Source organism: Myotis daubentonii, chromosome 1 (genome assembly GCF_963259705.1).
Source record: "Myotis daubentonii chromosome 1, mMyoDau2.1, whole genome shotgun sequence".
Classification (NCBI taxonomy): Eukaryota; Metazoa; Chordata; class Mammalia; order Chiroptera; family Vespertilionidae; genus Myotis; species Myotis daubentonii.
Window position 1 is genome coordinate 45,727,002 of NC_081840.1, and position 130,248 is coordinate 45,857,249.

The following is a 130,248-nucleotide window of genomic DNA, read 5'->3' on the forward strand; positions in this document are numbered from 1 at the left end:
AAACAAACAAAAACTTGCTCAGAAAAGATGCAAAGCCCTGCTCACCCAAGCCTGAACTCAAAGGGGTCCCTCAAAGCGCTACTCGAGGCAGGGGAAACTGCTTCCTCCAGGAGGACGCGAACTGGAGGCAGAAGCAGGTCCCAGGGGCTCGGCGACCCCTCCTTCCATTCCCATAACCTCTCCCACGTTACACGGGTGACCCAGAGCCGCCCCGAGGCAGCGGGGACCTCCTCCCCGCGCCGCCACCCGGGGAAGCAGCCTGAGCGCGGGGACGCTCTCCCTGGGCCCGTCGCCATGGTGACCACCGGAGCCCCGCCCCTTCCTCACTACGTGGCCCCACCCCCTCCAAACCCGGAAGCGGGAGAGAGGCTGCCGATGCGCGGACGTTTCGGGAGGAGGGAGCGGGGCGGCCCAGGTTCGCTCGGCCGCGCGCCCCGCCCCTCGGAGGCCGGCGGTCCTGTGCGTCCCCACTGCCTGCGGCGCCTGCGGGTCTGAGCGCTCCGGCCGCCGCCCCCTCGCGGGCCCAGCCACCTCCCGGCCCGCTCGGGTCCTGGAGGGAAGAGCCGCCTGGGGAGGAAGGGAGCGGACGTGGGGGCGGCCACGGCAGGTGAGGGATGAGCCAGGCCCTGGGAGCGGGGGTGTGGTGTGCGGTGTGTATGGGGTGGCAGGTGAGTGTGTGTGTAGTGTGAGCTGCTGTCCCAGTCGGTGTGACTTTGTGAGTGGGCCGATCCTTGTGACCATGCACGTGATCATATGTCCGTGTGTGTGTGTGTGTGTGTGTGTGTGTGTGTGTGTGTGAGAGAGAGAGAGAGAGAGAGAGAGAGAGAGAGAGAGAGAGAGAGAGAGAGAGAGGGAGAGAGAGAGAGGGAGAGACTGAGCTCAAGTCTGAGTTCGTGGGGGTGGTCGGCTTGCGATGGCCCTGCCTTTGTGTGGCTGTCACCGGTGGGCCTGGGGGAAGATGGGGGTCCGTGTGGAGGCTGTCTAGGGTGAGGGTGGGGCGCTTGACAGGCCACCCTCCTGTAATCCCCTCCTGGGCTCGCTGCTGCAGCCCGGGAACATACTTTCCTGTAAACTTTTAAGAACTCTGAGCAGAGAACAGTTCTTTGGGAGATCGGGCCTCAGCCTGAAAGTGACAGGTGACTTTGTCAGTGCTGAGTAGGGCCAGGTGTGAGACTGGTGACTGGGGGCTGAGAGAGTGTCTCTCTTTTCCTCTCATTTTCCTGGGGAGTGGTGAGTTCTTGCTTCTCCACCTACAATGTTGCAGCTCCTGTTAGCACAAAGGCGTAACTTAATAGCTGTGTGCGATTTTCCAGAAGCTTTTGTACGGAGACAGGACAAGATGAGGTGTCACAGAAGAAATGTCAAGTAGGCAACTTTTCCTCCCACGAGGGTTAGAAGATAATGAGAGAGAGAGATAAGCCTTCCCCTGTAGATATCTAAAAAAAGATAGCTATTTTCTGATGTGGTAAGGAACAGGAGACTTGCTTTAAAAGCCAATTGCATCTCCTGGAGACTCTCGGGTTCAGTATTTTGTTATTGTGGTGTCAATAACAATCCTAGGTTGTGCATATGTAGATCAACTACAGATTGAGATAAAGGTTCAGAAAACCTCTGAGTAGTTAAGCTAGTTATGTGACAGACATTGGTAAAGGTGATTTCGTTGGCTGTAAACTGGCAGGTTCTGCTGAAACTGAGCCATAAATGCTGGTGATTCTCGGTGCACACTCACCACTGGCAGTTTTGCTGACAAGCAGCACCAGGGAGGACCAGGTGGCCACAGCTCTCCCCGGGGAGGGGCTTCCTTGGGCAAGAAGAAGGCTGATCTCTGGGGCCCTTTCCCTCCCAGCATGAACAGGTGCTTTTGTTTCGGTGGAGAATTGACTTGTGAGAGATCAGATCAGTGTTGAGCTCGTGGTCCACATTCTTTCTTTTTTTAATACCGACCAGTTTGGTCACAATCTCAGTTAACCTTTTTTGCCATATACGGAATGTTCTTCTTGTGACTTGGAAACGTACACCCCTGTAGTGAATGAAAGAGAGTTGGGAGAACAAACTTCCTTTTCATGCTGCTCACAGCTGCTTTCCCTTTGCAGCATGAGCTTTTTTTCACTTAGATGTCAGTTGGTCATATGCAGCATTTGCTGTCTGTCTTACCTTTCATGTGCTGCCAGACTAGCACAAGTGTTAAAATCACTTGCCTCTACAAAAATGTAGTCACAGGACTCGCTCCAGCAAGATTAGTTATAAAATGTTAGGATGCTGGGGTGGTTGTGAATAAAACTGAGGACTGTGGTAAGGAATAGCTTTATATTTATTGCTATGGGAAGAAGTGGATGACAGTGAATGTATGTGCCTGTGTACAGTAGTTTGGTTAGTCCATTGCAGTTGATTGCAAACTGTGAATAATTTGTTTTATGCCAAGTTTGATAAATCTAGAAGGAAGCTTTCAGCTTTTAATTAGATAAGGTGTTTTATAAATCTATTGGGTAGATTTTTTTTTTTTTTTGCTAAACATGTTTTTGATGTTTTCTTCTTTAAAATGGTAATTGTTTATAGTAATGCAGTAATAAAAAATGTCTCTGTTAGGAGCTATTTATATGATATAGGAATATTTCAAGTCTGTACAGGTTGAAAATATTCCAGAATTAACTATATATGCTAGCTGCTTTCAATTAAAAGTGATAAGCAGCTCAGAGAAAGGCTATAGTTCAAATTAAGATTTTTAACATGTTAATCTTTAAGGGAAAATGGATATGCAAAGAATGATTTTCTTTATTTCAGTATGAATAAAAACTATATGTGTGCACAGTGATTTTCAGGATAAGACTGGCTAATGATTTTCTTGGTACTTTAGAGCAATTTATAATTTTAACAAATTTTTCTAAAAGTACCATCTTAGCATTGAGAGAAGAGACCATTATTATAATGTCAAGGTTGTAAATCAAGTTTAATATTGGATGTCTACATTTACCATTTCCTTGGGGTTCAATTTAGTAATCCCTCAAGGTTAGAGATAACAGTTGAGACTGCTGAGTGCCCTGTGTGACTGAGGGAAAATATGTGGAGATCCAAGGAGGAAGAGCTCCATTGGCTTTATTTATTTATTTTTAATATATTTTTTTATTGATTTCAGAGAGGAAGGGAGAGGGGGAGAGACATAAAAACGTCAACGATGAGAGAAAATCATTGATCAGCTGCCTCCTGCAAGCCCCACTCTGGGGATCGAGCCAGTGACCCAGACATGTGCCCTGACCAGGAATTGAACTGTGACCTCCTGGTTCATAGATCGAAGCTCAACCACTGAGTCATGCTCGCTGGGCGAGCTCCTTTGGTTTTAGAATCCCCTGCCTCTGGTCAGTCCAGAGAAGCCCCTCTAAAATGACAGCTCAGAGTCAGCCCAGAAATCAAACCCTAAGATCCCAAGCTCATCCTAGCCCTCCTAGGAAATCCAGGCCTGCCCTGGGGTAGAGAACAGGGTACATTGTAGGTGTTTGAATCCTTCGGAACCAATGGGTGGAAGTTCCCTGTTTGGCAGTAAGAATCTACAACAGGGAACTATAATTTCAGGTTCCTGTTATGACATAACACGCATGCCTGAGCAAAGAGACCAGCCTTTAAATGGAAGATGCTCAGCCAGTTCAGCACCCATAGTTGCCCAAGTTAGAAGGGACTGTAGGATTGCCTAGTTCAGTCTCCTTAGGACATAGTCATTCATCAACAGATGGTGCCTGCTGTGTGCCAAGCACTGTTCTAGGTGTTGGAGATACCAAGGTGAAACAGTCATAGATGAGGAAACTAGCCCAAAGAGGGTCAGTGACTGTTCTAAGGTGACAGAACTATAAAAGCTAGAGATCACTAATCCCACGACAAAAGACCACACATTTTTTTCGTAAAGGCACATGTTTTGTTTGGTTGCTAGTTCTAGTGCCTTCAAGCCTACCCTCATGTATTATCATAGATCTTTGGAGGATCTTAGATCATTTTCAATCACACTAATATAAACAGCAATTTTCCTGTATTTTGCATTAAGAGCTACATGTGAGGTTCTGAAGTTATGTTCCACTACAGTTAGATTTGTGGTATTTGGTGAATTGATCAGGAAGCAGGCTTATTAGTACATTAACTCCTTTCTTTAGTGTGGACTATTCCCTATAATTCTATCAGATAGAAACATCTTTACTAAGATGGATTTAATAAGATATTCTCAAAAGATAGGGGGTAGCACTGCACTTTGGAATCATTTAACTAGGACAGGCAGTCTGGTGTCAGAAAAGACTGTCCTGCATCTGGTCCTGGCTCTGAATTAGCCATGGCCTCTCCGGCAAGGCGTTTACATTTTCTAGACCAGATTTCTCTTTTGAAAGAACTAGAGGTGTGAATAATTATCTCTCAAGGCCCCTTCCTGCTCTATGATGCTATCATTTCACCAAATTGTTTTTTGTGCTTTAAGTATATGTCAGCTAGTTAAAAATAGCCCATTTCCTCAGTTTTACCTTTTAAAGTATGCATTGTTGGTATAGCTAGACCAAACTGTACATTTAGTTCTGATGTGAACATGAATTCTTGACATGAAACATCACATGCTTTTATTTCAGGGTTAACCTCCATTTCAGCTAATCATGGGAGAGATTAAAGTCTCTCCTGATTATAACTGGTTTAGAAGTACAGTTCCCCTTAAAAAGGTATGTATGGTTTTACTACACTTCTTATTTCCAAAATCTTATATTGTTTTTGTGTGTGATTTAGATGTTATGTCTTATAGTGTTTGAGAGTAAAGGTTATTGCCAAGTATCATGACTTTGGGTTTCAGAGCATAAAGTTTGCCCGTACTCTGTCAAGTACAGCCAACTTTTGAGGCTCATTCAAGAGTAAAAGTGCATATAAATTACTCATTATTTCACAATTACTTTTACATATTCAAGCAAGCAAGAATATGTGTACTCCTTAGTGTAGTTTAGTGGAAAACTTACAGCAATAGCAACTATACAGTAAGGGCAGTCAGATTCTATTATAAAGCGTTTTTCTGTTCCTCAGATTTAAGATTCACAGTGGGTTACATTAGAGATTCTCTGTTAGCAATGATTTACTCACTCTGCCTTGGTCATCTTCTGGAAACTTTATTTCCCTGGGATGTCCAAAAGCACCAAACGCTTATTTTGAAATTTCACTTTTGACTCTGAGTCCCAGATTAATCCTAAATATTTTAGGATCATACTAGACAAAGGCTGTTCATGTCACAGGATAAAATCTTTGCTTATCCCCTTGCAAAAGTATTAAGAGTACTATAAAAAAAAAAGAGTACTATGATCTGACGATCATCTATGTCTCTGTTATTTTGTCAAGGTAGACAGCTGTGCAAGTATCATGCAAATTTGAGTTAATAACAAAATTACTCTCCATATAAAAATTTGACACACCGTTTTCCAAGTATAGACAGAATACCTGCTATTTACCTGGCACTGTTGTAGGAAGTCCCCAGATATTGTGTTTAATTCTTTTCAATAGTTTAACAAAGTGGGTAGTGGTGTGCCCATTTTATAGATGAGAATACTGAGATTCACAGTGGTTAGCTTGTTCAAGGTTGCCCAAGTTCGAAGGGATTCTAGGATTGTCTAGTTCAGTCTCCTTAGGACATAGTCACTCATTTAGTCAACAGATCATGCCTGTTATGTGCCACGCACTATTCTATGCTAATAGGTTTGGGATTAAAATCAAATTAATCTGACTTCAAAGCTGGGAGTACTTGGCTGCTTACCAAAGGGAGCTCCCTTTCTTCTTGCTGCCGGGAAACCACTGCCCGTGCTGAAAGGAGAATTGGCCTCTGGAGTCCCTCTACTTCGTCCCATCCCTCAGCTTAACTCACGTGAGCTCCTCTTGATGGACTCACTTAACAAGCCGATCACCAGACCCAGAACAACCCACACCTATCTAAATAGTCTAAGAAGCAGTTATAGGGAATTGTTTTATTGATATGATTTTCTGCAGTTGTCAGGTCAACTTGGCCCACAAAAGTCATGATAAACTTGCTTGATACATTTTGTGGTGCTAGATTACAAATTATCAAGCAGACATTGTGACTTCTAAAGGAATTCTGACAAAATTGCCATTCAGAGAACTCTGAGGAAGTTGAAGGGATAAACAACCTTTGTATTTATGGCTTATATTTAGAACATACTATGTCAGTTATATCTCAATAAAACTGGGGATGGGGATGGGGGAGAGACATAAAAAAGAACATGCTGTTTTTTGTTATTTTTCTTCCAAATTGGATTATTGAAATAATTTTCTAGAAAACTTTAGAGATCTTTTCTCATGAATTTTATTACTACAAGATTGAGATTTACTGTGTGCACTGTCAAAGCCATTGATAGATTTTTACCACAATTTCAGCAAAAAGGCATGAAAAGCAAAAATGTGAGCAATAAAATACATAGGACACAAACATGAATGTGAGATACTGTTGTGACCACCTGTGGCCTGGGCAAGTCCAAAAGGGAGTTGTCAGGGCTCTCTGGACTTTGCCTCGCGCTGTTGTCTGCTCTTGGTAACATCAGTGACCATGGTCAGTGTGTTGCCACCCAGAGTGACACCATGGGGTTCACAGCACTGCCGGCTGGGAGAGCTCCGAAAATAGGACCTGGAGGCCTTGAACTTTTTAATGTGAAATTAGGAGGAATATTGATTTGCATGGGCAAACCATTAATGTACTTTTCCAAATACCACCAAAAGTCAAAGAAAACAAAAATTAAACTAACACGCAATGAATGATACTAATCGCTAACACTGATTGAACTCAGAGCATCTGCCAAACTCTGTGCTGAGCACTTGAATAATCTCAGCTCACTTAAAGCTCATCGTTTTCCCCTGTTGGGTCAAGAACCATTAAATCAGGAGGGTTTCTGAAGACCTTCCTCCTTCCCACCCACTCCCCCCACCCCTCCCCAACACCCCCCAAAAGCCAGTTTTTCCTGTACCCACTCCCCACACCCGACTGAATGATTTGAAACATTCTCCTGGGACAGTGACACCCACCCCTGCCTCATCCCTCCTCTCTAGCAGAAGGCTTGCCTCTGGAAGATTGTTCTAGATCAGGTTCCTGAAGCATCTCCTGAGTGGTACCATCTCTGTCCAGTTTCTCCCTAGAGCCTGAAGTCTTTCTCTCCCTTGCCTCCCCTGTTCACACTCTGATCCTGCTGATCCCAGTCAGTCCTCTGGGCCAGCACTGGAGAATGATTCTGCAAACTGCCCTTCTCCTACACACACGCACACGCACACGCACGCACACACGTATGGGGAGGAAGCAAGATGCCATGTACAGAGTTTACTGTTTAATGGTAAACAAAATAGACTTTCTATAATCATAGATGGAAAGGAAAATTAGGAACTGGTAGAAAAAGCAGCTCTTTGGAGGAGTATAAAGCAGTTCTATGGAATATTTCCTTAGCACCAAAGAAGGAAAAGGAGACCAAAGCAGTTTATTTTATGTACTAATCTGGCGTGACCCCTCCCCACAGGTTACCTTTTAACAAACAAGGCAATGGTATTAAAATTGTTAGCAAAATTATAGTGTGAAGTTAACAATACAAAAACCAAATCTGTAAGACTTTCCTATTTTTTTTTTAAATAACTTTCCCTCCAGATTATCGTGGATGATGATGACAGTAAGATATGGTCGCTCTATGATGCAGGTCCCAGAAATATTAGGTGTCCTCTCATATTTCTCCCCCCAGTCAGCGGAACTGCAGATGTATTTTTCCAGCAGATTTTGGCTCTGAGTGGATGGGGTTACCGGGTGATAGCTGTAAGTATTATTGATTCGGTATTCCAGTTCAGGTCCACATTTTGTGGGGGGTTTGTGCTTCTATTTCTGATCAACTGTAGTGAAGGGCACATTTTTTATTGAGGTAAGGTACTGTTTTCCTTTTTTAAAAGTGAGATGAAGCCTTGTGAAGGAAGGTGGTATGGTACACAGACATACAGAGATGCAAAGGGGCAGACCTCCGTCGGAAGCTTTCTGCACTCCCAGCTTTTCTGTGCGTTCTCTCCTGTCCCTCTTCTCACAAGTCTGATCAGTAGGAAGCATTGGCCTTGTTCGTAGATGAAGAAACGGAGGTCCCGGCCATTTTAGTGATTGCCTCGGGTCACACAGCCAATAGGTGGTGGAGGGAGAACCAAGCCCAGTCTTCTGACTCCATTTCCCCTCCTCGTTTCTTACACCACCTGCTTTCAGGGGAGGCGAGCATGGAATGTTCGACAGCAAAGAGATCTAACGCTGGGTGACTGGGAGCTTCCTGAGTCTTCTCTGTGAAAGGCTGGTGGGGAGGGCACTGTTGCTGTGACATTTCTTGGCATGCCTCAGCTGTAACGACAATAGAGGGTGGTCTCTAACTTCCAAGGAAGGGAGATACCTGGGATATTAACATGGAAATGGTACTCCCGGTGGGACTACTGCTGTTATTACACATTTTATTTACTGTCTTCACGGAAAGAAAACGTGGGCCAGACCTCTTCTCTGGGACGGTAACCAAAAATTCTACTGAGGGCACCACCAACTGGGGCCACACAAGACAAATGAACTCCCCTCCCTCCTGTAAGCCCTTTTCTTTCCCGAGAAAACTAGTTATTATCAGCAGGCACTGCCTGCTGCCTTCCTCCCAGGTCTTTTCTTCCCTGGTAAGTTCCTCCAGATTCTCGAACCATTCCTCATATGGCACGTTTGAGTCTGCAGCATAACCCCTCTTATTCTGGGAGTTCAGTAATCCCTCTTTGTGGACAGCCTTCCAGGAGAGCAGGTGGTAACCGCCCTTATCCCAGCCCTCTGCAGCTTCACACAGGACAGCCGACCTGTGGCCACGGTTGATCAGCCAGGGAGGAGACTGAGCAACCCCCAGGCTCTGTCCCACCAAAGAGCGCTGTCGAAAGTTGACTCTGTTAATCCCTCTAAACTGGCATTTTTGAGATTTTGCCTCCTGGGATTTCCCTATTTCATTAGCTAGGTAATCAATCAAGAAAAGGCCAACAGTGTTTCAAAATTACTTTGTTGTTTGAACAGAATGCCCAATCCATGAGGTTTTGAAACTTATTAGGTATTTGTTAGTATCTAACAGTTAAAATGCACAGATACCTTTTTCATTTACAGTTTAAATGAAATCTGCAACTCACATGCAGTTGTAAGAAATAATACACAAAGATATCCCTTTTACACTTTGCCCAGTTTCTTCCAATGGTCACATTTCCCAAAACATCGTACAATATCACAGCCAGGGTATTGATATTAATATAATCCATCCATCTTATTTAGATTTTTCCCGTCTTACTTGTACTCAGTTATGTTTGCAGTAAGTTGTATATAATTTTTTCATCTGTTTAGAGCACAGATCTTTTTAAATTAAAGGTTTTAGCCCTGGCCAGGTGGCTCAGTTGGTTGGAGTGTCGTTCCATAGGTTTCGAGTTCAATCCTGTATGGGAGGCAGCTAGCTGATCAATGTCTCTTTCTCTCCCTCCTGTCCTCCTCCCTCTACCCTAATGTTTCTCTCTCTCTCCTCCCCCCTCCCTCCCTCTCTCTCTCTCTCTCTCTCTCTCTCTCTCTCTCTCTCTATCATCTCTCTGTTAGGGTATCATCTTACTCAAATTTTCTGCTAGGAAGAGTCTGTTCTCCATGCTGTCTCAAAATAGCAGAATCTTATCCACAAATGGAATTTTAATAGTGAAAGTAACACAAATTTTAAAAGTACATCAAATCTGAAATGATCCCATAATTTACATGGCAGTATTTATTCTAATGATTTATTAATGACATAATGCATGTAAGTGCTTAAAACAACAAGCCTGTCAGATGGGTTTTACATATTATTAAAGAGAGGGAATTATTAGGTGACAAGCCTGAGTACCCTAGAAAAGAGTTAGTGACTTTATTTCTTTTTTCCCCCTCATCATCAGCATTAATAGATGGGTGACTTAGGGTCAAGCACCATACTTTCTTTGTCACAAAATAAAAAGTTCAGGAAACCATACAGACTAAGTCAATGGGAAAAAAGGGACAATTTTATTGAATGCTCCCTTAAAGCAATGCCACCCAAAAGAGAGGGAGCTCACTTAGAACAGGTTTTGTTCCCAGTTCTCCTGAGCCACAACTCAGAATGAATTTAGATCTAAGGAAAAGCAGTATTTCTTTACTTGGGTGGGCTCTGCTCTGTGTACCTTTAAACCTCAGAGTCTCTCACTATTTGTAAAGGAAGTTGATGTGAGTTGAAATTGTTATTCACATAATATCACTAGAATGTGCTTACTTTTTATTCTTAAAATTGGTCTGTTAGATAAAATGTGAATTTTGAAGTTTAGGAAAAGGTGAGAAACATATTTACATATTTTGAATAAGGAGCAAAGCTTGAGCAACTGAGAAATGCTATTATGAGAGTCCTAAATTTTTCAGATATATGAGTTTAAAAAATAAAAATAGATTAGTTCATTAAAAATAAATTAATTTTTTTATTATTTCAGTTGCAATATCCAGTTTATTGGGACCATCTTGAATTCTGTGATGGATTCAGAAAGCTTTTAGACCATTTACAATTGGATAAAGTGAGTACCATGAAACTAATTACTTGCGTGTGACTTTAATGCAACAGTTGCATTATAAAGCCTAGTGTTGTTTTTCTCTTATTTTTTAAATAAAATCTCTTTTGAGATAAAAGTCACGTACTATACAGTGTACCCCTTTTCAAGTCTATAATTCAAATATTTTTAGCATATTTACAGATATCTGCAGTCATCATCACAGTCAATTTTAGAACACCTTTTTCACTCCAACAAGAAACCCCATACTCAGCAGTCACTACTCACTCACCCTCCCCCTAACCCTGGCAAACTGCTCTACCTTCTGTCTCTGTGGAGTTGCTGTTCTGGATGTTTTGTATAAGTGAAATCATACTATATGTGGCCTTTTCTGACTGGCTTCTTTAGCTTAGCATAACGTGTTTGAAGTTCATCCATGTTGTAGATGTAGCAGTACTTCATTTCTTTTTATTGTCAAATAATATCCCATTTATGAATATAGCACATTTTGTTTATCCATTCGTTAGTTGGTGTACATTTGGACTGTTTCCAGAATATTTGGCTATTATAAATAATGCTGCTGTGAACATTCATGTACAATTTTGGTGTGGACAGGTTTTCAGAGTGGAATTACTGAATCATAGTGTTTGGGATTTTTTTTTTAAATATGTTTTTATTGATATTTAGAGAGAGGAAGAGAGAGGGATAGAAAGATAGAAACATTGATGAGAGAGAAACATCGATCAGCTGCCTCCTGCACACCCCCTACTGGGGATCGAGCCCGCAACCCTGGCATGTACTCTGACTAGAAATTGAACTGGTGAACTCTTGGTTCATGGGTCTATGCCAGTGATGGTGAACCTATGACACGCGAACTCGTTTTTTTGGTTGATTTTTCTTTGTTAAATGGCATTTAAATATATAAAATAAATATCAAAAATATAAGTCTTTGTTTTACTATGGTTGCAAATATCAAAAAATTTCTATATGTGACACGGCACCAGAGTTAAGTTAGGGTTTTTCAAAATGCTGACAGGCCGAGCTCAAAAGGTTCGCCATCACTAGTCTATGCTTAACCACTGAGCCACAACACTTCGGGCCTGAATCGTAGTTTTCTTAAACAGAAACTGCCAGTGGTTTCATTTTCTAATGTAATCTGTGAAGAGTATTTCTTTAAGTTGTATGATTTGTATGCACAGTTGTATTGTTTTTCAAGGGGTGCATACATTGCATTTAAATACAATATTTCCTAAAATTCTAACTGCAATAGATAGTTTAGTCTGTTGGCTAATAGTGACATTTTCTTCTGCGGTTGGTGACAGTTAAAAATGTGTTGTTTTTTATATTTATGTTCAGGATTAATCATTGTTGTAAGATCCTCCTTGTGCTTGTTTACAATTAGGTTCATCTTTTTGGGGCTTCCTTGGGAGGCTTTTTGGCCCAGAAATTTGCTGAATACACTCACAAATCTCCCAGAGTCCATTCCCTCATCCTCTGCAATTCCTTCAGTGACACCTCTATCTTTAATCAAACTTGGACTGCAAACAGGTAAGGACGTAAACATTTGGCCAAAATTGTTACTATTTTTGTTCAATGGAATTTTGGAAATGTTGGCTTTTGTGGGTGTTTTTGGTACACCAGAGAGGGAGGTTATTTCTACTTCTGTCTTCTGAAACCACCCTGGCTTTTAAAATTAGAAATAGTCATCTTTGCAAAAGAAAAGAATTGAATGAACTCTGAATTCACCTATTTCATTTACTTTAAACTATTGCGTAGCTTGGTTTAATATGCATTCATAAGCTCTTACAGTTTCTCTTCAGTGCACATGTAGCTATTCTTGTGTTCTACATGTTGCACTTGTTATTTTATGTAAACACTAGAGTCCTGGTGCACGAAATTTGTGCACTGGGGGGTGGGTATCCCCTCAGTCTGGACTGCAACCTCTCGCAGTCCAGGAGCCCTTGGGGGATGTTCAACTGACAGCTTAGGCCCGGCAAGGAGCCAGCCTAAGCTGCAGTTGGACATCCTTAGCACTACTGAGGAGGTGGGAGAGGCTTCAGCCACTGCCGCTGCACTCGCCAGCCATAATCCCAGCTCAGGGCTTGTGGCTGAGCAGCGCTCCCCCTGTGGGAGTGCACTGACCACCATGGGGGAAGCTCCTGTGTTGAGCATCTGCCCCCTGGTGGTCAGTATATGTCATAGTGACCAGTCGTTCCAACGTTCGGTCAGTTTGCATATTAGCCTTTTATTATATAGGATTCTGTGTATTGACTGAAATAGTTTCTTTAGGAATTTGGCTTCTCTCAGTTTTTCATCGTATTCTATTGTAAATCTTTGTACAAATTACTTTTTTCCTTCCCTTTCTGGGTTATTTCCTTTAGATATGTTCCCCAAAATGGATAGAGTAGAGCAGGGATGGGGAATGTCATTTGGCCTGGCCCTGCCACGGCAGTAGGGGTGAGTTAATTAAACATTTGACCAAACATAGCAGGCTAATTTTTAAGTTGATAATTTTGTATGGCCTGCAGGTGATGTTATAAATATACAAATCGCCCTCGGCAGAAAAAAGATTCCCATTCCTGGAGCAGAGCATTTAGTCTGTCACCAGATGGTCTGCAGGTCATGACACTTAACATGTTAAGCGGCCAGCCTGTTTTGTCTTCGGGACGGAAAGTATAGTGTCAGTCACCGGTGACAGACAGGGCGCTTAGCATGTTAATGTTTATTTGCTTTTCAGAAAGATGGGATGATGGACTGCTTTGTGGGGCAACCAAGGGCGTACCTGCTTCCTCTGAGCTATCCTGTCATTGATTTTGTCATTTTAAGTAGTTTGATAGGGATCTAATTGTACCTTAAAGCTAACTTAATATGCATTTTGTTTCATTGCTAACAAGGCTAAGCTCTACCCTAAAACATAGCCCAGTGACTGAACATGCCTGTCTGATCAGGTTGGTTTTCACATAATGTTATAGGTAAACGATGTTTTCATGGCTTTCACATCTACTTAAGATTGTACTCTGTTATTTTCCTGAAGTCATCTCAGTAGTTTACTCAGCCTTCATGCAACGATTTCTTGTATTCATTAGCTACAGGTATGTACTAAAAAGTTCATTGATTATTTTTGATGATTTTTTAAAATCTTCATCTGAGGACAGGTTTGGGGTTGTTGTTTTTTCTTTTTAAATTTTATTTATTGATTTTTTTTTTCAGAGAGGAAGAGAGAGAGAAATATCGATTTGTCGTTCCACTTATTATGCATTCATTGGTTGGTTCTTGCATGTGCCCTGAACAGGATCGAACCTGCAATCTTGGTGTACTGGGATGATGCTCTAACCAGCTAAGCTACCAAGCCAGGGTCTGAGGACATGCTTTTATTGACTTGAGAGAGAGAGGAAGGGGGGGGGAGAGAGAGAGAAAGAGAGAGAGAGAGAGAAAGAAACAGGAACATTTGTGAGAGAGTAAAACCAATCGGTTGCCTCCTGCACGTGCCTGCACCAGGGATCAAATCCGCAACCTGGGTATGTGCCCTGACTGGAATTTGAACCCAAGACCATTTCGTGCATAGGAGACACTCCAACCAACTGAGCCAACCGACCAGGGCTGGATGATTTATAATGTTTCAATTGTCAGAAGCCATTTTGTATTCTTTGCATATTAGCTACTTTAAAATATATATATATTTATATATGTTTTTGTTGATTTCAGAGCAAGGAAGAGAGAGAGAGATAGAAACATTAATAATGACAGAGAGCCTTAGCTGGCTTGGCTCAGTGGGTAGAGCATCGGCCTCCCGACTGAAGAGTGCTGGGTTTGATTCTGGGCAAGGGCACATGCCCGGGTAGTGGGATTGATCCCTGAATCAATGATTCTCTCTCATCATTTTTCTCTCTCTCTCTCTCCCTCCCCCTTCCTCTCTGAAGTCAATAAAAATATTTTTTAAAAAAATAATAATGACAGAGTATTATCAATCAGCTGCTTCCTTCACTCCCTCTACTGAGGATTGACCCTGTAACCCAGGCAATTGACCTGACTAGGAGTCGAACTATGACCTCCTGGTTCATGGCTCAACACTCAACCATTGAGCCACACTGGCTGGGCATATTAGCTACTTTTTAACAAATATCTGAGCGTTTACTATAGGCCATACACTGAGGTCAAAGAGGTGAGAATACACAACAGGATCCACTCCCCATAATGCACACCTAGGCATCAGGCCTTTTTAGAAGCTAAGAAAGCTTTGGGGGTGAGGTGGAGAGCGCAGATAAGTGAAAGAGAGCCGACTGTCCTTGTGAGGGAAGCTCAGCTTCCAAAAGGCCATTCTACTGAGACTATGCATCAGCAGGTGATCTGCACCTTTTGTAAGTCATTTTCAGTGCAGGCTTAGAGAAATCAGTGTTTTACCCTATATAGTGGCTCTCAGCATTTGTAATCAATAGAATATCATTAATATCATCAATATCAACCAATTATTATTAATATCAATCAAAAATCACATAGAAATCCATAAAGATGGAATTGCCTTGAATTAGACCAATGGAATCTAATAGTAGCAAACTTTGGGAGGTACACTAACTCTCATTGTGCTAATTTGAAATCTATTTTGAAATATCAGTCAATCCAAAGGTGATGTAAATGTGAAGGTTGGTATCTTAGGTTTTCAGTCTTCTATAAGAAATAGGTTAGCACTAGAAATACGGTTTAGCAATTAGGAAAAAAAAGTCTTGGAATCATCAGAATGTCTACCTTGGTACAGTTATTTTGAAATATATAAAAGGTTAATATGCTAAGTCCGACCAGTTGCAATGGTGCACACTGACCACCAGGGGGCAGACGTCAATGCAGGAGCTGCTGTGACGTGCAATGGCACCACGGACCTGGCACCTACAAAGCAACACTTGGCTTCCCCCAAGTGGGACACAGGTCCCACTACCCCAGTGCGATAGCCCACCAAATCACAGCTGACGCTGCTGAGACCCCATGGTGCAAAATGCGGCCCACAGCCCAGCCCAGCCCAGAAATGGGCGCTGTGGGCGCTGGGTAATGACATCACATATCAACGCGCAGCTTCTTCTCCCTAGTGACAACTAGCCTCCTTGCAGTTTCTTCAGCCCAGGAACACGACTTGCTTTATACCCAGGTGCAAACATTTCACACTTTAACCAAATGTCTGTGAAGCATTTTCCCATGCCTCATCTCATTTGATCCTCACAGAAGTCCTGGAGTAGGTAGATAGGAGACTCGATGGAATCCTATTTTCTTTTCATTAGCTGGAAAACAGAGATTTAGAAAGCTTAGAAACTTGACCCGACTGAAAAGAAGTAAGAAATGGTGGACCTTGAAAATGACTTCAGGTTTTCTCACTGAGCAGAATATAGTCAAACACTGCTGCAGTTAAATATTTTACCCTGTGTTCTCCCTGCATGATCTACAATAATCATCTTCTTCATGTTATATTTGTCAGCTGTGTTGCTGACAATTACCTGAAAGAGAAGTTGAGGTGCTTCACTGGGCTGGAAAAAGTTTAGCTACATCAGAAAGCAGGTCTAATTAAGCAAGTTTATATATATAAAAGGCTAAGTTGACTCGCGCGTGTGCGATACATACAAATCTCTCCCTGGCGCCAATTGCATGCATGTGTTTTGATCTGTCATTGTCAATTGTGAATTTGGTTGACACTTCTATTATAGAGAAAGGGCGAATAGTGTTTTAAAATAGTTCATATAATTAACTTCCTTTCAATGTGCACAAATCCATGCACTGGGCCACTGGTCACTTATAATTATTTAAATCCTCAAAAGTTTAGTCATATTAAACATAATTCTTTGGGAGCTTGGGAAAGTGTATATAAAAACAAGATGCTGAGCGCTTTGAAAGAAGGGACTAGGTCTTTTTATCTCTAGATCCTAAGTAGTTAATATAGCAACATTTCAGGATTGAATAAATATTTGCTATTTATGTGTAGTCTTGGAAGTTTAAATGATCAGGTCTTTATTTTACAGCTTTTGGCTGATGCCATCATTTATGCTCAAAAAAATAGTTCTTGGAAACTTTTCATCTGGCCCAGTGGACCCTGTGATGGCTGATGCCATTGATTTCATGGTGGACAGGGTAAGGATTGCAGCATTGGGGTGGGGACACCTTATACTGGGAGTTTTCATGTTTGCTTGGTTCCTGAAGAAACATCTGTCTCATTGAGGATGTATTAAAGGTGCTTGTTGAGTAGCCTTCTGTATTAACATTAATATATTACTGCTGGTAATTCCTTAGAATCATTGTGGGGAACTTTTCAAAATACAGATTCCAGACCATCAAACTGAAATTCCTGGGCATTGGATCTGGGATTCCTGTATATTTATTCCACTCCCCACTCCTACCTTCCCGAGATGAATCTGATGTAGCAGCTCTATAGGTTTGCATTTATTTATTTACTAGAGGCCCAATGCACAAAATTTGTGCAAGGGGCTTGGCCCTCACAGCCCTGGCTTCCTCCGGAAGGTTGTCCGGAAGGATGTCCGGCTATCTGGTCTAATTAGCATATTATGCTTTTATTATTATAGATTTTTAAAATTTTATTTATTGATAGTTTTAGAGAGAAGGGAGAGAAACATCAGTTTGTTCTACTTATTTATGCATTCGTTGGTTGATTCCCGTACGTGCCCTGACTGGGGAGCAAACCTGCAACCTTGGCATATCCGGACGGTACTCTAACCAATTGAGCTACCCAGCCAGCACTAGACTTGCATTTAGAAACTACTGGGCTAGTTAATATTTCTGAGGTCTTATCCAGCTCTAAGATCTCCTAAATGTTTATCTGTTGTCTTTTTTGTTGTTGTTGTTAATCCTCACCTGAGGATATTTTTCCATTGATTTTTTAAAAGAGTGGAAACGGGGGGGGGGGGCTTGGGGGGGGGAGGGAAACGTCGATGAGAGAGAGAAATGTCGATGTGAGAGAGACACATAGAGACGCGCACCAGGGCCAGGGATCAAACCCGCAACTGAGGTACGTGCCCTTGACTGGAATCGAACCTGGAGCCCTTCAATCTGTGGGCTGCCATCTATCCACTGAGCCCAACTGGCAAGGGCTCTTTGTCGTCTTGGAGCTGCGGGAGTTTGCTTGCTGCCCATGGCATGGAGTTGAAGAAGCAGTTCAGGTGGAAGACTATGAAAGGCCAGGTTCCCAGAACAGGAAAATGCCACCACCGGAGAGGCCTATTTGATGGCTCTCAGATACATGTGTTTCCTTGCCAGTGACCTTCCTGGCCCCTTGACACATGATCCCTCCTTTATAAGCACAAATACTATCTGTGGATTTAATGGAAATGTGAAAAACAAAATCAATTCAAAAACTTTACCTGTGTTTCTTTCTGTAGCTGGAAAGTTTGGGTCAGAGTGAACTGGCTTCGAGACTTACCCTGAATTGTCAAAATTCTTATGTGGAACCTCATAAGATTCGGGACATCCCTGTAACCATCATGGATGTAAGCTTCCTTTTAAGTAAAATAGATGCTTTATCTTTTTAAATGTGTATGTCAAGATCCTCCTCATAATTATTTTATAATGTTTCAATGTTTTTCAAAGGCAGCTTGGATTTTTTAAAATCTCTTCAGCTTCCTTAATTCCAAAGCAATCTGTTTATTGCTTATTCTATATTTTTCCTGGCAGGGATAACCCAATCAAAATCAGAATAAATTTAAACAAATGTGGTAATTCTTACAAATTTGGGTGTATTTATTTTTATTCTTATCAACAGATATTACACTTTAGCTATTACATATCTGGGCAGCTAAGAGAAGGTGTCTCAGGAGGGCAGCAAATCAAGAATTCCATAAAGTCTAATTAGTGCAAAAACTTCTTATGTTTTTGAGTTGTGGTAAATTATACATAATAAAATTGACCACTTCAACCATTTTTGAGTGTACAGTTCAGTGGCATTAAGTACATTTACAATGCTGTACAACCATCACCATTATCTAGTTCTAGAACTTTTCATCATCCCAAACTGAAACTCGGTACCCATTAAACAGTCACTCCCCATTGCTCCCTCCTCCTAGTCCCTGCAGCCAGGTTGTACCATGTATTGGCATGTCATTCCTTTTTAAGGCTGAATAGTATTCCATTGTATGTGTATACCACATTTTATTTATCCATTCACCTGTTGGTGAACATTTGGGTTGTTGCCACCTTTTGGTTATTGTGAATAATGCTGCTCTGAACATGGTTGTGCAAATGTCTGTTTGAGTCTGTACTTAAATTCTTTTGGGTCTATACCTGGAAGTGGAATTGCTGAGGTCATATGGTGACTCAGTGTTTAGCTTTTTGAGATACCACGAGATCGTTGTCTACCCTGACTGTGCCATTTTACATCTCCACCAGCAGTGCACCAGGGTTCCAGTTCCATATCCTCACCGACACTTGTTCTTTTCTGTTGTTTTGATAATGGCCATCCTAGTGGATATGAAGTGGCATTTTATTGTGGTTTTGGCTTATAGTTTTTTAAAAAATCATATAACTATCTTGCCTCAAAAATAGATTTATCCTTAAATTCAGGGTATTTTATTTTTTTTTTTTATTTTAAAATATATTTTATTGATTTTTTTACAGAGAAGAAGGGAGAGGGACAGAGAGTTAGAAAATCAATAAGAGAGATTGATCAGCTGCCTCCTGCACACCCCCCACTGGGGATGTGCCCGCAACCAAGGTACATGCCCTTGACCGGAATTGAACCTGGGACCCTTGAGCCCGCAGGCCGATGCTCTGTCCACTGAGCCAAACTGGTTCGGCAAAATCAGGATATTTTAAAAAGTTGATTTTGTCAGAAAATTATTCATTATAAGTATGATAACTTGTTATCATTTTCCACTGTAATCTCTACATTCTGACATTCACCATGACACTGAGGAACCTTTCAGTACTCTCGGTGGAATGTCTGCTCCTCACGGTGCATTTGACCTGCTTGCTCATCTTTTAAAACTGCCTACCACTTGGGTACATGGTCACGGAAAACTGTCTCTAAGCTTTAGCAAGATGAGATGCATTTTTTTGTTTCTTTTAAATTACTTTTTAAAAAACATTTTTGCATATGTGTATAAACATCAGTTTGTGTGGGCATTGAAAAATGTTTAGAATCATATGCCCCAAACTTCTAGCAATGGCCCCTCCAGGGAAGGATCTGGACTTTTTCTCATACTTGCAAATTTTTTTTGGATTTTTTTTGGATTTCTTTACTGAGCATATACTACTTATATAGCTGTTATTAACATAGTAAAATTTTAAAAATCTTTTGGGGTTTTATGATCTTTTTGAAATTAAACTGGCATTTTCCAATAATGATTGTTCACTATTAATATTCTGTTCATTTAGTTAGCTATGTTTGAGGAAAAAGGAAATCCATAGAACAATTTCCTCCTCTTCCCCCCACTCCCACCCCCCCAAAAAAGAATGCAGGAGACATTGGCAGCAAAATCTGTGGCTAATGTCTCATATTGGATTGGAGTCCCTGGCGATCAGCAAGCAGGAGGAGGTGGCCCCGACTGCACCGGGGTTCAGCAGTGTCTCTTCATGGGGAAAGAAATGCCTAGGGAGGCACTTTCCAGAATGTGAAAAGAACATATTAAATTACCAGTAGGTTACAGCCTTGTCTTTTTTTAAAGGTATTTGACCAGAGTGCACTTTCAACTGAAGCTAAAGAAGAAATGTACAAACTGTATCCTAATGCCCGGAGGGCTCACCTTAAAACGGGAGGCAACTTCCCGTACCTGTGCAGGAGCGCAGAGGTGAATCTCTATGTACAGGTGCGTCCCAGCTTGGTGCCCAGAGCACTTTGTTTTTGTGGGTTTTTTTGTTTTTGTTTTTGTTTCATTTTTATTTATTTATTTTTTATTTCTTAAAGTATTACAAAGAGTATTACACATGTCTCCTTTCCCCCCACCCCTTGACATTCCCCCAGCTCCCCCCCCCCCCCAACCCAGTGTCTTGTGTCCATTAGTTATTCTCATATGCATGCATATAAGTCCTTCGGTTGATCTCCTACCCCCCCTAACCCTCCCCAGGGTTCCCGCTGTAGTTTGACAGTCTGCTCAATGCTGCTCTGCCTCTGTATCCATTTTTGTTCATCAGTCTATAATGGTCCTTATTATCCATAAAAGAGTGAGTTCATGTGGTATTTTTCTCAGCTTCTCAGGGGCCATCTCAGCCTCACAGAGGCCACCCAGAGCACTTTGAACCCAACGTGTATGGTTTGAAATATAAAGCCTTTTTAAAAAAAAAATGTGGAGTAAGAGAACTATAGAATTCTCTGTAGGACTGAGGCATTGATTCAATAAAGTCGGTTTACATGAATAATTTATAGGATAATTTGAGCAGATGTATTAGAGATCCCCAGGTGACTCTGCCCACCATCCCTTTTCTAAGAACAGCAGGCCCATCGCCTCCACACGCTGAAGCACCTTTTGGTAGGAAGTGACCTTGCCTCCTGGACACGGTGACTTCAGTCAGAGCACGACACCAGCCCTGAATGGGGTCCATCTGAGTTCCATGGAGTGACTTCTTGATCTATTTTTAATTCATGTTTTAAAAAATTAACAAATTTCATCTATAAATACAGCACCTCTTCATCCTCTACCTAAAGGGTATTAGAATATCGATGAGAAATGATTGTTTTTGACAATTTGGCAGAAAGTATTAAGAGTCTTAAATAAAAAACAACCAGTCACGTCCTTTGATCTTGCCACCCACTTGTGGAAATGGATCCGAAGGAGAGGATCCTAAATACAGAAAAGCTTGATGCCCAGAGACATTCAGCACGGTGCTAGGCAGCAAGCAGAGGCTGGGAGGACCCGCCTTGCAGCACTGGGGGGCGGGTAAACCCCTGCTCACGGAGCAGCGTGCACCCCTTCAGATGTTTATCAAGAGTTTGTAGGAACTTAGAGAGGCTGGCTACATACTAAATGAGGAACAAAGATCCCAAACTGTTTTTAAAAATACTTCTTTGACTTTTCCGTGTTGCCCAATTTTTCTCTAATTAGTAGCTATTACTCTAATTTTAGAGGGACAGAGCATTTATATACTATGGTGATGTTTAAAATAATGATTCTGCATTTCTACAGATACATTTGCTGCAATTCCATGGAACCAAATATGCGGCCATCGACCCATCGATGGTCAGTGCCGAGGAGCTCGAGGTGCAAAAAGGCAACCTCGGCCTCAGTCAGGAGGAGCAGTAGCTGGCGCTTTGGCTGGTGATGACGAGTGACCCAGCATGTTCCTGTACAATCAGTGACATCAGTGCCCGCCAGTCAGCCTCTCTGTTCAGTTCGTCAGGCTCGCCGGTTATCACTGTTCGGAAGTAGGACTGATGGTCCCCTTTGTGACAGGCGGCAGCTCTTCTGAGCCAGTGTAACTGTTCCCTCTTTGGTTTTTTTAGCTTTTGAATTTGAAGAAGTACTTTTGAAGACTCCATTTTAAGAATTGTGAAAATTTTGCTACCAAAAGTCTTCACCATCGTGTACTTATGTGAATGTTACTTTCTGAGGTTTGGGATTTTGTGGGGGTTTTCCTTGTCTTTTTTTCTTTCTTTCCTTTCTTCCTTTTTATATCATTTGCTATAAATACTGCACATCCAGATCGTGTATTAGAAGGACATTGGTTGTTTCTGTGCTTTCTTGTTATAACTGTTACCAAAGTGCCAAGGTTGTCACCACACCAGTTACTCTCCTGCAGATCAACTACTTCCAATTCCAGTTATGCAAGTTGTTTTGAGTTTTAGCTGTTGTCTTTCTAGCCATTACAGTCATTTGGAATAAAAATTCAATTTCAGTGACTGGCTTTTATGATTATTGTATCAGGCTACACAGACAGGACTTTCTGAGAAGCAGACCATGGTGTTTGCCAATTCAGTGTGACCTTAGGTAACTTACTTAATCTCTCTTAAGCACAGTTTGCTCATTGTAAAATAATAGTAGCTATCATTTATTGAGCAGCTACTCTGTACCAGGTACTTTTCAGACCTTCTTTTTCCTTCCTTAATGAAAAATTTTAAATGCACATAGAGAAAAGTAATATAATGAACCATGTCCCACTCACCTCGCTTCAAAAATTATCAAGTCATGGACAGTGCTATGTCATCCCTTATCCCACCATCCCTTCTTCCACACCTACTCCCATCACTGGATTACTTTAAAGCAGTTTCTGATACCATGATTTTATCTATAAGTATTTCTATATGTACCTTCAAGAGATAAAATAACCATAATGCCATTAACATACTTAACAGTTCACCAATAATCCCTTCATATCATTAGTCAATATTCCCATTCATGACTACCTCATAAACGTCCTTTTATGATTGACTTGTTCTAATCAGCTTCCATACAAAGTTCACACTTTGTATTTGAAATGTCTCTTAAATCTCTTTTAAACTATAATTCCCTCTGCCCTCTATTTTTTTCTTTCTATTTACTTGTTGAAAAAACAGGCTTGTTTGCCCTATAGAATTCACCACAGTCTGGATTTGGCTGATGGCAACTCACGGTGTCCTTTAACTTCTCTGTCCCTGGTATGTCCCATAAACTGATAATTGCATGTAGAGGCTTGAGCAAGTTTGAGCTCATTCTTTTTGGCAGGCATGCTTCACAGGTGGTGTATGCTTCCTGTTGGGAACTTTAGGAGGCACATAATGTCTCTCTGTGTCTAAGTTCTTAAGATCGCTCCTTGTCAGCCTGATCCAGTCATTGGAAAATCCCCCGATGGTTTAGCTGCCACTGCTGATCATCCCACACAAGCATCATTTCTTCAGGGGCTGCAGGACAGTGACAGTACTCGAATGCTTAGTATTCCTTCTGCATTTATTACCTGGAGTTCACGGATTGAACAAAAGACAACTATAATTTTGCCTCATTAACTATTTGGTTTCTCTGAGGTACAATTTAGACAAAAAGATCAGCATTCATGTTTCTTTAAGTTTTCAGAATACTGAGTTGGCCATACTTTTTCAGATTTTAGACTGATATTACAGGCGCAGAGACTTGGAGAGGTGGAGAGACTGCTGGGCGTCACGCAGTAAGGACGGGACTGGACTGCCACGTTGGGCCATGCCTAAAGCCAGGGGTCTGTCCTCAGAGGTGCTGTGTCTTCCCTGACTGCCTTGTGATTTGACAGCAGTCGAGAATTAGGGAAGCAGTTGGTAAGCCACAGAGGCAGGGCTTGCCATTTCTAACTGTTAGCATTGAGTCTTCCTTGAGGCTGCCATAGTTTCACCGAGTGTGTCTTGACTTCCCAACCAACAGGGAGGGCCTGTGGGCAGGGCCAGTCTACACGTGGTCAGCAGCAACCCCTCACCTGGTGCAGTAATGAACCAGGGCTGCCCTCCACTCTCTTTAATTCTCCCTTTGTAAGCCATGCCTCCCTGGCTCTCCCCCCTGACGTCTGCCATTTCCTGCCCTGACTGATTTTGAGTGCTGGCCTTGAATGCTTATCCAGGCCTGTCTATTAGGCCAGTCTTCTACAGGCACCCCCGACTCTCCTGGCAAAAGCTACACCCATGTCCCCACTGCCCAAACCTGCCCCTGCGCTCCCCAACCCCATCATCTCGGTTCCCAACACCACTGCTCCTCAGATTTCCCAGCTCAAAACTCAGCCATCTTGGACCCCATCACCACACCTCCATGCCTCAGGCTGAAGCAGATGCTGATGAAACATTGAGAGCAAGATGCTTATTAAAGATCAAAAGAAGGCCGGGACCGGTTTGGCTCAGTGGATAGAGCGTCGGCTTGCGGACTGAAGGGTCCTGGGTTCGATTCCGGACAGGGGCATGTACCTGGGTTGCGGGCACATCCCCAGTGGGAGATGTGCAGGAGGCAGCTGATCGATGTTTCTCTCTCATCGCTGTTTCTAGCTCTCTATCTCTCTCCCTTCCTCTCTGTAAAAAATCAATAAAATATATTTAAAAAAAAAAAAAGATCAAAAGAAGGAAGGTTGTGGAAGGAAGAGGGGTTGGGCATCGTGACGCAGGCTGACAGACGAGGGAGCTCCGGGGCTACCAGTGCCCCTGGAGTCGTCTCAACAAGGGCTGAAAAGTCCACCCGTCTGCCCCTCCAGCACCTCTCTCCTCCCTCCCATGCTTCCTGTGCTCCAGCCACACCATTCTCCAGACAGACACGCCTCCGTGCCATGGCATAGACTGCTCTTTGCTTGGAATGTGCTTTGCCCACTTCTATCTTCTCTGTGAGCCTCTCACCTTCCTCCCTTACCTTCTCTAAGGAGGAATAGATCCCGTAGTTCCCTGCATATACCCATTCAGGCACCAACCGCATTCTATTACATTACTGGTATCTGAGCCCTCCACCCGCCGCCCAGACCACAAGCTTCCAGAGGGCAAGAACTGGGGCTACTCTGTGCAGCTCCCCAGCTCCCAGCAGACTGCCCGGCTCGGAAGACACTCAGTCAATATTGACTGCTGGTGGTGAGCTGAACGGTTGTGGTTACACAGAACCGATCCACAACAGCTTGTCTCATCTGAAGTTTTGCCATAGGTCGCCCAAACAAAAGAAATGGGTATTGAATCTGAGAGATGTTTCAACATTTCAATTTTATTTTAAGAACTTGCTATTTTTGTCTCAAAAAAATACAAAATTCATTGTGCAAAATCCATTCAGATAAATGATCTACGTCTCATGTGGTACAAAGTACCTTTCCCAAGTGGGAGATGGAAGAGGAGGGTTTTCCATGCGGAGGACGGGGCCACGGCACGGAGGCTGCCTGCTATGCCGGGGTCTGACCCATGTGAGCTGTGTGGCCTCTACAAGACACACCTCTCATCCCAGGTTACTGCCTGTAACATGGGCTGGTTTCAAAGCCTCTTTCTTTTCAAAACTTAGTTTGTGGGATTTCTTTGTTTAATTAATAGACTTAATTTTTAAAACAGTACAAAAACAGCAGGTGGTACAGATTTCCCACACTCCCCTCCCCACGGCAGTGTCCCCTGTATTAGTTTGCACTAGTGTTAGCGTGAGTTTGCAGGTTTCTCTGTGGGGTGAATCCCGAGATGTGGGATTGCTGGGTGAGGGGAAATGTACCTGTAACTCTGGTAGCTAATGCCACAGTGCCTTTCAGAGGACAGTACCATTGTGAACCCCATCGCCGTGTGTGGTCACCGAAACCCCTTTCAGCTCCAACAGATTTTGTTCTAGCTCCTTCCCAGGACTTGGGCCCAATGGGTAACTTTGTGAGGAGTTTTTCTAAGATGTGGGCTTCCCACTGACCATCACCAACTGTGCCACATGCAAAAGAGCTGGAATTAGCAAGCGTGGCAGGCAGAACTTCAACTTCCAGGCTCCCCGCAGATCACTCCCCCTGCTGTGAGCCGTGACGCTTCCAGCCACGTTTCCCTGGAGCCACACGTGGGTTGGCGTGGCTGAGCTGCACAGTCACCTGCTTGCCTGTCACCTGAACGTGAGACTCCAGACCAGCGGTGCCGTCCAATGTGGTTGCCACTTACCACGGTGCCTATTTAAACTTCAAATAATTAAAATGAGATAAAATTTAAAACTCAGTTCCTCAGCCCACTGGCCACATCCCAAGCGCTCAATAGCCACAGGCAGCCAGTGGCAAATAAACCGTAGCGCACAGATGTCCATCATCGCAGAAAGCTGCGTTGAATAGAGCTGCTCCAGAGAGGTGAGTCTTCATACTGGGGCTATAAAAATGAGAATGACGACTGACCAGTGTGGCTCAGTGGTTGAGCGTCAACCTATGAGCCAGGAGGTCACAGTTAGATTCCGGTTGGGGCACATGCCCGGGTTGTGGGCTTGATCCCCAGTAGGGGGCGTGCAGGAGGCGGCTGATCAATCATACTCTCTCATTGTTGATGTTTCTGTCTCTTCTCCCTCTCCCTTCCTCTCTGAAATCAATAAAAAAAATATTTTTTTTAATGAAAATGACAACTAAATGCAAGGAGAGATCCTGGACTGGATCCTGGTGCAGAAAAATGGCTCAACCGACTAAATTCGAATAAGGTCTGAAGATAAGCTAACAGTATTGTATCAGTGTTCATTTCCTGGTTTGGGAAATTATGCTCTGGTTATGTAAGATGTTAATACTTGGGGAAGCTGTACTGTGAAGAGTATTTGGAAATTCTTTGTGTTGTTTCTGCAACATTTTTGTAAGCCTAAAATGATTTCAAAAATGTTTTAAACCCTTAAAAAATGTTACGAGAGGAAAAAAATGAGAGTGTGTGCCTCATGGAACTGTCCACACGTACAGATAAACCTGGGAACAGAAACAGCTGTGGAGCAAGCACAGCATTCCTAAAAGCCAGTGGATGAGTTAAGGGTGGTCCGTTTTGTAGGTGATGGATGGAGCCCTTCAGCAGTTGGAGAGACGGAATGCTGGGCTGGCACCTGACCTCACCACCTGATTAGCTGCTTAGCTAGCCTGAGCCCGTGTCCTCTCTGACAAGACGCCTCTTGCACCCTGTGAGGCTCTGAGCTGATGGGGATGAAAGTGAGCTGAGAGATGCGAAGGACCATACCTGTGGGAAGGAATTACCTGCAAAACCCAAGACAGCCCCTGGACCAATCACTGTGAAAGACATCGCAAACATTTGCCTGCTGGCCCTGCATGGCAATGTGTTTCAGTAAAAGCAGCTGGAGGTTTGTTAACGGTGATTCTTTTGTTAAGCCCTTAGGTGGTGGTCGTCTTCTGTTCCGTGGCCCCCACTCCAAGGTCCCAGGCTCCTGAAGGTCCAGCCCCTCTGGCTACATGGCTGTGCACCTCCTGGGGGCGCCCGGGCCGGCGTTTACTTTCCTCCTGATGCTTTCTGCAAAAGAGGAGACTCCTATCGCCTCCTGTTGCCTAAGGGCTCGTTTCAGGTTTTCACTGGCTGCCAGAATTTGTGTTAAAAGAAGAAGCAAAGTAAGATTTAACATTTTGGAAAAAGAAAAAAAGTTATACCCAATTCCTCCACTCTGAAATGACTCTTTTCCTACCCTGCCTGTGGCAGCGCTGCAATGGCCAGCATGCCCGGGGCTTTCCTTTCCCCTCAGTAACATGCTCTCCATGTTTCTCCTGTTGCCACATGACTAACGTAGCCTTCACTACTATTGGCGACTGCCTGATACCCCATCCTGTGCTTTCCCGTAAAGAGCCATCCAGTGCACATCGCAGTGTTTAAGGCTTTGTCATCGAGACCTGGCCTTGTTCCTAATGGGGGTTGTGCCAGAAGCTGTTATCCCTCTTGGCTGATGGTTCCATGGATGCCCTGAGTACCAAACCAGGATTTGGGGACTATTTTTTCTTTTCTTTTTTCATTACAAGCTCCATTTGTTTCATCCTTTTTGTTTAATAGCTGGAATTCAAAAGTTGGGATGGCATTGGAAATTTTGAGTTCTGGCCTGTACGTCTTAATGTTTGTAAAAGAAAAACAAAACAAAACAAAAACTCTGCAGGCTGTTCCAGCTTTATCCCACACTGGGGGGTCGGGGGGAGATCAAGTATAGAAGGCTGGAGAGGAAGAGACTATAGCATCCCTGGCTCCGGGGCTGTGAACCTCATAGGCAGCGGTTCTCAACCTGTGGGTCGCGACCCCTTTGGCAGTCAAACGACCCTTTCACAGGGGTCACCTAAGACCATCCTGCATATCAGATATTTACATGACGATTCATAACAGTAGCAACATTACAGTTATGAAGTAGCAACAAAAATAATTTTATGGTTGGGTCACAACATGAGGAACTGTATTTAAAGGGCCAGGAGGTTGAGAACCACTGCTCATAGGCCTCACCTGGGACAACACCCTCCTTGCACAGGTGGGGAACCCAGGGCCAGGAGGCACTGTGATTCGCCCACGGGCCACCTGAGTTCCAGAAAGAGGCAGAGCCGGGACCAGGAATCTGGAAGGTCCAGAGCCAGCGCCATGGCCCTGTGGTTTGAGCAGCCTGGGAAGGCTCTGCCGCATCCCAGCGGGGCCACGCTGCTCTGGCCCTGGGGCCGGGCGCTGCCCTGAGCAGGTGCGGGGCAGGGGACGCTCTTACCAGCCAGGTCCCTCCTGCCGATGGCCACGAGGCCCTCGAAGAGCACTTTGCTGGGGTTCTCACCCGCCGTGGTCACGCCGTGCAGCCAGATGAGCAGCAGCCGGTGGCCATGCTCCTGGTAGCTCTTGGTGCCTGAGGACCATGAAGGAGAAAGGGAAAAGGGAAAGGAGTCGCCTGGCCCACTTAGCATGAGCCAGATCTAAGCACGTGCCCATGCTGCCCTGTCCTGCCTCCGGACACCAGGCCCTCCTCTACTCTCGAGGGGTTCAGCCCAGAGATGGGGAGGGGAGGGCGGAGCAGCCGCAGATAGGGTGCGGCTGGAGGGTCTGTGTCGGGGACCCTGAACTCCCCGGCCCCAGGCTTTCCCCTGAGCATCTGCCACGCATGCCGCCGCTGTCACTCTTAAGAGAGAGTTGGCATCACTGGGGAACCCGATGCAGCAGGCGGTCGGCTTCACCTCTGGCTGCTCAGGACAACCTGTGCCTTGCATGCTCGCGGCCCTCCTCTGCAGGGAGAAGTCGGCTCAGTCAGAGGCCGAGCCAGCCACGTTCTTTCCCGGCATCAGTGGTGCTCGACTGAGTGCCCATCGGGAGCACCTGGGAGGCTTTAGGAACTATGCACACCCAGTCCCCCTCCCTCCCCCCGAGCTCCCGACAAGCGTGGGTCTGGGGCGGCCCAGGCACCGAGTGGCGTTAACGCTTCCCAGGCGACTCCAAGGTGCAACCAAATTCGGAAAATAAGTGTTCACACTCTTCGGTGCCGGTGGTGGGATTAACTGGTTTTAAACTCTGTGACGAGGTCTGCTCTCCCAGGCAGGGCGATGGCGGGCACAGCCGTGGGTCGTGGGTCGAGGTCAGTCCTTTGGCTGTGTCTGCCCTGCCCCCCTGTGGGCTCTCAGCAGGCACGTCCCGGTGCTGCCCTTGGCGCGGCAGTTTCATCCGACCCCTTTGTTCACTGGCCTTTGCCCCCCAGTGCCCCTCTATCGGCTATGAAAGCTCTTGTCCGTAATAAAGTTTACTTTTGGATACCCCGCTCTATTCCACTAATTGGTTTGCATATTTTTGTGTCAGGTGTCTATATTATTTATTTTAACTTTATAAATGATTGAGTCTGGTTGCATTAGATCATCTTCACTACCCAGCCCCCCCCAGAATATTCATTTACATGTTCCCTGTTTATTCTTTCAGTCACGCTTCAAAAACCTCCTATATTCATTTGATTAAAATTAGATCAAAGTTTTAATCTAATTTGGAAAAAAATCAATATCTATAAGATATTATTTCCAGCCAGGAATATAAAATGTCATTCCATTTACCCAAGTCTTCTTTTATGGCTAAACTAATTTGTATTGTTTTATTAATATGTCATTCATATTTCTTTTTATAAAAACACATTATTGTAAAAGTAATATCTTTTTTAAAATGCCTCTATGTATTTGGCCCACTTATTGATGGTACATAGGAATACTCTGGTGTTTGCATATTTTATCATATATTTAGCCATTTCATGGAATTAAATTTTGTTGTTGTTGTTGTTAATCCTCACCCGAAGATATTTTTTTTCATGGATTCTTAGAGAGAGTGAAAGGAAAGGAGGGAGAGGAGAGAGAAAGATTGATGTGAGAGAGACACATCAATCGGTTGCCTCCTGCACACATCCCAACCCGGGCTAGGATCGGGCTTGCAACCCAGGTACGTGCCCTTGACTGACTACCTTCCGTCTGTGGGCCGATGCTCTAACCACCAAGCCAAACTGTCCAGGGCTGAATTAATTTTTTAATGTTTTAATTGATTTTTTAGAGAGAGAAGAAAGGAAAGGGAGAGAGAGACAGAAACAGCGATCAGAGAGAAACATCACCATCAATTGGCTGCCTCCTGCTGGGGGGATCGAGCCTAAAATCTGGGCATGTGCCCTGACCAGGAATCGAACCGGCCACCTCTTGGTGCACAGGTCAATGCTCAACCACGGAGCCATGCTGGCCGGGCTCACTGAATCATTTTATTCTAAGAGTTTTCAGCTGATTCCTCTGGACTTCCTGTGCATATAATTACAGCATCTGAACTTAATAAATCTCTCTCTTCCTTTCCAGCATTTGCACTTATTTCTAATTCTGTTTCATGCCTTAGTACCAGGGCCAACATTTTCAAATATATGTTAAGTATCAGTGGTCACAGCAGCTCCTCTTCTTTTTCCTGGAACTGCCTTTCGTTTCCTGTATGAACGGTAAGTACCAGCTCTGGCTGATTCATGAAGAGTGTGCAGTTGACAGGACAATGGGGAGGGAGAAGCAGAGGGCAGGCCGGTGCAGAGGCCCGATGAGTGAAGAAAGCACGCGGTGTGCTGGGAATGGCACGCGGCTTCGTGTGGCTGGGCTGTGGGTTGCACAGGCTTTTCCCCCAGAAGCACAGAAAACAGAAGATACCTCCAGTGCCCCTACCCCTCCACCTGCTGGTTGCTCTGGGGTGCCGAGGCGAGGGGTACCTGTCCACTGCTGCTCGATGGCATGGACGTGGGCCTCAGTGAACTCCCAGCAATACGCGAGCTTCTTCCACTCGTGGGGCCGCAGGTGCCTGGAGGCCAGTCGCCACAGCACAGAGCGGAGCTGCTGCGTTTCCTGCCGATGGTCCTGCTTAAAGGTCAAACTCTTCCCAGAGAGGCCACTGGGGTCCCTGAGTGAGGGGTGGTCCTGTGGGGCAGATCCCAAAATGCAACAGGGGTTTCTGGGGGGAAATCCCTGCCAGGCTCTCCCTCGTGATCCTGGGCTGGGAACTGGGAGATGGTGTCATCACCAACCTGGGCCTTACTGCCTACGGCTCTGGTTTCTGCCTCTAGGCCTTGCTTTGCCTCTGGGACCCAAGCTGCTCACACTGTTCCTCCATCCAGAAGTCCTTTCCTCACCTCCCTGTCCCTCAAGCCTGTTGCCACAGTCGAAAGACCACCCAAATGCCACCTCTTTCAGGAAGGCTTCCCAATTCCTCTCTTTTCTCTGTTTTTATGCGGTATAGGTGACAGTAGAGTGACTCAGCAGTTGTGGCTAAAACTAAACAAGGCACTGGACTTGCCACATCCCAACAAGCAGTGAAGGGTAAGGTAACAGAAGTCTTTCTATGCACAGCAAGTGATAAAATGAGAGGTTACAAAAGAATTACGTAATAGCATAAACTAACCCACAAAGGCCGCTCTAAGCCCCTCTAAAGGAAGTGGATACCGAGTTCCGGTTGTTGAAAAGCTCAAGGTGAGAAAAGTCACCCTGGTGTCTGCATGTTACCTCCTGGTCAGCGGTGTCTGGCCAGTCACCCGTGAGGGGAGGACATGGGAGTTTGGCTCTCACCCTGGTAGTAAGACACCATTCCTTAGAGCAGAGAGCAGTGTTCTCCACTGCATCTCTGTGCACCGGGATCATCCCCAGGGGGAATTCGTGATTCTAACTGCACCTCTGCCCTAGTGTTGAGAGCTTTAAAGAGTGATGTGGCTGAGCATTAAGCACATAAACCATTTCGTCAAACCCTTCATATTAATATCCTGGGTTTACATTTAGGGGTCGTCTGTTGTAATGTTTATGAGACTCCTGCATGTCAGTGAAAAGGAATATCTCATGATTCCTATTAAAATTGGTTATCCACCAACTGATTTGGAATAGTGATTTTTTTTTATTTTATTTGAGAGGTGTAGAGAAGTTTGCTAAGTTTGTAAACAATATTGGAGTGATATTTGAATGAAATTCACTTTATTTATAGGTTTAATTTATTGGGTTTACTCGGATAATTTTTACATGGAGGAAGCATTTGAAGTACTTGAAAAGAAAATCTATTGTATTAAATGTATCCATTCACTTTAAAATTTTTACAATAATTAACTAAATTTATACATGGGACCAAACACTAATCAAAAGGCTTCTTTGAAAGTGACTGTCCAAATTTACTAGGATGCCTAAATAGAATAATAAGATTTATAAAATAAATTTGAAATTTACAGAAAATTAGTTTTTTAAAGTTATAATAAATTTAGTATTACTTTTTAAAACTAAAGTAAATGTAAGAAATCATTTCCTGTGTATATAAACCACCCTCAAAGACACCAGAAACCCCTGCCCACCCCCACTTGCTGACAACTAGAACAGCAAATGCCCGGCCTCACATCAGCCACCCTTCTTTCCCAGTTCCACAGCAGACATCACCAATCGCTCCCAGCACACCTTCCTCCTGGGCTGAGGAAGTTGCCTGCATACACCACCCCAAGCAGTAACTGCAATCACCCGGAGATGGCAGTGATCCAGGACCAACATGCACGCACGCATCTATTTGTCCACCCACCAGGAGCCATAGCAGCGGCCTGTAGTCTCTCCACACTGGTGTGGACGCTCCCCAACTCACACCCTCACAAACGGCCCTGCTGGCAGGTAAGGCAGCAATTATTGCCGCCTTGGAAACTGAGGGGCCCCTGAACTGGTCGAAGCCGACTCCACCTGGAGCCCAGGTGGCTCCCTTGGCGCAGGGCCCCAGTACCTTCTCCCGCTGGTAGAAGCGGTCAGCTTTTATGATCATGTCCACCAGGCTGATGTGGTTGCTGCGGGCGGCCACGGCCAGGGCGGTTTTCCCTTGCTGCAAGCAGAAGCGAGGAGGGAAGCGGGAGTGTCTACAGGAGGGGTGTAGGTGATCTCTAGCCGGGACTACAAACCTGGCCGCCCAAAGGAAGTGGTTTCCAGCCATCTACACTGGAGAGTAGGAAGGCTTTCTGGTTATGAAGAGGGAGGTGGAAAAGTCACAGGTAGAATAAGCAATAACGATAATTCCAACCATCGCCTCCTGTGTTCTTTAGGAAGCCTTAGTGCTTATGAAATGCAGCCTGCATAACACTCCTACATCACCTGGGAAATGGCTGGCCGTTTCTCAGATGAAACCAGAGCCCAGAGAAGGGGCTTGGGCTCCCTGAGTCAAGTTTGCCCACCTCCCCACATGCTCCCAGGCCTGTGATCCAGGCCTCCCAATCAGGGCTGGCCTCAACCACCCCCACGGATGGGAAGCTCCTCTCTGAGTTTGGGCAGCTGCCCGGAGGCCCAGCTCAAAGCAGGGAGCCCCTCCCAGGCCCAGCCTCAGAGCCTGGTCCTGCCCAACCCTCCCCACCCCATCCCAAAGGCCTTTTGCAAATAACCTTGCCCTCACAAGCCTCATCCTAGGTCTTCACTCTCTCAGACCTCCAGCCACTGAGGACGTAGTCACCCCACAGGCATGATGTGCTGAAAAGCTCCCCCCTCCCCACCAGTGACTCAAGGTGCTCAGAGTCTGATGAGGCTGAGACACGGAGGGCAACCACATCCTAGGCCTAGAGAACAGGAATGGGGAGGGCCGAGTGCTGAGGGCCCTCAGAGGAGGCGGGGAAAGGAAATGGAGCAGGAAGGCTTGCTGGAGGAAGCTGCATTCGAGGTGGTCTGTAAAGGAGGGGAGGCCCTGACACTCTGAAAGCAGGTGGCCATGAAAGCTTGAAAGGGAGGCTGGTTGTGAGCAGAGGCACCTTATCCCTCAGGTTTAAGTTAACCCCCGCAGCCAGGAGCATCTCCGCTATGTCCTGCCAGGCGTGCTCCGCGGCAAGGTGGAGGGGCGTCTGCTGCCTCTGGAAGAGAAACCAAGGGACAGGGAAATGGAAGAGCTTGTAGAGGTGGCCTGTGCTTAAAGCCAGGATAGGACCAAGGTGGGTGCACTCCCAACTGGGCCTTAACAAAGTTTCTCTACGAAGTTACGAGGAAGAGTAAGCTGGGTTTAATTGTAAGCATCCTACCAGAGAAAAGTTGGTAAAAACAAAAAAATACTACTCACTAGCCCACCTAAGTCAACCTCTGTAATGATATTTCTCTAGTCTTTTTTTAAAAATGCAGAATGTTCTTAGTTTGTTGGTTTTACATATTTGAGACCATCCTGAATATGCATACATTTTGCACCTATTTTTATACCTAACATAACACTTTACACATATTATCAACTCTAATAAACACCCATTTTTAAAATCTTCACCCAAGGATATGTTTGTTGATTTTAGAGGGAGGAAGAGAGAGAGAGAGAGACTGAGAGAGAGATGAGAGAGAAACATTCATCAGCTGCCTCTTATATATGCCCTGACCGGGAAATGAACCCACAACTTAGGTATGTGCCCTGACTGGGAATCGAACCCACAACCTTTCAGTGTATGGGGCAATGCTCCAAGCAACTGAGTCACACCAGCCATGGCACCCACCATTGTTGATAGCTCCACAATAGTCCATGTCAATACTGTAATTTAACCACTTCTCTATTATTAAGTATTTGGCCCATTTTCACACTGAAGATTGATAATGCTGCAATGAATATCTTTGTGCATGAGCTCTTAATATATTTCTTGAAGCTCAATTCTCAGATGTAAAAATAGTCACAATTTTAATGGTATACGCTATCTCTTGCCAAATTGCTTTCTTCCCCTAGTGGTGTGTGTGTGTGTGTGTGTGTGTGTGCTGGCACGGAGGAATACATGGTTAGGAGGTGGATTGAGGGAACAGGGGTTTAAAAGGGCTCCTAACGGATCACAACTTCAGGACATGGAGGCCTCTTGTAATTACACAAGACTGCCCCAGTCACCCCTGCCCTGGGATTCTCCCTGTGGGGGTGGGGAGGGAGTGGGGGGGAGTCAATGAAAGGAAAAGGTTGAATGTAGGAAAACTTGAAAACAACCAAAATATTCAAAATAATAGGGGAATGGTTAATAAAAATGATGCTACCACTACTGTCAACAAATCAAGCTATAAAACGATTAATAGCTTTGGGCCATCTGGTAGACTGCAGCTGAGCCCAGGCAGCCTGGGAGGGTGCCCAGAGGCTCTGTGGGAACCAAGTGGATCCTGTAGCTACTTACATTGTCAGTGGCGTCCAGATCACTGCCAGCATCAATGAGGAGCTGAACCAGGGAGGGGAAGTTGTGCCTCACAGCGAGATGCATTGGAGAGGCTCCCTGCTGGGGTGAGGGAGACACAAATCAATTGAAGGGTCCCTCCCAGGACTGCTGAGCAGGAGGTGGGTGCTGGGGGATGAGAGTAGGCAGGAGCATTGATAGTGCTTCTGGGTTTGATGGGTGGCCTGAGGCATTTACAGTCCCATAGCCTGAATCCCTGGGGTCCAAACACTGAACCTCAAGGTGGGTGGGGACCTGAAGACCCAAGCTGGAGACTTTGCTATGCCAGGACCTCACATGGTGGCTTTGGGCAAGTCATTTTCCTTCTCTGCTACTCTTCCTCTGGCAAGTGATGTTTGCCAAGGTCCCTCCTAGCAACAACACCTTAGTGTTCTCTCATATCCCATGTAACCCACACATGACCTAGAGCGGTGATGGCGAACCTATGACACGCGTGTCAGAGGTGACACGCGAACTCATTTTTTTGGTTGATTTTTCTTTGTTAAATGGCATTTAAATATATAAAATAAATATCAAAAATATAAGTCTTTGTTTTACTATGGTTGCAAATATCAAAAAATTTCTATATGTGACACGGCACCAGAGTTAAGTTAGGGTTTTTCAAAATGCTGACACGCCGAGCTCAAAAGGTTCGCCATCACTGACCTAGAGAGTATATAATGATGGTACTTTTATTGGTATTTTCATCTTACAAATGGAAACACTGAGGTTCAGAGAACGGATGCAACTTGCCAAAGGACACATAGCTAATAGATACCTTGTGTCATTGAACCTAGCACCTCAGTAGATGCCTGGTACCTATTTGTGTGTGATATCAATGGAAGAGAGAGCTGGATGTGACTGGAACAGAGATCTCACTCCAAGTCCAGCACTTATCCAAGGCCTTGCTCAAGGCTAGGAGACTCCCCTCCCTGTGGTCCCCTGTGACCCCTGACTGCATGACAAAGTGAAGATACTGCCACTGTATCCCCTTCTCTAGGTCACACACATATTGTGCAATAGTACAAAGCCAGTAAAATTTGTAGTATAGATCTATACTGATTGTGGAAATATACCCTCACACATTGAGTATAAAAAGATTATACGACAGAACCCACACACATGCAACAACAAGAATGCCCACTGTTGCCATCACTAGTTTAGGACAGGGGAAAAATGGTTTATAAATATTAGAACAGATTTTCCCAGCCAGTGTGGCTCAGTGGTTGAGCGTCAACCTATGAACCAGGAAGTCGTGGTTCAATTCCTGGTGAGGGCAATCAATGATTCTCATTGATGTTTCTATCTCTCTTTCCCTCTGCCTTCTTCTCTGAAATCAATAAAATATATTTTTAAAAAGATTAATGATATCATTATTTGTAGGCAATCTGGTTGTTTTAATCTAGACAGGTTAAAATCATTATTACCCTCCCTCCCCCACCCAAAACATTATTAAAATTAATTTTTAAAATCATATAGAAGACAAAAACACTCAAGTAATTGTAATAAATGTAGCTCTCTGGTGGGTGGTGTTGATAATAAGGAAGGCTATGAATGTGTAGGGGCAGGGAACATATGAGAAATCTCTACCGTCTGCTCAATTTTGCTGGAAACCTAAAACTGCTCTAAAAATAAAGTCTATTAAGAGAACCAAACACACGCAGAATGATGAGGCAATATCAAGGGACACAGGAGCCAACTGAAAGGGCTCCCCAATGGTCAAAGCTGAAACATTTGAGCAACAAAGTAACATTGGATTATAAAAGGATCTAAAGAAATAACTCACAACAAAAGAACTTATAAACTAGAAAAATGACTAATGGTTCAGAGTCAATAGTCATCTAAAACAATAACAAGGAATCACTTAACTATAAAATTAATAGAAGAATATCTAATATGGGTGAAAGGTCACTCATAAATGACTGGAAGCTATGTGGTATGACGTTTTGGGAAAGCAATTTAACAACTTGCACCAAATCATAAGATCTTGGTACAGAGCAGGAGTTGCCGCCGCCCCAGGCTGAGGCAGGGTGTGGAACAGAATCTGACAGTGATGGAATCAGGACCAGCACTCGAGGAACAAGATTCCACACAGGCAAACCACACAACAAGCCCGCCGGCAGCCGCTGAAATCGATGAAGAACCAGTCGGTAAAGCAAAACAGAACCGGAGTGAAAAGAAGGCGTGAAAGGCTGGGTCCAAACTGGGCCTTCAAGAGGTTACAGAGGTTATAAGGGTCATTATCCAGAAATCTAAGAATATCCTCTTTGTCATCACAAAACCAGAGGCCTACGGAGCCCAGCTTCAGATACCTCCGTAGTTTTGGGGGAAGCCAAGATTGAGGATTTATCTCAGCAAGTCCTGCTAGCAGCTGAGAAATTCAAAGTTCAAGGTGAAGCTGTCTCAGACATTCAAGAAAACACAGACTCCAACTGTCTAGAGGAGAGTGAAGAGGAAGAGGCTGATGAAACCGGGGTGGGAGTTAAGACATAGAATTGTTCATGTCACAAGCACATGTGTCGAGAGCAAAGTCAGTCCACGCCCTGAAGAACAACGGTAATAATATTGTAAATGCTGTTATGGAATCCACACTGTAGCCATCTGAAAATGAGGACTTTTTTTGTTTGTTTGTGTGTTTGTTTGTTTGTTTGTTTGTTTGAAGGAGTGATTGCTGCTTGGTTTGAAATTTGTTCTGTTGCTATCATTAATAAGCCTTTTTGTGGGATTTTAAAAAAGAATCATAAAAATGTTTTTACTACCTGACCTGGAATCCTGCTTGGAGAACTCATATATAATGCAAAAGCAATACAAAGTTATGCCATGAAGATGTTCATGAAATCATTCTTTATAGTTGCAAAATCAGCACTAACTTAAATGTCCAACGGTTGAGGCTCTGTTAAATGTGATGTGGATACTGGACCACACCTGTCATGGTCAACACCTAAAAAATGTCTACAGGAAAACTCTGCAGCAACACTGGGCACCTGGGCTCGGGAGACTCCACTGGACTGGAGTCGATTCTGGTGTCTCAATGGGGAAAACGAATAAGCACCCTCCTTGCAGAAGTCTGCCTTAGCCTGATTTATTCTGGAGGTGCTACTAATATGAGGAGAAACTGAAAGGGAATAGAGAAAAGTTATTGCTTTACTAGGGTGTCAGGATTCAGGATGCCCCTTTTCTCTCTAGTCTAATGAATTGTGTTATACTGTTTTTACAATAATTTTATATTTTTTAAACATATTTTTATGTACAGTGGGGCCTTGACTTACGAGTTTAATTCGTTCCGTGATGGACCTCGTAACTCAAATTACTCGTATGTCAAATCAAAAAGTGAAGGAGTGAGACACGTGATGCTGGGCTAATGTTGTGGTGTTCACTGTGACATTCGCTGTGCCATCTAGCGGTGGGGTATCTGAAGCTGGCTCGTAACCCGAATTTTAGCTCGCAACTCAAAGCAAAAAATCGGCCGAGAGGCGGCTCATATCTCGAAAAACTCGTTAGTCAGGACACTGGTAACTCAAGGCCCCACTGTATTTCAGAGAGGAAGGGAGAGGGAGAAAGAGATAGAAACATTGATGATGAGAGAGTTCATTGATTGGCTGCCTTCTGCACATCCCCAGGGAGGAGGAAGCCCGCAACCCAAGCCTGTGCCCTGACCAGAATTGAACCATGAACTCCTGGTTCATAGGTTGGTGCTCAACCTCTGAGCCACACCAGCCAGGCTACAATAATTTTAAATGGAGTACTGATTTCAGCTATATGAAATGACCTCTTTCTAATTTAAACAATAGATAGTTCCTCGTTTGTGTAATGGGAATAGTAACAGTACTTACCGATATGGAAACAGAGGCCCGGGGAGGTCAAAGCCACTTGCCCAAGGCCATTCAGTTTGAGTGGCAGAGCCAGGCCTCAAAGCCAGGTTGTCTGACACCAAAGTCCAAGCCTTAACCACAAGGTTATACTGTTGCCTATGGTACACTGCATGTGCCACACCATAACAGGCAACATGTGAACAACCGAGAGGTAAATCTGTAATAAGATCATTCCTAAGACTCAGTGGATAAACGCAAGGAGATACTGTGCTTGGAAGGAATGGGAGCTTGGTTTCTAGTCCTGTCCCACTGAGCCCTCTCTGACTCTCCTACACGCTGCCAGTTGGCCTCCATCCTAACCCTGATCAGTGGGTCAGGGAAGACTTCGGGGTCATGGGGCCCCCCTTCCGTCCAGGCCCCCACACTTACATGGTCAGCCATGTTGGTGCAGGCCCCTGAGTGGATGAGGGCCCGGGCCACGTCCTCAGAGCCACTGAGAGCTGTGTAATGGAGGCAGCTCTGCTCTTTCTAGAGGAAAACAGAAATCAATGCAATGCCCTACGGACCCTTCACAGCGGCTCACAAGCACTGAGGGATTCACTATTCGACGCTTTCTCATAACCCCTCCCCCCCACCCCTTCGGGATCATTCTCCCCTTTCAGCTCTGAGGCTGGAGAGGTCAATGACGCGCCCAGGCCTGGTGACAGTAAAAGGAGCTCGCTATGACCTCAGCCTTTCCTGGCCTCCTGTCACAACTCCGGAACAGACCGAAGGCTGCACCATCCCTTAGCCGGGAAAGACACGCAGCGTATAGACTCTGAGGAGGTGGTTTTCAAAGAAGGGGACGGATGAGATTTGCCAGTACAGGGCACACCCCACCCGGCACGCACTGCCCAGCGGGCTCTGGTCTCAGGGTGTCCCAGCAGGACCTGGCGGGGCCAGCGCGAGGACTTCATCCCGCATCAGCTTTCTAAGTGCGCGCCTTCATCAGAGCCCTCTCCCGGCCCAACAGGGCTCTCACACGGAGACCTCCAGGCAGGCCCAGTGGGTGGCCAAGCAAATGTCCCCGTTTGCCAATCTGGGGCCAAGCCAGGACGAGCTGGTCACCCTCTCAAAGTCCTGCCTGGGTGCACGGGGTGGGTGGGAAGTAGCCCACCTCCCAGGGGGAGATACAATCACGTGGGTTGTCCCCCCACCCCCCGGAGACCCTGCTGCAAAGCACTCAAGGGGTGAGAATTTCTAGATGGACTGTGGCCTCTGCCGGAAACCTCAAGCCAAGGCTGGAGCACAAGGCCCAGAGAAGTGGGCAGCGCCACCCTCACCATGACCATTATCAGCTCCCAGCCTCTAAATGCCTATGCTTTTCCTGCTACAGAGCCCTCCCAGCACTGAGCGCTGTGCTGGGCACAGGGGAAGGGCCTTGCTGACCAAAGAGCAGCACCGAGGACCAACTGGGAGCCCTGAGGCAGCCACTTTCCCTCTCTGGGCCTTGGTGTCCCCCCTCCCCCACCCCCTAGGCCAGTGGGTCCCTTCCAAGGGAGCTCCGTACATTAAGGGTTTCGTGGCTTATAAAACATTATTCATACTTAGAGTGGTTTAACATGGGTATTTTTACATTTGCCATTTTGCTGTTTATTTTCTTTTTTGTTACTAATCCTCACCCCGGGATATTTTTCCCATTGATTTTCAGAGAGAGTAGAAGGGAGGGGGAGGGACAGAAAGAGACACATCTATGTGAGAGAGACACATTGATCGGTTGCCTCCCCATTTCATAGTTGGGGAAAGAGGCTCAGAGAGGTTAAGTAACTTGCTCAGATCACAGCAGCTCAGCAGTGGAGAAGCCAAGACCAGCACCTGGGCCTGCTGCCTCATAGCCTCCGGGCACACAATGTTCTGGAATCATTGTGGCTCTTACTGCTGACTCGGTTACAGCTCAGCAGCCCAGGGCAGCCGTCCCAGAAACCTCAAGCCAAGGCAACCAATTGATGTGTCTCTCTCATATTGATGTTTTCTCCCCCTCTCTTCCACTCTCTCTAAACATCAGTGGGCCCAGCCGGCATGGTTCAGTGGTTGCGTGTTGACTTAGGAACCAGAGGTCACGGTTTGATTCCCAGTCAGGGCATATGCCCGAGGTGTGGGCTCGATTCCCAGTGTTGGGCATGCAGGAGGCAGCCGAACAATGATTCTCCCTCTTCATGGATGTTTCTATCTCTCTCTCCCTCTCCTTTCCTCTCTGAAATCAATAAAAATATTTTAAATAAATAAATAAAAATGGAAAAAATATCCTTGGGTGAGGATTAACAAAAACCTCAGACATGTAATCCAACAAAATAATTACTTGGTTATGTGTAAGATAAAGGAATAGAGCTATTTAAAAGTCCGCTGTCAGCCCTGACCGGTTTGGCTCAGTGGATAGAGCCTCGGCCTGAGGACTGAGGGGTCCCAGGTTCGATTCCGGTCAAGGGCATGTACCTGGAGTGTGCAGGAGGCAGCTGATCAATGTTTCTCTCTCATCGATGTTTCTAACTCTCTATTCCTCTCCCTTCCTCTCTGTAAAAAATCAATAAAATATATTTTTAAAATAATAAAATAAAAGTCCGCCGTCCGTTGTGGGGAGGCCTGGCTACCTGAGTGAGGGCATTCACGCTGCTCCCCGCCGCCAGGAGGAGCTGCACACAGTTGGGGTGGATCCCTTCAGCAGCGGCGTGCAGGGCGGTCAGACCTTCCTGAAACACACGGGAGAGGGGGAGAGGTTGGGGGGGGGCAGGAGGCTGAGGCCAGGACCTGAGACCAGAGGACACCCTCCTGCCAGGCTCCCGGGCTCAGAGCTCTCCACTGCCCTGCTCCTAGGACTATGGCCCCATTGCCTGCGGTTCCCTAATCCCCGCCCCTGATTGTCTCACCCCGCTCTCTGTCCATTCCCTCCTCTTCCAGGAAGCCGCCCCTGCCCATCCTGGTCACGAGACTCCTCCCTTCTGAGAGCACGCACCCTGTGCATGACTTCCTGGTAACCCCTCCTGCCTGGTGCCCCACTGAGCCTGGAGTTTTGTGCCCCGGCTTAGCTTTTCCTGGCCGGCTGCTGGGCCAAGAACAGATCCTCAGCTGCCAGCTGTAGGGTCTCTATCGGGGAAAACCACGGGCTGTGGGTTCCTTGAAGGCAGAGAGTGAGTGTCAGCCATTTCTGCTCATCCCGGCGGCAACTCACCGCATTCCTCTCCTCCAAGTCCAGCCCGATGTCCACGAGTTGCTGCAACACAGCCAGGTGGCCCCGGCGGGCGGCCAGGTGCAGAGCCGTGTTCCCCTCCTGCAAGAAGGGGCTGGTAGAATCACACACCTTCCAGGCTCTGAGGGCCTGCGAGAGCCACCCCTTGTTTTATAGACATGGAAACTGAGGTCCAGAGAGGGGAGGTGACATCTCCAGGGTCACAGAGCAAGTCCATGACACGCTGCGGCCCTGAATGCCGGGCCAAAGCCATCCTGCTCCTGAGAGCTGTGCCAAAGACTATAACCAGGGCACTTCCAAGGGCCGAGTCCTGGTCTCTCTTTTTTGGACAATTCAAGGCAGACACATACTTAAAAAAAAAAAACACACAAAAAAACCCTACTTTCCATGCTCCTGTCTAAAACGGGCCCCTCCCTGGGGACTGCAGACTACCCACCCTCCTTCTGCTCAAGGCCAGGACCCCAGCCACTGCGTCTTGCCCTTTCTCAAGACATGATTACCTTCTCATGGAATACTGTGGCCCACCCTGACCACACATTTAAAACTGGGACCCCACCCCTGTCCTCCCGATCCCCTCGTCCTGCTCCACGCTTCCTTCTTCTCCATAGCACCGCTGGCCTCCTCAGACCTGTTGGATTTCCTTGTCTCCCATGCTCGTGGCTTATTGTCTGACTCTATTGGCAGAACATCAGCACCACAGGGTGGGGAGTTCTGTCCATTTTGTTCTCTGCTTCCCCCGAGCGCCTAGCATAGGGCCCGGGCACACGGCAGAGTCTCAATAGACGTTTGTCCAATGAGTAAATAATGTGATGGAGCTTCCCATTGGCCTCCTGGCACTTGAGAGCCAGAGGCCTGGCCGTCGCCTCGCATGTGAGAAGTCCAGCGGTGACCGTGGCGGAACCAGAGGCCCCATGCGGGGGGCAGAAGGCACATGTTCTTTGTATTAGAAGTCCCTGCTTGGGGGACAGCTGGAAGCAGGGTGCAGGGCCCCAGCAAAGAGGAGGACAGCCGGAAGCGGCCAGAGATAAGTATGTCCCTAAAGAGGAACCACAGATGGAAGACCAGGGCAAGGTCCCCTGAGGGACCACAGAAGCGTCCAGAAGGGAAGATGCAGCCTTGGCCATTCCTCGAACCCCAAAGGCCCCTGGGACACCTCTCGCTGAACCAGTCATAGGGGCCTCCTCACTCAGGCTCCTTCCTCGCGCTGGCCTGTCTCACTGCCTTCATGAGGGGTGGACATTCCCCCTTAGCACAGATCTTTAAAGGGCCTGAGGAGGATGTGAACATATGCCAAAGCCAAAGCAGTACCTAAAAGAGTTAAAAACATGCCCTGCTCCCCCATCCACATGTACATAAAACAGCTATAACTATCTTCTGGGATCAAAGGTGAAACATTTACATTTCTTTTATGATGACAGTTATATCATATTAATAAACAAAAAAACAAGTTTTAAAAATCCCAACAGCTTTGTTCTGCTTCTCCCCCACCTCTCTGCAAATGTGCATTTAGCGGCCTAGTCAGCTCTCCGCAGCAACAAGGGTCAGGCTGGGAATGCGGCCATAGCGTGAAGTCTCCGTGATCAAAGAAATGCAAACGCACTGACATGTGCCCCCAGCTAGCAGGGCAGGGCTTTCTTCTTCCTTCTGGGCTATAAATATCCACATCCTGCCCTTTGAAGCCGCAGGTAGCAGGGACCCCTAAAAGGGCACTTGAATTCTGAAGGGCAGGAAGGGGGCTCAGAGGCAGGCAATAGAGGGCATGGCCTGGGGTCCAGTGACCTCTGCCCTCTGCAGTGGGGATGCCCAACCTCTCCACCTCTGTGAGGCCCTATCAGCATCTCCTCAATGTACCCAGTGGTATTCATCACTTCCTCTGGATGCTCAAAGCCTCTCTACCATCACAGCACCTGTGGCATAACGTGTGTTGTCACCGTTATGTCATTGCGTTGTCTGACAGGTGGGGTAGCAGGAGTCAGACCTTCAGTAGCCCAGAGCCTTGAAAAGCTCTCTCTGCTGCCCTCCCCAGATGAAATACAAAATGAAAATATTCCTCATCTGAGCATTCAGAACTTCACAGGGGTGTGCAATTTTAAATGCTTCTTTCTAGAATTTCTGATAGCAGGCTTCTGAGCAAGTTCATCAAAGCTGGGCTAGTCGGGCCGGCATAGCTCAGTGGTTGAGTATTGACCTATGAACCAGGAGGTCACGGTTCTATTTTTGGTCAGGGCATATGCCCTGGGTTGCGGGCTGATCCCTAGTAGGAGCGTGCAGGAGGCAGCCAATCAATGATTCTGTCTCATCATTGATGTTTCTATCTCTCTCTCCCTCTCCATTCCTCTCTGAAATCAACAAAAATATATATATTTTTTAAAAAAAGCTGGGCTTTTCTCGTCCTCTGGTTTTGGTGCTCTTGCTCTCCTGGGCCCTGAGTGCAATCTTCTTGCCTCCTGAGTAATGTGTCCTGGCAGGGGCTGTCCTTTAGCCCTCTCTGTAACCCTGCTCCCTGGCTCAGTGCCGGACACAGAACACAGCCATTTCCAGCCATGTTTCCAAAATGAAGGAAAGCACCCTAATCGGAGTCTCAGGACCCCACTCAGCCTTTTCATCCCAAAGGATGAATGCAGACAGATGAATGCAGTGCAGACCTGAGGGTTCAGTGCCCCAGGGCGCAGCCCAGGGAGAGGAGGAAGCACAGAGCTAGGCATCGGGAGCCGGCTCCAAACCCAGCTTGGCTGTGGCCTCGCTGTGTGAGCCAGGCCAAAGCAGTCCCCTCCCTGGCTCTCAGTTTCCACATCTGTGCAGTGAGAAGGTTGAACTGGCCCCGGATGAAGATGCCTTCCAGCTCTAACACCCTGCGATGTATTTGTCTGTGAGCTCTCTGTCCCCTAGCATAGGAACAGGACTCCTATCTGACCAAGCACGTTAATCAGAGGATTAAAAACGGAGTTCATCTCCTTGTTAGAAGCATTGTTTAGAATCTGCTGCAACATATTTGCCTAATGCAGCGGTTCTCAACCTGTGGGTCGCGACCCCTTTGGGGGTCGAATGACCCTTTCACAGGGGTCACCTAAGACCATCAGAAAACACATATATAATTACATATTGTTTTTGTGATTAATCACTATGCTTTAATTATGTTCAATTTGTAACAATGAAACTGGGGGTCACCACAACATGAGGAACTGATTTAAGGGTCGCGGCATTAGGAAGGTTGAGAGCCACTGGCCTAATGATTTGCAATGATCCATTGATACGAGTCATTTGCAGGGTGGTCCTTCCAGTCCCCATCCCTCACTCCTCAGATACGTGAAGTGCTCCCTCCTCAGTGCTCTCACCCTGCTTTTGCCATAATCACTGTAGCTGACTAAACCACAAAGAAAGCAAATGACCACAGGAGGGTGGCTACCATCCCCCTAACTCTTCCCACACCCCCAACAACAGATGTTCCCAATGGAATCACAGTCCGCTCATACCCACCAATCCGATTTGCCATCCTGACTCCCCATATTAGATCGTAGCTCTTTACTAGGACTGTGGCACTGAGTTCCTTGAGTAAGAAACTGTCTCGGGCATCTCTGTGCCCCTCACCTGTAGCACAGAGTTGGCCCAGAGAGTGTGCCCAAGAAATTCCGGCTGGATGGACATCGGACACACTCTGGTCTTTGGGCTCCTGCCCCTCCAGCAGGTTAGAGGCAGAAGCAGGCCCAGATGAGCTGCCAGCGCCCACCCCCCTGGAGCCCAGCACCTGGGACCTGCGGTCGCAGTACCTTGTCTTTGACACTGTGGTCACAGCCAGAGCCCACCAGGAAGTCCAGAGCCTCCAGCTGTCCATGTGCGGCCGCCAGGTGAAATGCTGTCCTTCCCAGCTGACGGGCGGAGAAGAGAGTGAACTTTTACGCTCTGTCCCCCGGCCTCTATTTCCCTAACCACGTCGGGCTTGCCGTGGCTTCTCCTGACCCAGACACGCTCCCCTCTCCTGGCCCCACACACCCAACTTCCCAACAAGACCCCACTAGGGGGTCCCTCCCCCACTGACACCCTCCTGTGGCTCCGGCTGCCTACTGAGTAAGGGACAGAGTCCTGAGGCTGGGGGTGGAGCTCTTCATGAGGGACCCCAGCCCTCTGGCCCTCAATCCCAATATTCTGACCCACCTGATCTCACACACAAAGGGCCCTTTTCCACCTCTAACTCTCTAGGGTGCTCTCTCCTCCGTTTGGAACAGCCCCCTGCTTTCCAATCTTATTGACAGAATTCAGTTCATCTACCAAATGCCACCTCCTCCAGGAAGCAGGAAGCAGTGGCTTCCCTCTCTAACACGTCTAGTCCTTAGCAGAGCCTCTCTGACGGAACTAACCACATTTCTGCTGTGTCTTGCTCATTTGTGCCCTAATGTCCCTTCTAGACCCGCAGCTCCCGGAGGCGGGGTCCAGTCTGCACCAGCCACAGCTCAAAGGACACACCTGAGGAACGGGCACGAGTGGCCCTAGGAGCCCCGGGCCCAATGGGAAGGACAGGCTGGATGCCACCCTCACCTTGTCAGCATGGTCCAGGGCCACGTCCTCCAGGTCTTCCATGATGAAGGCCAGCACCGGCACGTGGCCTTTCTGGGCTGCGCAGTGCAGTAAGGTTAGGCCGTCCTGAAACAAGCCCAGGGTGGTCCCTGCAGTCTGGAACGGAGACCCTCCTCACACACTGTGAGGAAGGAGGTCTCCTGGCCCCACAAGCAACATCAGTGAGGGAGGTTTGCAAATGCTGTGATGACAGCCCAGAGCCTCTACGCTGGCCTCCCATTGCAGCCAGAGTGTTTAAAGCACTGCTTTTCAAATAGATTGCAATCACCAACAGGTCATAAAAATCAATAGAACAATGCCTTACCTCTTGACAGTGGCTTGGGTTATACAGGAGTAGCATTTGTCAAATCTCAGGGAGTATACATTTAAGATTTGTGTATTTCCTTGTATGTAAGGAAATTGAACCCTAGTTAATGATACGTACGCTGAAGTATTTAAAGGAAGTACACTAATGTCTATAATTTATTTTTAAATGCATCCAAAATTTATAAAGAACTCTAAAAACTCATCAATGAGAAATTAAACAACACAATTATAAAATAATCTGGACATCAAAGTATAGGGAAGGCAAATACGCACATAAAAAGATATCTGGCATCATTGGTTGTTATTGAAATGCAAATTAAAACCACAAAGAGTTTCCAACACTAGACTACGGAAAGGGGAAAACGCTAACATTACAGTGGAGAAACCTGGCCGTCTCTACTTAACTAACTGATGAAGAGTGATATTGTGGTTTATAATTGGAAATATATATTTGGTCTTTATCCCTCTTCCTTGAACAGAGCTCCTAAAACCTTTGAAATTTCCTAAATGGTGAAAGCGTTAAAGGTGTCTTTTATTATGTTGATGACGTAACTGTAAAAAAAAACAAAAACCCTAGGTAACGTCAGGTTGGGTCCTGGTTGCCTGGGGAACCAACCTTGATTAGAAGGTTGAAACTTTGTCCCCGACATGCAGGGATGGAGAGGACCAAAGGTTGAGTCAAGCACCAATGGCCAAGGATTGCCTCACTCATGTCTACGTAATGAAGCTCCACGAAGACCCAAAAGGAGGGGGTTCGGAGAGCTCCCAGTTGGTGAACCACAGCGCATCCAGGTGCTGGGCCCCAAACTCCACGAGGACAAGACGCTCCTTTGTTCGGACCTGACCCTGTTATGGAGGAAAAGGGGGCACATGCACACCTGACAAGCTCAGGGAAGGCCTGCGTGGTGACTTTGCAAACTCAGAGACCTAAAGTAACCACAAAGGATGGTCTGAAATGAAAGCTTTTTAAAATAAAAAGTCGTTTATGATGGGTAGTCATGTCCTAGGCCTATATCTTCCCTGACAAAGATCAACTTTGACCTTCACTGAGCCTATTGTCTTTTTTGCATCTACGATAACATACATTTGGAATGTCAGGGTAACTTCCCTGTTTCCAGACCCCTTAGGGCACAGCCAATGCACCAGGAGGAGACCACAGAGTCCCTCACTGTTACTGTTCTCCTGCTAATTGTTGACTGCTAACTAGCCTGTGCCCACCTTGTAAAAGAAGCATGTGTCTATCATTTTACTTTTTATCCAATCCCAGAGGTTTCCCAGCTTTGCTTTCTCCCACCTCCCTAATCCATCACCAATGGATTTCATGTAACCCACTTACATCTCCTCTTTTTATTGTAATGCATAAAGCAAAATGCAAAACTACCATTCTCAGCAGCATTATCTCAATCCATTGAGATTCTGCTTCCTGGCAATTGTCACAGTTTGGCTCAAATAAACTCACAAAAATTCTTCACAGATTTGAATGTTTCTTAGGTTAACATTATGTATCTCTTCATCTGCCTTATGATTCATATCCTTTAATATCCCTTATAATAAACCAGTAATCTAGTAAGTAAATGGGTTTCCTGAGTTCTGAGAGCTGCTCTAGCAAATTATTCAAACCTGGGGAGGGGTTCGTGGGGAGCCCAAATAACAGGCTGGATTTGGGATTGGCCTCTGAAGTGAGGCAGTCTTGCAGGGCTCAGCCCTCAGCCTATGGCTATGATGCTGTCTCCTGGTAGAAAGTGTCAGAATTGAGTTAATTTGGTGGGACCCCTGCTCAGTGTCTGTGGAGAACTGAGTTAATTACTTGGTGGCAAGGAAGAACCACACACATAGGAACTGGTGGCAGAATTGGATCAATGTAACATTGCCAGTGACAAATCATGGTGGTGTCATATGCCCCCTGATAGCAGGAGGTGAGAAAGGAACTTGACCTCTGTGGTCTCCTTCCCAAAATTCTGTCACCCCAATCTAATCATCAGACAAGCCAAAATGAAGCACTTTCTACGAAATACTTGACCAGTGCTCTTCAAAAGTGTCAAAGTTGTGAAAAACAAGAAAAGATTGAGAAATTGTCACAAGATTAGAGGAGACTAGGGAGACAAGATGACTAAGTGCACTGTAGAATATTAAGTTTAAAAAAAAAACCTGATGAAATTTGAATGCAGTCTGTAGTTTAGTAAAACTTGAAATGTCACCAATGACTGGCAAGGTAAGCTTTGGGCTGAGCAGACGGGTAATGATGGCCTCTGACCCGGACCACGGCTCATCTAACAGTGAGATGAGTACCTTTGGGAAGGACCTTGAACAAGGGACTGAAAGTAAGACTGGTGGACTATTTGCAAAGATGGCTGCTACAACTCTTCCCCCCCCACACACCCTTGGCAACACCCTAAGTGGGGGGGCTGTACTACTCTTTTCAGGGGGAAGCCAGCTCTCTCCATCCCCCCAACCTAAGCTGGCCCTGTGACGGGCTTTGAGCAATAGAATGTGGTGGACACACTATCATGTGACTTTCCAGCCTTGGCCTCAAGAGACCATGCCACTTCCACCCCTGCATTCACCCATCACTGAAAGAAATGCTAAAATCTCAAGCAGAAGTTTGACAGAAGTGAAATAAAATGTTCTTTTTCCATCCAGATCCGTGGGCCCCTGAAGTTGAGAAGCCCTGGCTGACAGCATGTGGCCAAGATGTTTCCATTTTCTTTAGAACCACTGTGCAGGGGTTCCAGGCACTCCACCTGGCTGGGCCCTCCCCCTTCAAACCACAGCGCACACCAGTGACAGCGAGGGACTGCTGGGCTCCCCGACACTGCCCCAGATAATATATGCACAGCACTGCACGTGCTTCTCCCACAGCTTGGAGGTGGGTACCAGCATCCCCATTTCCAAAGGGGAAAACTGAGATTCAGGGGGTAGAGTAACTTCCCCAAAGATCCCAGAGTTTGGTAACCAGTGCTTTCTCCTACCCCGCCTCCCTGAGCACAAGGGAGGCAGCGTCCCCCCTCCCTCTCATTTAATCTTCCGACCACCTTCTGAGGGTGTTACTTGTATTCCTCTTCTGTGAATGAAGAGGCTGGTCAGACAACTGGGGACTGTCATAGCATCTAGAGCGGTCAAGGATGAGGGGATCAGAAGAAAGAGGGGTTCAATGTTGATGGAAGAGGCACCTCTGGCCCTTCTCCAAGTGCCAGTGGGAGCAGCGACGGTCCCAGTTTCACAGGGTTGAGCTCAGCTGGGTTTTTAGGAGGCAAACTGGGGCAGGCAGAGGCAGGTATGTGGGACCAAAGGGAGCAGCGCCAGGGCAGGTGTCAGAGGTGGGGCACACCTGTGCAGTTGGGTCAGGGGACAGAGGGGGCAGGGGCAGTGGGGTCCAGTGGGCTGCCAGTTGAGGCCTTACCTTGTTCTCACAGTGGATCTTGGCCCCCGAGTTGACCAGGATCTGAAGAATCTGTAAGTGGCCAAACCAGGCAGACAGGAGAAGTGCGTTCATCCCAAACTAGGGGAGAGGACACGGGAGGAGGGAAGGAGAATGTGAGGAGGTGTGGCTGCTTTGCAAAGTCACACAACCGCAAGAGACCGTAAGTGCCACCCAGGCCAAGGAGCGCCCAGCTTTAGGAATTTAAAGTCCAGGACATTTTTAAAAATAGAGGCTGATGTACTATTGCAAACTTTCAGGGTAGGGGAGGTTGCTGAATAAAACAGCTGCCATCTACTGTCACCATCATTTCATAAAGAGAGACCATTTTAACGCAAAAAATTTGGAGGGAGCCAATCTCAGAATATACTCCAAATACAGTTTTTTAAAAACATGTTTTTATTGATTTTTAGAGAGAGGAAGGGAGAGGGAGGGATAGAAACACCAATCAACTGCCTCTTGAACGCCCCCTACTGGGGATCGAGTCCAGAACCTGGGCATGAACCCGTGACCTCTGGTTACATGGGTCGAATGCTCAACCGAGCCACACCAGCCAGGGCAATATTAAAATTTAGACTCTTAAATGTATCCCTGTCAAATGCCATTGTCAGATGCAGCCCCTTCCACAAGCCTGTAGAGCTAGTTTTGTAGATCCTGCTACTTTTCAGTGCTTAGCAATGTGCTGCTTGCCAATTTGCTAGTCTTTGTGCAAATTGTTAAAGGATTAGACAGGACAGGGCCTTGTGTCACAGCAAGAGAGACCTGCCTTTTGGTGACTTTACTAATCCACTCAGTTCTCTGTTTTACAGCCCATATCTCTCCGTGCCCACATGGTATCAGGAGGAGCTGAAAAGGCTCTCTGAGCACTGAAAGGCCCTTGAAGATGGAGAGATCTCTATGACTGGACAAGGGGTAAAGGGAACCACTGCAGTGTCAAAGCCCCTAAAGACGTAGACTCCCTGCCCATCTGCACCTGCGCATCTGCATAGCAGCGGTAACCTTGGCAACGACAGTGTTCATAGATCCAGAGTGAGCTTCCCCACCCTGAGACAGACAGACAGACAGACAGACATGCACACACAGACACGCCTCCGTAGGGGTCCCGTACCGCATCCTCATCGTCCACAGCAGCCTCATGCTCCAGGAGCAGCCGCACAGCTTGCTCGTGCCCGGCACCTGCGGCCCAGTGCAGGGCCACCCTGTCCACCTGCCAGGAGTGAGAGGAATCCTGTGAGGCACTGGCTGGCTGCCTGGCCCACCTCCCCCACCTTCCCCACCACCAGGCCAGGAAGCTGGTCTACACCAGGCCTTTGCTGGCTCTGGTGACCAGTGACTGGGGCCCCAGCCGCATCCTGGTCCCTTCCGCCTCCAAAGGGCAGCAGCTGAAATGCACGTAGTAAAACACAACAACTAGATCCGTCTGTCCCCCACCTGCAGCTCTTCACAGCTCCCCACTGCTCCTGGGACAGACTGCATGGCCTGGCCCTGCCTACCACTGCTTCTCAGAAATGCCAGCTTCCCCACTGTCTGTTCCTGTGGCCTGTGGCTTTTCTCCACCTCCCTGAGGGTCCCTGAGGGCCTGGGTTCTCTCCCCTCTTTCCCTCAGAAAGGGTCTGAAGGCTCCTGACCCCCCACCTAGTTCTCACACCACCTTGGCAATTTATGATGGCATCTGGCCCTCGGCACATCCTATCAGGCCTGGTGGAAGCCAGTGTCCCTCCATAGTTTTCTGCTTGTGAGGTGACAATGAAAGAAACACTAATTTTCGGAGTGGTGTCTCCGCCTGGAACACTGTCCTTCTTTCCTACAAAAACGCCTCTTCCTCAAGAAGCCTGCCCGTCCCTCAGGTGGGACAGACCCCTCTGACCCCCATGGAGCTCAATTTCTCACCGTGGGAATGAATTGTTTGTGATACTCGGTTTAATGTCAGTCCTTCCCCACTAGACTATCAGCTCCAAGAGGACTGCATCGTGGGTTTTGCTCTATCCCTAGCACCTAGCACAGTGCTGGCACAGAGTAGTAAGCCCTTAATAAATACGTATTGATTGAATGAATCAATGAATGAGTGAGTGAATGAATGAATGAGTCTGGCATTAGCATCCTACCATCCAACAAATCCACGCTTCCTTGCTAGTGCTTGTCCAGGAGTTGAGACCAAGGCTCCAGTCATCAATAACTCGCCGTGTGACCTCAGCTTACTTGCTGCCCCATCTGTGCCTGCTCTAAAATATGAACAGGACTAACACTTCTGCCCCCTCCCCTCTCTAGGGGCGGGTGAGGATCACCAGGAAACAGGTGGGTGAGTGCTCTGAAAACCTCAGGAATCCTGTTACTATTACTGAGTCCCAGGAAGGCTCTGGAGACCCAGGTCATACCGTTGTCGTGTCACCCGGACAGAGCAGCCTCTGCTGGGGTCAGAAACCCTGCATCCAACCTTTTCAGCTCCACTGACCAGCACCCAAGCTGGCATCTCCTCTAAGGTGCTCCTGACAGCCAGAGCCCCGAGGCTGGAGATGCAACCCCGGTGGTACTCAGGCCTATCCTCAGTGTCCCCCACCAGAAGGAATGGCTTTGCCCTCTGTCCTCTTCCCCAGCTGGGCTGTGGACCACCTCACCTGCAGCCTTCCCAGAGGCCTGGTCAGCTGGGCTGATCTGCCTCCCAGCCTGGTCTTTGAGTCCCTGAGGGCAGGCGGGGGCCCTCAGAGAATTGAGCTGGATGGCTGCCTCATGCATGCTCAGCCTCTCTTGGTCTGGTCTCTCTTGGTCTCAAACCCCTGGACTTCTGACCTCAGGCATCACTCCACCTTTGTCCCTCCAGGTTCTGCTCCTATCTGCCTATCTGTCAGCCTCTGACTCCTGACCTTCCTTGGGTATGCCTTTCAGATGGGTCACAGTATCTATATTATAGAAGGTCTGTGGCCCTAACGACTGGTGCGGGTGGGCGGGGCCGCACTCTGGGCTTCTCATCTATAATAATAAAAGTGTCATATGCTAATTAGACCGGACAGCCCAACAATCTTCCGGACGTCCTTCTGAACAACCTTCCGGACGAAGCTGGGCCGCATCGGGACTCTAGTAACGTATAAGAGCATAAGTTCTGGAATTGCCCAAATCTGGCTCAGAATCCTGACCCGGACTTGGGGTGAGGCCTCAGAGACCTTGAGACAATGTGGACAACCTGCCGATGCAGATGCAGAAGCAGACACCATAAACGCTCCCTCCTGGGGGGAGGCGTCCCGGCCACACTGTGCCCATCCCCCTGGAGCTGGAGGAGCCTGGTTACGCACGTGGTTTCTGGCCCTAACGTTGACTCTGCTTCTGATCAGCTCCTTCATCCTCCCGACGTGGTTCCTGCGGGCAGCCTCGTGGAGCTGCCTCTCCAGAGGAAGCACTGTGGGAGAAAAAGGGGAGCGGCGTGAGAGTGAGGGCCCCACACTGCATACAAGGCGCAGTGAACAGCCCCCGCCTGGCCCCGAATGTTTCCTGGGCTGGGGTCTTCCAAAGGAATGGAGCATGAGGGGGATGCCATATGTCGGGACTTCCCCAGACAGCTTGCGTTTCCTTCTAACTCACCACAGGTCCACATGGCCAGGACTCGGCCAAACCCTGAACATGGGAGACCATGGGCAAGACCATCCGCAGAGCTGGGTGTGTGCCCCTCACCCGTTAGAGGCGCCCCATCACCCAGGCTTCATGTCTGCTCTCCAGAGCTGCTCTTTTTTTTTTTTTTTTTTTATAATATATTTTATTGATTTTTCACAGAGAGGAAGGGAGAGAGATAGAGAGCTAGAAACATCGATGAGAGAGAAACATCAACCAGCTGCCTCCTGCACACCCCCCACTGGGGATGTGCTCGCAACCCACGTACATGCCCTTGACTGGAATCGAACCTGGGACCCTTGAGTCCGCAGGCCAACGCTCTATCCACTGAGCCAAACCGGTTTTGGCCAGAGCTGCTCTTAAGAAGGGAATGGAATTCATCCCCCCTGGAGTCTACAGCTGCCTTTTTCACAGCCCTGAATAGGAAGCAGCCAGGAGCTACTGAGTTCTCTGCTGCGCCGGGCCCTGTGGAGGCCAGGGGCATGCTCACCTGGCTTCCGTCTTCATCCTTCCACCTCTTCTCTCCTCTCCCAGCTAGGGGGCCTTCCCTGCGGTCTCTCTGCACACCTCTTACCCTCATCATGCACCTTCACTTCAGTCTCAGACTAGAGAGAACCTCAGAGCTCCCCTGCCAGCCCCTACATGGGCAGTGGTGGGCTCGGAGGGTGAGTGGCCACGCCAGGAGGGATCAGGCCTGGTGACCCCCATGCTGCTGTCATCCTGACGGCTCTCGGCTTGTGAGGATGTCTGAGCTCCTTGGCTGGACCTCAAGGTCCTTGCGGGCCCTGGCCACACCAGACCCTTCCCAATCCACCTATAGCTCACAGCAGGGAGGGGTCCAGAAAACTCTGCTTCCATGAGTGACACCAATAATCCCCAGACTAAGAGATGCCCGTCCCTCCTCCAGAAAAGCTTGGACACACGGGCACAAATATTTCCTGGCCCTTTGCGCAGCCATTGCAGGAGGTGATCTTGTGGTTTTATTGCTGCCAGACCCACATCCTGCATGTATGGTCCAGTGTGAACGTCTAAACCCAGTCTCTGTCTAGGGACAGGTGGCCAGCGATGCATTGAGGTGACAGACAGGCCTACCATCAGTTTGGTTTGCCTGATAAATTCCACTTGGCTTCCCAGATGTGGGAGAGGGTCTTGGGCTTTCTGGTGCCTCACAAACACAACCTGTGGACCTCAGAGTAGCTGCCCCAGGGCAATCAGCTCCGGCTGAGTCATTGTCTGGCTGTATGACTTAGTTACTTAATTATCCCGTCCCTCAGTTTCCTCATATTCTGAACGGGGACATAGCTGCCTTCCAGGGTTACTGTAATGATTAGATAAGAGAAGCCTCTAGCATGGTGTCTGGTAAGTAGTGCCACCATTGTCATCACTATCATTCCTCCAAGACAAAAGATCAGAGATTAAATTCTGGTGGCAGTGACAGGAGATTTGTGGGTGGTGGACACATGGTGCAATAGACAGATCTTGTCATATAGAAATCCACACCTGAAACCTCTGTGTTCATGTTGACCAATGTCACCCCAATAAATTTAATAAAATAAATAAGTAAATTCTGGTGGCCAAAGACCTGGAAGTGAGCCAGTGAAGCCCTAACCAAGGAAAGCACCTCCCTGCCCACCTCCCTGCATTACTTTTCTCCATAACACCTCTCACCGTGGGCAAACGCTATATTCACATATTTAAGTTTACAGTCTCCTTCCCCCATTATAATATAAGCCCATGATGGGAGAGATTTTTGTCTGATTTGTTAATTACTATATCCCCAAATTCAGGCCCTGGCATGCATCTATATGTGTGTAATTTTTAATATATATATATAATTGATTTCAAAGAGGAAGGAGAGAGGAAGATAGAAACATCCGTGATGAGAGAGAATCATTGATTGGCTGCCTCCTGCATGCCCCCTACTGGGGATCAAGCCTGCAACCAGGACATGTGCCCTTGAGCAAAATCGAACCTGGGACCCTTCAGTCCGCAGGCCGACGCTCTATCCACTGAGCCAAACACGCTCTATCCACTGAGCCAAACCAGCCAGGGCAATGTAATTTTTAAAATTTGGGCCCTGGCATATATTTGTTAAATGAATGAGAAACACACAAATCATTAAATCTCATCGGGGCCTTGGAACTATAAAATACTGCCTTAGTTAAGACTCATTAGCCCCATGGAAAACCAAGCCATAAGCTCAGGGAAATGATAGGAAAAAATCCCAGAAGGCAGCTTCCTGTCAATACTTCAGGGCATGGAGAAAACACCACCTTCCAAGTGAGGTCCACCTTGATAGTGCCATCTCCCCATTCCGAAGGGCCTGCCTTTCCTGCAGTGAGGAGGCCCTTCTGGAAGAGCCCCTCTCAGACCTCAAACATCTCCAGGAAACACTGGCTCCCAGCTTTTCTTTCCTTAACCTCTTGGCTGTAAACCCCCAAGACCCAGGTTTGGGAAAGGAGCTGGCACTGCAGGTGTGAGCTTAGAGAAACTGGGGTTCTAGTACCCACTCTGCCACTTTCTAGCAGCAGGATCCTGGGCTAGTCCTGTCCCAGGGGGAGTCTCAATTTCTTCAGCTGTAACATTGCAGGAGGGTCAAGAGAAAGTGATCCGAAGCCATCCCTTCCAGCTCTGACTCCCTTTCTCTTAGCTGAGCCCAGGGGCTGTGGGCTGGTTTGTGTTGGCAAACAGCCAGGAGTCCAAATGGGAGCAAGCCGACTCTGCACAGCGCAGATACAACTGAGTCTCCTCTCTTCCATCCACCTCAGCCCATGCATCCTCTTTGTGGCCACATCAAATACACCCGGAACTCTAATCCCTGGGCCTCTGCCCAGAATTCCATCCCACACTCCCCCATGCATCTGGCTGCACATTGTAAAGGTCCCGATCATGTGACCCTCTGTCCCAGGCAGAACCCTGTACCCTCTGAATTAACACCTTGATAGAGCCCCTCCCCCGCCCCATCCCCTGGAGGCCGCTGGCACCATCCTTCTCTCCCCTCTCCCAGCTGATGCCCACCTGGCTGCTGCTCCCTGGCCTTGGGACCCTGGCACTGGGCACACCATAGCCCCTCTCCTCTGGGTTTCAGTTTCCCCATCTGATGTGGTCACGGCTCTTCACGCACCGGGGCATGCTGGGGGCGCTGGGGGCGCTTACTGACTGTGACCTTGGGCCCCTTATTTAACCTCCCTGTGCCACAGCGCTCTCTTCTGCAGAAATGGAGATGGCAGTAGGTCCCACCCCCTAGGGCCGCCATGGAGGTCAAGGAGCGTGCCTGCCTGCCGCTCGGCCTGGCACAGCAGTGAGCTCTCAGTAAAGGATCGCAGCGCCGGCTTATTGCGAGCTAAGGTCTCAGGCTCGTGGCAGTGTCCCCTTGGCCGATGCACGTTCCTCTCGGCGCCACAAAGGAGCCCAAGGCAGAGAAGGACACGTGGGCCGAGCCAATCCCAGCAGGGGTCGCCCCCGCGGGCGTATGGGGGGGTGCGGGGGGTGCGGGAGATGCTCTGGTCCCCTGCCCGCCCCCGCCCCGGCCTCGCAGCGCCGCGGACTCACGGCCGTCGGTCTCCCAGGGCAGGTGCTCCTCCATGCCGCCGCTCGCAGCCCCGCGCTCGGCCCCGCGCCAGCCCACCAGCCGCGCATCCCCGGAGCCGGGCGGGAGGGGAGGGGAGGGAGGGGGCGCGGAGCCGGGGCGGGGAGCATCCAGGTGCGGGCGGCAGCCGCTCCCCTTGACCCCCCTCCTCCCCCCGCCTGGGCCCTTGGGGATGATGTGAGCTCGGCTCTGCGGCCTCTCCCCGCCCCCGCTGCCCATCCCCCGCCCACCATCCCAGACCAGACTGCCGGTCCCTCCTGCGGCTCCCTGGACGTGGCCCATCACGCGTGTCGGGGAGGGAGGGACCACTCTGGCTCCCCAGGTCCCCCTCGGCGTGTCTCCCTCCTCCTCTCCTCTCCTCTCCCCCCGCCCCCCGGAGCTGTCCCAGCCTGCACGCCCCGAGGTGTGTGCAAGGCCTCCCGCAGGCCCCATCCTCGGGGACTGGGCAGGCTCTTAAGGCACAGAAGCCCGGGCAAGCGTATGAGAAGGTGGCCAGGTTCATTCATGATCCGAAACATACAAGTTCAAACGAGAATGAGGTTTCACTTGCGCCAGTTAGACCGGCAAACATGGGAAAGCTGGGTAGTGCCAAACGGTGGGGAGTGAGGAGCTGCCCCAGCCAGGTCACTGCTGCTGCGAGCAGCCTGGGGCCTCCGCTCTCAGAAAGTCTGGCAACAGTGAGGGGGATTATGCACAGCGGTCGGTGACTCTAAAATCCAGCTCCTTCTCCTCCTCTTCACCTGTGGGGCCCGCGGCTGGAGGGGGGTCTGCCAGTGGGTCCGCCTGGTGGGCCCTGGTGGCAGCAGGGACCTCTCTCCCAGGTCCCTGAAGAGGAGGTGAGGCCCCAGCAGGGCTGGCAGGTTTCTCCACAAGATGCCCCCCCCAGGCTTTTCACTGTTCTTACTTCATATCTTGAGAAATTAGAGGGTTGTTTTTTGTTTTTTCTTTTGTTGTTTAACAAACTAGAACCGACTTGTGTTCTGCCCTCTGCCTGGTTGATTTCATGCTCCTTTGCTACTTGAGTGGCATTCTCTTGGGAAGGCGGCATCCCAGGCCCAGCCCCGACCTGCTGAATCAGAACCTGCATTTATTTATTTTTTAAAATATTTTTATTAATCTCAGAGAGGAAGGGAGAGGGAGAGAGAGAGAGAGAATCGTTGATCAGCTGCCTCCTGCACGCCCCACACTGGGGATCGAGCCTGCAACCCAGGCATGTGCCCTGACCGGGAATTGAATTGTGATCTCCTGGTTTATAGGTCGACCCTCAACCACTGAGCCACACGGGTTTCAACAAGATCCCTGGTGATTCCTGCTTACATTAAAGTAGGAGAAGCACTGCTCTAGGCTGTCCATCCCAGTCCATTTTTTTACAGGCTTTTATTTCAATACCTTCCATAAGCATATCTAGCCTCTTGTACTGTCTTCATTTATTGCGCACCCGCTGTGAAGCAGCCACTGTGTCAGTCCCGTATCAGCATTATCTCATGCACGCTTCCCCCTTCCCCAACACCCACCCTGTGAGGTGAATGCTGTTACCAGCCTCTTTTCTGGGAAAACGGCTGCTCACAGTCACAAGACCTGAGGAACCTCCGGCCCAAAGTCCCACAGCCAATAAGTGGCCAATTCAAACACAGCACATAAGCTACACAACTGCTCTCACTGAGGGCCAGGCTGGGATGCCAGCTTCTGCGCACCCCCTGCAGGAAGATGGGCACATGCCAGTGTCAGGACACAGTCTGTGAAGATCCTGTCACCTTACAGTGGTGGGAACCTTCCCCTCAGAGCCCCAGGGCCACTCCCTGAGAGTCGGGGGTCTCTGCTCAGGGCTGCAGTGCATTCTGCCTGCTCTCCCTTCTAGATACCCTGGTTCTGGGCACCTCAAATCGGGGTGCCCATACCCTGGGGGTACACAGTCGTGGACAACGGGCACAGGAAACCACAGTTAAAACCTCAATTTTACATGATGCCCGAGGCAAAGTGGAAAAGTTGCATTTTTTTATATGTATTTTTCTTACTGATTTCAGAGAAGAAGGGAGAGGGAGAGATAGAAACATCAATGATGAGAGATAACTATCGATCAGCTGCCTCCTGCACACCCCTACTGGGGATCGAGCCCACAACCTGGGCATGTGCCCTGACCAGAATCGAGCCCGGTACTCTTCAGTCCGCAGACCGACACTCTATCCACTGCACCAAACAGGCTAGGGCAAAAAGTTGCATTTTTATTAGAACAACCATGTTGTTGTTGTTGTTACATACTGCATTCTTCCATTTACCACAAGAACAACTGATAATAAACACTATTTAAAAGAAATGCTGGACTCTGAAAAGGGTGGTGGCAGCAACACTTCTCACTGCAGAATCACCGCCCACTCTTTCCAGTTAACATTGCTATTCTTCCATGATACAGGTTCACGTGGAAAAACTTGTCAGCTTTTGGTCAGGGCCAGGAGATGAAATATAGAGCATGTCCTAATTAGCTAATGTAAGCTCTCAGGGTGGGCCCATAAAACATGGCCATTGTTTTGTTAAGCATCTGCAACCTGCAGAATTCCTTAGCCCTGAGCTATGGTTTCTGCTCAGTATCTTAAAGCTGAGCTCAGACCCATCTGACTGCTCCTCCGGGCTGAGGGAGGTGCTAGTCATCAAAGTCTGGAATGTCATCATAGGAGTAACCCCAGCAGCCTTTGGATGCACAGTAAGCAATGCGCAGGTGGTAAAACCCTGGCAGGAACACCGGGGTGCTAATGATCAGAACTGGAATGGCCTGGTCTTCTCCCCCTTTGCTGATATAGCAGGAGGGAGCCTACCAAAAACAGTACCATGGCAAGCGCAATGGCCTTACATGGAATCTTAGGAGGGCTTTTCTTAACCTGGAGGTCAATGTAGCCATCCTCTGTGCTAGAGTCTTGAGTATTTCACTTTCCTACTGGGGATCCCAGTAGCCAGGTTGGTACGAGATGGCATCATAACACACTGACACAGCCACAGTCCCTTACCGGAGCGCCATGCCAAATCATCCACACGCCGACAGCCCGCTCACCACTGGAAACAGAGATTCTCATGACTCGCCTCACCTAACTGCCACCTGCCCCGCCCCACCCAGACTGGATCAAAATCAACCATGGGTTTACGGGTAAGAGTATAGATACACTACCCCGTGGGTCACCTGGACAAGGCCACAGAGCTTTTGGTGTTCCCACTGCTCTATCCCTGGGAGTATTGGGAAGGAAATATTTGGCTCTGCCCTTTTCCTGTCCCTGCCAGGATGCAGAGCCCATTTCACCATGCATCTCCAGCCCTCACCTCGCGCGCGCGCGCGCGCGCGCGCGCGCGCGCACACACCCACACCCACACACACACACACATGCCATCTCCATGTCTTTCCAAAGCAAGTACTACCCAGCTTCACATATATGCTGCCTCCACCCTTTTGGCCTCAGGGACTGTGGGGCTGAGGGACAAGAAGAACATGTAATTCAGAGACCACCAGGTTTGACATGGATGGACAGAGGGCCTGAGAGCACAGTGCTGGGGCTTGGGGTAAGGGTGAGGGGGGGGCTCCAGGACCGGTGAGTCTGTGTTACAGAGGGAAGTGATTGACCTGAACACTGATTAGGAATAAGGAGGAATTATGAAGTTGAGGAAAACAGGTGAAAAACTTGCTTTGACTGTGGAAAAATAGGCCCATTACTGTCATGTTTGAGCTCTACATAGTAACTTTGTAGCTTAGTAATGCATATGATTTCAAACGTCTTTTATGTTAATCCTCAGGGAGGGGAAAAACAATAAAATTAAACTTGCCAAAGTCCTTCCAGCAGAACAGCATTTCCTCTGCCTGCCTCAGAGCCTGTGCACTTGCTGCTCTGTTTTGCTTGGAGCAGCTCTTTCCCACCCCTTTCCACGGCTGGTTCCTTGTCATTTTCCAGGACTTGCCTAAGTGTCACTCTCCCAGTGCGATGGTGCCACCCCTACCCTCACTGTCCCTCTCACAGCAGCCTTCTCCTCCCAAGCACAGTCACAATTTGTAATTCTGTGGCACTAACAACACTGGGTTCACCGGCTCCCACTCGGAACCCACTGCCCTGTCATTTCATACTCCAAAGAAGCCCTAATCTGGTGCCATTACGATAGATTTGCAGTGAGTAGCCTCGTCCATTTCCCATTTGGTATTTTTATTGATTTCACAGAGGAAAGGAGAGGGAGAGAGAGATAGAAACATCAATGATGAGAGAATCACTGATTGGCTACCTCCTGCACGCCCACTGCTGGGGATCGAGCCTGCAACCTGGGCCTGTGCCCTTGACTGGAATCAAACCCGGGACCCTTCAGTCCACAAGCTAACAATCTCTAGCCACTGAGCCATTGGGTATTTTTTACCAATGCAAAGTTCTGGGGTCTATTCTTACAGATGGATTTCTGGGTCAAAGGGTAAGTGCACAAATGATTTTACTAGCTGTTGCCAAATCCCCTCCACATGTTCTATACTATTTTCGATCCCCATCAGCAAGCAGTGTCTGAGAGAGCCTATTTCCCTCAGATTTTCCAACAGAATACACTCTCAAACTTGGAATTTTGCCAATCTGATAGGTAAGAAATGTTAAACTCAGTGTAATTTTAATTTGCATCCCTATCATTACAGGCAAAGTTGGTTATCTTTTTCTATGTTTATGAACCATTTTCATTTTTTTCTGAGAGCAATCTGTTCTTATCTCTAGCGCACTTTCCTTTATGACTGTTGACTTTTTTTTTTAAGAGAGTTTTTTTTTTAATTGATCTTAGAAAGGAAGGAAGGGAAAGAGAGAGAGAGAAATATCGATGTGAGAGAGCTACATCCAACGGCTGCTTCCTGTAGGCGCCCCTCTTGGGGATCAAACCTGGAAACTAGGTAAGTGCCCTGACCAGGACTGAACCCTCGACCTTCTGGTGCACAGGATGTCGCTCCAACCAGCTGAGCCACACAAGCCAGGGCTTAGGAGAATTTCTTATTTTATTAATAAAGTAATGTCTGTTGGTTATCAAAGAAAATTTAAAATACAGGCAAGGAAAAAAATAGCCATAATTCATCTACTCAAGAATGCCACTGGGAATCACTTGCTATACACTGTGCTAGCCCCTTCCTAACAAAAGGAAAAGGATACGCACAGTTGCATATAGGTTTAATATGAGTTCAAACCCACTTGTTTATGACTTAAGTGCAGTTGTTTTAATCCACTCGTTTATGACAAAGAGAAAAAATTGCTTTGATGTAAGTATGAAGTGATGTCAGGTGTCATCATTCTACATCTGTTGTCACTGATAAGCAGTCCGTAACCCAGCAGCTGAGGCATTCCCCCGAAGTCTTGTCGATAAGAAAGTGTGTAGAAGTAACTATGGCAATGGAACGTTCATGCTCTAAATACTGACAGTTTGTGAGGACTATTTGAGTTTTAACCTAAAAATTCCCGGAAGACCTTTGGGGCATTCGCTCCTGTCCTGGGCAGGCACCCTTACAGAGACAGTGGTGATAAGCCATAGGGCTGCCCAGCTTACCTACCACAACTGGCCTCTCACTCCCTGGCAATGTACTCTAGCAACAGAGAACTTTCGCTTTAGGCACTGGCAGCTGGAAATCAGCTGTGGTTGGTCTACCCAGTGCCTACTGGTATAAAAAGGTACACCTCATATTAAATTTGGGCTTTATTCCTTCATCTCCCCTTGCCTGGAACAAACAGTGTGATCAATTTGTCATTTGTTTGGAGTATGTTATTTTTGTATCTGGCTTATTAAGAGATATTATCCTGTGTGCTTTGGCTTATGAAATTATTATAATTCCTACAGCAAACTTGTGCTTAAATAAATTGCTGGCAAAGACAACTCAGTCTCTGAGCGTTGCTTTTGCTGCCTCCCAAACAGACACACACACACACACACACACACACACACACACACACACGCAAACAGTGGTAAATATTTGCTGGTCATGTGCCAGCGCTTGGGAGTCAGAGCCTGCACTTGTCTGTCTGCTTAGAGCAGTGGTTCTCAACCTTGGCTGCACATTAGAATCACCTGGGAATCTTTTTAGAATCCTGATTTCTGGGCCTCATCCTCCGGAAATTCTGTTTCTTTGTTATGGGGTGGGGCCGCAACATTGGTAACAAAGAAACAGAATTTCCGGAGGATGAGGCCCAGAAACCAGGATTTTAAGAAGATTCCCAGGGGATTCTAATGTGCAGCCCAGGCTGAGAACCACTGGCTTAGAGCATCAGCTCTGTGAGGGAGGAGGGCCTGGTGTGCCTAGAGGCGGGAACGGGGTGAGGGGGCAGAAGGTTCTGGCCAAGGGGGTCAGGAGTGGCCAGTGGACAGCCCCTGGAGAGGTGCCTGTACTGCGTGGGCAAGTTGATTGTTCGTGGGAAGGAGCATCACTCTGCAGAATTGTTCACCCAAAGGGGCGGGGAGGGAGATGGGGGGACAACAGGACAAGCTGTGTGGCCCTGGACAAGTATCTCTCTCTCTCTTTTTTTTTTTTCTTCTTAAATGTATTTTTACTGGTTTCAGAGAGGAAGGGGGAGGGAGAAAGAGAGGAAAACATAAATGATGGGAGAGAATCACTGATTGGCTGCCTTCTGCACGCCCCACACTGGGGATTGAGCCTGCAACCTGGGCATGTGCCATGACCAGGAATTGAACCGTGACCTCCTGGTCCATAGGTCCATGCTCAAACACTGAGCCACACTGGATGGGCTTTCCCTCTTTTCTTAAGGAAATAGGCCTGGATGGTCTTTTAGGCCCCTTCCTATGAAAGAATTATGCTAAGATGGGATGAATAATCTATTAGAAGAGGAAAGCATTGATTAATGACCCAAAAGGGCAGGGCTGGATTATTTTCAGGCCTCTGGACACCCCTTAAATTCACAAACCTTCCCAGCACTTGTGTGCACATGTCTTCCTGAGTCTAGTCCCAGCGCTGCCACCCTCTAGCTGTGTGACTCAGGGCAAATCACTAAATTTCAGTTTTTTCCCTCAGTTTTTTAACAAGGTCATTTCAAAATGTCTAGGGCAGTGGTCGGCAAACTCATTAGTCAACAGAGCCAAATATCAACAGTATAATGATTGAAATTTCTTTTGAGAACCAAATTTTTAAAACTTAAACTCTATAGGTAGGTACATTGTTATTAACTTAATTAGGGTACTCCTAAGCTGGCCTTTGCTAAAAACGTCCTCAATCTGATTGAGGTACCTTCGCTGAGGTCAACCCCTTCCAACTCTCCCATCCACACTCGTCTTGTATACTTGTTTCGTCTGTCTCCTTTCCAAAAACCGACTTCTGCGCATGGACCACGAAGTTTCAATCGCACTGTACGTGCACGCCCGCATGTGGTACTTTGTGGAAGAGCCACACTCAAGGGGCCAAAGAGCCGCATGTGGCTCGCGAGCCGCGATTTGCTGATCACTGGTCTAGGGCCTTCCCCAGCATGCAGTGAATGCCCCATTATGGTGGTGATCATTACCCTCTGCTCCACTGCCACCGGCACTACCCTGGGCCCAGTGCCAGGAAATCTAAGCTCCATTTTCAGAGGAGGCAGTGAAGCTGAGAGGTAAATGACTCGACCAGGGACACGCTGCAAACAGGTGAGAGTTGCAAGTGGAATCCAGGTGGGCCTCTCTCCAAAGTGAACCCAGTGGTCCCCAAGGTGCAACACCCGCTGCGTCCAGGTTGGGGCCGTGCCACCGGTGAGTTCCGAGGACATCTCTCAGACCAGCGTCTGCCGGGGCAACCCGACTCTAGGGGGCGACTCTCTCTCCGGGAAGGAAAGCGATTTGGCAGGAAGCCTCAAAAACAGCGCAAGCGGGTCCTCCGGTGTGGAGGAGCCAGCCGGGAGGGTGGGCGCCCAGCTTCTCCGAGCTGAGCCTGGTCCAGGAGCTCTGCCGGGCGGGGCGGGGCGGGCTTGGCCCGGCTGCAGTTCCCGTTATCGACACGCGGGGGAGCCAGCGCCGCGAAGAGCTGCCCTAAATACCGTGGTTTCCGCGGGCGTGCGCACACCAGTCTGTGCCCACCACCGTCATGACCGTGACGTAAGCCAGCGGGGCGCGGAGCCGGAGAGGCTGGGGGTCCGGGCTGTGGTCTGGCCTGAGGTTGGCTCGGCCCGCCGGTGAAGGAGCAGGCACAACGCGGGGCAGCGGGTGCTCGCCGCTCTCACTCTCCCGCAGTGGGCCCTCCATCGGGCTTCCTGCTGCTGTTGCCCCAAGTGCAGGTGGAGGTCCTAGGATGCCAGGCCAGGGGCTTGGTGCGCGAGGGCGGGCGGGGCGAGGGAGGAAGAGGTGCAGCGGGATGTGAGTAAATGTGGGGTTAACTGCCTCCGGCCTTTCTAAGCCGGAGGGAAAAGACAGAATATTCACACAGAAAGTTTGGGGATTGACTATGGGTTCCTGTTAGAGTAATGTACATTTTTAAAAACTGCACAACAGGGCAAATGCTTAACCCCTCAAAAAAATTTATAAAAGCCTAGCTTCTAAGAGAGGTGTTGCCCGGAGAAGAGATGGGATGACCTGACATTCCTGGCTTGGGAAGGGAAGCAGCTTTGTGTGGTCTGGGCCAGTCCACGCGGGCACATGGGGTCGGGGCCCCAAGCCTCTGTAAGAAGGTTGCCTAGCCTAGGCAGTGACCATAGGCAGTGCCCACAGGCAGTGCCCACCACTCAGAGTTCTGCCAACCCAGCCAGCATGGTTCAGGGCGGGAAGTGGAGGGGCGGGGGAAGGAGTGGACGGAGGAAGAAGTGATGGGGGAAGCGCGGGAGCTGGAAAAGATTTTCATTCTCCAGGCCTCAGTTTCTTCATCTATAAGGTGGAGATAATAATACCACCTAATAATAATAATAATAATACCTAATGCAAAGGCTGTTGTGAGAATTCAGTGAGCAGGTGTTCTAAAAAGTGCTCTGCGACCCCAGTGCAAAGGCCAGGCAGGAAGCTCCTCTGTGGACGCGGCCCTGATTGCCCGGATCCAAAATGCCGCTCTCCTGGGGCTCCCAGAGCTCATGGTCCAACCCTGGCCTCAGTGGGGATAACTGTTGTTTTGCATCTATCACCCCCGCTACACCGCTATCCCCACTCACATGCCTGCCAGACCGTGAACATTTCAGGACAGTGTGTGGCTGATTCATCCTTGTATTCATTCAAAACAAGGCCTGATAATACTTGGCAAAATGATACTAAGTTCATCTTGTTTTTTTAAAAACGTGCAGACTTTTTAAAAAAATGTACATATACTTTATGTTCAACAACTCCATTCCTAAGATTATACACCACAGAAATAATAGCAGTGATAAGGCAAAGATTAATATGCAAGGATGTTTGTTGCAGTATTGTTTGTAACTATAGCAAAGAACTGGAACCAACCCAAGAGTGCGTCAAGAGAGGATTGTGAAATAAATTGAGGTGCAGCCATACAATGCAATGCTGAGCCGTGGTTAAAAAGAACTAAAGAACTGAGTGGGTCTGTAAGTGCTGATGTAGGAAGAATCTCTAAACGATAGCAAGGTGCAGAACAAGAAGTACAGTATGAGTCCATTTCTTTAAAAACATTCTCCCACCACTGCTTCAATCCTTTATTTGTCAAAGCTCCCTTCCCTGTCCCACCCAAGATGTCCATCTGGCAGATCCTTTGCTATGCAGTTCCTTTAAGATATTAAGTCTGGTCTAACCCAACTTAAATTCCAAGCTCTTTGCATTTTCAGAACACATATAGCATGGATGCATACCAGGCTTGTCATTGTAACTCACTCATTTCTCACCACAGCCATCAAAGTAGATACTGTGATTATCATCCCCACTTTGCATATGAGGAAATAATGGTATAGAGAAAAGTTAAACAATTTTCCAAAGTCGCACAGATCATATATGGCAGAGCTAGAGTCTATGGCTCCAGAATCTATGCTCTTAAGTCTGTTATGTCACCTGAGGCTTACAGAACCCGAATGGGACTTTTTCATGTCTCGGGCTTTCAGCAGGCATAGTATATATGGTTAACGAGGTATATGATAATTAATTTAGCCATTCCCCTAATGATGGGCAGGTAAATCGTTTCCAGTCCTGTGCTCTCACAAACAATGCTGCAATGAATGTCTTTGTTCAGGTGTTTCTGTACACTTGTACAAACATTTCAGTAGGTTAGATTCATAGAATCCATGCAGTTGCTGGGTCAAAGGGTACATTTAAATTTGGATAGCTATATACCTATGGCTGTATAATAAACTACTCCAAAACTTGGTGGTTAAAACTACCATTTTATTTTGCTCCTGATTTTGTGGGTCAAGAATTCAGGAAGGGCTCAGCTGGATGGTTCATCTTTGCTTCTCTTCCAGGCTGGAGTCATCACTCACATGACCCAGCCTCAATGCTGCGTGACTTCTCTCTCTTCACGTGGTGTCAATATCCTCCAGGGCTTCCCCACCTGGTTCAGGCTTCTCACAGCAGGATGATGTCAGGTAATTGCACTTCAGGTAAACTGGCAGTTGGCTTGCAAGAGGTAAGAAGTGGAACCTGCTGGGCAAGTTAAGGGATACACACCTGGAACTAGGACATTATCACTTTTGCTGTATTTTACTGGTCAGAGAACTCAGCTCAAATTCAAGGGAAGGGAACATAGACCTCACCTCTGGATTGAGAACAGTCAAAGAATGTTTGGCCACCTTTACTAGCTATTTCCAAATTGCCCTCCAAAATGTTGATCAATTTACATTCCCACCAACAATGTAAGAATCTTTCCCCATGCCCTCTGTGCATTGTAAAACACTGGTACCAATGTGGCAGTTGAAAATAGTATTTCATTGTTATTTTGTTATGCATTTCTTTAATTACGAGGGAAGTTGAGCATCATTTCATTTTAAATTTTTCTTTCCTTGTGATTGTCTTTGCTCATTTTGAAATTTGGTTCGTCTTTTTAAATATTACTTTTTAAAATGTGTATATTACGGAGATTAGTTCTTTATGTGACAGTATGTTACAAATAGTTGTCCCCGTGTGTGGCATTTTTGATAATTTTCTTCATTCAGATTTTTTGTTTTATATTTTTATTAATTTCAGAGAGGAAGGGAGAGGGAGAGAGAGATAGGAACATCACTGATGAGAGAGAATCATTGATTGGCTGCCTCCTGCATGCCCCACACTAGGGATTGAGCCTGCAACCCGCCATGTGCCCTGACCAGGAATCAAACTATGACCTCCTGGTTCATAGGCAACACTCAACCACTGAGCCACACTGGCCGGGCTGAATGTCACCTTTTTTTTTTTTTTACTGTATTTTTATTGATTTCAGAGAGGAAGGGAAAGGGAGAGAGAGATAGAAACATCAGTGATGAGTGAGAATCATTGATCGGCTGCCTCCTGCACGCCCCCTACTGAGGATCGAGCCTACAACCCGGGCATGTGCCCTTGACCAGAATCGAACCCAGGACCCTTCAGTCCGAAGACCGACGCTCTATCCACGGAGCCAAACCGGCTAAGGCTGGATGTCACCTTTTGAAGTCCTCTCTTTTGTAGGACATTGAAGCTTATTGGGGGCTGGTGGTGCTATCTCAGAAAGGCCTCTGCGGCACCCCAGGCACCTGTGGGGGAGGGAGCCCAAGAGCCCAGCAAAGGCAGCCCTGTGATAGGAGGCCCTGCACGGCCCTGGCCCTGGGACCCTAGGCCTGGCCAAGGGAAGCCTGAAACACAGCCGCTGGCCTGCAACTCTGGGACCCTCACTGCAGCGTGAGTCCGGGCTTCCTTGAAGGAAACATTCCTTGGAGGCCCAGGAGCGGGGCCCGCCGTGCCCTCAAAGAGCTGATTCATGAGGCAGGAGGTTTCACAGAGCAGCGCCTTGTTCACAAGACCAAACGCAGTCAGGCCTTTGCCAAGGACAATCCTGCTGGTCGCAACATCACCGCCGTGGGGAAGGGCAGGGATCTGCTCCAGGAGCCGCAGGCTCGGGGGCTGCTCTGGGCACAGGCTTTCCTTCCCTCCCCGGCCAGGCTCCGCTGGCCCCTGTCCAGTCCTGGAGGGCCAGACAGCAGCAGCCACCCTCTCCTTCCCCAGCAGGGCCCGGGGATGCCCAGGGAGCTGAGTGGGCACTCATTTGTTCAAGGATTATTTGTGGAGTGTCCACTATGTCCAGTCAGTGTTCTTGGGATACAGTAGAGAATAAAGGAAACTAAAATTCCTGTCTCTGGACCTTACAGACAATAAAAACACTAGTAACCCTAGTGAGTAGGTAAATATGTTAGGAGATAAATGCCAAGGGGAAAAAATGGGCCAGGAAAGAGGACTTGGGAATTGGGGGTGGGAATGGCTAACGGCAGGGGCGACTTCATTGGCCCTCCAGCCTGGTTCATCAATTCCGAGCCCATTCAGGAGAGCCGGGAAGGAGAGGGAAGTGGTTATGCCCCTGGTTCCCCCCTGGGCTGGTCCCTGCTCTTGTCAGGCGGCCTTTCCCACAATTCTCTCCTTTCTGGTTCCAGCAGTCACTTATTTTCCTCCCCCGCAGGCCTGGGAGTAGCAAAGAGTTTCCTTACATCCCATCCACACCTTTGCAAAAAGTCCTTGAATAATCCTAATTTGAGTGCTGTAGTCTGCTGGAATGCTGAGAAGGACAGTGACATCTGAGCAGGACTCTCAGGCCCTGCACCTATCCAAGGACGAGTTTCTGGGCAGAGGGAACTGCCAGTGCAAAGGCCTGGAGATGGGAGGGGAGACCTGACCTGTTTGAAAGAGAGCAAGAAAGCCTGGTGGCCGCAGCAGAGGGAGGGAGGCCCGGGACGGCTGTTATCAAAGAGGGGTGTGCTGAGAGGTGTGAGCATGGCTTTTGCTGTAAGTGAAGTGGGGGCCACTGGAAGCTTCTGCCTGAGGAATGATGTAATCTTTAACACTAATTGAGAACAGACGGGGGGGGGGGGGGGGGGCAAGGGTGGCCACTGCAGGGACTATTGCAATAGCCCAGGTGAGAAACAGCAGTGGCTCAGCTGGCGATGGGGAAGAAATGAGCCAACAGGACTTGCTAGGATTGGACGTGGGGTGTGAAAGGAGGCAAGGGTGCTTTGAGGATTCTGGCCTATTGGATTCAGCAGCGCTACGAGGCTTCTAGTGGGTTCTCCACATCTACCCAGCCTGCCCCTCATATCCTGTCCCTCTGGGTGGTGTGTGTGTGTCTGTGTGCCCGGTCCCTGGGCGTACACTATAGACCCACCTCCGCTCTGGCAGGTCAGAGGTCTGCCAGCCTCTGCAGGAGGCTCCTCAGGCACGTCGTAGCCCCTTCTGCTTGCGACCATCTATCTGCTGGCCCCTGGGTCAGGAGCGGAGTCAGCCCTGGGTGCTGGGAAGGGAGGCTAAGCCAGGTCCCCAGAGGCAGCCCAGTGAGCTGACTGTTACCTTATCAGTGACCTGCTTTCTGGGGCACTCCCAGACCCGTGCTCTCTTCAGCCTGGGCTCTGTGGCTTAGCCAGACCTACATGTGACCTGCTTCCTCTTCTGACATTCACTCAGCTAGCTTCCCCTCGGGCTCCTGCCCTCTGCAGGGCCTCCTCATGGCCCTCGCCGGCCTTTGCCCCACCCCTGCTGGATGTGGTCTTTTAGAATCTCAGTTTGGGGGCCTCCTTCCACAGCATCCTGTGGGGGTCACTTGGCTGGACTCTCACTGCCCCAAGTTCCTGAATTCAGGCTGTGAGTGCCTTCTGGGCCAGCCAGGCCTGGCCGCCATGGATAACACCACCACCATAGAACTTACCCTGAGCCAGCTCCGTGCAGAGCTTCCCGCAGGCCTGCTGGGCCCGTCAAGTACAGGGGTGGGTTCTGGAGTCCCAGTTCGCCTGCACGTGACCTCGGGCAGGCACTTAACTTCTCCAAGCCTCCATCTCCTCAGCTGATCTCGAGGAGTCCCTCCCACACTGGAGGTCCTTGTAAGTAATTTCTAAATAAGTTACTGCATGCAATACCCTTGGCACAGTGCCTGACATGCCCTTAGTATGTGCTCAATGAAAGTCAGCTATTTAAATCATCACCATCTCCAGATGGAGTCACCGGGGCTCAGAGAGGAGGGGAACTTATTCAAGGAAACAGAGCTGGAAAATGGTGAAGACGGGTTCCCCTGTGCCCTGACCCATCAGTCTACCCTCCCCTTCTTCCCTTCCTCTGGGAGGCCAGCACAGGGTAGGTGTCAGCGCACAAATGAAGAAACCAGAAGCTTACACACACACTCTCTCTCTTTTAAGATGTGCTTTTATTGATTTCAGAGAGAGGAAGGGAGATGGACAGAGAGATAGAAACATCAATGACGAGAGAATCATTGATAGGCTGACTCCTACACACCCCCCACCTGGGATCGAGCCCAAAACCTGGGCATGTGCCCTGACCAGGAACTGAACTGTGACCTCCTAGTTCAGTGGTTCTCAACCTTCTGGCCCTTTAAATACAGTTCCTCATGTTGTGACCCAACCATAAAATTATTTTCGTTGCTACTTCATAACTGTAATGTTGCTACTGTTATGAATCGTCATGTAAATATCTGATATGCAGGATGGTCTTAGGCGACCCCTGTGAAAGGGTCGTTCGACCGCCAAAGGGGTCGCGACCCACAGGTTGAGAACTGCTGTCCTAATTCATAGGTCAACGCTCAACCACTGAGCCATGTGCTGGGCCAGAAGTTTACACTCTTAGAACCTCACAGGGAAGGGAGGTCCCTGTCATTATGGGAGATACAGAGATGAATTAAACAGCCCCAGCCCTCTAGGGAGGGCCAGAGTTCAGCATCCCTCCCTCCATAGAGGATCCAGGAAACCTCCATGGAAGGGTGACACCTGGGTTCTTGACACACGACTGACTCGTTGAATCATACAAGGAATGGTCAGCGCACAATCTGAATTTTTAAAGACCAAGTTTCAAACATTCTGTTCCTTTTTTTGAATAAAGCATCAGGACCCCCCAAAGAATCCAGTGTTGTGGCACCTAAATGACCTCTCACAGCAGATGTTACTTCCCATGTCCTGAGCTCAACTTGGGGAAGTAGGGTCTCCGTTATGCGGGGCACATTATGCCCGCTGCCCCATTTTGTGGGTGTGTGCGTGTTCACACAGGCCTAGGTCACCCTCTCTCGGGCTCTTAGGTGACTGTGGCGTGCGTGAGCACCATTAGCCCTTCCGGCAAAGATCCTAAGCCCAGTACTGAGCGCTAAGGTCAGGAGAAGCCTTTCGAATCCTCAGCGATGAGAAAAGAGTCTCCTGCCTTGCACACTTCTGTCCGTACAAAGGGAAGGCCGGGTCTAGGTGACCCCAGGCTTGAGCTAGGGTGTCCCATCCAGCGCCCTCAGCGCGGCTTTGCACCCGGTGCAAACCTTTTGCTGCAGACCTGCCCTGCACATTGACTTCTGCCGGGACTTTTGGTTTCGGTTTCGGAGAGCAGAAATGAGTGCTGCCCTTCCCCTCTGCTGCCCGCTACACTCTCCTCCCTCCTCCCTTGTCTTTGTCGTCCCTTCCCTGGTGGGAAATGACACCCTGGTCTCTAAGGGAAAGAAGTGGGGAAAGTGGCTCAGGCCTCACTTCATTTTCAGGGCTGGTGGCCACTCCCAGTTGTGCAAATCGTGTACTGCACGATTCTAGGGGATGCAGTCACAATGATGTCACCAACATTTGCGTAGTTTCGGGTGCACTTTTCAGGCAGATGGCAGTCAGGTGTCCTGAGAGGGGGCATCTTTTTCTAAATTGTCTGAATGCTTTGAGTGGGATGAAGGAGCTGAGTGCATTTTGGTTCTGATTCGCCAAAGCCCCAAGCCAGCTGGCATCCCACAAGCCACCTCTTCCCCAGGCCTTGCCCTCTCACCAACCTCATTGCTCAACTTCTCAGCTGGCCTAGAGCCCCAGTGATTCTGATTCAAAAGAGGCTGGCCAATCACCTTTCGGGCCATTTGTGGGACCCCAAGTAAGTCTCTTTCCTTCTGGGCCTCAGTCTCCCTGTCTGCAACATGTGGACAAATTCTCTCCAAGGGGCGCTCCAGATTTGCATCTGCGTCTGTGCTGAGGGGCCTGGGAGGCAGACAAGTTGGTTTGGCCTCAGGGTCCTGTTTCCTCTGGAGGAGGGAGGCTATGGGTCCCCTGATGGAAAGCAGGGCTCGGGGCTGCTTTTGCTGAAGGATGGTGGTGAGGATCCCAGGAGGTCACCCAGGGGACTGCGATGGCCTGGGCAGGTGCCCTCGCCTCGCTAGACGTCAGTTTCCTCCCCCATGAAGTGGGGTGATAATACTCACCTTGCAGGGGGCTGTGAGGGTTAAAGGGACTACTGTGTGCAAAGGCTGACACAGAGGAGGCTCAGAGAAAGGCAGGGGAAAGGCGCCTGTGGAACGCAGGGGAGCCGGGCCTGCAGCTCCATAGGAGGCTGGCCCACAGAGCACAGCAGCCCTGCGACCGCGACCGGCAATGCCTGACTCGTGTTCCAGGGCAGGAAACCCACCTCGTTTCCTCCGGTCTGACAAGCCACCCCGTGTCCTCCCTCCCACTGTGGGTTCCCCTCCCCTCTCTGCGTGACCACACTTCCGGGAGGATGCCTAGGCCAGCTTAGGTCCCAAAGAGCCCAAAGCCCTCAGTCTCACATAGAATGCCCTCCCCTAATGCCCCCACTGCCCTTGCTGTTACCCAGTTACCTTGAGTTATTTGACACTCCCAAACAAACCATACATGGTCACAGTCCATGCTTTGCCCGTGCTGCATCCCTTCTGGTCACATGCCCTTCCTTCTCCCCACTCCCTTCCCCCACGATAACTAAATCCTGCTCATTGTTTAGGGCCGAGCTCAAATGTCACCTTCTCTAGGAAGGCTTTCCTTGTCCTTCCAGTAAAGAAAATAATCACCCTTCCTGTTGGCTCGGGCAGCCCAGGACTCACAGTTGGGAGGTCTGCGGAGCTGAGTCAGTCAAATCCCCATGAGCCTCAGTGCCCTTATCTATGAAATGGAGGCGAATCACCTGTAGCTCAGGGGGCGGGTGTTGGAAGAATTCAATACAAGGGGCGCACGTAAAGCCCCTGAACACAGTGAGGGCACACAGTTCGTGGAAACCAGTTCTAGCCGGCCACGCCTGCAGGGAGCTGGGAGGGTGTGTCAGGCACTCTTTCCATCCTTCTATTCCAGCTCTTTTCAGTGGGTCCTCAGGTTCCCACCCAGGGACACGCACTGCCAACCCACAGCTCATTGGAGCATCAATAATGATTGACAGGCTCTGAGCCCAGTGACTGACTTAGTCCTTCCTGGAGCAGGTGGTCCGCCCCACCGCCCTCTCTGGGGCCTCTGCCTGAGGAAGGCAGAGGCCTGGAGTGGACTGGGGGGGGTAGGTCTGACTTCCACGGGTAGCCTGTGTGGGTGGCCTGACCGTCCCACTGATGACTCAGATCTACTCCCCACCCTTCCCCTTCAGGAAGAGGCCCTGTCATAATCGCAGTTGTGCTGCATAAAAATAGCTTCAGTTCACAGATACACGAACACCAGGCCTTTTCACTGAGGGAAGAGGAAGGCCATTTCCCCACTCGCATCCCCTCGGCCTTGCTTCAAAAACTGATCCTCTTGGGTGGGGTCTTAACACTTCTCGGTGGATGGCTTCAGCAGCTGCTTCCTCCGGTTTGGGTGCAGAGGATTTTTGCTGCTTTGCAATCAGCTTCTCACATTTTCTCATTTGTCCCTCCCACCAGAGATGTGGGGCTGAGCAGCTGAGGTTCTTGTGCCCACTTTGCAGATGCGGAAATCCAAACCGAGAGAGGGGAGGGGAGTTGCCCAAGGTCACATGGTAAGTGGATGCTGGAACCTAACTCCTGACACAGTGTTCTTTCTGCTCCAGTGTATGCCTCCTCCTTGGAGAATACTGTGGCCCCAGCCAGAGCAAAGGGCAAAAGGGGAGGAGAGAAAGACTAGACAGAGCACAGATTTGAGAGCAAGACATTCACGTAACAAAATTTGCCAAGCTCCTACTATGTGCCGGGGATCATCCTAGGCACCAGGAATATAGAAGGGAGCGAAAAAGAGGCCTACTTCCTGCCCCCGTAGAGCTTACAGTTTAATGGAATGAGAGCTAACATTTATTGAGCATGTGCTTCACACCAGATGCTTTACGCGGGATTTATCTAATTCTTACCAACATCCCCAAGAGGTAGCATATTGGACATTTCTCATTCCTGTTGGCCACCCAGCATTTGAAACCCCTTCCTAGGTGTGGGGTATTCTCCCCTCATGAAGAGAAGCCCAGCTTCCATTATTGAGGCTAAGTATGCCAGATACTCCCTTTCCCAGCCTCCCTTGCAGCTAAGGATGGGCATGTGACCAGATTTAGCCAATGGCTGTACAGGTCCACCATGGCGGACAGTTAAGGCAGTCACAATAGGAGTCTCATCTGGCTTCCAGCGGCACCAGCAGCCATTCGTAGGGGCAGGGGCCCTCATTCACTGCAGTGTCTGTGCCCAGTGGTGGCAGCTAGTGTTGTCCCTCCAGCTTTGCAGAGATTGAGTATTTCTCCATAGCTAGTTTAAAAAGTGTGTGTGTTGGGGGCGGGGGGGGGGGGAATGTGTCTCTGCTGATTTCCCCCAGAGAAAGTGGGTGGGGTGGGTAGCACCTGGAAATGACAGGGCGTCTGGGGCAGAGGTTAGGCTTTCTCTGAGGCCTTTCAGCCTGAACCCAGTGGCCTGGGCCAGGGCAGAGGTGGCACTGGGTGGTCTCAGAAGCCTGCACCTAGTGGCTGCAGAGTCATCCTTGCCTTTATCTATTCTCAGGTTGTCTCTCTTCTCCTACCCACCCCCCTCTCTCTCCCACTGCCCCAGGCCTGGTTCTAGTCCCATGAGCCCTGCCTCGATACCTGTCACAGCTCTTCATTGGTCCCTCATCCTCAGCCTGGTCTCCTTGCACCCAATCCCTACCATCCTTCATCCTGGAAGCAGAGCGAGCCTCCGAATATAGTACTAATGGATTCACACCCCTCCTTAAGCACCTTCCAGGACACCCTGGCACCCAAATACCTTTGCCTGACCCTCAAGGCCCTTCCAACCTCTCCGACCTGCATGTCAGTCCTCCAGCCCCATCCCAGATCTCTGACCACACCCCCTGGTCAGTCACCCCTGCTCCATTGCCACCATGCCCTTCCCTAACAGTTGCACCTTCTGGCACTACTTTTGTTCACGCTGTTGCCTCTGCTAGGAAATCTCTCCCTGGCCTCCTCTGCTTTTCTTTCTAATAAACTCTCATTCATTCTTAAAGCAGCTTCAAATGCCAACTTGTCCACGGAGCTTCCCTCAAGCCTAGACTTCCAGTAATACTACTGTTTCCTTTATTTTGTCCATGAGAAGTTTGGTGGCATTTTTATGGGTGTGTGAGGTGCTGCTGCCTGGATCAGTTACTTTGGCATGAAGAAAGGCATGCCTATGGGACTATGAACCTGGGCTCTTGGTCAAACAGACCCAAGATCAAATTTAGACTTTGCCGTTTACATGCTGGGCCATTGTGGGCAACTCAGTTAACCTCTCCAAGGCCCCATTTCTTCAGCCTCACTGGGCCCCCGTGACTAATTGGTGGTTTCCCTGTCAGCCTGCCCTGCAACTACGAGCAGCCCTCTAGGCCAGACTGATGGGCATCTGCCATGGGGCCCAGCCTGGGGTGTGGGCCTTTACTACCCATAGAAGCCCTGTCTGGTACCCTTGTCTGAGCTCCTCCCCTTCAAATCCACTCTCCATCTATCTGGAAATAAAAGACAGGTCAGAAGGTACAAGATGGGAGCCTCTGATTGGACATCTCCTGGCACAAGAAGAAGTACACAGGTGTGTCCCATCTGTGTGCCTAAATGCTGACTAGTACAAGCAGGTGGCTCTGCATGTATGCACACAGCTGGATACAGATTTGGGGGGAGGTGAGTGTGTGCATGTTGGGGCTAATATGCTTGCTTGCCTGTGTATATGTGTGTAGCTGCTGTGGTTGTCAACTCAGAGCAAAAGTGCCCACACTTCCTGTTAAGAATCTATTAGAGTCGAAACCGGTTTGGCTCAGTGGATAGAGCGTCGGCCTGCGGACTGAAAGGTCCCAGGTTCGATTCCGGTCAAGGGCACGTATCTGGGTTGCGGGCACATCCCCAATAGGAGATGTGCAGGGGGCAGCTGATCGATGTTTCTCTCTCATCGATGTTTCTAACTCTATATCTCTCCCTTCCTCTCTGTAAAAAATCAATAAAATATATTAAAAAAAAAAAAAAAGAATCTATTAGAGCCCTAGCCAGTTGCTCAGTGGTTAGAATATCGGCCTGTGGGCGGGAGGGTCTCGGGTTCAATTCCAGTCAAGGACATGTACCTCGGTTGCAGGCTCGATCCCCGGCCCTGACCAGCGTGTGCAGGAGGCAACCAATCAATGTGTCTCTCTCACATTGAAGTTTCTCTGTCTCTCCCCCTCCCTTCCACTCTCTCTAAAAATCAATGGCAAAATATCCTCGGGTGAGGATTCACACACACACACACACACACACACACACACACACACACGAATCAATCCGAGCATATTTAATGGAGGCCCCACACCTGCCCGGGAGCATCAGAGCTGGGAGGAGAGGGGGAAAGGCCGGGCAGGAAGGAAGGCAGCAGAGGGCGGGTTCTTGTCTCACTCTGCTTCCACATCACTGCAAACCCCAAACAAGTTAGGGCCCAGTTTCCCTTCCTGTGAGAGCAGGATGGGGGATTAGACCAGGTGATCTCTGGACCCTCCCACCCCTCATATTTAGAGACTGAGAATAGTATCCTGAGTTCACTTTTCAGGAGGCACCAAGCACAGTCCAGATATCCCTCCAGACATCATGCCCCCCCTCCCCCTCCCTGAGTTCATCTAATCCTCCCCAGACCATCCTCCAAAGCCCATGGACTCCCTCGCGGTTGTATAGGGGAGGGGACAGGGAGGAAGTTCCCAGTGGAGAAGGGTTTAGGGGCAGCCAGTCTCCCACCCTCATCAACAACTTCCTCTCCAACCCCAATCCCAGGCCGCCACGCTCCCTCCCAGTTCCCACATCCTCAAACCAGCAGAGAAACAAATGAGTTACTCAATAGGGCAAGGCAGGAGTCCCTGCCCCTTCCACCCACACCAGCTGCAGTGGGGAAGGAAGTGAGGGAGAGGCTGGGTTCGCAGTCAGAGCTGGCCCCTCATTTCACAGATGAGAAACCCGCGTGCTGAGAGAGGCACAGGGAGACGGTGGCAGCGCCAGGACTGAGCCCAGCTTCCCAGGAGCCTTTCCGCATCCTCAGGCGCCCCCACCCCCTGAGGAGGGTCCCTACCTAATTCCCATTTCCACTGAGGGTGGGACACAAGTCCAGGAGCTGACATGGCCGCACGGGTGGATGCCAGGAAGCAGTTTCCTGGGATTGGTAGACTCCAGGACAAGTGTCAAAGGAACACACCCCTTCCCAGGCGAACCTTCAGTGTAGGACACCCTGGACTGCAGCAGCTCCTTGTGGTTAGGAAGACAGTGGAGAGGCCAGGCTTCCTGCCTGTTGTCCTGCAGGGAAGCCAGGCCCCTGCGCTCAGCACTCACACCCGTGCCCAGACAGCTAGGAAGGAGGGTTTTACAGTGAAGGCACTGAAACCCAGAGAGGTTAAGTGACTTTCCCAAGGTCACACAGTAAGGAAGTAGTAGGACCTATGTGGTATGATCCCCAAATCTTTTCTTTCCACTAGTTTCCCAAAACATGGACTATGAGATGAATCTAAAAATATGGTCCGTGCCCTGGCCAGGGTGGCTCAGTTGGTTGGAGCATCGTCCTATCCACCAAAAAGTTCTGGGTTTAATTCCCAGTCAGGGCACATACCCAGGTTGCAGGTTCCATCCCTGGTCAGGGCAGTTTCACTCTAAGATCAATGTCTCTCTCTCTCTCTCTCTCTCTCTCTCTCTCTCTCTCTCTCTCTCTCTCCCCTCCTCTCCCTCTCCCTTCCTCTCTCTTTAAAAATCAATAAAACGATGTCCTCAGGTGAGGATTAAAAAATTTTAAATTAGCCTGATCAGCGTGGCTCAGTGGTTGAGTGTCGACCTATGAACCAGGAGGTCACGGTTCGATTCCCGGGCAGGGCACATGCACAAGTTGCAGGCTCCATCCCCAGCAAGGGGCGTGCAGGAGGCAGCTGATCAATGATTCTCTCTAATCATTGATGTTTCTATCTCTCTCTCTCTCTCCCTTCCTCTCTGAAAAAAAAATAAAGAAAAAACATTTTTTTAGTTAAAAACATGGCCTGTAAAGTGCGTTTAGATGATACGGGGGTGAACTGTTTCTGTTTTTTTAAACAATATATTGATCCAAGTGTAAATCAGGAAAAAATAAATCAGCTCATCAAAACTTGTGGTTTCAGAGGTATTATTGCTTGGGACTAGGCTAAGGTTTGAAAGGGGTTTATTGAAAGAAAAATATTAAATGGATAATAGTAGCAAATGTCTGGAAAGCGACTCATGAATGGCTGAAGCTTTAGAAGCAATGCCTGAAACCTCCTGGTCAAAAGCAGTGACTATGGGTGTCTGCTGGCAAACACAGGGGTGACTCCTAAGAGCCCTCCACCCCCAGTCCTTCATGGGTGCAGCTCTGGCTCTGGTGTGTGTGAAGGGCAAGTTCATCCTGAATAATGTGGGCCCTGGGGAGACAGAGATGGAGGAGAGCGGCTGGCTTCTGGGGAGGACAGAGGGCAAGAGGCAGGGCACACCTGCAGGGGCTCAGAGTGTGTGACCAAGCCCCCAGGCCCTGGAGTCAGCTCTGAGAGCCCCGTGCCCTCCACTTGGCCTGCCCTGCCCGGCCCGGCCTGGGTGCCCCTTCCCCTCTCAGTTTTAGCTCCTCATTTTGGGCCCTGGTTCCTGCTCTCCTCCGTCCCTATCGGTTTCAGCCTTGCTCATTTTCTGGGGAGCCATCCAGGCAAGAGGGAGCCTGGACTCTCTGAGGAGGCAACTCCACTCCTGGGCCCTCCCTCCTCGTCTCCAGGCCTGGCCTAGGGAGCCAGTGCAGCTGAGCATCAGGCCTGGCAGCCGGCCGGCCTCCTGAACCCAGGGGACTGAGGGAAGACGCAGAGCCCAGCGAGGGCCTGGCCCACTGACCCTGCAGTCTGGGGGTCAGCCCCACAGGGACAGGCCATCAGGAGGTCGAGTGCCTCACTCCCAGGCCAGACACCTCTTCCCTGTCAGTAGGAAACCCTGTGGTAGTGGGGGGCGTGTGTGTGTGTGTGTGTGTGTGTGTGTGTGTGTGTGTGTGTGGTGGGGGCGCTGCTCTCCTCAGTCCCTTTATCATACTAGCCCTTGGGTCTGCCCAACCTGCCTTCATTACTCATGGCCTGTTCACTAGCCCAGGATTTGAATACTGAATGACCATCAATAAACATTTTTAGGATATTTCTTCCCAAAGCTCTGGGCTGAATGCTCTTCACAAGGATTTTATTGAATCATCACAGCAACACTGGGGTGGATCCTGTTGTTATTTCCACGTAACAGACGATAAGTTGAGTCTCAGAGAAATGAACTGTCTTGCTCCAGGCCACGCACAGGGCAGGGCAGAGCCGGACCCTGGGGGCTTCTCCCCTCCCCAAGAAGCAGGGAGAAACGACTGCAAAGGAAGCAAGACTCCATCCCCAGTTTAAATGCAAAGCCCACTGGGGAAAGTCACCATGAAGCTTTATGCTTGCTTGGACCTTGGTGTGAGTGAGTTGGTGATCATTGTGACTTTGAACTGTCAACCTTTTCTCACTACCATCTCATTTAGTCCATGCCAACAAGCGCAGGCAGAATCATGCCCATTTTGCAGGAACGGGTCCCACCATGCCCTAACCAGCTCTAAGACCAGCCCCTCTGTTGGCACTGCCACTCCATCCACGCCACCATCCCCTCTCTCAGAGCACATTTTCACAGGAGAGAGGGGAGCTGGTTGAGGAACCAGGACCCCAGCGAGGGCAGGTGATGAGGGGAAGAAGTGGGCTGCAAGGAGAGAACAGGGACTCAAGGTCATTCCCCGGCCATCCTGACTCTGAGCCTCTTTGTGTCTCCATCGGGCGTCCAGGGCTGCAGGCAGGAATGCAGGAGCCACCCTTCCTTAAAGCAAGACAACGGTCCTGCAGCTTCTCCCCACAGCCCTCCACCACCAGCCTCTTTTCTAGCTAAGAACTCCGCTCCTCAGCCATCGCTCCCAGGACACTGCCTAATCACGGGGAGTGTACGGGCCTACGAAGAAGAGCATCAGGGGACTCAGGGTTGTTTTTCTGTTAAGTCAAACCGTTAAAATGCCTGTTGGGGGAAAGATTTTTATGCTAATAGACGGACGTGTTCACCTGGAGAGCGGCAGATTGCTCACTGTTCAGTGCCGGTGGAGAGCTGAATTTCACCTGATTGAGTAAAATAACCAGACCAGCATCCAACTTTCTGATGTAACTGGAATAGTCCTTTAAAAAAGCAGGATTCGCCCTGGCCGGTTTGGCTCAGTGGATAGAGTCGGACTGCAGACTGAAGGGTCCCAGGTTCGATACTGGTCAAGGGCACATGCCTGAGTTGCAGGCTCGATCCCCAATAGGGGGCGTGCAGGAGGCAGCCGATCAATGATTCTCTCTCATCATTGATGTTTCTATCTCTCTCTCCCTCTCCCTTCCTCTCTGAAATCAGTACAAATATATTTTAAAACATAAACATTAAAAAGCGGGATTCATTTTTAAAATATGGGTATCTCACTAAATACGGCAGGGCCGGCCCACCTCAGGGGCTTTTCAGCGTGTGTATGTCCAGAGCCCCTTCTCAGAACCATGTTCTTAAATGCAAACGAAATGACATAGGCTTATGCCATAACTCTATTAAAATGTCGTTATCAAAAGCAAATGTGGTTTATAGTGACTAACTGTAAACGGAAGTGTTCAATCCACTGAGCCAAACCGGCCAGGGCAAATCCTGCTTTTTTAAAGGACTATTTTCCAGTTACATCAGAAAGTTGAAGGTGATCTGATTATTTTCCTCAATCAGGTGAAATTCAGCTCTTTACCGGCACTGAACAGTGAGCAATCTGCCGCTCTCCCGGTGAACACGTCCGTCTATAGTGACTAACTATAAACCATAAAGTTTACAGTGTGGTTTATATAGTAATAGTGACAAATGCAAACAATATTAAGATCTGCAACAGGCCTAACAGCAACTGTAATTTTGAAATAGGGGTGAGTATAAACTATATTTTGAAACTTCTGAGAAAACTGTAACGGGGTTTGAAAATATCTATCATTCTCCCAGTGACAGCATCACAAGGTCCTGCTAATTTGATGTGATTTTTGGCCACATCAGTGAAGAGAAAAAAATTCAGGCTGAGGTCAGTGAAAATAAAGTTGTAGTATTTTCTCTTCCAAAATTTCAGACCCCTTGAAATCTATCCTTAGATCTTTGAGGGTTCCATGGTCCCCAGATTAAGAAGAACTAGTTCTTTTATTCTATAGCACATATATGTAACAGTATCAAACGTAGTTATTAAAATCTGCTTAACTTTACAGATAAATAAAGTGCCTGGCAGGTAGTAGGTCTCAGTAAGGTGGGGGGGAGGGGGGTTCTGCTGTGGCCACTCCCTAGTCTTTCTTCTGGGCAAGCATCGGCCGGAGAGCAATCGAATTAGGGGTGGGGATGTTTTGACTGGCTCTCAATCCTGGGAGGAGGGCAACTCCACAGCTCAGTTCTAGGGAGCCCCAGCCTCCCAGGCACCCCAAGGCCTCCCTCATGCAGACCCTGAGCAGCCTGCATCTGGGAATCCCCCGGAAACCCTTGGGCTCCTGCTTCCCCTCTTGATTCATCCGTGGTCACACGAGAAGCAGTCACGAGCCAGCATGACTAGGTCAGTGTTGACAGGCTCACAGGACACTCGGCCAGGAGTCAGGCAGCAGACATTGGCAGCGAACCGGGAGGCCCTCGGAGCCCAGAGAGCAGACGCAAGCCCAGAGGAGAGATCCACTCTGGCTCCTCAGGGTTCGGGGCAGGCCCAACCAGAACTCTCCAGAGTTCACCCCGACTCCTCCTTTGTGGCCTCCTCCCCACTGCCAGGCGACTCTTCCTCCTGCTCGAACTGTCAGCGCCTCAGGAATCCAGGATCTGCCTCGAGCCACGGTCTGCCATCCAGCTCCCCTGCTCCAGGCGGAACTTCCCCTCGTCCCTTCCACTGGCCGTCCATCAACGTCCACTTCTTCTATGTCCCCTCAGCCTCCAAGTTCTAGGTCCCATCAGTTCTCTGAGGCAACTGCATGTTGTCTGAGGTACCTGGGACTTGGACTTAGAGACCTGTATAGGGGTATTGGCTCTGGTAGGCATGAAGTCCTCTGCCTCTCTGAGCCTCGTCCAACATCCTCATCTATTGCATGGACACGTTTACATTGCTGCCCACCTGTCACAGTTGTTATGAGAATCAAAACCATTTTCAGATGAGCAGTCACTGTATAAACGATAAAGGACTTTCATAGCTATAACATGGGATTCATGGTTGACAAGTTGTTTGATAAGTGTTTTCTTTTTTTTGACCTTAAATCACATTTTATTTTACTGTTACTATTTTCTCTTGAATAAGTGTTTTCTTTTAATATATTTTTATTTATTTCAGAGAGGAAGGGAGAGGGAGAGAATGATAGAAACAACAATGATGAGAATCATTGATGGGCTGCCTCCTGCATGCCCCCACTGGGAATCAAGTCTGCAACCTGAGCACGTGCCCTGACCAGGAATCAAACCGTGGCCTCCTGGTTCATAGGTTGATGCTCAACAACTGAGCCACGCTGGCCGGGCTAGTTTGATGTGTTTTAATGTATCAAGGACCTTCTGGAGAAATGACACAAAGGAGTGACTTTGGTGGTGGTGTTTCAGGCAGTGGGGGGGTCCGCATAACCAGAGGGCCCTGCCACACACCCCTCCCCCCTTATACCCGAGGGAGACATGCCCTTGTAAGCAGTGTGGTCTTCAATCTGGGTAGGAGTTTGAAAACTCTGTAGGAATGACCCCCCACTGAACCAAACACAGGAAATTGACCAAGAGGTGTTGGTGTGATACAGATTTGCTTCTGCTTTAGATGTGACTCACCCAGTTTGTCTCAATCACTGCTGAGCAAAAGGGGGAGGGGAGGAGGTGTCTGTTTTTGAGAAGGAAAACCAAGAGAGTCACTCTATTCCAGGAGCAGAGCCAGGGGCTCGGGAGGGCAGGTCAAACCATGTGTTAGCTTCGGGGCCTGGAATGTGACCTGCTAGGAATGATGCAGAGCTGAGCACTAGAGGCCTGCTCTGTCACACCCAAACTATGTGCCTGTGGGTAGGTCACTGGTTATCTCTGGGGCTACATTTTCTGTCTATAAAAGGCCTGGGATCATCCCTAACTCAGCGGGATCTTCTGAGGGTTCATGTGCTCATGAGACACAGAAATGCTTGCAGCTGGGTTACAGGGTGAGTGCTCACCCTTCCACCTCCCATGGTGCCCAACCCCTGTGCTGTCCCCCAGCACAGCATTTGTCTGGGCCTCCTGTGTGTCTGTCTCCTCACTGGGCTGATTGCTGCAAGAGAGAGCAGTGCCTTCATCCTCTACTCTCTACAGGGCACCTGTGAGCATTCACCGTGCCCACTGGCTGAACGGAGGGAGGAGGCGATGCACCTGAAATTATTATCCCAGAACTCATATTGCATCAGGGCCAGAACCCCAGGAAGGGCCCTTCCTCCCTGTGAGGCTGTGATCACACGTCTACATTTGTGTTGTTTTTAGAGATTCCATTTAGCTTTCTCCTCTGGGGTCACAGAAAGCCACCCCCCAGCCAGCAGGTGTCCCCGTGTCTGGGACTCTCAGCAGGGCCCTCTCTTTTTCATCGGAGGAAGATAAGCTGGTTCCAAGCCCAGCTCTGATACTTACTGGCTATCACTCTGGACCTCAGTTTCCTCATTTGTAAAATGGGAATAATAACTCAGCCTACTGCTAGGTCAGTGGTTCTCAACCTTCTGGCCCTTTAAATACAGTTCCTCATGTTGTGACCCAACCATAAAATTATTTTCGTTGCTACTTCATAACTGCAATGTTGCTACTGTTATGAGTCGTAATGTAAATATCTGATATGCAGGATGGTCTTAGGCGACCCCTGTGAAAGGGTCGTTCGACCGCCTAAAGGGTCGCGACCCACAGGTTGAGAACCGCTGTAGCTAGGTAAATGTATATTCTGCTTGACAAGAAAATGTCAACTTGTTTTTTAAAGTAGTTGTGGGAATATATGACTTTCTATTCCATGTATATATTTAAGAGATCTCATGGTCTACATGACAATACCTTGGTATTGTCAAACTTTTGCCAGTCAAAGGCATGTCAAAATGTCATTCACTTAGCCCTGGCCAGTTGCTCAGTGATTAGAACATCGGCCCGAACACCAAAGGGTCTCGGGTTTGATTCCTAGTCAAGAGCATGTGCCTGAGTTGCATGAAAGAGAGAGAGAAACATCCATTGGTTGTTTCCTACATGTGTAACCTGCAACCCCAGTGTGTGCCCTTAACCAGGAACTGAACAGGGCCCATGCTCCAACCACTGAGCCAAGTCAGCCAGGGCTTTATTTATATTTTTATTATTTTTTTATGATGATACTGCTTAGGCCAGGGCTGTATTTCAGGAAGTCCAGCCCTGTGAGGATGCCTCCCCCCGCCCAGGCTGTCAGGACACTTCCCATCACTCTGTTTCCTGATTCCAGGCATCAGCAGAGCTGGCTGGACAGAAGAAAAATAGACTTTGGGTGTCTGGGGCTCTTCCCAACAACGGTGCCAATGAAAGGCCTGGGACTGGTTTCCATGTGGGGGTGGAGCCTGGGAGAGGGCTGGGAAGAATGCTGCCTGGGGATTCCACGCAGCTGATGCCGGCAGCAGATTCTTAGTGACCTTGGACCCGTCCTTTCCCTGATCTCTTCATCTGTAAAATGCAGGCCACTGAGGCTCCTCCCACCATAGCTTTTCTGTGATGAAATTTAGAGTGGCAGCTCTGGGGAGGGCTTTCTGATAAGAGTAACACAGGCTCTCCTGAGAAATGAAATGTTAACACAATGACAATACGAACCCGCTGCCTGCTGCTTCCTGAGTGCCTCCCCTGGGCCAGGCACTGTCCAGACCCCTCACACTCGTGACCCTATTTAATGCCTGTGGGTATTCTTCTTCTCACTTAACAGATAAAGTGACCGAGGATCTGAGAAGTTAGACAACTTGTCAGCGGTCACAGGGCCGGAAGGTCTGTGCTACAAATCCAACCTGTCACCTAGTCCTGTGGAAGAACTTGGATATTTGAGAATGGGATGACTCCAGGGCCCCTCTGAGCCTTTAGAAGCAGGTTAGAAGGCAGGAGTTCACCCTTCCAGAGCTCACGGGGACCCTGCCTCCCAGAGCCACTGAGGGACTGACCCTGCCCAGGCCCCAGGTGCAGACCTAATGGGCGATCCTGAAAACAGGGCCTTTCATAGCAGACAAGAGCAGGGGGCTGCTTGGCCTGGCGAGACCTTTGCTCATCCACAGCAGGGACCTGATTTTTGGGGTCCAGCCCCAGCAGGTCCAGGGGTTCCCAAAGGTGTGAATGGAGTTGGCGAAGAAGGAATGACTCGGAGACAGCATTCAGTTGATAAGCAGCCTAGCCAGGTTCTCTAGCCAGGTTCTAGCCAGGTTCTCTTTTATTCTCCTGTTACATCTGTATTTATACCAGCTGATTTTAATCCTATCCATTCTATTCCAAAGGTTAGGGCGTTTCTTATCTCCATTCCAAGGTCACTACTCTACTGTTCTGTTAAGCTACAAGGAAGTAACTGAAGGAGATTATCCTAAGTAAAGATTATGTAGTTTAAGTGAGATTGTTCATAGTTAAGGTGATTAACTACCTGCCTGGCACTTAGTTTAGGGGTTTTACTGATTTATTCCCTTCCTTAGTCCTGTTAATCCCTAACTCCAGGGAAAAAAATCCCCACCTGGGGAAACAACCTTTCTCAGAGAGGTGACCCTGGTTACAACACATAGCGCTAAGAAGGGGAGCAAACATATTAAGAACAGTATCCCATATACGCCAGGTCCCTTGAAACATCTGATGTTTCTTCCCTGCAGCAACTGTGTCAAGCAGCAAGGATGGACTGGCCTCTGGCAACTCCCCTATTCTTATTTTTTAAATGTAGCGCATGTAAATCAGCAGCCACCTCTCGGATCGCGTTGTTTAAGACTCGGAAGAAGACTGGGAAAAGACAAATAATTATTAAAGTTATGAATAAAAATAGGCCTGTGCTTAAAAGCATGGGGATAGCCAAACCGGTTTGGCTCAGTGGATAGAGCGTCGGCCTGTGGACTGAAGGGTCCCAGGTTCGATTCCAGTCAAGGGCATGTACCTTGGTTGCGGGCACATCCCCAGTGGGAGGTGTGCAGGAGGCAGCTGGTCGATGTTTCTCTCTCATCGAGGTTTCTGACTCTCTATTCCTCTCCCTTCTTCTCTGTAAAAAATCAATAAAAAATATTAAAAATAAAAAAATAAAAGCATGGGGATAATGCTTTATTTAGAGATGGTTTCAAAAATAAAAACCCCTGCCGAAACCGGTTTGGCTCAGTGGATAGAGCATCAGCCTGCGGACTGAAAGGTCCCGGGTTCGATTCCGGTCAAGGGCATGTACTTGGGTTGCGGGCACATCCCCAGTGGGAGATGTGCGGGAGGCAGCTGATCGATGTTTCTAACTCTCTATCTCTCTCCCTTCCTCTCTGTAAAAAATCAATAAAATATATTTTTAAAAAAATAAAATAAAATAAAAACCCCAAATCAGAAGACAATTAAAATTATGGAATGACAGTTAAAGTTGCTAATGCCACTGAACGAGAAACTATTAGTCAAATTTGGTGATTTAAAAACTTTTCAAATAGTTTACATATAAAAAATCAGTCATTAAAATGAAAAGGCACAGATATGGGTTAAAAGAATAATAATCATTTATAAAAGCATTAAAAATAATGGTCTTTTTAACACCATTAAGTAGGCACCTATTCCAAGTTTCAGTTTGGCCTCCTAATGGAATTATGTTTCAAATGAATTTTCAACATACTAATCATAGCAGCATTATTACTGGTAAGTTTCTTAGCCTCTACACTGCTAAAGGAATGCTGGGGTCCAACCCCAGCAGGTCCAGGGGTCCCCAAAGGGACGGAGTCGGCAAAGAAGGAATGACATGGAGACAGCGTTCAGTTGATCAGCAGCCTAGCCAGGATCTCTAGCCAAGCTCTGGTGTTTATTGTCTTCTTACATCTGTATTTATACCAGTTGATTTTAATCCTGTCAATTTCTATTGCAAAGGTTAGGGAGTTTCTTATCTCCATTCCAGGGAGTAAAGATTATGTAGCTTAAGCATGGTTGTTCGTAGTTAAAGTGATTAACTACCCGCCTGGCACTTCATTAAGGGGTTTTAACCCCTCCCTAACTTCAGGGGAAAAATCCCTACCTGGGGAAACAACCTTTCTCGGAGAGGTGACCTTGGTTAAAACACATAGCACTAAGGGGAGCAAACATATTAAGAATAGTATGCTCTTAATATACACCAGGTCCCTTGAAACATATGCTGTGCAGATGTTTCTTTCCTGCAGCAACTGTGTCAAGCAGCAAGGATGGACTGGCTTCTGGCAAAGGAGCATCTAAAATTTCTCTCTGTCCCCAGGCCTCTCTCTAAAAAAATTTTAAAAAATCAATAAACATGAGAACCAAGATGGCGGCGTAAAGTATAAACCTGTGAGTGCTGCCTCCCACAACAACACTGAAACTACAACTATAAGACAAAACAGTTATCATCCAGAACCACGGGAAAGCTGGCCGAGTGGAAGTTCTACAACTAGAAAGAAAGAAAGAAGTGCATTGAGACTGAGTGGGAGGTGCAGAGGCGCCAAGAACAGAGGTACAAAGGTGCGCGCGAGGCGGACTGCAACTGGATGCGTGGTTTTTTTCAGCTGGAATGAGCTACAAGCTCTCGAATGCACTGAGCCCATTTAAAGCGAGATTCTGGGGTCCCAGACTCCTATGGGGAGAAACTGGAGTGTCTTGCAGCGGGTCAGAAAGCGAGGGTGGCTTTCTCGCAGAGCTGCTCGCAGGGATCATTGTTGCTGTGGGGGCATGGCACTTGGGGACGCACAACAGACGTGGAGTTGGAGTCTCGGAGACGCGAGGAGTCACAGAGACGCTGACGACAACCATTGCTGTTTGCTCCACCCTGGTGATTCTCTGAGACCCTGCCCCACTCAATTTACATCCCCACCCAAGCTGTGCCAGTGGCACAAAGGAATCACCTGCGCTTTTGCAGCCTAACCCAACAAACTGCAGCTGGGTCAGAGAGCTCCAACACTTCCAAATCCCAAACAAAGAGGAGAAACCTGTTGATATTGCTGTAGCTCCTGCTGGGTGGACCCACACAGTGGTTGACTTGGAGATACAAGAGCCAGGGTACCCCTGTTCAAATACCATATTTCAACTCCTCACATCCATAAGGGACACATCAAGAAGCAGACTCAGTGAGCACCAAAGCCCCACTGAAGCAAGTCCTGCCCCATAAGGGTGTCTCCAGCACAGCAGTTCTTCCACTAAAGACACAACAGGTCCTCGCAGTCGGCCAAAAATGTGGAGACAAAGAAGCATGTCACAAATGAAAGAAATGGAGGAAAGCAAACTAATGGAGGACATAGAGTTCAGAACCACAGCTATAAGGTTACTCAAGAATCTTCTACGAACCTCCGAGGAACTTAGTGAGACCGTCAAGGATCTTAATGAGAATGCCAAAAAAACGGAAAAGGACCAGTCAGAAATTAAACATACACTGACTGAAATTAAAAATAAAATACAGAGATCCAACAGCAGATTAGAGGATCCCAAGAATCAAGTCAAAGATTTGAAATATGAAGAAGCAAAAAACACCCATCCGGAAAAGCAAAACGAGAAAAGAATCCAAAAATATGAAGATAGTATAAGGAGCCTCTGGGACAACTTCAAACGTACCAACATCCGAATTATCGGGGTGCCAGAAGAAGAGAGAGAGCAAGATACTGAAAGCATATTAGAAGAAATCATGACAGAAAACTTCCCCTACCTGATGAAAGAAATAGACTTACAAGTCCAGGAAGCGAAGAGAACCCTAAACAAGAGGAATCCAAAGAGGACCACACCAAGACACATCATAATTAAAATGCCAAGGGCTAAAGACAAAGAGAGAATCTTAAAAGCAGCAAGAGAAAAATAGTTAGTTACCTAGAAGGGAGTACCCATAGACTGTCAGCTGATTTCTCAACAGAAACCATGCAGGCCAGAAGGGAGTGGCAAGAAATATTCAAAGTGATGAATAGCAAGAACCTACAACCAAGATTACTTTATCCAGCAAAGCTATCATTCAGAATTGAAGGTCAGATAAAGAGCTTCACAGATAAGGAAAAGCTAAAGGAGTTCATCACCACCAAACCAGGAATATATGGAATGCTAAAGGATATTCTTTAAGAAGAGGAAGAAGAAGGAAAAGGTAAAGATAAAAATTATGAACAACAAAGTGACAACAAATAAATACCTATCAATAAGTGAACCTAAAAATTAAGTCAGAATAAACTGGTGAATAGAATAGAATCAGGAGCATAGAAAGGGAGTGGACTGACAATTCTTGGGGGGAAGGGGGTGTGGGGGGTGCGGGAAGAGACTGGACAAAAATCTTACACCTATGGATGAGGACAGTGGTAGGGGGTAAGGGCATGGGGTGGGATGGGAACCTGGTGGAGGGGAGATATGGGGGGAAAAAGAGGAACATCTGGCCGAAACCGGTTTGGCTCAGTGGATAGAGCGTTGGCCTGCGGACTAAAGGGTCCCGGGTTCGATTCCGGTCAAGGGCATGTACCTGGGTTGCGGGTACATCCCCAGTAGGAGATGTGCAGGAGGCAGCTGATTGATGTTTCTCTCTCATCGATGTTTCTGACTCTCTATCTCTCTCCCTTCCTCTCTGTAAAAAATCAATAAAATATATTTTAAAAAAAAAAGAGGAACATCTGTAATAATCTGAACAATAAAGATTTATTAATTTAAAAAATGAATAAAAATATCCTTGATGAGGATGGAAAAAAAAGACATACCATCTTCAAAAATGATACTTAAACTATGAAATTTATTAAATATAATCAATTAAGTAAATTCCGATTTTCCAAGTATGTGCATATGTGGTGTGTTTGTACTCGGTGAAGGTGGACTTGTTAAAAATACACATTTCCGCAAAGATGCTTCATTTGGATCCTGACACCAATTACGAATGGCCGCTCCAGCACTACTGGCTACTACGCAGAGCGCACCACCCGCCGTCCACCACGTTGGTATATCATGCAGGAAAATAGTTTGAGAGATCAAAGCGAAAACCACATCCACGCTCTTCATTAGCGCTACTAGCCCAGCTTTTTCTATTTGAAGGGCTTTGGTGAGAAACACCTGACCCCCCAAAACAAACAGCCCGATTAGTAGGAGAAGAAAGAGCGTGACCATGCCACAGCTCCGCAGCCTCCACTTTCCTAATGCGAAGAGGATGATGACGCACTCCAGGAGGCCAGCCACTACGAAATACCAGATGGTCAAAAAGTAGTCCACAGATTTCCCCATTTTCCTGAGGATAACGAAAGTCAAGGCGGCACACACGGCTTGTCCGAGTGATGCGAACGTGCCCTTCAGGTGATCTGAGTAGCTTCCAGTCATCCTCGCAGTGTTGGAACCAAACAGAAACGGCGGCCTCACGCTGAGGATCACTCCGGCGATGGCGAATGCGGTGAAGAGAGCATCCCAAAGGCTGTATTTTTCCTTGAGAAACATGCAAGCAAATAGAGACGTAAACACTGGACAGCTAAACGAGACCACCGTGGCATCGGCGAGGGACGTCGTTTGGAAAGCGTAGTATAAAAGGATCATGCCGGTAGAACCGAGGACTCCTCTGAAAATGAGGAAGATTCGTAGATCTTTGGGGCCTATAAACCCAGTTTTTCTGTATATTAAGCAAGGGATAACGACTAACATTTGGAACACACATCGGAATGCACTAATTTCTACAGGATGGAGGCCTTGCACTTTTTTAACAAGGAAAGAGGCCACTGAGAAAAGGAAGGCAGACAATAATGCGTAAAACAGACCAAGTCCACGACATGGTGCTTTCTTCTTGGCTTCCGGCTGCGAGCTGAACCGCATAGCGAGGAGCAGCATAGCGGGCACCAGCTGGGCCCCGGGTTTCCACTGCCTCCGCGGGCTCTTCCCTCGCGGCCAGCGACTCTTCACTGGCGGACAGGGATGTGATGGCTGTGAGCGGAAGCCCCGGCGACTCTTCCCTCGTGGACAGGGATGTGATGGCTGTGAGTGGAAGCCCCAGCGACTCTTCCCTCGTGGACAGGGATGTGACGGCTGTGAGCGGAAGCCCCGGCTCCCGCAGCAGGGCAACCCGGGTGCTGCCGAGGGGCTGCATTGCGCGACCCATGCTCTCCCCGAGGCTGGTCCAGCGCCAGATGTTGGGGTCCAGCCCCAGCAGGTCCAGGGGTTCCCAAAGGTGTGGATGGAGTCGTGGAAGAAGGAATGACACGGAGGCAGCATTCAGATGATCAGCAAAGCCAGGTTCTCTAGTCAGGTTCTGTCTTTATTCTCCTGTTACATCTGTATTTATACCAGCTGATTTTAATCCTATCCATTTTATTCCAAAGGTTAGGGCATTTCTTATTTCCATTCCAAGGTCACTACTCTACTGTTCTGTTAAGCTACAAGGAAGTAACTGAAGGAGATTATCCTAAGTAAAAATTATGTAGCTTAATCGTGATTGTTCGTAGTTAAGGTGATTAACTACCTGTCTGGCACTTAGTTAAGGGGTTTTACTGATTAATTCCCTTCCTTCGTCCTGTTAACCAAGGGGTGGGCAAACTTTTTGACTCAAGGGCCACAATGGGTTCTTAAACTGGACCGGAGGGCCAGAACAAAAGCATGGATGGAGTGTTTGTGTGAACTAATATAAATTCAAATTAAACATCATTACATAAAAAGTTATGGTCTTTTTTTTTTTTTTAGTTTTATTCATTTCAAACGGGCGGATCCGGCCCGTGGGCCATAGTTTGCCCACGGCTGTGTTAACCCCTAACTCCAGGGAAAAAAATCCCCACCTGGGGAAACAACCTTTCTCGGAGTGGTGACCCTGGTTACAACACATAGCGCCAAGAAGGGGAGCAAACATATTAAGAACAGTATGCCATATACCCCAGTTCCCTTGAAACATATGCTATGCAGATGTTTCTTTCCTGCAGCGACTGTGTCAAGCAGCAAGGATGGACCGGCCTGCGGCACCCAATAGTTCAGAAGGATTTGGGGGCTATTCCTCTCCCTAACCCTCCCCAGAGGCAGAGCTGTTCACACACTCCTCATCCCACTGGCAGGCGCGCCCTTACCCACATCGTGTCCTGGGGACTTTGGGGACCCACAGGCCTCAGCCTCAGCCTGGCCTGGCACTTGCCACAGCTGAGGCAAGCCAGCTTCCCTTCAGACCCAAGGCCACGCACTGGAAAGGAAATGAAGGTGGGAGGGGCCCAGAAATGCTGACTCAGCTGAAAGGCTGCCTGGGAGGAAGGAAGCGCAGAAAGGCCTGGTCCAAGGCTGTGGGCAAAGCCTTCCTGGCGTCTCTGTGGATTCAGGGCCGCAGGGCCTCACCTTGGCCACCCAGCCTCGGCTTCTGGCCAGGAGGCTGGAGGCAGGGTTCTGACTGGGCCACACTGTAAGGGAGGGACTGACCCCGAGCCTGGCCCTGGCTGCCCAGACTATGGGCTTCTTCCCTCACCAGCAGCCCAGGCGGGTGGCTGTCCACATCTTAAACAAGCCGCTTCACTGGGAGTCCAGCCTAGGGAGCTGCACTTCTGAGACCGACATCAAAAAGTGAACAAAACAAAGAGAAACAAACAAAGCCTCTCTGCTTGTGTAGGAGGGCAGGAGCTCTTCAAGCTGACGAAACCCCGGCATCTCGGTTTAAGCTGCTGAGCTCCCTGCCATTGTGGTCTCTAGGGACAGGTGTCTTACACGCCTACACGCAACTCGTCCACTCACTCTGCACGCTCCCCCGGTTGCAGTAATGGGACTGTAAGTTGTTCTCTGAGGCCAGGGTTTCAGTCTCAGCACTGATATTTCGGGCTGGTTGTGTGGAGGACCGTCCTGCGCACAGTAGGATGTTTAGCAGTAGCCCTGGCCTCCACCCAGCAGCACCCCTCCCAGTTGTGATAAACAAAATATCTCCAGACATTACCAAATGTCCCCTGGAGGGCAACATGGCCCCTGGTGGAGAACCACTGCTCTAAATCCAACATATAAAATGTCGCTCGGCCATGCTCGTGGTTTCAATCACTCACCCTCTAGATGCCCGTGACCTGACGATTTGCCCAAGCCAAGTTCTGGCAATTCACCAGAACCCCCCACACAGTTGCTATCCCTTCCCAACCTGCCTCTCCCCTGGTCCTCCCCATCTCAGGCAAGGGCACCTCCATACCCCCAGCATCCTGGAAGTCGTCTCTGATTTCCCTTCCCCCAGCTCCATACTCTCACATCCACAAGGCCCACAATTCCCTGTTCTGCTTCCTAAAAAAACACTTTACTCCTCCACTCCACCGCCAAGGTCCCTGTCCCAGCTTAGGCCCTCACCACTCCACACCTGGTGCATAGCATCCACCTCCTAACTGGTCTCACTGCCTCCCGTCTCCACCCACAGCCTGCTCTGCCCTCCTTAAAGCCTCTCATAAGCCCCCTTTGTCCCCGCTGATCAATGATCGTCATCGCCACCCCCAGCCGCTGCCACCTCACCTCCCAGCCCCCCACCCTCCCTCAGCACCTCCTCCCACAGGATATGACACGAGGAATTTGTCACAGCTCCAGTAACACGCAGTTCTTCTTTTTTGGCGCATGCTATTCCCTCTGTCTCCAACGCCCTCCCCAAATCCTCTGCTTGGCAAACCCTTACTCCTCCTTCAAGGCCCAGGCAAAGGTCACCTTCTCCACGAGGCCCTTGCCTGATTCCCCCAGCAAAGGCAGCCTGCTGGTCCCCGCTCTGTGCTGCTGTGGAACTGACCCTTCTAACTCAGGCTCATCCCAAGTTCAGGGGTCTGTTTCCCTGATTGCTGGTAGGCAGCTGCCAGTTGGGAAGGGATCCCATTTTATTGTACCTGAGACCCACACACAGTACCTAAGGTAATGGTGGCACAGAGTAGGTGCCCAGCACACAGTATTGGTACACATTGACTAAGCCTCTTCTATGTGCCAGGCCCTGAGCTAGATGCTTTACCTAAATTATCTCATGTTATCTTCAAAGTCACCCTGCCCTGGGGAGACACGCGGGAATTTGGAGAGGCTGCGCAGCTTGTGCACAGCAGGGTCGGAGACTGGTTGTCCATCGGCCACGCTTGGTTCTCCCTTGGGAACTGGCCTCACCTCACTCCCGCTAACCTGACCTGCGTGTGGAACAGCCCTTGTCCTTTTATTCAGCTAACAAGTTGGAATCTTATTTTTACTTGATGTTTCCTTTTTTAAAAATTTGTTATTGATTTCAGAGAGGAAGGGAGGAGAGAGAAAGAGAAACATCAATGATGAGGGAGCATCATTGATTAGCTGCCTCCTGCATGCCCCACATTGTGGGGATAGAGCCCGCAACCTGGGCCTGTGCCCTAAACAGGATTCGAACCGTGACTCCTGGTTCACGGGTTGACGCTCAGACACTGAGCCATGCCGGCCAGGCAAGTTGGGATTTCTTAAAAAGAAACTTTTAAGCCAAAACCGGTTTGGCTCAGTGGATAGAGCGTCGGCCTGGGGACTGGAAGGTCCCAGGTTCGATTCCGGTCAAGGGCATGTACCTGGGTTGCGGGCACATCCCCAGTAGAAGATGTGCAGGAGGCAGCTGATCGATGTTTCTCTCTCATCGATGTTTCTAACTCTCTATCTCTCTCCCTTCCTCTCTGTAAAAAATCAATAAAATATGTTTAAAAAAAAAAAAAAGAAACCTTTAATAGGAAGCCAAGGAAAAGCCCCCCAAACTTATTTATACATATATAATTTATATATAACTTGTGATATATATATGTATATATATAATTTGTATATATAACATATATGTGTAATGTTTTTTAATTTTACAGTACAGATGGGCAAGTTTGCATCTTCCCTTGAGCTGTTACTTCCTCCTCTCTGAATCCTGGAGGGATTAGATGGGCTTGAAGATCCTTATCAGTGCTGAGATCCTGTGAGCCCATGATTAGTTTCTCAGATGGAGAGTGGGTTGGTGAATTTTGTTGGTGGTGGCAATTTACTAGGGACACTGCAATGGGGGGAGGAGGATGGGGTAACAGAGCAGTCGACAGCCCCACCCATGCCTCCATCCCTTTATGATTTGACCCTAGATGTCCAAAGGGAAAGGGGGACTTGTCTAAGAGCCTCCTCCCGCCTCCTCATCGGGCCCTTAGATGGTCTGAGGGCGGGCTGGAGCTAGATAGGCTACAGCTCGGCGTCCAGACTGTGTGTTTCCTGCTGGAAGGGTCCAGTCCCCTCTCCAGGCCTCGGTTTCTGCATCTTCCCTTCTTCGCCAGCTCTGGCCTCCCAGGCTCTGGCTCCTCCTCCCCTCTATTAGTGAGACCCACTGGAAAACCCCGATCTGCACAGCACAGACACAGGAAGGGGAGAGGGGAGGCTCATGGGCGAGTTCCTGTGGACGCGCAAGTGCTCAGCTGTAGCCTTTGGAGCCTGTCATTTCCCTTCCCCGCCCACCCAGCTGGGCTGCAGAGAAGTTTCATCACAGCTCAGTTGTTGTCCTTATAAGGGAAGGGCCTCCAGAGCCTCGCTCTTGGGCCACAGCTGGCTGGTAGAGAGCCAGGCCAGCCTCGGGGGATCCTCCAGGCGCCAGAGAGGTGGGGCTCCCCCAAGCCTGCCAGACGTCACCTGAGCTGAGTGTCCATCTGACCGTGGACCGTAACTGCCCACAGGACTTCGGGTGACAGACTCTCCAGAGAAGCAGAAAGCAGTTGATGGTGGCCCCAGGCCAGCACCCTAGTGGGGCAAGTCTCAGGTCCCAGTACTAACTTGTGGTCTCCTGGGCACACTGTTCAAGCCTTAGTCTCCTAGCCTGTAAATGGAGTGGACATAAACACATCCTCCTCGTGAGGCCACGTGGTGACAATGAGAGACCAAATAGTAGGTGCTCTGTGGGGCCAGGCTGCTGGGGTTTATTAAACATTTCCTATGAGGTAGGCCATGGGCTAAGAGCAACCCTGTGAAGAAAGGACAATCAGCCCATTTTACAGACAGGAAAAACTGAGGCACAGTTTGCCTAAGGTAACTCATTCATGGCTGGGGCTTGAATCTAGACGTGCCTGTCTCCAAATCTAAAATCATGGTTTTTCTACTTATACCCAGCTATTTCCTCCAGAAATTTTGTCCCTTTAATAAAATTATGAGAACAGGGAAGAATTCCCACCATTACCTCTCTATCATCTACATTCCCCCACAGACCCTCCTCATAACACAGAGAAACCTCCATTGCGTGAGTTTAGGTGGCCTTTTTGGACAGCCTGGTCTCATGTCTCATGCAGTGAGGAGAGGCCAGAAGACAGGACTCGGAGGAGGACACAAAACATGGTGGTTCCAGAAAGTCACAGGGAGCTTCCAAGTCCCAGGCGCAAGTAGGGACAGAGAGGGGAAATCTGGGTGCCCGCTCCTCACCAGCCGCTGCTCAGTCTGGGGTCCTGTCTGAAGGTGGCCACCTTGTGATTTGCAGAACCGTGGACCATAACTGCCCACAGGACTTCGGGCCACTGAGATAACACCGCATGTGTTCAAAAGGAAGACCTTCCCCGCACAGGCCCCCAGGATGAGAGGGAAAGCAAGTTTTCACCACATCCTTTCTCGCCCTGTGGCTGGCCACTGACACCTTCCCGGCAGCTGTCCCCTTTAAGGTGGTTCGCCAGAGGGGCCTTCTTTCTGGGCCAGGGTGAGAGGAACACCCCCATCACTAAAGGGACTCCTCTCCCTCACCTGGGTTCCTCCTCACAGATAAGGGGCCATGAAAGTGAAGTGACTTGCTGGGGCGTCTCCCAGCTCCTGCCGGCCACTCGCTCAGTATGGCTGTCACGTCAGGCCAGTGGCAGGGAATTCAGGAGGGACACGGGGGGGGGGGGGGGGGGGCAGAGCTCTAGGCGACAGGTCCGGATCAGGTGCTTCCTGTTATGTTGGCCACCGGGACTGCCCAGCAGCCCTCAGAGGAGCAAGGGAGGCAGCCTTTGGGGAGCACAGTGGTGCTTTCCCACACAGGGGAGTGGGGAGCATTGCCATTGCCCTTTCGGGGGTAAGGAAACTGAGAACCCCCCTGAGTCTGAGACTCACCAAAGTCCCTGGGTGGAACGTGAACTTTAGCAGCTTGACTTGGAGCCAAAGAACACTCAGTGAAGTCCTGGGGTCCTGCTGAGATGTATTAGAGGTACCATTGGCATAAGGTGAGGCCCAGGCTCACCCCTAACCACAACGAGGTTCCGAGTTAAAATAACAGTTGTAATCATTTTGAACCATCATAGGAAACACCTGTGCAAACAAGCATTCTCGATGGAGGCTAAATCTACGGGGTATACTAGTATCTGATGAGATGCAACATATTTAAATGTCTCCCAGATTGTTTATTAGTTACAAGAGAACAGTTATAACTGTCCAGTAGAGAAATCAGACACCTTGACCAGGTGATCAAAATTAACATCGTCAATGAAGGGCCGAAGGATGCATGTGTCTCAGATGTGATGCCCTGAGAAGGACTTAGGAGCACCTGTGCAGTTTTCTGAATCCATACCCTCAATCTAATGATGAGGAAACTCAGACAAACCCCAAGTGAGGAATGTTCTATTAAAAAGGGAGGTGGGGGCCTGACCGGGTGGCTCAGTTGATTGGAGTGTCCTTCGTACACCAAAAGATCGCAGGTTCGATTCCCAGTCAGGGCACACATGGGGAGGCAACCAATGGATGTTTCTCTCCATCAGTGTTTCTCTCTCTCTCTCTTTCTTCCTCGCTCTAAAATCATAAAAAGCATATCCTCTGGTGAGGATTAAAAAAAATAAGGGGAGGGACTGTGTCCTTCAAAAATGTCCATGTCATGAAAGATAAAAGCTGTGGAAACATTTCAGATTAAGGGGGACTAAAGAGACATGTATGCATTAGCAATATCCAACCCTACCCTAGAGGAAAAGTATGATAAAGGACATTATTGGGTCATATGACAAAACTGTAATATGAATAGTAGCTATCATACTGGCGTTGAGTTTTCTGAAATTGATAACTATACTATGGTTACATAAGAGAATACACTTATTTTTAGGAAATACACATTGAAGTATTCAGGGGTAAGGGACCATGATAAGTCTCCAATGATTCAGAAAAAAACTGTGTGTACATATGTTAAAGAGTGAAAGGCTCAAAAAGTAAGCCAATGAGTCCATCAGGGTATGAGTGTAACGGTGTTCTATGTGCTATTCTTACTCTTGCAACCTTTCTGTTTGAAATGTCCACATAAAGCTTTTAAAAATTGAAAAGCATTGTTCCTATGGCAGCCCCAGCCTGTATAAATGTGTGGTGACATAGCAAAGGGGGAGCACGGTGGAGGGCGATGCCCCCGCCAGCCTATGGGAAGGATGCCCTAGCACGGGGCTCGGAGGACGGCGAGGCCACCGACCAACCTCCTACCCCTGCTTCCTGAGGTCAGCCCTGGAGCGGGTCCCACACCAACAAACAGGCTTGCGGCAGAAAAGTTCCATAAAAAGGGATTTATTGCCGAACTTCAAGAAAGGCGCTTCATAAGCAGAAGACGTGGAATGCCACCCTCCTTCCGGAGGCAGGCAAGGCAGCCCCTGCCAATTTCCCATCCTCCCTCCCCTGGGAGCAGCCTCCCCGCTTGGGGCCCAGGCTGCCCAGGTCTGGGGACCCTGCAGGAGCCAATGGCATTAGGCCGCTAAGGTTGCCCCAGGGCTCCTCCCTCAGCCTGGTCACTTGTCAGAGGGGAAATGGAGGCTCTTGTCCCTGAAAGCAGGTGATGGGCTAAAGCCCAGCAGCCCTCACAGGAGGGCTGTTCCCCAAAGCAAGACCACAGGGGCCACATGCTTGTGGGTACTTGATGGTGTTCTTGCTCTCACACTGGAGAGAGATGGACAGGCAGAATGTGGCCGGGAAGCCTAGTTTTTCCAAAGAGTGTGTTTTGGGGAGATCCATGGGGGCTCATGAGCCACGGCATTGCTGCTCACACCCATGCCTGCCCAGGACAGGCTACAGAGTGGACCTCTATCGGCCCCTCCTGACCCCTGGCTACTACCCTCAAAAACAGGTAGCAGTACAGTAAAGAAGGCATCGGCCTGCACTGGCAGGCCTCAGTGGGCACTACTGGTGGCAGGGGGCGGGCGGTGGGCAGAAAGGCCAGAGCACACAGCTGTGGCCCTCCCTCTCCTCTCTTTCAGTAAACAAAAGTGCACATGCAGAACCCCCTGAGCAAGCCTGTCAGGAGCTGCTCCCGCTCCCACAAGCCCCAGGGAGAGTGGCTGCAGCCCTCGGGGCCTCTGCACCTACAGGCTCTGCCCTCAGTCCAGCTGCTACAGCAGGATGGAGAGCAGATGTGCTCCTGGAGTCAGGGAGGGGCTCGGGAGAGGCCCAGGGTGCTGGCCCAGGCCAGGAGAAAATGCTCCTTCCACTAGAAGCTCGGGAAGCGCAGCCCATCCGGGGCCTGAGCCAGAGGGGTGAGCGGAGGTGGGGAGAGGATGTGGTTTCAGGCCCCAGCATACCCCTCAGCGTAAGAATAAATGACTGGGATGTTGGACCTGTTTGGTTATGGAGGAACCACAGAGACCCAGATATAAATCCCATCTGGGGAGGCACAGAAGTTGGGGCAGCTTCTCTCCTGCAGGCTGATTTAGAATGAATCACATACAGGATTTTCTGACAATGACGTCGGGCCGTTCTGAAGTTCACCTGTAGAGGGATGCGTGGGGCTGGACACAAACTGGTCCAGAGGCAGGGACTAGACTAGGAGACCTTTCGGGTTCCTCCTCCACCCAGGAGTCCTCCTGCCACACCCACCAGGGGAGGCCTGCAGAACAGGAAGGCCCAGAGAGGGGCCACACGGCAAATGGCTTTCTCACACCTGCCTCTGACCTGCCTTCAGGGGCTTTCAGCTGAGGGATGAACCTACAGCCAGGACCCAAGGCCCCAGCAGCTCCTGGGAATAGGCGGGCAGGAGGGTTGGTTACGACCTGAAGCTGCCTTTGCCAGGAGGCTGTCCGCCTGGGAGTGTCTGGACATAGAGGCTGTGGGGGGCTCAGCTGTGCTCTATTCAGAAGTCAGGAATGTAAACTACGGGGGGTGAGAAGCAGAGATGATGCCACCCCCAGAGCCCCAAGTGCTGTGCCAAAGCCCTGGGGCAGATCGGAACACCATGCCAGCACAGAGGTCCTGAGTGTGTGCTCCCAGCCCGAGCCAGGGCCCGGAGGCCAGGCCAGTTAGCCAGACAGTGGCCCTGGGTGACACCTGCACCGCTGGCCAAGGCCAGGCAGGAAGGATACCTGGAGCCTCTGCAGGTCCTGGCCAAACACTGACATGTCCGATGGCCCTTCAACAGCCTGAGCAGAAGCACATTTCTTGGCAGGGCTGGGCTCGATGAACCAGGCCAGCCAGGAGGGACCGCGCCCCCGCCGGCAGGCCCTAGGGTGCACTTCTCCTGTAGAGGGTCACCAGCTCCTTCCGCTTTTCCCGCAGCCCCGGTGCTTCCTGGCTGAGGTCTCCCCGATCTCGCATTTCCTGCAGGACCTGCGTGGCCTGCCTCAGCTGCTCCACGGCCTCGCTGAGCAGTGTCTCGGCACTCACCGGGGCCGGCTCGCTGGCCAGCATCTTGTTCAACAGTTTCTCCGTCTGTTCTGAGGCCACCTGCACCTCCAGCTGGGCCCGGTACAGCCGCTGCTGTGGACGCCGGGGGCCTTCCCCAAGCAGGTCCCCCATGGAGGAGCGGCGGGGTTGGCTCTGAGGCGGCAGTTCCCAGGGGAACACGGTAGAAGCGGTTTTGTTCTCCGGGGGAATTCCTGGAGTGCCAGCAGCCTGGGATGGCTCCACAGGCTCAGGACTGTCGTCCACGCCGTTCACTGAGACCTGCGCTGAGCCTGGGGCAGAGGTCTCAGAGGCCCCGGGACTCCGGGCTGGCCCGGAAGCCTCCACCCCGATCATGGAGGCTCTCAGTTTCTCCGATAGGATCTTGGGTGGGGGCGTAGGGGGCTTCCCACCCTCCTTGGTCGAGGACTCAGAAGTCTCCGAACAGGGCACCTGGGGTGGTTCCGCGCTCTCGGGCACAAGGGGCTCCTCAGGGCTGGAGTTGTCCCAGCTCACCTTCAGTTTTTCAGGCAGGACCCTGGGGAGCTGCTCAGAGGAGCTGTCCTCCCCCACTGCAGTCTCTGAGTCTTCCTGGCTCTCAGGCTGCGCCTCAGAGCTTGCTGGGACAGGGGTTGGGGCTCTCTCCCCCACAGGGGTCTCCCCTCTGTCACCAAGGGCGGTCACCTCGGGAGCTGGGGAAGGCTTGGCAGGAGGCAGGAGGGGCCGGAGGGCCTCCCGGGGCGGGGCTGCGTTGACGTCATTGCCAGGGGTAAGCACTGGCGGCCTGCTGTCCAGAGAATCGAGGTCCAGGCGAGAAAGTCCATCAGAAGCTGCGCTGGCTACCTGGTGGGGGCAGCATATGGACATCATCATGGACGACTGGCCTTTGGGTCTGATGTGCCTGCCCACAAGGGTCCCAAAGCCCTCCCCTCCAGGCTGCCCAGGTCCCCAGGCCCCTCTCCACACCCTCTGATGAATCCTCTGCTCTCTCACTTGGAGAATTCCCTGTGTCAGAATCACAGGCCAGAGGTCAGAGTCAGGCTGTCCTCTCGGTGCCCCGGCCGGCTTCTTCCAGCCAAGGAAAGAGGCCGCTCTTTTTAGTAGCGGTTGTCCTGGCCTGGGCAGCTGGGCACATGGTTCCAGCCCTGTTTCTGACCCTTCCTGGCTGTATAGCCTTGAGAGGGTTCCCTCCCTACACCCACCCACCCCGTAGGTGTCAGGACCAGGACTCAATATAAGTCTCCAGCATGGTGTGCGCTCACTCACTTCTGCTTCCCCTCCCTGGAGACCTCTGTCCAGGCTGCCAGCCCCACACCCAGCCCTCTGGCCCAGATCTCTCCAGCCCTCGCCTGCCCAGCTGCTCAGCAGCTTGTACCCACTCTTCTCACATGGTCAGATGTGGCCCCAGGCACAGGCAGCCCTGAACCACAGCTGACTGCCAGAGGGGAACAGCTGCACCAAGCAGACAGCTGCCACCAACTTGGCCCAGGGCTCCGCAGGGACACCCAGCAGTCACACCTGGTCCTGGGGACCTTCCCAGGGAGCCCCAGGGCCAGAGAGCAGGGCAGGGCAGCAGGCCTCTCCCTGGTCCCTCAGGTGGTAGGGTCCTGGCGGGGACCCTCACTCCCCTACATGCACACAGGTGAACTGGCAACACACACGTTCAGTCACTGGGATGAGAGTCCCTCCCTGAACCAGCTGGCCCTCCCCGCACCTCCTAGATCTCCCCCCTCAGGTACGCCTTTCCTTCCCTCCATCCAAACCCCTGCTACCCTGGGCCTCAAACTGACCTCTGGAACACACCCTCCCACCATCCTGTCCTCAGTTCCGGCATTCGAGGTCTTCCCAATTTCCTCCCCTGACCCCACCTTCTCTGAAACATCTCCCAAAGGGACTTGGCACACTTTGTACTCTCCTGCCTCCTGCCTCAGCTCACACCATTCCCTCCACCAGCACCTCCCTCGCACCACATCTGCCAATTGAAATCCTCTCTGCCCTTCCAGGGCTGCTCAATGCCAGGGGGTCCTCTGTGCAAAAACTAGACACAGCTCTGCTTGCATGTCTTTCTCCAGCTGGGAGCTGAGCTCTGAGAGGCACAGACCACTTTGGGTCTGTCTCCCTCAGGCACCAACTCTGGCTGAGGCCGGGGTGTGGACTCACAGTGCAGTAGGCACACCTACACGCTGAGCACGGTTAACACATGTGCCTGCACTCAGACCCCGCACACGGCTCAGGAAGCCCCAATGCCAGGCGTCCTCAGGAAAAAGGGGGCCCGAGCCTGGCTGCCATCCTAAGGAGCTGGGTCCCGGGCTCAGCTGACCTCCCATCTGTCCAAGCTGGGGACAAAGTCTTACCTCCTTCAGGTGGATTCTCGTAGGTGGCCGGCGCTGCTGGCCCCCACGCACTCGGTTCCGGGTCACATGCTCCAGCGCACAGCTCTTGTCCACCTTTATCTGGGAAGGAGAAGGAACCAGGTCAGTCCCCACCAAGCCTTGGGGAGAGAAGGAAATGCCCAGGTGTTAACTCAAAGTCAGAGTCTGTACCCACATCCTCACTCACAGGGTCAGAGCCCCATCGCTGCCTCTCTTTGAAGCATCTCCCCATGTCCGACCTCTGCTCTCCGTTTCTGCACTGCCTCTGTCATCTCGCTGCAGGCCGAGGCTCTCCCTCTGTGGCTGCCCTCTCTGGGCTCAGTCTTCCTGCTCCAATATGGGCTCTCAGCCCTTGCCCCTCGGTCTACTGCAGATATGTAAGTGGCCCCGAGGCTGCCTTTGGGCTTAGCTGGGGACGGCGAGGAGTTAGCCCATGATACCCTGGTGTCTGCTTCCAGAACAGGCCTTCCCTGGCCCCAGCTGCTCCCCAAGGACCCTTGGGTCCGAGCATCTAGAGGCAGCATCTCCTCTCTGAGGGTAAGGAAAAGGGTGAGGACTAGCCCAGGAAGACACAGAGTAAGATCCACACAGGAAATCTAGACTCTGAACCCGGAGCAGCCTGTCCCTTTGGTGGGGGGGTAGGGGGTGGGGTTGGGGGCTGAAACTGTCCAGCCCCCAGGTGAGGCTCAGGGCTCAGGCCACCGGGGGTCCAACTGCCTCTGTTCCTCAGAGGAGGAGCTGACCCCACTCCACAGACTGTGGGCTGAGGCCCAGTCCATGCTCCCATCGCCCGCCCCACAAAAGGGGAATATTTTCCCAGCCAGTGAAGCCCCGAGCATGCCAGTCACACTGAGACATGAACCAGGAGCCTTGGGAAAATTTGCCCCCTCGGGTCTCAGACCTCTGCAATCCCAGGGCCACCCCAGGCAGCCTCCAGGACCATTTTAGCCCAAATAGCTACAAACCCACGCTGTCAAAGATGACCCTCCCTAGGAGATCTGGTCTCGGGGGACACCTTGCCTGTCCCCAGCCTGGCTGTGGCCACTGTGGCCACCGTCACCACTACGGCACAGGGGGTGGGTGGCCACTGCAGGCAGACAGGGAGGCCCAGGGCTAGAGCCAGCCTGGCTTCCACTTCATGGCCAAACTGAAAAGTGAGCTTTCTGGCTTTCAGCTCACCCCCCAAACCTCTCTGGCTGGGCCCACCTGCTGTTGGGCTACAAGCCTTTAAATTCTACCCCACCACTTACCCATGTTTTCATTTTAACAAGTAACTTAATTTCCTTACACCTCAGTTTCTTCATCTGTAAAGTGGGAATGCCACCACCTACTTTGAGGGGTGTTGTGAGGATTAAATGAGGTAACAATAGCATGGCCCAGTTTGTAGCAGCGACATAATCAAGGGGTCATCTGAGGTGAGGCTGGGCAGGGTCCCTGAGCTCACACAGGGGGGAAGGGGACACAGAGCTGTCTGTCCACAGGACTTCATCGCACCTCATCGAAAGCCTTGTTCTTGCCTCGGCTGATCCCTTCATTGAGGGCTTTGATCCAGGATTCCTTCTCCTCCCCATTGGGTGCTTGGAACTTGATGTTGCTGACCTGCAGGGGGCATGGGTGGGGTAGATGGCAGATGTTAAACCTGGCTCACATTTGGGGTCTGAAGGAAGCTCCCACCCCAAATCCAAGGTGGGCCGTGCACAGCTGGCTGGGAGCAAACCACAACGACCCCACCCTGGGGCTTCAGGGGAACGGGGTGGACAGGTCCAGCCGAGCAAGGGCTCTGCGCTGGTGCAGCTGTCAGACTTAGAATGGAGTCAGCCTTGCCCTGGGGAGGGAGCTCAGGTCTGGCCCCCGCCAGCTGCTGACCTCTGGGCTTGTTTTCTCTGAAGTAGGAGTAGTCCCAGTCTCCTGGGACTGAGGTGACAGAGGTGACAAGCATGAGGGTGTCCATGGAGAAGGCCCACTGGAACCAGAATCACCTTCAGCTCCCCAGCAGGCCCCACAGCAGTCCTGGCCACAGATAACAAAGTCCCAGGGTCTCCTTTCTGGCCTTGAATCATAGACGGTAAGAAAGGGCATTGGGGTCCTTCCCAACCTCCTCATTCTACAGATGGGGAAACAGAGGCTCACCCGATGGGATGGGATTTGACCACGGCGGCCTAAAGTAATCCCATGACTCCTGACTCCAGACCCTATGCCACCCACCCCACAGGTCCCTCTCCATCTCAGGCAGGAGCTCCAAGCTCCTATATTAGAATCAGAGGGCAGCTCAGACAGCCTCCTGCCGCCCCCCCCCCCCCCCCCCCCCGCCTGCCAGGCCCCAAGGCCAGACAGAAAATGATGGAAGGAGCGAGGCCATGCAAACTGAGGGGCTGCTTTGCACGGTGGACACAGCAGTGGGGTCTCTGAACTAGACAAGCCACCACTTACAGCTGGCTGACCTTGAGCCTCAGCTTCCTCGTCTGTAAAAGGAGACCACCACCCTGACCTGCCGATGGCGCTGTGAGGGTCACAGGCATGTGAAGTGTTAAACCTGGAGTGGGGCATAGAGTGCTCAGTAGTAGAAATTATCACCATGGCCGTCCTTCTGTCAAAACATCCCCAGTTTTCTCACCTGGAAAAAATGCTGAGGGAATTCAACCTGACTCAAGCCAGGGCCCAGCACATAGTAGGTACTCAGTAAATAGTTACTGAATGAATGAGCCAATAAATGAATGAACTAGCCCAAGGTTCCTTCCCTTACCCCATTGTTGGGCCATTGCCCACTCTCTGACCTCAAGATGCCCTACTTCTTTGTTGGGCGGGTCGCCAGCCTGCCCATCCCCCCGCCCTGGTGTTAGCGCCTTCCTTCCCACCACTCTCCCAGTTATGTAACACCAAAGTCCCCCTGGCCCCTCAGCATCCTCATTATATAACTTCCTCCTGGCTGCCTCCCGCTTCTGCTTCTCTTCATACCAGGCCCCGAGTCCCACCCGCCCCCCCATGCCAGGCACAGCCAAATGCTCATTTGCATGACCAGGGTAAATTCGATCCTGGCAGCAGATCTGCAGTTAAGTCAGAAACCCTAGGGCACCTTGGCAACTGCCTCTTAGCCCAGCCATCAGGGCTGCTGGGAGCTCAGGGAGGAACAGCATTGCATCCAGGCTCTGGGAGGGCCCACCCAGCCCTGGGATGGGGCTGTGAAAAGGTGGACCAGGGCCAGTGCCTCTGAGCCAGCTGCTGTTCCTGCTCGCAGGCCCTGATTGGTGGGCCCGTGCCTGGTGCAGAACTTAACATCCCAGAGAGCTTGGGAGGCATGTACTTGGATACAGCAGTAAATGCAGCAAGAGTGGGGCGAAAAAGACCACTGGCCTGGGAGTCGAGATCAGAGTTCTGGTCTCACCAACCTGCAATGGCACCCTGCACAAGTCTTTTCACTTGGGGACAAGTGCAGAACCACTGAACCCAACCCAAACTATGGCCTTCCTGTTGGCCAGCCCCCTGAGGCAGGCTGCAGGGAGGAGAGTGTAGGCCAAAGGGCCACCCCAGGAGAAGGAATACAAGGTGAAACGGGACCCAGCCCCACCCTCAGGAACCCTGTGATTCTGCTGAATGAGCCAGGCATCCCACAGGGTGATCAGAACAGGGATAAGCAGAATCCCAAGGAGCTGCTCCTCCTCCCCCACCCCCACCCCCATGTCCTGAGGAGCCACAGGCTACACAGGTTTCCACCCAAGTTCTCCAGCCAAGAAGCCCCAGGAGAAAGGACTTTAGGAGCTAACAAGTCTGGCCACAGCATAGACCCACACTGGCCTGGGAAGGCGGGGGGGAGGCGGGGGGGACAAAATGGCAGAGGGGCAGAAAGTGGGAGGGGAGGGGAGGCAGGAAAAGGAAAGGGCCAAGCTGGCTGGGACCAGCAGGCAGCAAGGCCCGGCAGGGCCACCCCGCTTCCTGGCAGCGTCTGTCTGTGACCTCATGGCAGGGGCGTGGGGATGGGGAGATGGGGGAGAGGGGCATGCAAGACACTGGAGTCTTTGTTTATTTGATTAGAAGGAAAAACAGGCGGCCTCAGGACCAGACAGCCGGGGTCATGTGACCTCCCAGCCAGAGGGCAGCGTCACCGAGGATGGGGAACACCCAGGGCGATAGGAAAGGAGGGTGAGAGGATGCGGGGGATGTGGTACTCTGGGTGGTCCCCCGTGTGCCCTCTGGAGAGCTCCCACTCTCTGTGTGAGCTCCTGGGGTGGCGAGGGTCAGGGGGCCCTGGAGTTGGAAGCAGGGTGTACTGTCCTCCCACTGCTCTGCAGCCCCCACCCGTTGCTCCATAGCGCACTCCCTTTGATCACCCTGTTCCCAGAGTCACCCTGAGCCAACCTGAACTCTGAAGAATTGGGGAATGGAAGGAAGGTGTTGGCCGAAGCAGGTGAGAAGGTAGATACACAAACAGGCTTCTCCGAAGGTGATGTCCCACCCTGCACTGGGCCTGGCCCACCTATCCCACCACCAGCTGATCCTCAGAACAGGAGAAAGGAGGGGCCCAGGACTGGCAGAGGACAGAAGCCAGGTCCCCTCCACTCCACGTCCACAAACACTCACTAAGAGACACCCAAAGACCCAAACAGACCGTGGCCAGGTGAACACAAAGAGGTGCACCCACGTGCACTGTACACACAGGTGCAGACCTTAACACATAATGAACTCCATGTCTCTCAAAACACACATACACAAGCCGAAACCAGTTTGGCTCAGTGGATAGAGCGTCGGCCTGCGGACTGAAAGGTCCCAGGTTCGATTCCGGTCAAGGGCATGTACCTGGGTTGCGGGCACATCCCCAGTGGGAGATGTGCAGGAGGCAGCTGAGGCAGCTGATCGATGTTTCTCTCTCATCGATGTTTCTAGCTTTCTATCTCTCTCCCTTCCTCTCTGTGAAAAATCAATAAAATATATTTTTTAAAAAAAACAAAAACAAAAAAAAACACACACAAAAAAAACACACACATACACAAATACAGTGTCCACCAGAGAGAAAGCAGGCCTCCCCAGCAGGATAAGGGCTCCTGGCCCGAGAGACCAAAATACGGTTCTCCTCTTCTCACAGAGCCCTAAGTAGCAGATACCACGTGAAACCTGGGCCCAGCCCCATGAACCCTCATGACACTATAAACCTGCCCCCCGCCCCCGGGGCACAGCCCCAATCCCAGAGTCAGAGCCCTGCCTACAGTTGCTGCTTTGCCCTCCCCCAGGCAGAGCAGGGCCAAGGATTAGTGAGTAGAACAGCATGGCCTCCAAGGCCCAGAGCCACCGAGGACTGGGCTCCTGGCCTGAAAGCTGGGGAAGAAACAGAATGGCCTCCAGCAGGCTCAGACCAGACCCGCTCCCCAACCCCCCGCATGGGTGACTCAGCCCCACTCTGGGAGGCTCCACATGACGTGCAGAGGCCGGGAGAGGCGTGACCCAGTGCAGAGGGGGAGATCTGGCCAGAGGTACTGTACACGCCAACCTCAATCTGACTCCCTCCTGACATGTGTGAAACTACGCCAGCGTCACTCACCCGGACTGCGTGCCAGAGACATGTGGTGCAAACAGCAACCTCATCTGTACACACAGCATGTCCCAGGGGGAGAACCTCTCGGGCAGGAGACTTTCTCCAGCATTAGCCAGAGGAACGTGCAAGGGAGGGCAGCTGGGAGGCTGCATGTCTCCACGGCCTGAGTCCAGGATAGAGGGCCCACCCAGGAAGCCAGGGATAAAGGGGAGGCCGCTCCTTCCCCTCTGGCCCAGACTGTGTCACAGTGTCAGAGGTTGGTGGGATGAAGGCCTCATCCTCAGCTTTCCTGCCTCAGCCCTGGGCCTCCTGTGTCCAGGGTGTGGGAGAAAGCCAAGTGCCCCACCTCCCAAAGGCTACTTTCCAACCGCAGCCTGGGAGGAGGCCCCAGGGCCTGGAAGGGAAGAGGGGAGCAGAGCTCTCAGCAGAGCTCTCAGCAGAGCTCTACACGCATCTCCTATCAACCAGGGGCTGGGAAGACTCCAAGACGAAACGCGCAAAAGGTCCCACCTGTGGCAGCCCCAGATCTGAGCCTCAGGCACACTCCACAGAGATTGTGCGGGCTGCATCCAGGGGCCCAGCCTGTCTTAGAAAGCCTCCAGGGATGATCTTCCCACGCAGACCCCAGCCTGGAGGAGGGTCAGGCCCAGCAGGCACAGCCCTACCTTGTTCCCTGGGGATCGCAGCAGGATAAATCGGTGTTTCCGCTTGAGGAGGGCACGCAGGTCCTGGCACTTCTCATAGCTGCCCAGCTCCACTGTCTCCACACACTTCTGCTCGTCCTGTGGAGGGATAGAGGGGACATGAAATGGTGAGAGCAGGACACACCCAGACTCTCAGACACCCAGGTCCCGCCTCGGACCCGCCTGCTAATCAATCACCAAGATGAGATATTCAGTCCCCGGCATTCAGTCTGTGCTGGCTGCAAGGACACGCTCAAGGCTCACGATGCACCTGAGAGATGGGGCTCACCCTCCGGAGATGGGGACCAGGGCTGACTCGAATGTTCCTAAGGCAGGGGGAGGAAACCCGGGAAGCTGGAGAGGCTTAGAAAGGGTGCCTGGGTGTCCGCGCAGGCCCAGAGACCAGGCAGAGATGTGCAGAAAAGGTAGCCTGGAAGAGGGAGCAAGCTGCCACAAAATGAAAAAAGGAAAGAAAAAGGCTTTCCAGGCAGAGCCACAGAGGGAAGCGTGAACAAGGCATGCTTGGGGCGACGTCCCTGCCCTCACCACAGTGACCTGAGTTGATTCTCTACTGGCATCTTCCTCTGCTGACCCTGGGCTCGGGGAGAGGCCACTCTCCATGGCCTGCACAATGGAGAGTGCAATGGCTCCTTTAAGAGCACCCCACCCCAGGCTGTCATCCTGAGGCCCATCACTAGAAGGGCCAGTGGCCAGGACAGCGGCCAGCCTCCTCTAGGCCACTCCTGGACACCAGCGAGACTCCCTTCTTGCCCACCAGGCCTGGCACCTGCGTGTTTCCTCCACCAGGTGCCTCTCAGCAAGCTGCCGGGGCAAGCTCCTCCCTCAATGGTGATCAATTGGTTGCTATTCCAGAAACCTTAGCTGGAGCAGCTTCCTGGATGTGGCACAGTCTCACCCTGGAGACTCCAGGGAAAGAGAAGCAGGCCCCGGGTCAGCGGGGGTAGGGGAGGCACTGGCCTGGGAACTGGCCAAGTGAAGCTGCTGCTGGACGTCACACAGCCAGCAAGAGCACCCACCCGGGACCGCTCCGTGCTCTGCAGTTTGGGGGGAATATCTGGGAAGCAGTGATTCAAATATCTGCAGAGGAAATGGCCTCATTTCCCTCCATGAACCTGCCTATACTGTTTCCCAGGGTTCCACAACCACAGATTCCACCAACCTCGAATCGGAAACATTCGTGGGGGAAAGTTACGTTGTTGCCGACATGTACTATGAAGTTAGGCCTACGTGGTTGCTTCTTGACTGAACATGTACAGACATTTCTTTATAGCCATTATACCCTAAACAACTAATTACACAGTATTTACATTGCATTGGGTATTATAAGTAGTTAGAGATCATTTAAAGTATATGACAGGATGTGTGTAGTTTATATGCAAACACTATAAGATGGAAATCTTATATAAAGGACTTGAGCACCCATGGATTTTGGTATCCACGAGGGTCCTAGAACCTCATTTTATAGAGAAAGAGAATGAGGTTTGGAGGTGAACTGATTTGCCCTAGGAGCACAGACCCAAACATAAGGGGCCAGAGCCAAACTCAACCCCACACCTTCTGACTCCAGGCCAGAGCTCTTCCCAGCACAGCGCTCTCCTCCCTGCCAGGGGCAGAGGCAGGCATGGGCAGTGCCTTAGCAACAGGTTGCTCTGCACCAGGATCCTCCAAGTGTGGCAGCTGGTCCAGCAGCAGCAGCACAACCTGAGAACTTGTTAGAAATGCAAATTCTCTGGCTCCATTCCTAATGAATCATCATCTTAGGGGAAATCTGAGTTTTAACAGCCCTCCAGCTGATTCTAATGTATACAAAAGTTTGAGAACCTCTGTTTCTCAACCTTGGTGGCCGGGGAACCTTTAAAAATCCCAGTGCCACCTGCCTGGCGTGGCTCAGTGGTTGAGCATCGACCTATGCACCAGGAGGTCATGGTTCAATTCCTGGTCAGGGCACATGCCCGGGTTGCAGTCTCGATCCCCAGTATGGGGCGTGCAGGAGGCAGCCGATCAATGATTCTCTCTCATCACTGATGTTTCTATTTCCCTCTCTCTCTCCCTTCCTCTCTGAAATCAATTTAAAAATAAATTTTTTTAAATCCCAATCTCCAGCCCTGGCCAGGTGGTTCGGTTGATTGGAGCATCATCCTATACACCAAAAAAGGTCGGAGGTTCCCCAGTTGGGGCACATGCCTGGGTTGTGGGTTCGATCCCCAGTCAGGGCACGTACAAGAAGCAACCAATTGATGTTTCTCTCTCACATCAATATTTTCTCTCTCTCAAATCAATGGGAACATATTCCAGGTAAGGATTAAAAAAAAAAAAAATCCCAATGCCCAGGCAACATCCCAGATCAATTACATCAGGATCCCTGGGGGGTGGCGCCCACACATGAAACTTTTTCAAAGCAGATGACTGTACAGCTAACGAGGATAACCACTGATGAACCCTCCCTTCAGCCCCTTAGGGAAAGGGGAACATATGGCCAGGCAGCTTGATATTCCCCATCCAGATTCAGTCAGGTGTCTTTCCCATTTTTGCCTCTGCACATCTTTCCAACCCCTAGTTCCGTGGTCGGCAAACTGCGGCTCTTTGGCCCCTTGAGTGTGGCTCTTCCTAAGCCTTAGGAGTGCCCTAATTAAGTTAATAACAATGTACCTACCTATATAGTTTAAGTTTAAAAAAGTTGGCTCTCAAAAGAAATTTCAGTCGTGGTACTGTTGATATTTGGCTCTGTTGACTAATGAGTTTGCCGACCACTGGACTAGTCTCTAATCCCTTCCACATTTCTCCACGCAACACAGGGGGAGCACAATCCACCTGGTCCAGGCAGCTCCACTGCCCACCCCTTGGTGCTCCCTTGCTCCTTTGAGGTCCCCCATCCACAAAGCACCTGCCAGGTGCAGGCACCCAATTAGATGCTAGGGACACTCTGCCATGGGAAGAACAGTCCTAACTTCCTGCTGGGCCATCACTCTCTACCTATGCTGCCTATGTCTGCTCTCCTGTCTGCTCTCCCTATAATGCCCTGCCCCACGAAGGAGCAGCTCAAGAGCAACATATTTAGGACCAGTTGCTGGACTGAATGCCTGACTCAGAGTGAGACCCCAGGAAGTCCTCACCTACTGGGCATCCAGAGGAAGGGGGCTGCCTGGAAAAGGACCCCCAGTTGCAGAAGGTGCAGGTCACCTGCCCCATGTGCACATGCTTCCCCCAGCTGGACAACTACTGACCCAGACACAAAGGTGGTTCATCTCCACACCCAGCTCCCCACGCCTGTCTGTCCTGGGTCTCCTCTCCACCCGAATCGCTGAATCATCTGGCCCTTCTGCAGCTCAGAAAAACAGATAACCCAGCAGGCGCTGGGCGGGGGCAGCATTTTTGGAATGTCAACCTCACTGACAGCAAAGAGACAGCCAAGAGCCATTCGCATTAGCCTAGTTCCTTACATCAAGAAAGAGGAATTGAACTAATAAGCATTTCTCAATTCCCACTCCTGGGCCAAGCTCCCCACCCCTGAGAGGGCGAAGTTCCTGAAGCTTCAACTGAGGTTTTTAATAGTGATTATTTTAAAAGGGTGATTTAGGTTTTTCATGTTTAGGGGATGCAAGATCCTTCCTGCTTCCCAGCTGTGGCCAGATGTGGAGGGGCAGCCCAGGACAAGTCTGGCAGTGCCTGACAGGCTGGCAGCTGGGGACCTGTCACTCAACTCTTAGGCAGCTGGGACTGGAGAAAGCTTGACAACAACCTTTATTTATAAAAACATCCCCCTGCTGCCACCACAGCGCATCCTCATTTGGTGAGAGCAGCGGTACAGACCATCTGGGGGGCTGTCTGAACGACTCATCCAGCTGCTTCTCTGACACCCCAGCTCCATGAGCCTGGGCCTCGGGAAGGACAGGCAAAGTGCTCCTCAAGGGTAGCTCCTTTAATCACGGAGATCCGGGCGCCCAATCTTTCTTGGCCTGGGACAATTACGGATTTGCCAAGATACCCCGAGGCATGCTGAGAGGCTGAGGAGGAACAGGCAGGATGCCCTTTCTGCCTCCAGGCCGTTCTCCCCGTGTGTTTCCATCTGTGGGAGGCATACAGTGATAGCCCATGCTCAGTGGATGGGCCCTCTATAGCCCCAACCCCAGGACACACACATCATAAGTAGAAGACCTTTCCTCCCCAGGTCGTCACCAAGAGGTTTTTCAACTCTTAACCCCAATTTTAGCATCCTTGTTGTCCAGGTTCCAAGCCTGCAGTGGGAAAATGTGAGGACTGTGAGAGGCACAAGGACAGCAGAAGTGGCAAAGTAGCAACCGGTAGCTCGATGTTAAAGGAGAAAGAAAAGATGAAAAGTACAGTCTGATTGTAAGTGACTCCGAGCCACAAGGAAAGACTCAATTTAGGCTGGCGCCTTCTTCTGAAGAAGGCAGAGAATACTCAATATGCTTTAGAGAACGTCCACCCGAAATAGGCTGTAGAGTTTATTTGCTGGCATCAGTGAGTGGAAAGAGCACTGGATTCAGTTCTAGACCTGGCCCCTTTATTCACTGAGAGGCTGAGCAGTCATTTGGCCATCCTTGGCCCCAGGATCCATCTCTGTAGACGATGACATGATGACTGCACTCATGGGACTGTCCAGAGTGTCATACGAGAGCTCTAAACACGCATGAGTGATAAGTATTATTTCCATTATCATTGATAAATGGAGCAAGCTTTAGTTTTCTGGAACATTCACATATGTGGAACCTACCCCAGGGCCAGGGAGTTGCAGTGTAGGCATGCCACTGAGAAGACACACTCATCCTTATGCACATACACTTCGAACAGCCCCTCATCCAGGAGCCCTAGACTAGCACCTGGAGCTACCGTCCCGTGCCGCGGAGACCCCGAGAAGAGCAGGTGCTCCTCCAGGGTTGCACAGCATGGCAAACATGGAACAGATCTTCCAGGCCCGGTTCTGGGTTCCCCCTGCTGCCCTCACTTTGTCCCCTGCCCCAGCACCCCAACCTCAGGGCCAGACAGGTGCTCACCTCATTCTCGTAGACCAGTAGCTGGGCCTGGCAGAGGAGCAGATAGCGGTCTTTCCAGAGCCCTAGGAAGCCCCCGCTGCTCTTCTTGACCCAGCCAGCCTTGTCCGCGGTCCGTGCTCGCTGGGGCTTCTCGCCCAACTCCTTCACACCCTGGAAGACAGCACCAGACATACCATGAGGGCTGCCACATGGGGGCACACAGTCCACAGGCCAAACCAGGGACATGTCCCTCTGCTGGGTACCTACTGATATCTTCCCATGTGAGCTTCCCCACAACCCCCAAGGCAAACATTCTTAACCCGGCCTTAGAAATAACAGTAATAACAGCAGCAGCAACAAGATTAGCAGCAGCCACCTTGTACTGAGCCACCATTTTCACACACTGTCTCATCTAGTCCATACAGCTACCCTCCAAGGCAGTGGCACCATTATCTACATGTCACAGCAAACTCAGAGGGGTAACGTGCCAGAGTCACGCAGCTGGAAGGACAGAGCCAGAACTCACAATTCTGCCTCCCAGGTGTTCATTCAACCAGCCAACAAATGCCGTCCTGAGCACCGGCAATGTCACGGATGCTGGAGCCGGCAGAGAAGAATGAAAATAATGGATCGCTGCCCTCAGAGAGCCGGCAATTTAGGGAAGGAGGAGCTGAACAAATACACACTAGGCATAAACACAACAAGTGTGAAATGCTACGAAGGAAACAGTAAAGAGGTTGGCAGGTGAGAGAGGACAGTGCAGGCCTCCCACAGGAGAGGACATGCAAGCAGAATCAGAAGGATGAGAGGAGGAAGCAGGCAGAGTGGTAATCTGCCTCCTGCCCCTGCCCCTTTAAAGAGCACCCTTGGAAGCCTCCTGCTTCCGCCCCAAAACAGGAGGCTCCTCTGCGCTCCTCCCCACCGAGTCCAGGACTTTGGGGCAGCCACCCCACCTGGTGAGGGCTCCAAGGGATTTGCCTTGGACCAGAGTCCTTCTGTCAGACATGGCAGCCACCCTGGGGCCTCCAGGCCAGCCACTGACATCTTGTGCCCCTCAACCACCTGCTTGGTTAGCTGGGTGCCAGGTGTATGCCTACCAGGTGGGGTCAGATTTACCTCCGGTCCCCAGCACCCAGCACTGCTCCTTTACACATAACGGGGGCTCAAGAAATATCTGAGAAATGAAAATAAAAATACATGCAACTTGCTAACCACTTTGCTTCAGCGACTGGTCCGCACAGTAGTGAGTGTGAAGGGGAGGGTGGAGGGGAGGGGATCAAGAGCATGTCAGAATCTAGAGGGTGCTGGAAGGAAATTAGCACTAATTTTTGACTACTCTGTAATTTACATAAAGCTCAAAAAAGTGGCCCCAGTTAAAAGCACACCTCTCCCCAGGGGATACCCTGTGGCCACAGCTGCCTTTGGAAGGACAAGCCCAGGCAGATGGAAGTGTGGTGAGTTGCCAGGGGCTGGGTAGGGCACGGCCTCCCTGCTTTCTAACCTGGTTCTCACTGTGCCCCCACCCCTCTGAACTACAGCTGGGGATCTGAGCTTTGAAGCCCAAGTCACACAGACCAGAGGCAAGTCACTTGGTCTCTCGAAGCCTCCGTTTTATCTGTGAAATGGAGATAGATATAAATGCAGAAATGGCAAAGATTATCGTTCCATGAGGGCAGTGACTTTTGTTTTGTTTACTGCTATATCCTCAGTGCCTAGACAATGTCTGGGACACAGCAGTGCTCAATCAATATTTGCTGCTGGATAAAGACATGGCATGCAAAGCAGTGCCTAGGAGACCTAAAGTTAGCAAAAGGTAGTTGTTATTGTCACTGCCACTCCCTCTGCCTCTCAGGGACCTCTCTCCCTGGGCCTGGTTCAGAATCCAGAACTAGGCCCTTTCTGGGCTTAGCTCCTGGGCATTACTGCCCCTGGAGCTCCTTGGAATGTGAGGTACACCTCAGGGTCTCTCCCTAGCTTTTGGATGACAAGAGAAATGGGGAAGTTGGATGGTCCCAAATGGCCTTCCCGGATGGACGAATGAGGAAGTGGAAGGCTTGCCTGCAGGCCAGTATGAGCCATCCGGACCAGAGAGAGGACTTCAGGGCCCTTTACAAGAAGAGGGAGGCTCTGGTATCCTATCACCCACCCAACTCCCCTCCCCAGAGACCCTGTGTTCAGCCCCATGGGCTGTGTGACCCTTAGGGGCCTCATCACCCTAAGGCTGGGAGGGATGAAGTGGGAAGCGGGGAACCCCACCCCCACATTTCAATCAGCAACTGCAGCACTGTTAGCGCCTTCCTAGGCCTGCAGGCTCAGGCTAGCCGTCTCTCAAACCAGGCAGTAGGGCCGGTGGGACATGAAGCTGTTGCCTGGATGTCCCACCGCTAAGCTCCAAGCTCCCCTCCTGCTTTTCAGGGCCCACCACCGCCCCTTTTTAAGCCCCTCCACTTGTGACCTCCCCTGCCTGCCTCACCTACTGACACTGTGAAACTTCCTGCCAGCTGGGAGCTCCCAGGGAGCAAAACTAGAGACTTGTGCCTTGACCACAGTCCTCTCTGGTTGTAGCAGAGCAGTGCCCAGGGAACGCCATGGCTGGATTAAGTAGAGAAGCCAGTCCAGGGCCTAAGGGATGGGTGGGGCCAGGATGAGGCAAGAAGGCACTTTGGGATTGAGGGGAGTGACAAGTGAGGGGCTGGAGGCCTGAACCAAAGCCCAGGGAAGGGTCTCCTTATGAGGAATCAGCCACCGACACACCAACAGCTTCCCCGCCTGCCACCCTTCACCCAACTCCTCTCCCTGCCCCTCAGACATTCATTCCCCCACCAGGGGCCTGGCGATGCCCCAACAAGTTTTCATAAGTAGCCCCTCCCCTTGGCAGGGCTCACAGGGGGTTTTATCTGGCTCAGCCCAGTTTCTCAGCCTCCTCTCCTCTTGTTGACCAGCTGACCACTGTGCTTCCTGTTTCGCTCCCTCCTCTCCCATCGCTCCTCACTCAGGCTCTCCCCTGCCCACTGGGGGCAGCTTCTGAGGCACCCCTAGGCACCGTGGCTCCCCTTTGCCTGAGGTGGGAAGGTCTGTGTGTCATTCATTAAAAAGAAAAAGATGCCAGGTCACCCTGACCCTGTGCACAGGAGGGAGCGGGTGAAAAGCCACAACAATGGCCATAATGGAGAGAAAATTTGTTGACCCCTCACAACACTGGGAACTTGCGATGACGATCTCTGCTCGATGTCTAAACCCAGTGATGCTCTGATCAAACTCTGCTAAGGAGCCACCAGGTCAGAGCTCCGCGAGGAACTTCCAGTCTGACAGGGGCAACACACACCCTGCTTGAGGCCCTGTTGGGAGGGACACGGCACCTACCTGCAGGGATACCTCAGTCCTCGCTCTCTAATAGGACAAGGAAGGGCTTGAGGTCGGTTTAGGAAGCCCTTGCAGAAGGCAGGGTTTTGATAGGCCTGTGAAGAGGGAAGGAGACACACATCTTGGCCCAGAGAAGGAAAGATACAAAGGGTATCAAAGACCCTACAGTCTCAGCTCCTTCACTATAGGATGAGAAAGTACAGCCTGGAAAGGGCCAGAGGTTAGCTCGAGGTAACAAAACCAGTCCTGGGACTGGACACTGACCTACCTCTCTCTAGATGGGAAAGGGCAACTGAGCAGCCTGGAGGCCACACCAGGAAAAGGCATGACTAAGAGGACAAGGGTAGAACCCCAGGGCAGAGCGGAAAGCCGAGTCCAGGGTTTTCAGCCTTACACCAGTGTCAAGAACACCTCACATTGATATTTGCACTTTTCAAAGCTTCTGCACATATCGCTGCATGTCTGGACCTCCCACCTCTCATTTTACAGATGGGGAAGCGAGGCCCTGGGAACACAAGTGGACAGATGTCCAGTGCCCAGACCTGCACTTCACCAAGCCTCAGCCTGACGGAGGAGGTCATTGAGGCTGTGGGGCCTTGGCACCCGGGTGGCTGGGGCATGGGGAGGAAGCTCAAAGCTGGGGAGGGGCTGAAAGCAGCCATGTGGGAGTGAGATGACGAGGCCAGCCTGTGGTCATGAAGGGCAGCAGGTGACGATGGTCGAAGAGGGGTTTCAGAGAAACAAAGGTGGGACACTGGGGCCTAAGGCAACAAGAGTAAGTGACTAGGAGAAGAAATGAGAAGAAAAGAATTAGGGATGCCAAAGAGGAGGTAGGGGATAGGGAGCCCCTGGATGTGTGGGGGAGAGGTAAGCAAGACCTTAGTTAACCCAGCTGTTTGGGGAGCTTTTGGTGCTGTCAGTAAGTGGTAAAGTTGGAAACTCAGAGCCAGAGGGAGTGCAGGGCTGGGCTGGCCACGAGACAAACCGTGGCCCAGGAGGCCCCGAGATAACTTCCCTTAATTGGGGGCCAGAGCAGATCAGAAGATGGAGTAATCCTGTCTCACATCCTCTGGGAGAAGAGGTGGGGCCGCAGCCAGACAACCCAGCCCTCACAACAGGGGCCTGGGGCCTGGGGCAGGCGAAGGCAGCCCTACCTCTGTCAGCAAGAAGCGAAAGCAAATCACAGTGAAGTGACTTGGCCCCCTACTTCCACCCGCTCTAAGAGCAGGGGCCACAATCACACTGTCTGGATCTGGGGAGGAGGCCCTCAGGCCCAAAATTTTATAGAAGAGGAAACACAACCTGAGAGGGGAAGTGACTTATCTACCACCCCAGAGGAACGAAGGGCCTGGCCTGGAGGGAACCCTGACACCCCAGCTGCCCCTGGGCAGTGGCAGAAAGGACATGGGCACTGATGGGGACACAGGCAGCCTGGTTCACTCAGGCAGGGCTCCCCGGGTGGCCAGGGTTGCCTCCCCACCCACCCAGGCACTGACATAACCCTTCTCCTTGGCTGAGAGGGTCAGAAGCTCACACACACACACACACACACACACACACACACACAGAAGACAAGAAGCAAGTCCTCTACTCAGCCGGCCCCTCCTCTAATTTATTCATTCCACAAGCACACATTAAATGCTTGCAGTGTGTTTGCAAGTAAAGGGCAAGAGTCACAGAGTGCCTGACCCCTCCCCAGACCAAGAGGGTCCTGAGGGGAAAGAGAGAGGCTCACAGGGGCACTGCTGGTCCAGCTGCCCAGCTCCTTCCGGGAACTAGCCCTCCCGGGGTGGGGGAGGCAGGGGCTAGGACCAGCCCCTATTGGGCCAACTCTAGGGTAGGTGAGCGGGTAGGGTGAAGGGGACTTATACTGGGGGGGAAAGCAACTTCTCCAGTCCTCGGGCCACCAGAGAGGGGCACAGCCCCAAGATTCCTTCAGACAGGCACCCCAGAACCCACAGAGCCTCCCAACATGCACACACACACACACACACACACACACACACGCACGCACGCACACGCACACACACACCACAATCCACACAGTCTGCCCCTCCTGGTCCGACCTGCTGGCAGGGAGAGTCAGCGGTGACCAGCGCTCGAGCCCAGCACCCCAGGCCGCTTCAGCAGAGCCTCAGTCTCCCCGTCAATCCAATGGGAACAATAACGTGCCCCCAGTGGGTGAGCGCAGCCGAAGAGACAGTGAAGGAGGATGGGTCGCTGAAGCCGGACGCGATCCCTCCCGCCGCCCTGCCGGGCTCTGCCCGCTGGGGGTGGGGAAGGTGCCGGCGTCCCGAGACGGCGGGAGAGGGGCTGGAGCAGGGCCTGAGCCCGGGACCCCCACCGCCGTGAGCGGCTCGAGACCCCCGCCCAGGCCCCCGCCCGGCCGGCCCTCACCTCCTCCTCCATGGCGAGTCCGCGGGGTCCACCGATCGGCCGCTGCGCGCTCACTCCCCGCGCCGCGCGGGCTCCGCCACCTCCATCCGCGCCGGCCGGGCGGCGGCTCGCAGCGCTCTGTCCCGCCGGCCGCCCGGGGCCCAAGAAACTTCGGGGGGGCGGGGCCGGGGGCGGGGAGAGGCTTCCGGGGGCCGGGGGCGGGGCCTCGGGGGGAATAGCGGGGCCCGAGGCCGGGGGGGAGGGGGGCAGGCGCGGCAGGCGGGGCCTGGGCGGGGTGGGCGGGGTGTGAGGACCCGGAGCCCGAGCGGGAGGAAGAGGGCGGGACGGGGCGGAGAGAGGCTTCGCCGGCCCGCGGAGGGAGAGGGGCTGGTGGGTGCGAAGGGTGCGGGGACCCGGAGGAGGGGGGCGGTTTCCGGCTGGAGGGGGAGGAGCGGGAGCGGCAGCGGGCGGGGCCCGAGGGCGGGGCCGGGTGGGGCCGGACCGGCGAGCTCCCGAGGCGCTGGCGGTTTGCGCCTTGGAGGTCCCCGACCCGAGCGGCCGGGGTGGCCGAGCGCCCCGGGCGGCCCCGAGCTGAGGCCCCCGAGAGGCTCCCCGTTTCCTCCCCGACGCCAGGGCAGTGGCGACGACCTGGTTCCCTTCTCCCTGGAACCTCCTGGCAGGTCAGGGCCTGGAACTTGAGTCCCATCCGGGGAGTAATGTAACCGGAAGACCTGGGGCTGGGGCTGGAGCTGGGGCTGGGGCGCTGGGCTCCGAGTCCCTTCGGGGAGAGGTTCTGCCCTGGCTCTCAGGGGTCCCCAAATGCCGTGTTCTCCAGCTGGGCGCTGCTCGGAACTGTACCCTTCTCTGGTTCCAACACCTGAGGGCCACCCCAGCCCCCTCCCCATTCAGCGGTGATCTTGCACCCTGACCGCCCTGCTAGTGAGTGCAATGTGGGAACCAGCAGAGAATGGTGTTAGTTACACCGCGCACCCGCAGTTTGCACTTAGAGAAACAGAGACCCAGAGAGAAAGTGGCTACATCCCATCCGCCAGCACCGCCTCTCCTTCCCCCAGTCCACCCCACCGCTTCCCCTTAGCTCTCAGTTGCCCCCGGGTCTCAGCAGGAAGAATTGAGAGCCTGTGGGATCAGTGGTGACCTCCTTGGGCTCTGGCTGCCATAGCAGCAACTGCCCCAGTTGATTGAGCTCTCCTTTCACTGCCTTCTGCTGGCCCTCAGGCTCCCGAGCAGTCCCAGCCCTACATGGAAAGGGGCAGCTTGGGGACCTAGGGCCACAGGCCAAGATGGAGGCACACATTTCCCTCATGCCTGGGCCTGGGTGCCTTTACCTAAGCAGCGGTTCTCAACCTGTGGGTGGCGACCCCTTTGGCGGTCGAACGACCCTTTCACAGGGGTCGCCTAAGACCATCCTGCATATCAGATATTTACATGACGATTCATAACAGTAGCAACATTATAGTTATGACGTAGCAACGAAAATAATTTTATGGTTGGATCACAACATGAGGAACTGTATTTAAAGGGCCAGAAGGTTGAGAACCACTGAAAAGGGATAAAGAAAATCCAGCTCAGAGATCTGAGAAAATCCGTGTGTATGACAATCTCTTGCAGCCCATGCCTGAGGTTTTATTTCCTCAATCTGTGGAGTTGTGCCGCTATTGCCTCCCATGCCCGAGGACTCAGAAGATCCGTATCTGGAAACTCAGATTCCATCTTTAGGAGAACTGATACCCCAGGGAATTCATGTTGTTGCTCAGTAGCAGCTGTGGTGGAGGTGGGGTGAGGTGGGTTTTGATATCCAGCCAGCTCTGCCACTGTGAGGAATGAGACGCTGGTAACCGCTTAGCCTCAGTTTCCCCCTCCAGCCCCGGCTGGCCCTCTGGTTGTTGCCTCCACACCACATGCACTCACTCAGCACAGATATTTTAGTGGCCTTGATTGCTTGCCAGGCCCTACACTAATAGCTGGAAGATAATGGCAAGACCAGGGTCCCTGTCCTCCATCAGGAGAGAAAGGCATGTAAACAGATAAGAAAACTGTGTTAAATGTGAGGGTGGATGAGGAGAGGAAGGACACCCAACCAGGACAGGTATTCTAGGCAGAGGGGACAGTGTGAGCAATGGCATAGAGGTTTGAAATAGTGTGTGTGTGTGTGTGTATGAGTGTGTGTGTGTGAGTGTGTGTGTGTATGAGTGTGTGTGTGTGTATGAATGTGTGTGTATGAGTGTGTGTGTGAGTGTGTGTGAGTGTGTGTGTGTATGAGTGTGTGTGTGAGTGTGTGTGTGTATGAGTGTGTGTGTGTGGTGTGTGTGTGTGTGTATGAGTGTGTGTGTGTGAGTGTGTGTGTGAGTTTGTGTGTGTGTGTGTGAGTGTGTGTGTGTGAGTTTGTGTGTGTGTGTGTGTGTGTGTGTGTGTGTGTGTGAGTGTGTGTATGAGTGTGTGTGTGTGTGTGTGTGTGGTGTAGGGGGGCAGGCTGGAGAAGCAGACAAAGCTCAAGACAGAGAGGGCCTTGAAGGCTGTGTTGAGAAGACTACATTTTAACATCAGAGAGTGGGAAGTCATTGAAAGTTTTGAACTATGAAAGTGATGGAGTCTGCTTTGCATGTGCATCATTTATTTATTTATTTAAAAATATATAAGTGTATTGATTTCAGAGAGGAAGGGAGACAGAGATAAAAACATCAAAGAATCGTGATTGATTGATCAGCTGCCTCCAGCACACCCCCTTCTGGGGATTGAGTCTGCGACCCAGGCAAGTGCTTTTCACTGGAACCAAACGTGGGGCCCTTCAGTCCACAGGCTCTATCCACTGAGCCAAACCGGCTAGGGCTGCATGAGCACCATTTAATCAAGTTCATTGGGTGCTCTAAGTTTGGGTGCTTTCCAATACTTCATCCTGGCTTTTATCTATTCATTCAAAAGAATTTAGGGAGCCTCTTACCTGCTTACCGTACTAAACTCTTCGCATGTATCTCATTTAATCCTCACACAAGTAGACATCCATCCATGAAATAAATACAACTGTTAACCTCATTTTACAGATCAAGAATTCAAAGCTTGGACCTATTTAAGGTCACTTGACTGGTACGTGGTGGTACAAGGATTCAAACCTCATCTGACTCCAGAGTCTGTGCTTTCTCCTAAATGACCTATTTTGGCAGCATTGTGTGACCAGGCTACACAAGATCCAGGCCCTGTCTTGGAGAGCTGATATACCAGTAGGAGGACACTGAGAAGGCTCTGATGAAGGAGTACACAGTGTGTGGTGAGAGCTGGTTCCCAGAGGGAGGGGCTGGAGTGACTGACTTGTATTTAGTCGGGTTAGTTGCGGAAGTTAAGAGAAGAGAGGATTTTAAGGAAAGAGAATCAACTGTACCAGAGGTTCAATAAAATAAGTGTCTGCAGCCCCAGCTAGTTTGGCTCAGTGGATAGAGTGTCCGCCCACAGACTGAAGTTTTGAGGGTTTGATTCTGGTCAAGAGCACATATCTCAGTTGTAAGCTCGATCCCTGGCCTTGGTCAAGGTGTGTGTGGGAGGCAACTAATCAATGTGTTTCTCTCACATTGATGTTTCTCTCCCTCTGTCTCTCCCCCTCCCTTCCACTCTCTCTAGAAAATCAATGGAAAAATATCCCTGTGATGAGAATTAACAAAATAATAATAATAATAATCTAATCTAATAAAAGAGAAACATGGTAATTGGCGTACGACCACTACCCTTCCCATTGGCTAATCAGGGAGATATGCAAATTAACTGTCAGCCAAGATGGTGGCCGGCAGCCAGGCAGATTGAAACTAACATGAGGCTTGCTTGCTTCAGTGATGGAGGAAACCAACGTTCCCCGCCTGCCTTGCAGGCCGCTGAGCCTGCAGTTTGAAACATTTAAACAAATATAAAAGCTAAAAAAAAAACACCCAGAAACCAGCTTTCAGCGAGCTGGGATCTCAGAGCTGGAGTCAGAGCTGGAGTTATACATTGTTTCAATTACCTACTTTCAGCAGTAGAGGCCTAAGAGCTGGAGCCTCAGAGCTAAAGCTGGCCCAGAATTAAAAAAAGAAAAAAGAAAAAAAGGAGCGGTTGGGAGCTTCTGTCACCCGCCAGCCTGAAAACAGCCCTCAGCCCCTCACCCAGGCTGGCGAGGCACCCCAGTGGGGACCCCCACCCTGAAGGGTGTGTGACCAGCTGAAAACAGCCCTCAGCCCCTCACCCAGGCTGGCCAGGCACCCCAGTGGGGACCCCCACCCCAATCCAGGACACCCTTCAGGGCAAACCAGCCAGCCCCACCCATGCACCAGGGCTCTATCCTATATAGTAAAAGGGTAATATGCCTCCCAGAACCGGGATCAGCGGAGCTGAGAGGCCTCCCGGCACCGGGATCAGCGTGACAGGGGGCAGCACCCAAACCCCCTGATCGCCCTGCGGCTCTGTGTGTGACAGGGTGCGGCGCCCCAACCCCCTGATCGGCCCTGCTCTATGTGTGACAGGGTAGAGCCATAACCTTCCCATCGGCCCTGCCCTGAGTGTGAGAGTGGCAGCACCCCAACCCCCTGATCGGCCCTGCTCTGTGGGTGATAGAGGGCGGCGCCGCAACCCCCACCCCTCCCACGGGCCCTGATCTGTGTGTGATGGGGTAGAGCCATAACCTCCCCATCGGCCCTGCCCTGAGTGTGAGAGTGGTGGTGTCCCAACCCCCTGATCCGCCCTGCTCTGTGTGTGACAGGGGGCCGTGCCCCAACTCCCCTATCAGCCCTACTCTGTAAGTGACAGGGGGGAGCTCCTCAACCCCCCAATCGGCCCTACCCTGAATGTGACTGGGGGTGGCATCGCAACCTCCTGATCTGCCCTGCTCTGTGCATGACAGTGGGCGGCACCCCAACTCCCCAATCGGCCCTGCTCTGAGCCCGACCAGGTGCTGCACCTAGGGATTGGGCCTGCCCTCTGCCACCCGGGAGCAGGCCTAAGCCAGCAGGTCGTTATCTCCCGAGGGGTCCCAGACTGCGAGAGGGCACAGGCCGGGCTGAGGGACCCCTCCTCCCCCCCGAGTGCACAAATGTTTGTGCACCGGGCTTCTAGTAATAATAATAATAATAATAATATGTCCACAGCCCTGACTAGTGTGGCTCAGTCAGTTGGAACTTTGTCCTGTACACCAAAAGGTCACCGGTTCAATTTCTGGTCAGGGCACATACACAGATTTTGGATTTGATCCTGATCAGGTGTGTATTGGGGTGCCTACGGGAGGCAACCAATTGTTGTTTCTCTCCCCTCCTCTCTCTCGAAAAATCAATTTAAAAAGACACACACAGCCAGCCCTAGTCGGTTTGGCTCAGTGGATAGAGTGTCAGCCTGAGGACTGAAGGATCCTGGGTTTGATTTCCGTCAAGGGCACATGCCCGGGTTGCTGGCTCAATCCCCAATAGTGGATGTGCAGGAGGCAGCCGATCAATGATTCCCTTTCATCATTGACGTTTCTATCTCTCTCCCTCTCCCTTCCTCTCTGAAATCAATCAATCAATATACATATATATAAAAACAACAACAAGCAAAAAACATGTCTATAAGAAAAAAAAAGTGTCTGCTGCCCAGTGCTCTGGAAGGTGGAAGACCACCCTTCCGGTAGACTGTCCTTGTAAGGCAGGAGGGCAAAAGCTTGCAGAGAAAGGACCATGAGCTGGAGGGGAAGGACTCTTTTAAGTATCAAATGAGCTAACATCGAAAATGCATTTTGTAAACTGCCCAGTGCTGTGTTAATGCCATTGTTGTTTTTATTAATGACCTGGGGATTGGACTGAGACTACCGGTGAGAGCGAGCAGATACGACATAAGGAAAGAGTTCTAGGGAAGGAGGTTTCATAATGAAGAAAACCCCGTTCCTCCCGAGAGTCTGCGCCCAAACCAGGTGTCGGGTGAAGCGAGGGGACCCCGGGCCAGTGTTGCGCCTCACTCCGCACTCACCCACCAAGGCGGCAGCGGGCAGAGAACCAGGGGGATGCCTGGGCTGCCCAACGCCAGGGAGGAAGTCCGGCCCCAGATGTGAGGCGTCCCTCTGGCTCCGCCCCCTTCCGCCGCCGACCAATCAGGACTCAGCTGCAGCTGCACCGGGGCGGGGAGGAGGTCGGAGCTGAGGACCGTTAATTCGCCGCGAGTCGGCACCCAGTTATTCATTCGCTTCCTTTCCCTACAAGGATCTACTGTTGCAGCTCTTAAAAAAACATGAGTGGGCACATAACCACTTTTGAAAAAGCTCTGGCAGTTTCATATGAAACTAAGTACTTACTATCCTCTGACCCAGCAATTTCTTACCTAAGTATTTATGCAAAAGGAAGTACAAATCCACAGAAAACCCAAATATCCATCAGCAGGAAAATGGATAAATATATCCGCACAATGGGATACTATTAAGCAAAAAAAAAGGAGCCACGCAGCAACATGAATGAATCTCAAAATTATGCTCAGTGAAAGAAACCTGTGCACACGAGAATAAATATTGCATAATTCTATGTATGAGAAATTCTAGAACAAGCTAAAATAATCTATGATGAAAACAAAATCAGAACAGGGGTTGCCTGAGGACTGAGGGTAGGGATTGACTGCAAAGGGGCGTGAAGGAACCCTCGAGGTGATGGTAATGTTCTTAGAGCTTTGTGCAATGGAGGAAATGTCCTGGATCTGTGCTGTTCAACAGGGTAGCCACTGGCCACGTGTGGCTATGAAGCACTTGGATGTGGCCAGTGCAAATAAAAGCTGCATTTTAAATTTCATTTAATTTTAATTATTTTTTAAAATATATTTTTATTGGTTTCAGAGAGGAAGGGAGAGGGAGCGAGAGATAGAACCATCAATGATGAGAGAGAATCATTGATCAGCTGCCTCCTGTACACCCCACACTGGGGATCAAGCCCACAACCAGGGCATATGCCTTGACCTAGAATCGAACCATGACCTCCTGGTTCATAGGTCGGTACTCAACCACTAAGCCACGCCGACTGGGCTTATTTTAATTACTTTAAATTTAAAATTAGCCACATGTGGCTAGTGGCTTCCCTATTGAACAACACAGTTCTATATCCTCATAAGGGTTTGGGCCTCACAGGTATGTTCATCTGTCAAAACTCCTTTCACAATAAGCCTAAGATTTGTGCATTTCACTGTATGTAAAGTTTACATTAAAGGATAAACATAGCCTTGGCTGGTTTGGCTCAGTGGATAGAGCATTGGCCTGTGAACTGAAGGGTCCCAGGTTTGATTCCGGTCAAGGGCATGAACTTTGGTTGCAGGCACATCCCCAATGGGAGGTGTGCAGGAGGCAGCTGATCGATGTTTCTCTCTCATTGATGTTTCTAACTCTCTATCCCTTTCCCTTCCTCTATGTAAGCAATCAATAAAATATATTTAAAAAAATAAAGGATAAACATAAACTCTAATTAGCTATGTGTGTTGAAGCATTTAGATGTGAAATGTGCTGTTATCTACAACTTTGAAATGGGTAACAAAAATGTATTGATGAATGGAGGCATGGCTAAGTTGCTAGACATGTAATACAACAAATACAGCAAAATATTAATTGTAGAATCTTGGTGGTAGGTTAATGGGTGTTCACTGTAATCTTTCTGTGTATGTTGGAGTATTTTCAGAATAAAATGTTGGGGCTAGGCTGGGGTCCAACCCCAGCGGGTCCAGGGGTCCCCAAAGGTGTGGACGGAGTCAGCGAAGAAGGAATGACATGGAGACAGCGTTCAGTTGATCAGCAGCCTAGCCAGGATCTCTAGCCAGGATCTCCAGCCAAGTTCTGGTTAGGATCTCCAGCCAGGTTCTGTGTCCATGTTCCCTCGCTAGGTTCTCCAGCCAGGTTCTGTAGCCATGTTCCCTCGCTAGGTTCTCCAGCCAGGTTCTGTCCAGGTTCTCCAGCCAGGTTCAGTCACCAGGTTCTAGTCAGGTTCTCTTGCCATGTTCTATCCAGGTTCTGTAGCCAGGTTCTGTCTCTAGGTTCTTCAGCCAGGTTCTCTCA

General features: G+C 50.1%; 3 protein-coding genes, 1 long non-coding RNA gene and 3 pseudogenes across 8 annotated transcripts; 2 read left to right on the top strand and 5 right to left on the bottom strand.

Annotated features, from left to right (window-relative positions):
* The first annotated feature begins 338 nt into the window (after window positions 1-338).
* SPG21 (SPG21 abhydrolase domain containing, maspardin) lies at window positions 339-22,372 on the top strand. Of its 4 annotated transcripts, XM_059698401.1 has the most exons (9): window positions 340-607; window positions 4,596-4,682; window positions 7,640-7,801; window positions 10,501-10,581; window positions 11,957-12,102; window positions 16,554-16,662; window positions 17,925-18,032; window positions 20,205-20,345; window positions 21,660-22,372. In XM_059698401.1, exons 2-9 carry the CDS (start codon window positions 4,620-4,622, stop codon window positions 21,774-21,776), a joined length of 927 nt encoding a protein of 308 aa, XP_059554384.1. In that variant the 5' UTR covers window positions 340-607; window positions 4,596-4,619; the 3' UTR covers window positions 21,777-22,372. The 4 variants fall into 4 exon arrangements, with proteins under 4 accessions (XP_059554403.1, XP_059554393.1, XP_059554384.1 ...); XM_059698420.1 differs by lacking the exon at window positions 17,925-18,032 and having other exon boundaries at window positions 339-607; XM_059698410.1 differs by lacking the exon at window positions 10,501-10,581 and having other exon boundaries at window positions 339-607.
* A 2,747-nt stretch (window positions 22,373-25,119) lies between these two features.
* Window positions 25,120-27,267, bottom strand: LOC132235681 (uncharacterized). Its single transcript, XR_009453070.1, has 2 exons — window positions 27,097-27,267; window positions 25,120-26,299 (listed from the first exon to the last, which is right to left on the bottom strand). It is a non-coding gene; the product is annotated as an uncharacterized LOC132235681 (long non-coding RNA).
* A 17-nt stretch (window positions 27,268-27,284) lies between these two features.
* On the bottom strand, window positions 27,285-58,202 carry ANKDD1A (ankyrin repeat and death domain containing 1A). 2 transcript variants are annotated; one of them, XM_059698452.1, is made up of 15 exons: window positions 57,979-58,202; window positions 54,114-54,217; window positions 51,935-52,033; window positions 50,809-50,907; window positions 47,064-47,168; window positions 46,298-46,396; window positions 42,513-42,611; window positions 41,935-42,033; window positions 39,737-39,835; window positions 35,460-35,558; window positions 34,092-34,190; window positions 33,086-33,181; window positions 31,062-31,266; window positions 28,581-28,712; window positions 27,285-27,367 (listed from the first exon to the last, which is right to left on the bottom strand). In XM_059698452.1, exons 1-15 carry the CDS (start codon window positions 58,010-58,012, stop codon window positions 27,306-27,308), a joined length of 1,530 nt encoding a protein of 509 aa, XP_059554435.1. In that variant the 5' UTR covers window positions 58,013-58,202; the 3' UTR covers window positions 27,285-27,305. The 2 variants fall into 2 exon arrangements, with proteins under 2 accessions (XP_059554435.1, XP_059554425.1); XM_059698442.1 differs by having other exon boundaries at window positions 47,064-47,198.
* Window positions 36,942-38,092, top strand: LOC132218332 (nascent polypeptide-associated complex subunit alpha-like; annotated as a pseudogene).
* A 2,083-nt stretch (window positions 58,203-60,285) lies between the features above and the next one.
* Window positions 60,286-60,985, bottom strand: LOC132218394 (transmembrane protein 230-like; annotated as a pseudogene).
* A 31,029-nt stretch (window positions 60,986-92,014) lies between these two features.
* LOC132235684 (solute carrier family 35 member G1-like) lies at window positions 92,015-93,853 on the bottom strand (annotated as a pseudogene).
* Window positions 93,854-100,794: 6,941 nt separating this feature from the next.
* Window positions 100,795-122,401, bottom strand: PLEKHO2 (pleckstrin homology domain containing O2). Its single transcript, XM_059698486.1, has 6 exons — window positions 122,244-122,401; window positions 116,505-116,654; window positions 111,451-111,567; window positions 106,756-106,860; window positions 105,244-105,342; window positions 100,795-103,732 (listed from the first exon to the last, which is right to left on the bottom strand). Exons 1-6 carry the CDS (start codon window positions 122,253-122,255, stop codon window positions 102,731-102,733), a joined length of 1,485 nt encoding a protein of 494 aa, XP_059554469.1. The 5' UTR covers window positions 122,256-122,401; the 3' UTR covers window positions 100,795-102,730.
* Window positions 122,402-130,248: the final 7,847 nt, after the last annotated feature.

Excerpts from the sequence above, each read along its gene's own strand:
- SPG21 (XM_059698401.1), top strand. The coding sequence starts at position 4,620 with ATGGGAGAGATTAAAGTCTCTCCTGATTATAACTGGTTTAGAAGTACA. Across the intron at positions 7,802-10,500 it reads GGGGTTACCGGGTGATAGCT|TTGCAATATCCAGTTTATTG; the intron begins GTAAGTATTATT and ends TTATTATTTCAG. Across the intron at positions 18,033-20,204 it reads TCCCTGTAACCATCATGGAT|GTATTTGACCAGAGTGCACT; the intron begins GTAAGCTTCCTT and ends CTTTTTTTAAAG.
- ANKDD1A (XM_059698442.1), bottom strand. The coding sequence starts at position 58,012 with ATGGAGGAGCACCTGCCCTGGGAGACCGACGGCC. Across the intron at positions 50,908-51,934 it reads CTGTGGACGATGAGGATGCG|TTTGGGATGAACGCACTTCT; the intron begins GTACGGGACCCC and ends CCTCTCCCCTAG. Across the intron at positions 31,267-33,085 it reads GCTTCTACCAGCGGGAGAAG|GACCACCCCTCACTCAGGGA; the intron begins GTACTGGGGCCC and ends TCTGCCCCACAG.
- PLEKHO2 (XM_059698486.1), bottom strand. Across the intron at positions 105,343-106,755 it reads AGAACAAGGCTTTCGATGAG|ATAAAGGTGGACAAGAGCTG; the intron begins GTGCGATGAAGT and ends TCTCCTTCCCAG. Across the intron at positions 103,733-105,243 it reads CGAGAATCCACCTGAAGGAG|GTAGCCAGCGCAGCTTCTGA; the intron begins GTAAGACTTTGT and ends TGCCCCCACCAG.